Genomic DNA, 144,179 nt, shown 5'->3' with positions numbered 1-144,179 from the left:
CCAGTGTTAAACTATCAGGACCCTTCTGAGAATTTTCGCCAGGCAATTAGCTAATTGAAATAGATAGGCATTTGATTTAAATGACTTACTGTTCAACTGAGTTGGCTAACACAAGAATTGACATCAGTGTGGTGGGGTTAACCCCAAGCCCTGCAGAGACATGCGGCCTCTCCCTTCCTTAAGCCTCAGCATAATGAATTTTCATCTACATTTCCAATTTCTTCTGCAAATGTTTAGAAGAATGCATACTCCATTTTGTAATTATAAGTATGATATATTATTCCTCTACCAGGCACTATATTATGTGAGGGGCTGAGATGATTCAGTTGTTTCTGTATTTCTGTGTATTCAGGCCATGCATTCAGTGGAAGATCTCTATATTGGAATTACCTCAAAACTAGGTTCTTTGACGAGTGGCTGTTGTCTAAGCAATGTCACTGTTTCAAGGACTGACAGATGCGTGTCACCTAGATTCTGTCTAGGGTGCTGATGACTTGGCATCTGCAGACAATTTTCTCATCTCGGATATGAGGTGTCCCTTCTCAGCACTGTGGGGCCCACAGCTGGTACCAAGTGACACCATTGTTAGCAGACCGGGCAGGAGGCTGGGCACTGTGAGTCACAGGGAGTTACCACTGTGCTCCCTGCTCTGTGTCGGGACAAAGGAACACTGGCACACCATTGTGAGCAGGCTTGTTGTCCTGCATATGCAGCCTTCAAAGAGACAGTACCAGGGCACCTCAGTTCTGGCGCAAACTGCCGGTCCTGTTACAGACGCCAGCACACACGTTAAGAAATCTAATACATTTTGCATTATTTATGGGATGGATTTCATTTCAGAGAATATCTCATTTCCCCAAGTCCCATTGAAAAAAATGTCATGTGGACCATAATTCTGGCAGAGATTGTGGTTAATACTAGTTTGATATGATAGTCATGGTGTAGACAGCAATGAGCATGTTTGTCCCCGGAATCATGGACTCTGGTTTCTGTAACTCACGTGTTGTTTTTCCAGCATTCTTTTCTAAACAGTGGCTAGATGCCTCCTCACACCACAATGCCCCTTCCCACCCAGGCCTTTAGAAACCTTTCCTTTTAACCTTCATTTCCCTTTGGCTCTCTGTCTTCTCCACTTTAAAAAAAATTATATGTAGGAAAGCATTTGGTTAGATGTGTAAAACATTTCATAGGCGGACCCTGACAAGACAGTCTCAGTCTTTTTTGTTGCTACTCAGCAATACTATGAAGTGCAGACCTTATAAAGGAGTGTATTTTGGTTCCTGCTTCTGGCCCAGCCTCATTGCTGACAGGACCCTTCATCCAGAGTCTTACAAGGTGTGTTAGTCAGATGTTGTCATTGCTGTGACCCCCCCAAAATGAGAAAACACCTTAAAGGAAGAGGGATGTGTTTTGCCCTAGGCTCAGAGGTCTCACTCCATCACTATGGGGGTTGGGGGTCATGGGCTCAGAGGTCTCACTCCATCACTGTGGGGGTTGGGGGTCATGGGCTCAGAGGCTTCACTCCTTCACTCTGAGGGGTCATGCAGAGGTCTCCATCACTATGGGTTCGGGTCATGGGTTCAGAATTCTCACTGCCTCACTATGATGGAATGTGGTGCTCCTAGCCTCTCCTTAATCCAACTTTATTCCCCACCCCCACCCCCAGCCAATGGAGCAGTACAACCCACATTTAAGGAAGGTTTTTCCCCTTAAGTTCTCTCTGGAAAAGCTCCCCCTATACACCAGAGGTGAGCTTTTCTAATCTGTAGATACTTCTCAACCCAGCCAGAGTCAACTGTCAAGATTAACCATCTTGCTGGGCATGGTGGTACATACCCTTAATCTCAGCATTTGAGAGACAGAGGCAGGAGGATCTCTATTAATTCAAGGACAGTCTGGTCTACATAGCAAGTTCCAGGTCAGCCAATGCTATATAGTGAGATCCTGTCTCAAAACAAGCAAACAAGCCAAGCTGGCTTGTAGAGCAGTCACTCTCATGGAAGCTCATTAGCCCATCCTTCTGTTAGTCACATGAACGGACTACTACACTCATCAGGAAGACCCCAACACTCCTGAGTGTTCTACTTGGTCTCTGCTCTTGGTGTCTTGCAGTGGTGATAAAATTTCAGCATGAGTTTAGTTGTGGGCAAACCATATTCCAATCTGCCAAAGAGCCATGTTTTGAGGTTACACTTGTAGATCTAACTGATCATGTGGTCTTTATGTTCTCTGTGCTTACTAAATAAGATACACTAATGTTTTATGAAGAACGTCAATGTGTTGTTATTATTGAAAACAGACTCTTGGCAGTTTTCTAAATATTTGAGACTTCTTTATTTCATGGACTTGCAACATCATTTTGAATTCTCTTTTGTTATGTATCCAATAAATACTTTATGGATACCAACCATGTGCCTGGGACTATGCTGAATCTTGGGATTATAATATATCTCTTTACTGGTCACCAAGAAACTTGGCTTGGTTCATCCCTGAGAGTAATGTGGATACATGGATAAAGATTCACAGGACTGGGCTGGAGAGATGGCTCAGGGATAAAGAACACTGGCTGCTCTTCCAGAGGACCTGAGTTCAATTCCTAGCAACCACATGGTGGCTCACAACCATCTGTAATGAGATCTGGAGCCTTCTTCTGGTGTGCAGACATACGTGCAGATAAGAGTACTCATATACATACATAAATAAATCTTTAAAAAAAGATTCACAGGACTAGGCTTAATACAGATTAAATATAATTTATTTCAGCTGCGTGGTGCACACCTTTAATCCCAGCACCCGGGAGGCAGAAGCAGGCAGATCTCTGTGAGTTCAAGGCCAGCCTGGTCAACAGAGTGAGTTCCAGGACAGCCTCCAAAACAATACAGAGAAACCCTGTCTCGAAAAAGAAAAAGAAAAACAACAACAATAAATATTCATTTCAGGGAGAAGTCACTTACACATGAAGCAGATGGCCGCAGCAGGTTCCCGCTCTAAGGATCCACATAGCTGCCCCCTGTGACCCGACCAGACACAAGAGAGAGTCACCTGTCCTGATCCCAGACCTAAAACCCACTCTCTGTTATGTCCATATCTGTGACTATGCCCAAAAGGGTGTGGTCAGTGCTACAGGTGTGGGCAGGGTGGATGTCTCACGACAATTCCCCTTTTAGTCTAAAGAAAAAGATTTAGGCTTCATACAAAACTATATACAAAGATAGCAAATGTTAAGTATGCTCTAGGAGAAGGAAAAGTTGGAACAAGCACACTTAAGACCTATCGCCAGTGAACTAGAGCAAATGGTAAGGACTACATATCCAGTCCTAGGGCAAAGGTATACCAGGGATTACTATAGAGTTGTCTTAAGCTGGAAAGTTTAAGTCTTGTACTGTAGAGAGAAGCCTTTTCCTTGCTAGCTGCTTTAGTTTTTTTCCCCACCAGTCACCTGGGCTCTGCTGCATTGTAGTCCCCAAATAACATACAAGATGCTGTATTAATTATGAAGCTGTTGGCCTTGCTTGTTTCTTACTGGCTAGCTCTGACTTAAGTATTTATCCCATAATTGTTAATCTAAGTATTTCTCTTACTGGAGAAAAGTTCCAGACATCTTATTTCTCTGCCGGGCTACATCGTGACTCCCTGTGTTTCCCCTACCCAGAGTCCTCCTGGACTCCTAGTCCCACCTGCCTTGCTTCCCTACTGGCCAACAGTGCTTTATTGACATATACACAGGACTTCCCCATCATCTCCTCTTTTCTGTCTAAACAAAAGAAAGGTCTTAACTTTAACATAGTCAAATTATATATAACAGAACAGTTATCAAGTAAGAACACAGTTACAATATTTTGTCTATCAACATTTAGCAAGATTTAAAGAAAATATCATCCGTCCCATCCTTGTGAGTCCAAAGTTCTATGTAGCTTATCTTTTATCATAACTAAGGAAAACTATGATGATAACTATCTGTCTTCAACTCTTTCAAAGACCACAGAAGGATAATATATAAACACTAGGATTTACAGAGACATCTTACTGCCTGGACAGTCACCTGAAGTTTCTCTGTAACATTGGGGCATCCATCTTCAGCCCATAGGCCACAATGTGTCTGGAACACTTCTCAGAAAAGCAGGAAATTTCAAACTGTCCATCTGCACTGGCAGTCTGTCTGTGTCCTGTAGAAAGTCTCATAGACTCTTCCATGAATCAGGAACCCTGAAGGACTGTTTGAGTTCAGCAGTCACTTTCCTGTGGGTCCTGCATGTCCAGTTTATACAGCAACAGTCAAGGAGTCCAGACAAGAGCAGTTTCTTGCCTAAATGGCTAATCTTGCCATGTCGAAAGCAAACTCCATAACGAGTCTCTTCGATGCCCATCTTCCTCTCAGACATAATTGGTGATGCCAGGAGCAGACATTTCTCATTGTCAAGAAAAACCCTAAACCATTTTAAATGCCATTTTCTGAAGGTCTTTGAAAGGTTTGAAGACTATCTATCTCAAATATATTTCTGTATATCTAGAAAACCTAACTTACCTAACTATAAGTTCTGACTATTATAAGTAACTATCTATAATCTGTGTTTAGTTATGCATTATGTTTTAAAAGATCAGTATAAGCACAATACTTAATCAAGAGGAGAAATATACACATCACAAAATTGACCTTGAATTTGTATCAATAAATGAAAAACCATACCAATACAAAGTACTCATTTCCATACCATAATCCCCTTTTTCCTTTAAAAAGAGATTGGTTGTGATCATTAACCAATTATAAGCGACCACATTTAAATGAAAACAAAGGTTTATAAACAATATAGGGATTTGGACATCGCTCATTCCAAACTGCTTCTTGCTGGAAGGGGACGCTGTTCATATCATGGGGATCATGACAAAACTCAAAAACCTGTATAAGTCCTTATTTTCGGGCTCTGTAAGGGTGCATAATCTTAGTTGTCTCAATTGTTGGAACACCTGGCCCACTGCTTCCCGGGGGTCTTGGTTCATCAAACCACAGAAGCCTGGAAGGAATCCTCAGCTTTTCATTTTCTTTAGAAATATAAACAAAAACTCTTTTCCAAAGTAACATATCCTTATACTTAAATTTTGAAGACAAGGCATTTTCAAAAGATATAAGCTGAATTAATTTAGCAGCGTTTATAATCAAGTGTACTTTAGTAATTGTTCCTTCCTTAGCAATCAAAAAACTGAAAAACACAAGCCAGGCGTTGGTGGCTCACGCCTTTAATCCCAGCACTAGGGAGGCAGAGGCAGGCAGATCTCTGTGAGTTCGAGGCCAGTGTGGTCTACAAAGTGAGTTCCAGGACAGTCTCCAAAGCCACAGAGAAACCCTGTCTCGGAAAAAAAAAAACAACTGAAAAACACAATAGCATACAGTATCCAGACTCTCTGTGTATTTTCCATCTTTACGTGGCTTATTTATTTATCTATTATTACTTTATTTCTTTTACTTTTATTTATTTTTCTCTGAGACAGGGTTTCTCTTTGGAAATCTGCCTGCCTCTGCCTCTGGAGCAATCCTACCAGTGTGCGCCACCACAGCTGGATTCTCTACTTATTTACCACTATATAGTTTCTTTTTCTCTCTCAATTCTACATATATTTTTAAACATGCTGTAAACCTTTAGGGGTTTTTCTTCATCCAAGTCTGACTTTACTGTAAATCTTTATGTTTTTCTAGCCACGTGTCTTATCTGTTAAAACCGTGGTTGTTTAAACTGCAGTTTTTCCAAGATGGCAGGCGTAAACATGACTCTAGCTGCCAGCTTGGAGATGTGGTCACTGCCACTTCCAGCTGTGCTTACACACCTTTCAATTGTTAGCAGAGCCTCTTAAAAGAACCTTGCTGGTTTTTTGTTTTGTTTTTGTTTTTTTTTTTCTGCTTATGCTGAGTCAGGAAGACTCCCTTAAGCGAGCTGCGTGAGTCTCTGATTGTCGCTACCAAAACAGAGCCCACCTGAGAAAAATGCTGCTACCAAGAACCCATGCTTTTCTCCATTCTTTTGTTTCTAAAATTCCTTTAAAGCTTTTGTCGTTCTACGTGGAAATTCATGATGTCACTCCTGATCACCATTTGTAGAGAGAAGCCTTTTCCTTGCTAGCTGCTTTGGTTTTTTTCCCCACCAGTCGCCTGGGCTCTGCTGCATTGTAGTCCCCAAATAACATATAAGACACTGTATTAATTATGAAGCTGTTGGCCTTTCTTGTTTCTTACTGGCTAGCTCTGACTTAAGTATTTATCCCATAATTGTTAATCTAAGTATTTCTCTTACCGGAGAAAAGTTCCAGACATCTTATTTCTCTGCCGGGCTACATCGTGACTCCCTGTGTTTCTCCTACCCAGAGTCCTCCTGGACTCCTAGTCCCACCTATCTTGTTCCCTATTGGCCAACAGTGCTTTATTGACATATACACAGGGCTTCCCCATCATTGTACCTACTATTTCTCTCTAGGAAGAGATAACAATAACTGTTACGGTCTAATTTTCAACCTCATCAAAGACCTGAGGAGAAGGATAGCAATGCTAGGGTAGGCAGGAAGTGCAGGTGAGTAACTTCCAAAAGGTGCAGTACAGACAGAAACAGCAGGCTACCTGGACAATCACCCAGAGTCTGACAGCAACGTAGGGACAACCAGCTTTGGCTAAGACCTAGAGAACTGACTGACCAATACAGAAGCAGGGAAGTAGAAAGGCTGTCTTACCCTGACTTGGCAAGGTTCAGCAGTCTTCTTAGTTTATCTCCTGCAAGCAAAGTAGGACAGCATGTCCAAAGTCAGCGGTTGAGGTGGGAGCATTTCTTTGCCCAAGAGGCCATTAGCTGAGGAGAGAATGGACTCCAGAAGGAGTGACATCAGTGCCAAGCATATTCTCAGGAATAACTTGGTGTTGTCAGGAGCAATTGTGTCTCAAGTCAACAGAGTACTAGTATTAAAACATTTAAATGCCTTGTTCTGCAGGTCTGTGAAGTGTTTGAAGATCAAATATCTATGTGTGACTAATCTCACAGGTATAAGAAACATGGGTGAATAAGAATCTGTAATTCTCAGAAGCATAGTTGTACAATGGCTGAAGCTTCCCAAAATAATTTAGCAAGGACAATGACTTCAAAAAATGTAACTATATATATGTATATAATTCTCACTAACAGAGATAGAACTGAAATGTCTTGACTAGAGGTAGAATTGTAAAATGCAATATGATAAAATATCCTAAGTTGTATCAAAATGTTTATACATCAAGACAGTTTTATATTTGTGTGTAAAACATCGTAACAAAAAGAAAACTCTAAACAGTCAACATACAAGAATCTAACAATTTAAGTTATCTACAACTAACAGTTGCTAAAGTTAGTTCACTAGAAAATATGTTAATCTACTATATCCCATCCTAACCATACCTTTCCCATCCATACCCTTAAACTTATCTAAAAGTGATACCTGAGTCTGAGCATCACCTTCCGTAGCCTACCCTTTACAACTTAAAAGCAACCCTAAGCAGGTGAATTGCCCTTCTTTTTAGTGACGAGAGAAAAGAAAGAAAAAGCCCCAAAATACTCCTAATGCCAACAGTAGGGAAAGGGGGTGTTGTTTTCTTAGGATTACTTCCTGCTGAAATGAGATGATAACTCCATGGGATCCTGTAGGAAAAAAAAATTAGAGCAACACAAGTCTTGAGAGGACTAGCTGTAACATTTGTAGCTAGAGTAGCAAGAGATGCCTGACTGAAGTTCTTATCTGAAGCTCTAGCCAGGGTGTAGCAAGAACATACAGTTTCAGCTATAGCTAGTCTGGAGTTGTCTAGAGCAGTATAGTTCCAAATCGGTTCTAGGGTGGTGTTTTCTAGTTCAAAGACATCAGGTTGAAACAAGTGGAATTGATGGAGTAGGGCCCCATGTTCTTTCCGGAGAGTTCAAAGATTGTTGTTAGGAAACTTTTTGTTTGCCATGGAGGACTTAATATCAGCATAGAAAGTTTAACTTTAATAGGTAAGAATACAGGGAAGGGTAGCAATAAGGATGAAATTAAGTAAAAGGAAAATTAGGGTTTTAGAGAAGACAGAGTTAAGACAGTAGTCCTAGATTTTGTTTTCTTCTGTCTTACACCAATGGCCTTTTGATTTGAAACAGAAACTCTGAACTTTTGTTTAGTGTTAGCTGGGCTGTGGGGGCGCACGCCTTTAATCCCAGCACTCGGGAGGCAGAGGCAGGCGGATCTCTGTGAGTTTGAGACCAGCCTGGTCTATAAGAGCTAGTTCCAGGACAGCCTCCAAAGCCACAGAGAAACCCTGTCTCAAAAAACAAAACAGAAAACAAAAAAGAAAGTTTAGTGTTAGTAAAGCACTATGTGATTTGTGTTTGGTGTGTATGACTTCAGTTACTAGGAGTCAGCAAGCATACCTCCTCCTTCTTTTTTCTTACTTTCTTTTCTGAGACAACCTCCCTATTACCCCTGGCTGTCCTGGAGTTCTCCATGTAGACCCGGCTGGCCTCGAATTCACAGAGATCCACCTGCCTCTGCCTCTGCCTCCTGAGTACAGAGTTGAAGGTGTGGACCACCTAAGCACCTTCTTTATGGTATTTCTCCAGCCTTGAACGTTGTCTAGGATTCATTGAAAACACAGCCAAAAAAAAAAATAACTTTACAGAGACCAGTGGAAATAGTGGCTCACACTGATTCCAAAGATGGTGTAAAGAATGTACCTAGGAACTCTGACTTCACTTTTGGGTAGGTGGAATATTAGAATCAAACACTTGCAAATGCTAAAATCTTTGCTCTACCCATGAACTAGCTCCTGAGTTCCTTTTTAAGCTCACGAGGACACAAAATAGTTATGCTTTGATAAAACTGCTAAGGAAGGCAGCAGTTTCAGTCTAGAGAGAGTGCCTGGCCTGAGCCCAGTTCTCATTTTTGCAGTCTCTACTTCTCAGGTCTAGTCTAGATGTGAAGGCAAAGGTATATAAAATAAAAATGTTTGGTTACACTTATATGGGGTAGGTTATTGATACAAATTTAAGGTCAATTTTATGAGTCATCTCTAAAAACTTTTGGCAAAAGCCTGGCCTTTCCACTTTGCATCTACAGAATTACAAGGAGTGGGTATGGCTGTAGCCCCTGAGTGTAGCTCAAAACTTCTCTAATGAAGAAATGATGAGGGACATACAGAACTTTTTCAACCTTTTGTTTTAATTAAAAGATTGACTGGAGTTGTTCTGTTAAAGAAGTTTCAGTTCAACAAACTAATCATAACCTAGGCAAAAGGAGAGATATGTATGCATGGTCTGTGTGTATGGACGTGGCCACGTCAGTATGTATGAAGTGTGAAATGTAAATGCGTGAATGTTGACAAAATCAACTGTTCTAATTGCCTTGGATATGATTAAAGGGATACGTAAATCCCTTCAAACAGTTAAAAACTACCTAAATCGATTTAGATATAGCCAAAAGAAACATCCAGTCAGTCGGTTAATATTTTAACAAAAAATTCAAGTTAAGCCCTCAGAGCCAGTCAAAAAAAGGGACTATTCGGGACATAGTATAGTTTACAATCCTTAAATGATTCCCAAAGGTACTTAAGGGTTATATCCCTTTTAAAGGACATCTATTAATAATTTAAATAGTGATCCCAATTCACCTAGATAGTTGACTAAGGAGGGTAGACAAATCCTTCTACTGTTATGGTCCAACTTCAACAGTTCATACAAAATTTAAAAATAAAAAAGGGGGAATAATGTCCCCAGTCCCCACATGATTCATTGAATAATCCACTCCTCATTTAAAAAATTTTTAAATGTAAATGCCAGTGAGCAATCTGCTTCAGACAGATTCTGGCATAATAAAACTTGAACAACTATTGCTCAGGTCAAATGGAGACATCCATACACTAGACAGTGGAAAAGACCCTAATTTGGGGTTGAGGGTATGTTTGTGTTTTCTTACAGGAAAAGAATAAAGCTTCAGTAGCGGTCACAACAACTGGTGAGATGCATGGAGCAGAAAAAACTGGACCTGAGACCGTGGGAGCCTGCTCAAGCCAGTTCGAGATCTCCTAAATCAGTGTTCCTGACCCTTGATGTCATCAAATCTACAGCCTGAGAAAGAAATAAAACAGTCAGTTCGAGATTTCCAGTTTCTCATCAGGCCTGCTACATCAACCTCCTGGACCCGTGAGTTTTCATCCCAAAGCCAACAAAACTGAAAGATTAGCAGTTTGCCTTTGACATACCTTAAAACAACAGAATTCATTTTCCAGTTTTTTTTCCCTTTGGGGGAAAAAAGGACCCATTTAAAACATTTGGACATTGGTATGGACTGTGATGAGTGGCAAAAGCCTCTTTTCAGTATTTAAACAGGACATGGTCACTTAAAATATCAGACTTGGTGGTTCCTGTTTCTAGAATCACACCTATGCCAGTGTGTTTTTCTGGAGAAATGTGGTTTGTCCTGGTGCGACAAAAAGACTTTGACTCGGGTTACATGTTCGGCTGATACTACTGACATTAAATTGACAGACTACATCACCACAGGAACAAATTGGTACTCTGTAAATAGTACAACAAACCTCTTGTACATGTGTAACATCAATGATTGTACCTAATGTATCTGTGCAAGTGCACTCTCTAAATGCTTTCCTAAGTAGATCTTGAAATGATTGTAAACTTTATCACTGTTTTGACCGTCGAATTGTAACTATAAATCACCCTTGTAGCAAAGAAAGGCTGGTGGTAGAATGCTAAGGCCCAGATCGGGGGAAGGGCAGATGACAGAGAGGCGCTATGTCAGTGGGGGTCCTAGGAATGGTAACAGTGGCAGTAGGCATTCTGGCTTCATGCTGAGCTCAAAGTGCCTTAGCTCATGGCAATCCCAATAGCCATAAAGCCTTATTACAGATGATTCTAAGGTTGGGGCGCTCTGTTGACGGGCAACCTGTGGGGAAGACCCCTCCCACCTAAGACAGGGGTTTAAGGTCCCCCAAAGACGGGCCAGGGAGGGTGACCCTACTTGACCTAAGCCAGGAGTGCCTCATTTAAAAATAAAAAGGGGTGAATTGTGGGGACACCAGACCTTGAACAGAGACCCACTTCCCCTTCAGCCTGGGAGCAGGCAGCTGTGAGATAATGTTTACTGAAAACAATTCAGTGCTATAAAGCTCTTGATAGGGCTCAGATAAGGGCTCGCTCACTGAAACACCATGACTTTGACACCCCCTACGGCTAGATGCCTCTTCTTGCTCCCTGCTGTGTCTCCCCAATTCTGGGGCTGGAGATTAAACCACCAGCCAGGAGGGTGAGAAGTCTGGGAGAGTTGTTGGAGAATTGTATGTAGATGGATGGCAGAAGTTCTTAAAAAGGGAAGCGGTTTTTCTTGGGGAGTGCTCCTAAGCCAACTTGGGAAGCATAAAGTTTTCTTAAAGCAACCAACCAATCTCTGTGTCATCTATCCCGACCACCTCGCTACATTCTCGGATGCAGGCTGCACAGTAGGTGCGACAGTGTGTGGTGTCTGCACTAGTCACTCCTCGACGCTGTGACCAAATATCTGACAGAAACAACTCGAGGAGGGATTGCTTATTTGGACTCACCTGTTTAGTAGTTTTAATCCATAGCCTTTGGCTCCACTGACTCTGGTGAGATGAAATATCATATCAACAGAAGCACATAGCAGAGGCTACCCAACTCTGGTGGCCAGGGAGCAGGGAGGGCGTGCCTGCACAGAGTGTGTGTATGGAAAATTTCCATACACACACAGCCAATGGAATAGTGCCACCTCCATTCAGGTGGATATATATGCATGTATACGTGCACATGATGCTCTTAGCAAGTCAATCAAAGTTAACCGTTATACAGGATCCACTAGCTGCTCATGCTCCTCCTTCTCTGTCACACAAACCTGAGTGGGTTCTAAGTCAAGGATGCTTCATGCTGATATTCACTTATCATTGCCTGCAGAGAGCAATGGGGATAATAACAGTGATGTTTTCAAAGTGGCCATCCTTTGCATTGCCTCGATTGTGAGGGTAACATTCCTTTGGGTATATAAAATACGGCCCTTTCTCTTTATTGATTACTTACCTGTAATCAATGTTACAGGTACAACCTCTAACCATGTTAGAGAGCTTCAATCATAAAAGCATTCCTATTCCATGAAGAGTGCTTTGGGGTCTGCTCTAGTGGTGAATGTAAAAATTGCATCACTCTGACCCATGGGAGCAAAGCAAAGAGAGAAAAGGAAGCAGGATCCCAAGCTTAAAGCTTTTTTTCTCAGGGTGGAGAGATGGCTCAGTGGTTAAGAGCACTGACTGCTCTTCAGAGATTCTGAGTTCAATTCCCAGCAAGCACATGGTGGCTCACAACCATCTGTAATGAGATCTCATGTCCTCTTCTGGCCTGCAGGCTTACATGCAGACAGAACACTGTATGCATAATAGATAAATCTTTAAAAACAAATAAATAAATAAAACTTTTCTTCACAATGTTTTCTATGTATCTTCATTTTCTGGATAATACAGGGATACCAAAGGCAAAGAAAGTGTGCATATGTCAGCTTGAGAAATATTAATGGCTAAATAATAAGTCTGTCACATTGGTACCTTTTACTTTTTATTTGAAAGTCAGACAATATTGCTTTCTACAGGAGCACTTGAAAAAGTGTGCTGCCATACATTTCAATAGAGGTGCATTATTTAGAGAGAAAGGATCTAAAGACAAACGCCTTCTCCATTCACCAGCAACATCACATATAAGTAAACAGGGACTATGGGAGCTTTTCCTGCTTGGTGTTACTTCATCTCTTCCTGCAATCTAGCACAGATGAGTCAGCCCTTACCCTTTCGTGTGTGTGTCTCTCTTATTTAATGGGTTCCACCCCTTTGGCAGTCTTAACCTTAGAATCATCTTCTAGTAAGGAGGCATCTGCATTCTCCTGGCTTGGGGGAGAGCTATGATGTCCTAGAGGAGGTACACAGTGCAGTGTGGCTTCTGGGACAGCATCCTTGTCTCTTGGAGGGTTGAGCAGTCATATAAGAAATCTACGATCCTGTGACCACCGTGTTGGAGAATCAACATGTATGTGTCTTCTTTAGTGGATAGTCCCAGCTTCTAGACTTCCCTGCTAAGTCACCAGACACAAGAATGAGCCATCTTGGATTCTTCTTCCCTCCCCACTGAGGGACCCTCATCAACACTATGAGGAATAGATGACCCCAAAGCCCACAAAAACATTGTTCCTCATTCCATCTCAATCACCATCTGCACCTGGAGTGGGCACAGTATAGACAGGATAGCAAATAGAGCCCCAAGTCCTTTTCCTGTGGGTGCTGGTGTGGGAGGCTTACTCTACAGGCTTCCGATGCTCAGTGACATTTCGTTGTGGTGTCCACAGTGCCTGCCACACTCTGCCTTGGGTTTTAGTACGTAGGCTCATTTGGTTCCCCATCTCCTACTAACTGTATGGTCCTTGAAAGCAGAGGCTGTGTTTCAACAGTTTCCCATTGCCAGACACACTGCCTTTCTAGTACGTGTTGACTAGCCTGTCTGCTGGGACTGGTGAGTGACAGCCAAGCCTGAGTTGTAAACAGTGAACTGACTTTCCGTTTTCCTCGCAGAAGATGGGAGCTGTCTAGGAACTCAGTAGTATGAGGAAGGGGAAGACGGAAGAGCGAGCACAGGCATCCAGGCCTCCTGCCTCCCCCAGGCTCAGCAGCCGCCTCCTGTCATCCATGTTCCTGTCTCCTGCAGGCTTGCAGTGCCAGCAATAGGGCATCAACATGTCTGTCTGGCCAGATTTGTATCCTCGGCTGTGTCTACAGTCCCTCAGTTTTGGTTTTCTGGCTAATCTGCCCATGTTTTTATGCATTTGTTGACTTAGCCGGCACCCATGTGTTTATCGATAGATCCTACCTCAGGAGACTGCTTCACAATGCTTTCTCATTAGCTGGGCTACCATTGGTTCATTTATAACTCATCACTGCTGTTGCACCCTTCCCCCATGGGAGTCTGTTGACTGCTTGATACTAGGGGCTTTTAACAAAACATTTCTCATCCCCTCCTCCCAGTAAGGCCTGCATGCAAGTTCCTGTTTATTGTCTAAAAGCTAATTCCTGTTTTGGGCCCACCCTTTGCTGGAGGGCCCTGGGAAGGTAGGCTTCTGACCTTGGTGTTTTTCCACCATACCTGCCTTTGGTATATAAGGCTCCATTCTTGTAATAATAAATGCCATTCTCCTTGGAAGAATGAGCCACTGTCTTTGTCTTTATTTTCATCCTTAGCCCTTAGCCTCGGATCGTTGTGAAGTATGGTAGCACTGTAGCTGCGAACACACTGGCAGCTTGCTACAACTGCTATACTCAATTTCATTTCTTAGTCAAAACAGTTCCTTTCTGGATGTGCTTTTCAATCACTCATTCAGCAAACGCTGTGGCACGTGGGTTTGAACAGGATGCTGAATGGAACCAGCATAGTCCTTGTCTTTGGAGATTACAATTGAGCCTAGCTTTGACAACCTTTGGTTCTGACTTTTCCCAACCTGAGAGCCCCTGGGTGATGTGGAATGAGCCTACTTCCCATTCCATTGTGATTCGTCAGCTGTCCCAAGACTGTAGAGTTTCTTTTAGGGTCACCAACTCTCCCTTTTACCTCCATCTCCAGCACCTAGGATTCTGCCACTCACAAGTGATTTCTAGGTGCATCTCCAATGGCCTCAGGGTAGACCCATTCCTAACTCTGAACTCTCCTACCCTCCTCTTGGGTCAAAAACCATCCATTTATCCTTTGAGGTCTAAATAAGAAGTTTCTTGCTTGTGAAGCTTCCTGTACCTCAGTCACACTAGCTACCTTTCCAGAGTGCCTGAGGGCAGTCTAGAAGACAGCAGGAACACCCAGGAAAACAAGCCAAATCAAGATACTGACTTTTTTTTTTGTTTGTGACAGAGTTTTACAACATAGTCCTTTCTGTCCTTGGATCCTCCTGCCTCTGCCTCCCAAGTGCTGAGATTAAAGTAATGCACTCCTATGCCCTGCTAAAATACAGAAGGTTATTATTATTATTTGGTTTTTAGAGACAGAGGTTTCTCTGTGTAACAGCTCTGACTATCCTGGAACTTGCCCTGTAGACCAAGCTGGCCTCAAACTCAGCTTTCGTCTGCCTACCATGTACTGGGATTAAAGGCGTGCGCCACGACCGCACAGCTAAAGATTAAATAAATCTTTTAATGTACACTTTAGAAAATTTAGTTCTATGAAATTGTAACCCAGTCTCCTCCCCAAAGGACATGCTCATTGCCACCCATGTTCTTCTAGACATACCTGTGCATACATGAATAGGAAGCCCAAGGATCAGTACTGAAAAAAAAAAAATAACGAAGAAAACCAAACCAAACCCCCAGTACATAAGGACAGCAAAGTCAGTTCTAAAAACTGCAGCTACCTCAGCCATTCACTTTGAACACTGCTATACATGCTCTGCAAGAACAAGGCGTTATGCCCTCCGACCACCCTGTGGCTTGTTAACCTGTGCGCTTCCAAGTAACTTGGCCGAGACCAGGAAGTTGGAGACTTGGCATCTAAAACCCTGATCTTCAGTTTTAAAAGCTCCTGTACCTAAACCCCTTGCATCTGGATTTAGATTTTTTGTTGTTGTTGTTGTTTTTGTTTTTCGAGACAGGGTTTCTCTGTGGCTTTGGAGCCTGTCCTGGAACTAACTCTTGTAGATCAAGCTGACCTCAAATTCACAGAGATCCTCCTGCCTTTGCCACCCGAGTGCCCAGCTTGGGTTTAGTTTCTTAAGACTCATAAAGGGTTCAGCTTCAGGGAGGACGGAAGTGAACCTGCAGAGAGCAGACGCATAGTAAAGATGACACAACTAGGTGGGAAAGGACTTCAGAACTTGTCAAGTTTAGATTCTTTTCTGAGATTAGACATAAATATTTTATGAAAGGCCACAATCTAAAAACATTTTGTTTTAATTCAAGGGGAGCTCAAATGTCATAAAGACAAAGGCAGGCATGGGTAACAACCTGAAAATAAATTTAAAAATATTAAATTAGGAGCTGGAGAGATGGCTCAGAGGTTAAGAGCACTGGCTGCTCTTCCAGAGGTCATGAGTTCAATTCCCAGCAACCACATGGTGGCTCACAACCATCTACAATTCAATCTGGTGTCCTCTTCTGGTATGTAGGCAGAACACTGTATATGTAATAAATAAATAAATCTTTTAAAAAAATTAAATTAGACTGAAAAAATATTTGTATTGTAAATAGGCGAAGGGGGAATTCTATGAAGAGGCAAGACAAATTAAAAAAAATCTTAATGGGGACATGAGCCAAGTTTATGAAGAGAAAATTCTGATAAGATTCCTAAATGTCCATAAACAAAATAAGTCATCTGATTTTCCAAGTAACTCGGGGAAACTAAATTGTACAAATTTTCAGCCACAAAGTGAGCAAACTATTTAAATGGTGACATTTAGCACCAGAGGAGTCCCAGGGTTTAACTGATTAGAGAAGCAGACCATTTAGCAGATGGGTCCTCAGGCGTGGCTGGCATGGGAGTCACTAGGAGCCTTTTCAAGGGCAGCTGATGTTGTTTACAGAGGTATGTGTGCCCTGCTATGATGCCCAGATCCAAGACAGGAGGCCTGCCACGATGCCAATGACCGGCCCTCCACTTCCTGGTACGATGCCTGTGGTTCTTGCTTCTGAAATGAAGCCACTCATTGGAGGCTACAAGAGCTGTGATATTGGGCCTCCAGTGATGAGATCTCCCACTGGTTCCATGCTGGTGCCCACTCTACTTGGCATGACTTGGCCAGACAGATAAAAGGGGCAGGGCTTGCTTTTTAACAAGTTTTGTTGTTGTTGTTTGTTTGTTTTTGGGGACAGAGTTCTCTATGTAATAGTCTTGGCTGTTTGTAGACCAGGCTGGCCTTGAACTCACAGAGATCCACCTGTCTCTGCTGGGATTAAAGGCATGCAGTACCACAGCCTGGCTTGTATTATTTTTTTCTATTTCACTGACGAGCACAGTACAGTGCCTGGGTGGTTTTAGCAGCATGGCAAGGGCTGCTTCTCCCCGTTCCTAAAAAGAATAGTTTGGAGGGAGAAGTGGAACTTTTTCTTCATATTGTGAAATACAAAATTACAACTTTCAGCTGTTTTAGTTTAAAAATAAAATGATTCTTTGAGAGCTACGGTCAATGTGTGTTTGTCGTCTGGCCTTTCGTTACACCTTGCAGCCTAATACATTTTGCCCTTTCTCTCCTCTCCCCCATTGAGCCCCAATGTTTCCGTCTCTCTAAGCCCGGTTCAGAAGCCACCCCGCTGCCAGAGCCTCAGAGGCTTGTTCCGGGCCGCACGGACAGCTTTCTCCGTACCCGTGGTTCACACCCGTTACTTTGGCACCCTGGCGTTAACTGAGCGAAGCGTTTACTTGTCCACCCGCCCTTCACAAGAAAGTAAACCTTTTAAGGGTAGAGACCGTGTTTCAGGCGTTTAGCCATCTCTCTGCCTGGCACAGAGTAGGTGCGTAAAAAATGACTGCTAAGTAGAAGAACTATGCCTGTGAAGAAGAGAGCCTTACCGCGTATGGTGTAGGTCATGTACCTATTTATGGAACGTTCAAGAACATCATTGTCCCAGTCAGCAACCTTAAAAAAAACTTGATGATTAAGGAAATTTTAAACAATTTTCTGCCATATCTCAGCAGAAAAGAAAAATCGCCAGGACAGTTATATTTAAATTAGCCTTGAGAGGTTAAACACGTAGTATCAAGTGTTTACATTTGTAATAAAAATAGCCTTTCTCCACTATTCTGCACTCTCTCTCCTATCCACCAAACATGTTCAAGGAGCCAATAGATCTAAATGTTGTCGGAGATGAGGACACACCACACTGGTCTCCCCAGGTCTTCATTACCTCAGTGGAAACCTCTTAAAGCTATGAGAGGATTACACAACCATTGTAAAATATGGGATATGTGGAAATTCATTAAAAACAAAGTGAAAATCGCTGGGAAACTGTGGTGATGTTTTGTTTATGCTATAACAAATAAAGCTTGCTGAAACCTGACCACACTAGTTATGCATAGAGGCCAGGCAGTGGTGGCATACACCTTTAATCCCAGCAGCCACACAAGTTAGCCATAGATGCCAGGCAGTCACCTTTAATCCCAGCACTTGGGAGACAGAAGCAGAGGATCTCTTGGCCATTCAATCTTTCAGACTGAATCTGTCTAAAAGACAAACATAGCGCACAAAAAGGTGATCCCAGCACTTGGGATCCTAGGCCTTTAATTCCAGCACTAGGGAGGTGGAGACAGGAGTTATATTGCTGGCCAGAGAGAGAGGAATATAAGGTGGGAGGAGACAGGAGCTCAGTCTGAGGAGACAGGATGGCCCATATGGTCTGAGGATTCAGTAGAGGTAAGAGGTCTCTCTGGTGGCTGGCTTCTTTACTTCTCTGGCCTTTGGCATTTACCCCATTATCTGATTCCGGGGTTTTATTATGAAGACCTACTTAGAACTCTTGCTATAGGAAACTGTTAAAGAAAGCATTTACTAATCATTAGGTCTCAAACCCAGGACAATGGCTAAGGTGCATATTTAACATGTCATATAGGACCTGACCTCCAGGTTCTCCCAGCATCCCTCAGTCCCTACCTGTTACAGGGTATGACTGGCATACCCAACTTCTACCCTGAACTCTCCAGTCCAGGGGCTGGGCTGTCCTATAAAATCCAGGTGTTTTGGCTATGCAGGTCCTTTTTACCTGGCCTTTTGGCCTCTTGGTCTCCTGGCTCTCCCCTCTTGCCTCTCCCTTCTTCTCACATGGCCCGGCTCAGTCTGCTGGCCATGTTCACTGGGGACTCTCCTAGATGTCTCTGCCTCTGGCTATGCTCTCCCTCATGTCTACAATAAGCCTTCCTCTCTACCATACATACCTAAGAGCAGTCATGTTTCCCTTTTGAGTTTCTTTTTTTCCCCACTCACTGTGTATTCTTTTAGTCCTTTTTCTGTGCCCACACTCACCAAATATTTTAATAGCACAAAGTCATATTAATCACAGTATTTTGCCAGCTGATTTTTCCCATTTGAAATAAACCTTGTCACTTTCTATATGATGAAACAGAGCTGCACCAGGACTTTTAATGGCAGGTCTTCCCTGAATGTCTCAAATATTGTTCAACTCCCCACTCGTGTTTAATTTACTTCCACGTCCTCTTGCATGAAGACACCCCTGGGGATTGCTTTCTTGGATTCTGTACTTAACAGGTGTTTGCTGTCTTGGGGGAATTGCTAGGCCAAGAGGCACGTATATTTTTGTAAAGGTTTGAAAACACACTGCCAAGTCCTCCAGGAAATACTCCCCAGTTGCAATGCCCCTTAGCACTAGAGAGCAATGCCAATGCCCTCAGGCTGTGGAGCTGTCCCTGCGCTCCACACTCGCCTGAGGACTGTGTGCTACAGTTCATGGCCATTTGCATTTCTTTCATTAGACGTGTGATCAATTCTTCGTTAATTGTTTTGAGTTTTGGTGGTGGGAGAAGGGTGTGAGCTAAGAGGTACTTAATGTAGCCGGGCGTTGGTGCCTCTGCCTCCCTGAGTGCTGAGATTAAAGGCATGTGCCACCTTTAAGGGTTATCATTCTTTTGTAAAATAAATTACCTTTTCCCGTGTTCAATTGAAGCATACCAGCAAATAGTAGGTAGGGGCTCATATGCTGGACAGATGTGAATTCATTTAGATCTTACCATTCACTACTCTGGGAAACAGTTATTATCCCCAGCCTGTCCAGAATGTGACAGATAGCTGGGCTCACATGGCAAGTCTGCTGGCCAGACAGGAATGCAGGAGTTCAGGCTGAGAATCCAGTTCCCTAACTGCTGTATCCTGCCTCCAGGCTGACACCTCACTGCCCAATGCTAAACTTGCACCTTCTGGCCAACCCTGCAGAGACATGTTTTCCTCCTTTTACTTGAAATCATCCTGCTCACAGCTTTTAAATCCTGGCCTGGCAGGAAGCTGGCACGGCTACCTAGCTCACCTGCTACACCAAAAGACAGTTTCCTCAAGGACAGTTAAAGGAAAACTAACCTATGTGTATTTGTTTAAGGCCAACGCTTAGCTTGTAGAAGGATATAGTCTTCCTTCCTCTATCATTGGGCTCCATTTCACTTGACAAATAAGACAACAAGGCTATAAACAATTGCGCAGCCCAAGAGTAAACACAGAATTTGGTCTGTGCCCCTCTGTCTTCCTGAGATGCTGTCTCACAAGGTTGGATTACGTGCAGCTGCTCATGTATACTTTAGGGTTCACATAAATGGAAACAATTTTAGTATCTCTCAAGCATCTTTTTATTTCATAATGAGCTTAGATAGTATGAATGCATATAGGCCCAACTTGCTCTTTTTAATAACAGTATAGCAGTTCATCCTCTTGTAAGCTGTAATTTCTTATAGGTGTCCCCTATGACCATTAATATTTTTTTTTGACATTTTGCTTTTGCAAACAGTGGTGAACAGCTTCTGGCCCACCAGGTTAAGCACCATTAGAGTGACAATGATAAGGGAGAAAAGATTACCAAAAAATGATGAGTGGAGTTGCTACTTCAAAACATGTACATGGCATACATTTTGATAATGGTGAAACTGGACCATAGAGTTTAAAAATTAGGTAATAGTTCATAAATTGCATAGTTGATTATCAATTTAATAAGTAGTTTTAAGAAACTGGGTGGCTTTTGAAGGAGGAGCAATTTAAACATGAGCATGCAAAACCAAAACTAGTAGGTAGGGTGGGGAGAGGCTTACACAATTGATTTCATCATTATTTAGAAGATGCTTGCATTTAAGCAATAATAAGATGCAAAGTGGTACCCAACATCAAAGGCCACAGTGACCTGTGGTTCACATCAGAGGAAAAGTACCACAGCATTAAATTAATAACTCTGTGGTTCAGAGGAAATCTATTTAGTCTCTTAGTTCGTCAGTCTGTAAAATGGAAAAACAATTGTGCCTACTTCATTACGTTCTAATGAAATGGATGAATAGATAGGAACCATGTTGAGCAGGGAGCCTTGTTAAGTGCTTAGGGTTGACCAAGAGCTTTAGTTAGAATGATGGGGAGGGAGGATGTTACCGAGTGGATGGGGTAACATTCAGGATTGAAGATTGAAACAATGTAACAGGAGGACTAGCTAGGGAAGGGGGCTGTCTGCCAGGTTCCTTTGACACAGTAGAGATGTTTGCCCCGTTGTTTTCTAGGAAACAGTTGTTCTTGGTTCAGTGTAGATGATACTGATCTTGGCAACTGAATAGAACACTGGAGTGTTCACAGTGATTATGAAAAGCAACGGCAAGAAGGCCATTGATTAAAACATGCTAATACAATATAAGAAAAGCAATTGTTCAGTGTTGAATGACATTTTTTTTTATTTGGGGATAAGTTGTTTTGTTCATTCATGGGACTAACAAGGATTTTGGCAAATATTATATAATGCTTTTGGTTTCAGAAGGACAGAATTTGTATAATTTTGCATACTGATGGGCAATTTTACTCTTGTATGGAGCCATATTAGGTCCACATATATGCATTTATATGTGCCATATTATGTATAGTAATGATAGTAATAATTTTATGTGCTTAAATTTTTGTAGTGCTTAAAATTATTTTTTGGCAAAATTTTCAGTTTCAAGGGACTGATTTTATTTTTTTCCATTGTGTGCCTTGCTTAATCACTATACTAGAAAAAAATCAAAACTTCAAATTTAATACACATCCAGTTAAAAGTCAAGTATTTTTACAGAAAGCACAGTCAAGAAATAAATACACAATTATTCCCTACTAAAATATTAATTTTATAATATTTTATAATAATATGAGCTTTAAAAGAAATCTTGTGAGTATTTGGAACCATTACAGTTGATTTCTAAAAGATTCAAAGTTAACAGATCTATTGTCGGGAAAGGGCAATTGTTATTTTTAGCCTGACCCCCCCAAAGAAAAAATTCAAAAACTTCTCAGGATGAAAGAAAATTTTAGAATAGTAAAAAGCGCATTCTCCAAAACTTTAAATAAATAAATAAATGCTAATTAAAACAAAAACAAAACCCCGGGTTTTCTACCTTCCAAGCCATACAAACCTCCTAAATTTGTTCACTGAGCAAACCCTAGGATTCCAGATGGTGGCGCTGTTCTCTCGGAGGAGCACAGTCTACAACTGCCATTACTCTTTTATCTGTAAATTAAACAGCTAAACAACAAAACAATACAAATTTCTATTTGTTGTCCTCTTCTCAAGTTCTGCTCTTTAAACGTGCAGTTATTTTAATCTCCAGTGACTGGTCGGCAATGTATGCAGCATAAAGACAGTGTGGTGTGGTTATGATGGTGGGTAGTGATAAGAAAATACGGGCGCTGTTCTTTGTATCTGAACAAAGAGCCAGAGATGCCTCCTAAGACTTATAAATCTGCAGAAAAATAACAAGACTCTGGACAATTACTAAGGTGTTTAAAGTGGAAACACTTTTCATTCCATGAGGAAACAGAGTGTTAAGCCGCAGGATAAGCGCCTACCAGTTACCTGGTTATCTTAAACAGCATCGCTGCTGCAGCTGGTCTCCGCTTAGTCTCTAGGGTGTGAAAGTCGTAAGCAGAAAAAGTAAATGCTTACGAAGTTTATTTTCAGAAGCCACTCCTTAAAAGACAGAAATGTCTTTCTATAGAATTTCTTTTTTTGTGTGGAATGGTGTGGCGCATGCCAGCAATCCCAGCGCTCAGGAGACTGAAGAAAGTCAATTGTCCAAAGTTTGAGGCAAGCCTGGGGTACTATAGGGTGAAACTGTCTCAAAATTAAGACAACGAATAAATAAACATAAGAAGTTATTTTAAAAATAGTCTTCGCCAGGCAGTGGTGGCACATGCTTTTAAATCTCGACCCTCAGGAACCAGAGTCAGGCAGGTCTCTGTGAGTCGGAACCAGCCTGCTCTATCCAGTGAGTTCCAGGACAGCCAGGGCTACACAGAGAAACCCTTTCTTGAAAAACCAAAATAATAATAAATATTAGTGTTAATAATAATAATCTTTAACAAAATGAACTCAATGGATTTTTGTACAATTTGTTTCATGTGGTTTTGTTTTTTTTTCTGTCTTAACGGTCTTTGCCTATATATTATGGTTTCCAATTTTGTGTTTTTATAAGTTTTGTATATGTGTGTATTTCTTGTGCTTTTTTTCTTTTTAAAATTTTTCATTCTGAACAGGACATTGGTGGCGCATGCCTTTAATCCCAGTACTCGGGAGGCAGAGGCAGGTGGATCTCTGTGAGTTCCAGACCAGCCTGGTCTAGAGAGCGAGTTCCAAGACAGCTTCCAACACAATACAGAGAAACCCCGTCTGGGGGGGGGGATTCATTCTGGTTCCCTCCTCCCTTTTTTTTCCTGTTTGTTTCCTAAGGGAAAAGAGAGAGAAAGAAGGACTGAGAAGTTGTGTGAGTGGGAAGAGGATCTGGGAGGAGTTGGGGGAGGGAAAACAAAGTCGGAATATATTACCCAAAAAGAATTGCTTTTGATATATGTATCTCCTACATATACAAAAAAACACAAACAAAACACCAATTACCACCAAAAAAAAAAAACCGCCAAAAATTAGTAATATTCAAATACCACTATTGACTCTCCCGATACCTGTGGATACTTAAGGGGAAGGTTTTCTTGTTTATTTTGTTTTGGTTTTGGTTTTTCGAGACAGGGTTTCTCTGTGTAGCTTTGGAGCCTGTCCTGGAACTAGCTCTTGTACAACAGGCTGGTCTCAGACTCACAGAGATCTGTCTGCCCCTGCCTCCCAAGTGCTGGGATTAAAGGCATGCGCCACCACCGCCTGGCTCTTAAGGGGAAGGTTTTAATAGGTACTGTTTATTCTACCAGATCTAAAGAGGTTTCTATGAATAGAAGGAGCTGTCTCTAACATGAGTGCTTTTCCCTGGTATTTTCTTATATGGTAAAAATATTGAGTGGATTGCTCACTCCTTACCAAAAGATCAGACTCATGACACTCACCCTCCATCAAAATGTCCAGATCATTGTCTGAACTATTTTTGTTTCTTAGTAGAGTAGACAGTATCGTGAACTCAGAGAGGTATCCAAAGACAGGGGCTCCAGAACCAAGTCACTCACTTTGATCTTCAGCAAGACGTTTTGCTTGCTTCAGATCTGCTTCATAAGGAAAAAAAAAATGGAAGAGTTATATGGGAATGTAGATAACCTCTAACACATATCCAAATACAGAACTATACTTTTAAATAAAAGGAATTAATAAGGCTGTATATGTATTTATATATACATAGTAATACATTAGTGTTTTGAGCCATCAAGTCCCATGTACTATCTTTAATAACTGACAGAGCAGTGTGGCTGCAGGGTTCATTATCTTAGCAGCCCAATGATATTATCAGAGATGCCATGTTTATCTTTCTGCTCTGTCATCTTTACTATTTGCCTTAGTTATTTTTTTTTTATTGCTGTGACAAAACACTGTGGCCAAGGCAACTTATGAAAGAAAGTATCTAATTTGGGGCTCACAGTTTCAGAGGGTTAGAGTTCATGATCGCCATGGCAGGGAGCATGGCAGCAGGAACAGCTGAGAATTCACATCTTGATTTACAAGTAGGAGGCAAAGAGCACACAGGGATTGGTGCAAATCTTTTGAAACCTCATAGCTCACGTCCAATGATACAGCTCCTCCAAGGAGGCCACAAACTCTTTTTTTTTTTTGGTTTTATGAGACAGGGTTTCTCTGTTTTGGAGGCTGTCAGTCCAGCCTGGCCTCGAACTCACAGAGATCCGCCTGCCTCTGCCTCCCAAGTGCTGGGATTAAAGGCGTGCGCCACCACTGCCGGGCTCCACAAACTCTTAACCCTTCCCAGACAGTTCCACCAACAGGAGACCAAGGATCAAACGTCAGAGTCTACGGGGCCATTCTCATCCAAACCACCCACCACACTATCTGGATTTTGTCCTTAGTCTGCATGACAACTAGTCTTGTGGTTTATGACAACTGCTGCCATTCTAGATGTCACATGTAGACGTGACCACGTCATGTATAACAAAAGGAGCCCTTCTATTCTGTGTGTTCATTTAATAGCAAGTAAAGTCTTTGTCTGCAGAGCTTATGCTCCAACCCAACTGACACAAAGCACATCCCTGTTAGGCCATCAAAATTCCCCCTCTGCTGCAGAACTCAGGCACTTCATATATAGGTCCCGGGTAGTCCATATGTCTAGAAATGGGCTCATGCTGGATTATAGGGGGATTTTTTTTTTTATCGTGGTTAGATAAAACCAGTGTTCTTCAGGAACTTGTGATTTCTTTTTTCTCCCCATGGAAAGGAGTCATTTCTCTTGTCTTTGACAGAAGGACTTAGGGTTCTCCAATAGATACACAGCTGTGGCAGCTATCAGCATATCAAAGTCCATGCTAGCCTCCAGGCTTCTGAATCCCTATTGACAAGTGTCATTCCGCATTTCAAAGTGACCACACTAGCACCCTGGGCCTTTTCACCTCCTCCCCTCCCGCTCACAGGATCCCCTCCTTCTCAGATACCACGCCCCAGCTCTCTCCCCCACTCGTTTTCTCTGGTTTCCCCAAGAGACAGCCTTGGGAAGTTTGGAATCTTACCCATGGAGCATTTCTTTCTTTCTTTCTTTCTTTCTTTCTTTCTTTCTTTCTTTCTTTCTTTCTTTCTTAAGATTTACTTATTTATTATATATATAGTGTTCTGCCTGCATGTGTTCCTGTAAGCCAGAAGAGGGCACTAGATCTCATTACAGATGGTTGGCAATCACCATGTGGGTGCTGGGAATTGAACTCAGAACCTTTGGAAGACCAGCCCGTGCTCTTAACTGCTGAGCCATCTCTACAGTACCATTTTAGTTTCTTTATTGCACCCCTTGCATACACTCTAGAGATACCTCAGCTCATTACATTTGGAGTTGTGAGTGACTGTGGACCGGGCAACACACAGGGTCTACAGTGTTAGCATTCAGCCTTTATGATGACCTGCCCCTTGGGGACCTGGCAGGATGCACTCAGGCAGTACTCTGACCTGTTCAGAGTCCTGAAAATGTCATCAACTACATCATTACAGCACACACGCTATATACCCATAAAAGGTGAACCTCATTTGCCTCCTCTCTGTCTTTCTCTTTCTCTCCTCCAGTGCTCCTGTCTCCACAGCCCAGTTTCCCCCTTTCCCATAACCCTCTCCACTTCCTATATCCACTCCTCCCATAAAATCCTCCACAGGCTCTCTCTCTCTCTCTCTCTCTCTCTCTCTCTCTCTCTCTCTCTCTCTCTCTCTCTCTCTCTCTGTCTCTTTCTCTTTCTCTCTCTCTCCCTCCCGCCCTCCCTCCCTCCCATTTTTAATTTACAACATGCAGTACTTGCTAAAGATTGCTTATTTTATTTCAGCATTCCCACTAGCTAGGGTCAGAAGCATGCTGCATGGTTTCTAACACCCTGTGCTCAGAAAAGAGGTCAATAATCAGTAATTATCTGACACGTTCATGGGTTAGCTATTCATTCCCACAGGAGAGGAGGAGAGAAGAAGGTGGTAAACAGCAGAAAGGTTGCTGGGGGAGGGGGTAAGTGTTTGCATGTAGACTAGCAGGGGTGCTTTCCAAAACAGCTTTGCGTGCAGGAGACTTTCAGTAAACACGTGTTGACTAACATTAAACTTAAACACTAAAGGCTACAGAATGACGGAAAACGTTTAGCAAGCCTTAAAGAAAAACAAACGAGGAAAATTGTTGTAGCAAAAGGTCAACCATGAAATAGTTTGGTTTTTTTTCCCCTTCTGACGCAGTTACAAAAACTAAAATGAAGGCTGATTTTACAGAAATGATGAGACCAGAATCCTTTTACTCCAACTGCTAACTGGTTGTATCTCTTGGGAGGATATGAAGGTCATTCCGAACCACGGTCTGCCAAAACCAACGAAAAGAAAAAACACCTGCTTGTCAGGGTGCTGCAGGAACCCTGGGAGAGAGATGTTGCGTCATCTCGGAGTCTCACCATCCAGTGAGGATCTGCTGAGGGCGCACAGCATAGGAGGCTCAAAGAAAACAGATTTTCAAGGTTCGGAGAAGGAAATTCATCATCTAAAACATGCCAAAAGTGTTTAATAGTGCTGTGTTCTCCAGGAGTATCCAAGCTTGAGTTTTGCAGAAAGTGTCAAGCCGCTCCTCTATGGAGCTCTCAAGACCACGAGATTGGAGGGCAATACCAGAGAAGACATCTAGAATTACTGTGTGTGGTGGAAGAGCATGAATTTTCCTGGGGAGATGGGGTTGTTGCACCCTTCCCCCAGGGAGGTTCTGCTGACCGCTTGTTACTAGGGGCTTTTAGCTAAATACTTCTCATCCCCTCCTCCCAGGAATGCCTGCTTGAGAGTTCCTGTTTTCTATCTTTTGTCTAAATGCTAATTCCTGTTTTGGGCCCATCTTTTACTGGAGGACCCTGAGAACGTAGGTTTCTGACCTTGGGGATTTCCCACCATTCCTGCCTTTGGTATTTAAGGCTCTACCCTTGAAATAATAAACACCATTCTCCTTGTAAGAATGAGCCGCTGTCTTTGTCTTCATTTTACATCCTTAGCCCTGAGCCCCAGATCGTTGTGAAGTATGGTAGCGCCATAGCCTCGAACACACTAGTGGCTCGCTACGTGGCATCAAATGTCTACTCACCCCAGATAGGGCACCAACCTCAGACCAAAGTAACAAATCCCTCCAAATTCAGCTTGGTGTGCCAATGACTTTATTTGGCTTACTTGCAGGAGAACAGATTTGGGAGAGAAGGGGGTTCCTCACAGGAAATGTGAGAGGTTTCAATATAGCTACATCATCATAAAATCCCACCCCAGCATGGATGACTATTTCCTCACAGCTGTACAGACAGAATTCCCCTCCACTTAACCTTCCACACTGTATATATTCTAGTATATCTGTATAAACCTACTCCTTGTCCATGGTTATTTCTGTATGTATCATACCCAGTATGTTTCTGGAGGGTTGGGAGAAGGGTGGCTCTAACCTCATATAAGAGTGTCAAGACCCTCTCCCACTCATGAAGGAATGTCACAAGGTCCTATCTTATGAGGTCTTCTGGTGGGTGTTCTCAGTTGTTCTGATTCCAAGAGGAGAACAGCCATCTCATGCCCAGAGGGCAGTGTCAGCAGCAGTATACAGGGGCCTGAAACAGAGCGCCACAGAGAAAGAAGACGCTAAACATCACTTAAGTCCTAGAGTCTCTGGAAGGCAGAGTATCACCTGCATTGCATGAGACGCATACAAAGTGGGGAAATCCACTTGCTTTGAAGAGAAATGCATCTCAGAAGGAATTTTGATCAGTTAGGAGACCCACTGATGTCCAACAAAGAATCCATAAAATGTTCACTTTGGTAGTATATTTGAACTTCTCCCCATAAATGCTAAAATAGTCTAATTTCCATGGTGAGGTACTATTTTAAAGAACTTCAATGGAAAGGAATATTCCACGGCAACTACATCAGTATCCTTCATAATTTCCAAATTGAGTTACAGCTAGATGAAGGCAAACAGACTGTAACTGAACAGCACCCCTCCAAAACCCAACTGACCTCGCTCTAATCCTGAAGCTGTCTGGGAATTCAAGTCTAATCTCTCGTAGATCTGGGGACTAGATATAAGAGCATGAGCTCCAGAATTCTCACAAGGAAGCTGCAGTAAATCCTCATGACCTCGGGTCAGTCGTGGCATGAAGAAGAGGCTGATGAAGGAAGATTAAAAGTGTTTGTGCTTTGAGGACATCATCAGAATAGCAGTGAGTGGGAGAAGTACTTGCAAATTACATATCTCCTAAGATGATTGTATAATATCATAAAGATATAACATAATAAAAAATAAAATGGGCAAAGGACTTTAATTAGTATTTCTCCAAAGAAGATAAAAGAATTAGTAATGGGGATCATGATTAGTCACTGGGGAAAATGAATCAAAAACTGCATTAAGCCAGGAGTGATGGCTCATGCCTGTAATCACAAAACTTGAAAGACTAGGGCACGAAGAGGATTGCTATGAGATTGAGGCCAGCCTGACCTACATAGTGAGCTTTAGGCCAACCCAGCCTAGGCAACAGGCTGAGACTCTGTCTTAAAAACAAAACCAGAGAGTTGGGCGTTGGTGGCACAAGCCTTTAATCCCAGTGCTCAGGAGGCAGAAGCAGGTGGATCTCTGAGTTTGAGGTCAGCCTGGTCTACAGATCGAGTTTTAGGCCAGTTATGGTGAGACCCTGTCTAGATAACAAAACAAACTCTAGGGGACTGAAAGGTGACTGAACAGTTCAGGACCAATGGCTGCTCTTCTAGAGGACCCAGGTGCAGTTCTCAGGACACACATGGTGGCTCACAACCATCCGTAACTCTGGTTCCAGGTGTTCTTACACCCTCTTCTGGCCTCTGTGGGTACCAGGCACACACACACACACACATACATTCACAGACATACACGCAGGCAAAATACTCATATACGGGCTGGAGAGATGGCTCAGAGGTTAAGAGCACTGGCCGCTCTTCCAGAGGTCCTGAGTTCAATTCCCAGAAACCACATGGTGGCTCACAACCATCTGTAATGAGATCTGGTGCCCTCTTCTGGCCTGCAGGCATGTAGGCAAACACTGTATATATAATACACAAATAAATCTTAAAACAAAAAACAAAACTCATATACATTAAAAAATCCCCCATCAAAAAAGCTCCTCTCAAACCTAATAGAAATGTCATTTCAAGTCTATTAGTACGTTAAAACAACCATGAAAAAAGTAACAGGAGCTGGCAAGGGGAGATTGGATCTCTCTGACATTGCTGATAGGAGTACAGCAACTCTAGATCCCTTGCAGGTGACTGAGCATGAAATCCCTCTGTGACTCGGCAGTGTCATATCTCTGTAAGAGAAACAAAAGCACAGGCCCTCACAAAAATGTGTGCATGAGTGTCTACAGCAGCACTATTCACAACACCCAAGCAGGAACACACTAAATGTCTGTCCAATGGGATGTTATTTGTCCACAAAAGGAAGGAAATATTGACTCTATACTGTGGAGAAGCCTTGAAACCATCGTAGACTTCACTCACGCTAAGTTGAAGAAGACAGTCAAAAGCCCACAGACTATATGGTACCATTTATACATGTCCAGAATAGGTCAGCTCGGAGAGACAGAAAGCTAGGTGGTGGTGACTGCTAAAGTCTGAACGAGAAGAAGGTGGGTGGACATTGACTGTTCTCTGGGTCAACGTATCCTTCTGGGGAGGCGAAAGGGTTTAAGTTGGGCTATAGAGACGATCACACAGAATCTCAGTTGAGACTGTAATAGGCACTACCTACCTCTGTCCTGCTCCAAGCTTTCAAAGCTAGAGATTTACTTCTAGGACAAGGCAGTGCTCAGGACAAAGACTTACAGCCTTCGGTTGGGACTTGGCAATCTCCATGCTGTCTTCAGCTCCTGCCTCCCACCGTCTCAGATTCTCTGTTGTGTCTAGCCTCCTGCTGCCTCATATGGACCTTTAGGTGTTGGGGCCCTTAGCTCTCGGTGGCTCTTTAGAACTCAGCTCACTTCTGAGATTTGGGCATCAGAGTCCATTGTCAAGTGAGCAGGGTCATCTGGGGCCCACTTAGGAGTGTGTGCCCACAGTGGGGCTTGCTAAAGCTGCTAGCAATAGTTTGGAGCAGCTGTCTTGGCTGGAGCAGGCTCCTGATGCTGAAGTTGTGGCTTCATCAGGGGTGTGATTCCCCGACCTTTGAAGCTGGAAGGAGTTACCTAATAGGAATGTTACCACAAGAGTCTAGTGCGGTGGTCCTCAACCTTTGTGATGCCATGATCCTTTAATACAGCTCCTCATTTTGTGATGACCCCCTCAACCATAAAATTATTTTGTTGCTATTTCAGAGCTGTAATTTTGCTACTGTTACAAATCGTAAATATCTGATGTGTGGGCTGAGATCCACTGGTATGGTGGATTTCCAAAGAGGGCTTCCAGCAGACATCTTGCTTACAGCAGCCAGGAACAAGGCAAGATACGAGAGCTGTCAGCTTAAGGTTCCAATCAACCTGCCTCCATCAGTTTAGCGTTCGTGAGAGACATTTTCCCTGAAGTGCACTTGCACTAAAGGCCCGTTGTGAATCTTCTGAACAGAATTTAACATGCTTAACCTCGAACGGCCCTCCTCAGAGGATTCTCAAATCCTCCCAGCTGCATCAAACTGAAGTGATCATTTTAGGACACTAAGTTAAGATATCCAGTGATAATCCATAAGGGAAGAGTCAACAAGGAGCCCACCAAGGGCTCACAGCAAGTGAGATCGGAATTCTGTGTTTTCCTGCCTGGTTACAACAATTCTCCATCAACAGCTTTTCCTCACGTGAGTATGACGCCATCTGGCTTAACCCAAACACCACACCTGACTTTCTTATGTTGGGTGTGTGGCGTTTGCCAGATGGGTGAGAATATTTGCTTCTCTCCACTTCCATGGTTCAGGGATGATTCTATGACACAGAATTCAGCATGGTTTACCCAGTAACTACCCACACTAGGGTTCAAAGAAAGGGGTTTGTTTGGGCCTTTCCTGTAATTTAAGCAGAAAGTAGAATGTGGTGGTTAGGATTTGGGAAAGAGTGGACTTAATTGGCTGAAGGTAAGGGAGATGCTGCACACCCTGCACCAAGATGAGCCAGATTGCTGTCGTCTGAAAGTCACCAGCTTGCCTGTGGCCTACGCAGTGTGACCACAGTGAGCTCAGCAAATGTCAGATGACAAGCCTCACACTTCAGTCACCCCAGCAGTGGTTCCTGAAATTTAGATTTCATGGAGAATTGCAATTAAAAAATAAAAGAAGGGCCAAGGGTGGAGCTCAATGGAAGAGGGCCTGCCCAGGCTGCGGGTTAGCCCTCAGCACCACAAATAAATAAATGACTGAAATAAAAGGAGAAAATAGAAGGCTGAAAACTCTTAGAACAAACAGGTCTTTGAATGGAATAAATTCAAATATATATATTTTAAAAAGCCCATTCCATGACTTTACAGTTCTCATTTTTCCTTGGTCAATGTGATGAAAATTAGATCCCTGATCTGCACCAGACACACACAGATATTTGTGAACCATGGCTCCAGTTGAGTATGATAGCTTATGCCCATAACCAAAACACATAGGAGGGGCAGAGGCAGAGTACAAACAAACCAGCAAGCAACCATACAAACCAAAACAAATTATAGAGAAAGAAAGACAAAATCAGTTTCTAGTTTATAGTCTAGCTATTTGATCTGTAAATCCACTTTGGATGTTTATAGGGTACCTGCCATGTTGATTAGGTGCTTCCATAAAACACCGTGCCTTAGTTAGGGTTTCTATTGCTATGAAAAGAAACAGTGACCACAGCAACTCTATAAAGGAAAATATTTAATTGGGTGGCTTATGGTTTTAGAGGGTTAGTCCCTTATCATCGTAGTGGGACATGGTGGTGTGCAGGAGGCCATGGTGCTGGAGAGGAGCTGAGAGTGGAGAAGGAGATACATTTGATCCTGCAGGCAACAGGAAGTGAACTGAGACACTGGGCAGGACTTGAGCATATGAGACCTCAAAGTCCTCCAGTAAGACCATACTTACTCCAACAAAGTCACACCTCCTAGGAATGCCACTCCCTATGATCCTACGGGGGCCACTTACATTTGAACTATCATACCATGATCAAGGTAACTTACAGAAGACAGCATTTATCTGGGGCTTATGGTTCCAGAAGGATAAGAGTCCATGATAGTTGCAAGTGGCAGGCATAGTGACAGCAATCTCCCACCTCAGATTCTTTTCCAGAGTTCTTATGTCTGCCTGGAAGTCTCACATATCCTCTCCTGTCTGTCTATTGGCCAATTAGCTCTTTAATAAACCAATCAGAAGGTGCCATAGGTGGTGAGGTTGAACAGAGACACACCTTTGAAGTGTACAAAAAGGTTGTCCCAAAACTTCATCAGAAATGTGTTAAGTGGGTTCACTGTTCTTTCAAATAAAGATTATGGGCTGGAGAGATGGGTCAGCAGAGCTCATGCTGCTTTTTCTGAGTGCCTGAATTCAGTCTCTAGCACCCGTGTGGGGACCTCACGGCTGCCTGTAACTATAGCCCCAAGTGTGTTTGACTGATGCCTCTGGCCTCTGTGAGTACCTTCACTCAAACACAAATACTCCCCAATATACACAAAATTTAAAATAAAAAAATATTTTAAATAAAAAAGTCTTTTGAAAAAGACTTTTGCAACTGTAAGATGCATGGAAAGGTGTGTGTGTGTGTGTATGTGTGTGTGTGTGTACATATTAATACTTATTTTTTTAATTTGAGCTGATGGTTTTATACCTTTACTTGCTGAAGAATCAAGAAAGGCAAGGGATGAGGAAGAGTGTGGCAGTCTCTTTGGTGTTAGAGTTATGTGACAAAAGCTGGAACTCAGGTAAATGAACTTCCATCTTTGTCCCAAGCTCCTGGAAAGCCAAGACCAGGCACCTCTCTTATCAGGACGGGAAGTACACAAATTGATTGCCCAATTAGGGGAAGGTTGCAGGAAGGTGAGTAAGATTTCCATGTTCCTGGCCTAATTGCTCAACAAGCTTGTTTAACAGGCTAAATGGGTGCAGAGTTGGGGATCTGGGGACAGGAGACTGCTTCTCGATAAGTATGACCAGATAGATGCCAAAAACAATAAAAAATAAATAAAATAGGGAAGTAAAATAAAACTGTTCAAGCATCCAACGCTGGCCAGAACAAGGCTGACGTTCTGGAGCCTGGAGTTTATGTCATAGCGGACGAATTACAATATATATAATTTCTCATTATGGATAAGGGGCATTCATGAGACACCTAATGACTCTCCTATTACCTCCCCACCCCAAATCTGCAAATTCATGCAGAAAATGAATATATTCATATGCACAGAAGATTAGATCTGGCCCCAGTGTCCAGCTGTGCCCTCACACGAGACTTTTTTTCCCCCACACTTCTTCAGGCCTAGCAAACTTCAAGCAGCACCCATATTCACTGGTGGGATTTTGCCCCTGGCAGCACTCACTAAACAGCTGATGTCATGGTGTAACGCTGCCTGTCCTCTGCCAAGAGTCTTTGCTGTGGGCACGCTTCGCCCATGAGAACCTAGCTTTGACTCTTGCTGGCGTCAGTCTCCAGCAGTTGCCTGTGTGAAAGTAGCTCTTCTTGAAAACACGTAGGGTGCTGCTTGCCTTTCATCCAATGGTTTAGTCACAGATTCTCTGTGGCAGCTCTGCTTTGGCCTCCTGGACAGGAGCGCACAAGAGCTTGGGTTCCCTTTGAACTCTAAGGACAATGGGATCTGGGCTTTTACCCCAGCCTTCTGTCCTAAACAGTGGTTCAGTATTTGCTGTGCAGCAAATTCTTTCAGTGCTCTCTTTCAAGCTGATGGGCAAAGTATCAGCTTGAAGGAAACAAGGATGGGCTCTGCCCCCCCCCACCTGAGGTCATTGTGATGGTAATAGGGTGACCTTCTCTGTGGACTTACTGTGTGAAAGGGACACTATGCTAAGCAACTTACAAAGGACAGTCTGGTCCAATTTATTCCTTTCAATTGCCCTGGGGGGAGGCTGCTGCTCTTATTCCTTATTTGATGTTGAGACAGAAAACGGAGGAAATCTGCCCAAGCTTATGTTGCTTTTAAAGCAATAAAGGCTTTCTAGTCAGAATGAGTCAAGTCTGAACAACATTCCCCACTCCTACACTGGCTCCTAGACACAGTCTAGTGGAAATTTTCACACATGTATGTCCTACACTGCCTCCTAGACACAGTCTTGTGGAGAATTTCACACACACATGCATCTCCAGCGCCCAGGAGACTGGAGCACAGATTGCTGTCTGGGGAGGTCTCCACTGAGTCTCCCTGAAAGAAAAGATTCTGAAGATCGACTCCTGAACCTCACCAGATGCTGGTGGTCCAGATCCACACTGTAGTCTGTCTGGCTGTTCCATTAACCTAAGAACCAAGCTCTGCCTCCAACCCTATCACCTAGGGACCTCCCTCCAAAAGGGAGGCCCAGGTCAAGTCATTGTCAGGTACAGAACACTCAGTTTCTCTTTAGTGGGGAAAAAGAGCTGCATCCTGCCTTATTCTCATTTTCTGTGATGGTTCGGTGAAAGGCTTTGTTTGGAGACAACTGCAGCCCAGGGCTTGTGGGAAAAGCACCTTCAGCAGTCAGTTCCCTGGCCATCTTTTCATTCGCCACGCCTTCCTTCCTGAAACTCTCTAGTAAATAGATAAGAGAACTAGCTTAGATTTAGTGTGAGAACTGTTCCCCCAGTCCCAATGTAGGAAAAGGAGTTCCACAGAATATTTTGAGAACATACCCTAAGTATTAATAAAGATGAGCAGTCATTCTCAAGTGACAGCATACCACGACGCCTATCTCGGATGACAGCAAGTCCTGCTTCTTTTCTCAGCTGAATTTCAGGTTTAAAGTTTTCTGCTCTCCTAAGTGACCTTGGAATTCCATCTGATGACCAGGGTGTCATTTGGCATTTGGAAAGCAAGGTAACCTAACACTAAATAAATAAACAAATAAATAAATAAATAAAATAAAGGACTTCTGTAATGACGCCAGTGTTTTCTTGACTCTTTTTAGAGGAGTGTTGCAAAGCTTGTTCCCAGACCCCTGACAGGGGCAGGAAGAGACTGGAGAAAGAACACTACAGAAGTGGCAGTCACACATGTAGAGAAGCTGGGATGGAGTGTTCTGGAGTCTCAGATGGAGAAGCCAGAACACTCTGGAAGCTCAGCATGTTTACTATATACAGAGTTGATCAGGGAGATGGAGTTATGGTGCCACAGCTGAATAAGGAGACTGGCTTCATCCGTGTCCATAGGAGCAGTCTCCATAAGGAGAACCGTCTCTAGCCTGTAAGCATCCAGGGAGGGAACGCTGCGTGGACATTTTTTGCACACAATGTCAGCATCTGCACTCAGACCAGAGGAGGGAGTGCCATCCCCTGAATCTCACACAAGGAAGGCTTTGCCACTCCCATGGGTCCAAAGCATTGGAATCCTTGATATGGCTGTGCTCATGTTAAACAGCACAGGTTCAGTCAGGACTTCATTTGCTCCCTGTAACCCTTCACCTTAATAATGCTAGACTGTACAACATAAATTTAAAAGGTCCTTTTCATGAAAGTAGATTCTTATTTTATATTTTATTATTTTGCTGTTTTGAGACAGGGTCTCATGGAACCCTGTAGGAGGAAGTCTGATGCCGCCATTAAACATGTGACTTACTAAGTCTATGCCGCCATTAAACATGTGACTTACTAGAGGCGCATTCAGATGAGGTAATAAAAGGGCGGTTTACCACACCGCTAACCACACCCACTTTAGGCAGGACTAAAGACGTATACGGCTGGACGTGAAGACGTATACATACGTAGGCGGAACTACGTCACTAGCCAAGCCCACTTTTGGGCATGGCTAGGGGCGTTATGGGGGAAGGCATAAAAGACAGCGCACAGGAAGTCTCGCTCTCTTTTCCTGGAGTTCGGCTTCCGGTCCAGTCGCTAGCTGAGATCTGCTGGGCTTCTCGGGGTTTGGTATCTTGTGAGTAATTTTCTAAATTAAATACTTAGCTTCACTTTCCTTAATTGTGTGTCGCGTATCGTTACAGCGTCCGTAAAGCCAACAGTTTGGTGTCGGAGCGGGATTGGAATCGGGACCCAGGCGCTTCTCTCGGCCTGACCAGGCACACGTGGACTCTCCTTTCGCTAAGTTCCTCACCACTTCGCTCGGCTAGGCACGATTCCTGCAGCCAGGAACCAGCACCTTCTACCTGCCGGTAAGGTTAGGCGGAATTCCAAGGTTTCTCTCGCGGCCACGTGCTGTTTTACTGGCGGCCAGCTGACTCCGGCCACGTGCTCTTTCGCTGGCAGCCTGTTGATTTCGGCCTGAATTACTCCATTGGTAACAAACGTAACTGCTTTATACAATGTCAACAGCTAACACTATGATGCAGGATGTTAAGAATTTTCTTGTTTTTTGTATGGATGGGATTTTAGAAAGGGTTGAGGACCTACCTGAAAGGTGCTTCCTACCCATGATGGTGATTATTAGCTTCATAATCAATATAATTTTGTTAATGAAATGGCTCAAAAATAGGAATAAACTTATACAGGTCATACAGTCATCGCAGGATAGTTTTGAAATCTTAATACAAAGGATTCAGGAAATGCAAAATTCATTGCAGGAGAGTAAGAAAGGGTTGGTAGAAAATATTCAGGATATTAAAAATGATAATGTAGGTCTGACGAACAGGTTTAAAGAGACGGAACACAAAATTGAATTATTTTCAGGAAAAATGTGTTCCATAGATAAAATTGAAAAATTGGAACATAATGTGGAAACATTTAACGACAAACACGGTTCCATGTTTGATGATTTCGCTAGCAAATTACAAAGACTGGAACATAAAATTGAAATGCTAGCAGAAAAGAATTGTTCCATGTCTGAGAGCAATGGTAAACTAACTGATAGAATATCATTTGTAGAAGGCAGTTTACATGCTATTGAGGTACTTGCTAAGGATGAGAATATTAGAAATTTGGAATCACATGTAAATGATGAATGTAAAAAAATGAAAGATTCCATGACATCCTTAGAAAATCATTTGTCCCAAGAACTTCAAGAGCTCAGAGAAACAATGATGAATAGACTGCAGGATTTAGAAGACGCTCAATCTGATACTTCAGAATCAGAAATAAAGGCAACAGGTCAGGACAGGAGTTTCCCAAAGCTTCTCAAATGCCGGAATGATTTCCCTAAGGTTGCTATGCGTTCTCCTATGGTTTTTCCGGTATCTGTAACAGAAAAACCAGCAACGAAAAAACAATCAAATGGTCCCATTGCTTATCACTGGGAGCCTATACAGATGAAGGATCTAAAAAATATTAAGGAGGCCATTGTCATGTATGGTCTTCATTCTCCCTTTGTCAGAGAGCTCCTAACCTCATGGGCTACTGTAAATAAAGTAACCCCAAAAGACTGGGCCCAATTAGCCTCTGCAGTACTCGAAAATTCTTGCCAAATTCAATGGAGAGCTTTATGGAGGCAAGAAGCAAAAGCAATAGAAATTCAGGAATTACAGAACGGTCAGGAAGTACCCCAAGACAAGATTCTTGGGGAGGGTCCTTACGCTGACACGCAGGTTCAATCTGCATATGATGAGCACATGTTGTCTTTGTGCCGTACAGCTGCTTTAAATGCCTTGGATAAGGTTTGTGAAACAGGAGAGATAATGCAACCCTACACCAAGGTATTACAGGGCCCAAGGGAAAGGTTCACTGAATTTTTAGAGAGATTATCCAGAGCAGTAGAGGTACAGGTAGCGAACCCAGAATCCAGGCGTCTTCTTATAGAATCTTTGGCGTATGAGAACGCGAATCCTCAATGCAGGCAGGTAATTTGGCCATTAAAAATAAGATCAGCGCCATTGGAGGAATGGGTTCTGCATACAGCGAACCTGGAATGTAAAAGTCAGGATACAGGAGCTTGGGTAGGTGAAGCTATTTCTACAGGTTTGAGGAGGCACCAGGATGCCAAATACCCTACCTGTGATGATATAGAGGCATGGGTAGGGAAGGCAATCTCAAAGAATTTAAATAGGCGTAAAGATGCAAAATGCTTTAACTGTGGTAGAATAGGACATCTTAGTAGGAACTGTAGACAACGCATTCCTAGAAATAATGCTTTTACCAGGAATGTATCAAACAGAAGGCCTAAGCCTCCTGGTCAATGCAGGAGGTGTGGGAAGGGGCGCCATTGGACTGATGAATGCTTTTCCACAATAGACAGACAAGGTAGATCTTTACAGCAGGGAAACGGGCTTCCGGGCTCCATGGAGCCCCGAAGAGAAAGATTATCCGGTCATTCCCAGTGACAGTGGAGGACAGCCTCTCCCAGGACAATTAGAAGATCCACTGCCCATTGTAAATAATACGGCACTGGATAATACATTAGCTCCAGAGGATGAATCAATTACATCAGGAGGAGATACAAAACATATATTTTGGCAAACTTCTATACAATATCATAGACCCAAACTTCCGGTTAAGGTAAATAATAGGGTGATTTACGGATTACTGGACACCGGAAGTGACGTCACTATCCTTAATCAGCAGTCCTGGCCACAAAACTGGGCTTTAAAAGAGGTTAATGTTCAATTCTTAGGGATCGGAACCCTATCTGAAGTTAAACAGAGCGTTAGATGGATTGACTTTATTGGGCCAGAAGGACAGAGAGGAAGGTTAAAGCCATACGTTGCAGATATTGCTATAAACCTCTGGGGTCGTGATCTACTCCAGCAATGGAATACGCAGATTAAAATTCCTCCTGTATCAGCTAGGAATTATAGACAAGCTCTTAGTGGTAGTAAGAATATAGTAAGACAGTACAGAAAACAGATGCCAAACGTACAGGCTGTGCAGAAGCAAGATGCTAGTGCCAAACCTACAGAGCAACCAAAAGCTCTACCATTAAAATGGCTGACAGATGAACCCGTCTGGGTGGGTCAATGGCCTATGACATCTGAGAAGTTAGAGGCTTTGGAGAAGTTAGTTCAGGAACAGCTAGATGCTGGACACATTGAGGAATCAACTAGTGCGTGGAATTCGCCTGTTTTTGTTGTCAAGAAGAAGTCTGGTAAGTGGAGAATGGTTACTGATCTTAGAGCCATCAACAAGGTAATTCAGCCTATGGGGTCTCTACAACCTGGGATGCCATTACCTTCTCTAATTCCTAAGGATTGGCCAATTATAGTTATAGACTTAAAAGATTGTTTCTTCACCATACCGTTACAAGAAAACGACAGAGAAAAGTTTGCCTTCACAGTACCTACCTATAATAATTCCCGTCCGGTACAGAGATTCCAGTGGAAGGTACTACCTCAAGGTATGTTAAACAGTCCAACTTTGTGTCAATATTTTGTGAATAAACCTCTAGAAATAATTCGTAAAAAATTTCCACATTCGTTAATATATCATTATATGGATGACATATTATTGTCTGATTCGAATAAGGATACTTTGGAAAAGATGTTTGAGGCAGTAAAGGAAATTTTGCCTCGCTGGGGATTACAAATTGCCCCAGAAAAAATACAAAGAGGAGATTCTATTAACTATTTAGGTTATAAAATAGATGCTCAGAAAATTAGACCACAGAAAGTACAGATCAGAAGAGATCGTTACCGGACTCTTAATGATCTTCAAAAACTATTAGGAGAAATCTCTCAATTACAGACGATTATTGGTGTAGAAGGGCATGATTTAAAACACCTGAAAATGGCTTTAAAAGGAGATAAAGACCTAAACAGCCCATGAGTACTATCAGCTGAGGCTGAAAAAGAATTAGAATGGGTAGAAAAGAGAATATTAGAAGCACATGTGGACCGTGTGGATCCAAATCTGGACTGTATTCTGGTTATTTTACCATCTAGAGAATACCCCTCAGGAATATTAATGCAGAGGGACGACATCATTCTAGAATGGGTATTTCTGCCACATAAACAAAATAAAAAATTGAAAACATATATAGAAAAGATATCTGATTTGATATTAAAAGGTAAATTAAGGCTTCGTCAACTGACTGGGAAAGACCCAGCTGAAATTATTGTACCGTTAACGAATGAGGAAATTTCCTCCTTATGGAAGGATAATGAGTATTGGCAAATAGCTTGCAGTGACTTTTTGGGAAGTATTAGTAATAACTATCCCAAAACAGAGAGAATCAAATTCATAAAGAAAACAATTTGGATTCTTCCACGTATCGTGAGGCAAACACCTATTTCTGGAGTTCTTACCTTCTACACGGATGCAAACAAATCAGGTAAGGCAGGGTATAAATCAGGAAATATAAGTAAAGTAGTTCAAAGCCCTTACAACTCTGTACAAAAGGCAGAGTTATATGCCATTCTCATGGTACTTAAAGACTTTACAGAGCCTCTCAATATAGTCACGGATTCTCAGTATGCAGAAAGAGTTGTCCTGCACATTGAGACTGCAGAATTTGTTCCTGATAATACAGAATTAACCTCATTGTTTTTACAATTGCAGGAAATCATCAGAAACAGGACTCATCCTATATATATAACACACATCAGATCCCATACAGGTCTGCCAGGTCCTCTGGCACAAGGCAATGATGAAATTGATCGTTTATTAGTAGGTAATGTGTTGGAAGCTTCAGAATTTCATAAGAAACACCATGTTAACAGCAAAGGTTTAAAGAAGGATTTTTCTATCACCTGGCAACAAGCCAAAGAAATAGTAAGAAATTGTCCCAGTTGCTCATTGTACAATCAAACTCCATTACCAGCAGGTTGTAATCCTAAAGGTGTTCACAGAAATGAACTTTTGCAAATGGATGTATTTCACTTCCCAGAATTTGGCAGTTTGAAATATGTACACCATACTATAGACACGTTCTCAGGCTTCCAATGGGCTACTGCCCTCAGCTCTGAAAAAGCTGACTCTGTTATTACACACCTCTTAGAGGTAATGGCTGTTATGGGTATACCTAAAACAATAAAAACTGACAATGGTCCAGCATATGTCTCCAGTAAATTGGAACAATTCTTCAAATATTATAATATAAAACATGTAACTGGTATACCTTACAATCCCACAGGACAAGCAATAATTGAAAGGTCTAACCGAACCTTAAAAGAGATGCTTCATAAACAGCCAGGGAAAACAAAGACACCTAGACACAGGTTACACAATGCTTTACTAACGTTGAATTTTCTTAATGCTGATGAAAAAGGACAAACTGCAGCAGAAAGACACTGGACTACAGAGAAGACTTCTGAACTGAACCAACCGGTGTATTTTAAGGATGTTATGACCTCAGTCTGGAAACCAGGATATGTGTTACGTTGGGGAAGGGGTTATGCTTTTGTTTCCACAGGAGAAGAAAAGGTTTGGGTTCCATCAAAATTAATTAAAATTCGATCAGAACAGAAAACATCTCAGGAGGAGGAAGATAACAGCCCATCTACAAATTCATAGTCCACAATGGGTAAAGTGACCTCCTAAAAGGAAAGAGAAGTGCTTTGTTTTTGTCCTCACAGGTAAACTCAGCAAAGAATACTGGACACATGGATTCCTGTAGAAGAATGAATAGCTACCCTGAGGACCATCAAACACACACTGTGTGGTATCAAAGTCTAAATCTCTCTATATTGCTTTTTCATAGTATCCTTTTATCTTTATTTCTTCACATACCTCAGTTCCCATTCATTTAACTGAAGCTGGCTTTGGAGTTGGATTGGCTCTCCTACTCTAAACCCAAGCATATTATTTAAATACAATTCAGAATTTCTGTATTATATCAAAGAGCCATTGATATAAGACAGAAGAAATAAAATGAGGGACTGTTATCTATGGATTTCTTTTTCTGAACAGTCTAATTTCCTCCAGGTTTTCCATCTTCCCTATTGTCACCTCTTCTGTATGCTTACATATGAAAGTTAAAATATTTCTTTGTTAACAGTAATGTTCGAGTTTTCCAGAGAACAAGGGATTTCCTGACAGCAATCTTCAACTGCTTCTGAAAGAGAATGAGGATCCACTTCCTTGACTTCACCTGATTCGACTGGAGGCATCTGAATTGCCCCACATCATTGACTCCACCTGACAAGCACTATCCTGAAACTGGCTTGAAACTACATCACTCGACACAACTCCAGACCAAGGAACAGAAATAGCACATCTTCTACAATCTGACCAGAGCTTCAAGATAAGAGCTTCAATCAACACTAGAACCTCAGTCAGGAACTTCAATCAAGCAGCTCCTGCCATACTGAGACTGTCTGATCTACTCAGATTTTGTTATACTAACATTTTCTTTTCACAGGTCCCCATGAGATTATCATCGTCCCATCTCAGCAGGAAGTAGTTTTGAGAATTCCACGCCCCTCTCCCTACTATTGATATTATAAGATTACACCTGTTAGTGTTAGTTTTCAATTATTTTAGAGTTGGGATTGGAAGGAGGTGTTCATATTTGGGTGTTTCTTTAAGATAAGTTTAGGTTTAGATAGAATAGATGTTTGATACATTTTGTTCATGGACACAAGTTAGTTGTCCTTTTTTAGACTAAAAGGGGAATTGTAGGAGGAAGTCTGATGCCGCCATTAAACATGTGACTTACTAAGTCTATGCCGCCATTAAACATGTGACTTACTAGAGGCGCATTCAGATGAGGTAATAAAAAGGGCGGTTTACCACACCGCTAACCACACCCACTTTAGGCAGGACTAAAGACGTATACGGCTGGACGTGAAGACGTATACATACGTAGGCGGAACTACGTCACTAGCCAAGCCCACTTTTGGGCATGGCTAGGGGCGTTATGGGGGGAAGGCATAAAAGACAGCGCACAGGAAGTCTCACTCTCTTTTCCTGGAGTTCGGCTTCCGGTCCAGTCGCTAGCTGAGATCTGCTGGGCTTCTCGGGGTTTGGTATCTTGTGAGTAATTTTCTAAATTAAATACTTAGCTTCACTTTCCTTAATTGTGTGTCGCGTATCGTTACAGCGTCCGTAAAGCCAACAGAACCCAGATTGGCTTTGAACTCCTGTCAGATAATTGAGATTGACTGATTTTAATTGTCTTCTCTTTCTGCCTCCACCTCCCCAGGGCCAGGGTTGTCAAGGCATTGTCAAGGCTATTGTTCAGGCCTGCCTTGTTTAAATAATGGCTAATTCAACAATAATGCCTTGTTTAAATAATGGTTGATGTTACTGAGGGTGATCTTCATGGTGCAATCTGGTGTTGACTTAGTCACTATTTGGAAGAGATATTTTACCCTGAAATTCTGAGTTCCTAAATTTGTGCAACGATCTAAGGATGAGAACGAGCGGGCAGAGGACATTTGTGGGAAGACATTCTGACCCAAGGGACACACTGGAGCAAAGATGCCATGGTGGAGTTGTGCCTCCATTTTTCAAGAACACCTGGGAAGGCAGGGCAGCTAGAAACAAGTAAGAAAGACCCTAAAAGGAGATAAACAAAAAGTAATGACAAGAGAGGCAAGGATAACTCCGACTTTTGTTTGTCTGAGTTATCACTGAGTGAGCGGTGGTGAGGATGAAGCAAGTTTAGGGAATGAGGACAGTTGTTTTGGAAGTGTCAGCTAAGAGAAGTTGTAGAACAGGCAGGCACCCAGGGGCTTCGAGTTTAAGAGAGATATAAATCTGGGTGCCGTCAGTGCATATGTCTTACCCAAAGACAATTTGAGATCACCAGAATGTTGATAAAGAAGAGGGTCTAGCTTAGTGTGGTGGCACATCCCTGTAATTCCAGCACCCAGGAGATGGGGACAGGAGGATCAGAAGTTCAAAGCCATCATCAGTTGTCAGACCATTTAGTGAGATGCATGGAGCAGAGAAAAACTGGACCTGAGACCATGGGAGCCTACCTAAGCCAGTTTGAGTGAGATCTCCTAAATCAGTGTTTCTGACCCTTGTCATCGAATCTAGAGCCCAAGAAAGAAAGAAAACAGTCGGTTCGAGATTTCCAGTTTCTCAACAGACCTGCTGCATCAACCTTCCGGACCCATGAGTTTTCATCGTGAAGCCAACAGAGAAAAAAGGACCCATTTAAAATATTTGGACATTGGTATGGACTATGATGAGTGACAAAAGCCTCTTTTCAGTAATTGAACAGGACATGGTCACTTGAAATATCAGACTTGATGGTTCCTGTTTCTGGAATCACGACTAGGCCAGTGTATTTTTCTGGAGAAATGCAACTTGTCCTAATGCGACAACTATTGTTCATATTTTTCATAATGCTACATGTGTAACATCAATGATTGTACCTAATGTATCTGTGCAAGTGCACTTTCTAAATGCTTTTCTGAGCAGATCTTGGAACGATTGTAAACTTTATCAAAATGTAAATGTAAATCACATGCATGTTACCCTTGTAACAGATGAAGGCTGGTAGAATGTTATGGCCCAGATCTGGTGATGGGTACAGTGATGGAGAGGTGCTATGTCAATGGGGGTCCTGGAAATGGTGGCAGTGGCGGTAGGCATTCTGGCTTTATGCCTAGCTCAAACGTGCTTTGTTCCAGAGGCAAGAGATCCGTAACCAAGTATTGCTTAGCTTAGCCCATGGCAATCCCGATAGCCATGAAGGTTGGTTACAGATGATTTAAGGTTGGGGTGACTCCGTTGACAGCCAACCTGTGGGGAAGACCCCTCCCGCCTAAGACAGGGGTTCAAGGTCCCCCAAAGACGGGAAAGGGAGGGTGACCCTACTTGACCTAAGCCAGGAGTGCCTCATTTGAAAATAAAAAGGGGTGAATTGTGGGAACACCAGACCTTGAGCAGAGACCCACTTCCCCTTCTGCCTGGGAGTAGGCAGCTGTAAGACAATGTTTACTAAAAACATGTTTACTAAGAACAATACAATGCCAGGGGCAATAAGGTCCTGGAAAAGGCCTGCCCATGGAAACCGCCCTGACCTCGACTTTGTCCAAAGACTAATCGCCTCTTCTGACACGCCCAGATCAGTTTCTGGTGTCAGGGCAGAACCAGCCAGGGGAGAGGAGAGAGCAGAAGCTTCTCTGGTGGGAGCCTTTCTTAGGAAGTTTACTTGAACCTTTTTGGGGCCTGCTTAAAGTTTTCTTTACATCGTTGAACGAGTCTCTGTGTTGTCAATCCCCGACACCCTCCCTCCGCACGTTCTCAGACACAGACCGCGCAGCAGACGCGACAATCAGTGGCATAGTGAGTTTGAGGCCAGCCTGGCTAGGCTACATGAGATCCTGTCTTAAATCAAACAAACAACCAAAATAAAAACAAATAAACAAGCAAGGCGGGCAGGAGGAAGTTCTCACTGAGCCTTCACCATCCAACTAAGGGGATGAGTTAAACAAAAAAGAAAGTGAGGAGTGCTGGGGAGGTGGGGTGAAAGCTGAGAGCATGTGGGATGCTGGGAAAGCATCATGGAAGAGGGGAGCACCACAGGTCAGGTTAGGGTCGAAGACTTGACTGTAAGAGTTACCACTGGTGACCTTGACAAAAGCAATTTCAGCAGAGTGATTGGAGTGAAACCTGACTCAAATGGGCTGTGTGGCGTAAGCATTTCGATGGGTCAGATGTGATGGACAGGGATGGATTATGTCACTCAGGAGCCAAAGAATACTGGGTGTTACAGCTTGGATGGAAAGATATTCGGGCACTCGGAAGTCACAGAACACTGGGTGTTACTGCTTGTTCAGAAAGGTATTCTGGCACTTGGGAGCCAAGGAACACCACAGGTCACAGTAAGCATAGCAGCTTACAGCCTTGCTTCAGGGAAAGGCTTCCCGAAGTGTAGTAACAGCTTTGCTCCCGTAGGAGAGGACTTCCTGGCAAAGTTGTTATAGTTCAGCTCCACTCCCCTGGAGACTGTTAACAACTTCAGTTCGCCAGGGGAAGGTTTACCCCAGTGAAGTGTTACAGTCCTGCTCTGCTCTGCTCTACCCAGGCTCGTCTCTGCTCCAGGGAAAGGTCTTCACCCAAACCTCATTCAAGAGATTTATTGGGAGGGAAGAACCCAGGAGAGTGGTTGCCCTCTGCTAGGGTGGCAGAGGACAGACAGTTGGGTAGCAAGGACAGCCACAAGCTAAACAGGCGGCACATGGCTTATATAAGGCTTCTTGGGGATGGAGTTTTTCAGGGTGGGGATTGGTTAGATTTCAATCCCAGAGTTTAGGATGGCTAGATCTCCCGCTCAGGGATTGGTTAGTTTTCTGCACAAAGTTAGGGTCAGATTTGGCTCTGGTTTCAGGACCGAAGTGCCGGGCGTTGGTGGCGCACACCTTTAATCCCAGCACTCGGGAGGCAGAGGCAGGCGGATCTCTGTGAGTTCGAGGCCATCCTGGTCTACAAAGCGAGTTTCAGGAAAGCCTCCAAAACAATACAGAGAAACCCTGCTTCGAAAAACCAAATAAATAAATAAATAAATAAAAAATAAAGGACCAAAGTGTGTTACTTTCTCTGGTACTTTTTAGCCTTTTGGCTCTAGTTTTAGAGCCAGGGTGTATTTCTTTCACTGGCTCTGATTCCAGGGACAAAGTGTGTTTCTTTGGCACTGGTTGCAGGGTCAGGGTGCATTTCTTTGGTTCTGGTTGCAGGGCCAAAGTGTGTTTCTTTGGCTCTGTTCAAGGTGTGTTTCTTTGGCTGGACCCTCTTCCCTACATGTGGAAGAGAAGGAGAGCAGCCAAAGAAATTAAGGATGGACAGTTCTTTCTAGGAATATTGCTGCAAATGGACAGGAAAGGAAACAATATGGCAGCCAATAAAGGTTTAAGAGAGGCCACTAACTGCTGCTTGTGAAATGGCATGGAGTGTCCTTTCCCTGCGTTGACCTCAGTCTTGAATAAGGAGGGAGGGGAAAAAAGAATCACAAACATATTTATATGACAGATGACGCAGCACTGCAAGGACAAGCTGAGCCTGCGTGGAGACAATGGGAAATCTACTTTTTGACCGCTTGTGCTTACTGTTTGCTCTTCCTTTGCTAGAATCCGTGTAAGTTCTATGTGGGGTGAGGTCTTTCTGTTGTTCTGTTCATTGTGCATCCCTAGTAACCAGAGAGAAGTGACTCACAGGCAGAGGGCACTCAAATGCCGAGCAGTCACTCATTTGGATGTCGGATGTCGTTGGAATGGCCTCAAGTACTGAGGCTCTGCGGCTTTCCATAGGGAACAGGAAGTTCATCTATGGAAACAGGAGAGTAACTATGGATGCTGGTGAGCTGGTGGGTTCGTGGGGTTCTCTTCTGGTTGCTTCAACTGTCTCAGTGACATAGGAAAATAAAGTCATGTATGTGAGAGTTAAAATGGGTGAGAAGCTTTGGGGCTCAAGAAGAGAGAAGAGGTTCAATAGCAGTTTAAGAGGCTAGGAGAAGGCATGAACTTGAAGTCTGTGGAGTCATGTCTGTGGGTGATGGGTACAGCTGGGGTCAGGAAGTTGAAGTTTCCCCAAGATGTGTGGAGATCCGGTGCGGAAGGCATAGCGTTGCTAAGGAGTGGATTTGATCCGGGGAAGACACTCTAAAGAGGAATTGATGAACAGTTGCCCAAGGGGTTTGCAGTGTTAAAGGAAGCAGTGGAGATGCTGAATCTATCAGGGTTAGGAAGAGAACTCCGGGCTGAGAGGGCAAGAGGCAAGAGTGGCCATGAGGACCCTGAGACGGTAGAGCTGTCGGACGTGGGATGTCCATTCGCACCTGCAACTTTAAAGGCAGCCACTGCCTAACTGCAGCCTGACTAGGAGGGAGACGAGGACCCCACCCACCTCCTCCTCCCACGCTCTGCTGCACCCACCAATGGCTGAACACAGCTGGCAGCTAGCTAGCCTCCCAGTGCCCAGAGCAGAGCAGAGAAGATACTAGAAGGGCAAGACTGGAAAGGATACCTAAGTTGGCTGGGGTGCTTGTGGCAAATCAGCCAGTGAAATGAAAGGGAGCGGGGGACCCAAACGAGAATGTACAGGAGAGCTGTGAGTGGTCCTCAGATTTAAGCTGGGCATTTGGGGAACAGAGGGAGCAAACTGCCCAGGTCGAGAGTGGGCATCAGGAATGAAATGCATGACCTGAGCCCGGGTTGCAGGCTTGTAATCCCAGCTACTCAGAAGGTTGAGGCAGGAGGATCACAACTTCAGAGCCAAACTGGGCTCCAGAATGAGTTCAATTGCATCTTGAGCAACTTAGCAAGACCTTGTCTCAAAATTTAAAAAAGTCAAAGGAAGGTTGGGGATATAGCTCATGATGAAGTGTTTGCTAGCGCGTGCAAGACTCAAGTTTATCCAATACCATGAAGGGTTAAAAGAAAAGGCAACAGAATAGAAAGGGGGGGGCAGGGTGAAGGAGGAGGGGATGGGATCCAGGAAAGAATGCATGCTCGGGAGTGGTGAAGCATGGCTGCAATCCCAGCATTCAGGAGGCTGAGGCAGAATAATTACCTTACCAGTTTGAGTCCTGTCTAGGCTACATAATGAGACCATCAACAAGCAAGCGAGCAAATAAACAAACAGAACACCCCCTACCCCACCCCCTCACACCACCCCCACCAAACAAACAAAGGAATGAGATGCATGGAGTTGAGATTAAGGAGTTGTTGCTGCTGGTGATGACAAGTCTAGATATTGCCGTGTGGGTGAGTGACTGGGGTACAGGGGACAGTCGTGAAAGAAAGAAAGGTCCAGGACTAACTTAGGAGCCAGACTGTCACTTACTGCCACCTGACCCTGGTGTCTGCTAGCCACTTAAACTGTCCTGGCTTCTGCCTCAGCCTAGCTGTGGGAGCTCAGAGCTCTGGTGCTGTGGAAGGGCCACTGTGGCCTCTGAAGTTTCCCAGCTGGTGGTCACAGCCATCGAGATCTAGGAATCACCCTGACAGTCTACGTTAGAATGTCACCACGAGGAGCCTGGCTTCTTCTCATTGGCATCTATAGCTGTGACAGAGTGGATAGGCATAGATGTCCTGGTATGATATTCCCTGGTCTCCATCTCCCCAAAGCCTCAGAGTCAGCCTGGGCATCTATTTTGCTTTGAACCTAAAATGAACTATGACAATACCACTGGAGAGAGAATGAGGAGGCTGACGCAGTAAACAGCAGTGTGTGCCACACCAGCCTTCCAGCTGTGTTGTATGAATGTAGAGGAGCCCTTGTCCAGTGGGAAGCCCCTCATAACCAAGGCTGCACCTTAAAACCTGCAAACACCTTTTGGTTCTGAGGTGGACCTCTGACACTCTGTTATACTTTCTGGAGAGGGAAAAAGCCATGAGTTTTATAGAAAACATTGGATATGAAGCAAACGTACCTTTCCAGACTTACTGTAGCCTTTCAGAGCTAAACTAATGGTAATTTTTAAAACCCACTCATTGTGTGTGTGTGTGTGTGTGTGTGTGTGTGTGTTTTCAAGAGCACAGATGCATAAGTCAAAGGACAACGTGACAAAGTTGGTTCTTTTCTTCCTCCACGTGGGTTCTTGGGATTGATGGCAGGCTGTTGATCAGAGGCAGGTGTCCCTTCTCACTAAACTACCTTAGTGGCCCTACTGGTACACTTTAAATGAAATAAGAGTGTCACGATCTTGGGAATGAAGGGAATACCTGGAACAGGCTTCTTCTACCTGGTGTAATAAAATGATCTGAAGCCTATTGGTCATCAGAAGTAGGGATGGAGAAAATGCTCAGTTTGTAATTATGACTAAACTATATAATTTCTAGAAATATACTGTAAAATGAAGAGCCCATATAGTGAATCTTTATGAAAGATATAAAATAAAAGCTATATAAGTTAGGAAGATAATAATCAATGATACAAGTATCTGTTACTTGTAAATAATTAAGGCTAATGTACTTCTAGTCACACCTATGATGCATCAATTTACAAAGGCCCATGGTCAGGGATATTTCTTGTAATGGTATGTATACTCATAAAATCTATACAAATACCTTTAGCTAAAGGGAAATTGAAAATTTATAACCTTGGCTTATTCATGCTAGATTCATAGGATTGCTAGAGTTGAATCTGAAGGACTGTTTCAGAAGGATTTCCAAATGGGGAAGAGCAGATTCAGTCTTGCACGCTGGTGTGAATTAGTGAAAGTCACTACTGTCTGGATTACGTCATTCAATCCTCATAGCAATTCCATGGAAAGTAGCTAACATTATTCACGCTTTACAAAGGCAAACCTTACAAAGGCATCATGATACTAAGGGACAGACCTGAGGTTCCCAGGCCAAAAGGATCTGAGTCCAAATGGGACTTCAGAGTCCATGTGTGACTACAAATTCACAGCTCTGACATTTCAGCTCAGCATTCAAAGACGAAGTCTGCGCTGTGTGTAGCTCTACAGAAGCACTGGCAAATGTTGCTAATTTTGGGAAATGGCATTATAAAATGAAAGAATATTAACCATTTCTTTTTTAAATTACATTTTAGATGTGGTTGTGTGTGTGTGTGTGTGTGTGTGTGTATACGCCCACACTTGTGAGGATGTCAGGGGACAGACAACTTGCAAGGGTCAATTCTCTCTGCTACCATGTGGGTCCAGGGGATCTATACGATTCAGGTCTTCAGGCTTGTTGCAAGTGCCTTTACCCTCTAAGTCATCTTGCTAGCCCCACTAGCCATTTGTTAACACACCTCGGTAATGTTCAACTTGTTGCAAGGAGAAACCTATAATTTTTTTAAATGCATGTAAGAAAAAAATTGAGTTAGCATGTTGTCAAGGTGAAAGAAAATCAGTGTTAGATCACAGTGTTGAATGCCTGTGGTAGCTTTTTTCACCTTGGGGAGGAACAAGGGCTTACCATGACTTACCTGTTCATTCAACAAAGATTCGTCAGCTGCTTTTCTGGTACTGAAATACAGCAGGGGTCCAAGTAGATGCAAACCCAGGCCTTCCAGGAAGCTATATTCCAAATAGAGACAGAAAGATCACACACAAGTAATACACAGATGAAAGTGCTTCCAGGGGAGGCAGTGGCTGGTGGTAAGGGACGTAGGGAGTGTGATTTGCCTGGAATAGAGGGGTTGCTGTCTACAGGATGGGCTTCATGACAAGGTGACATTTGAGAAGATGCTTGAGGGCAGTCAGGACACCTGCCATGGATAAGCTGTGTTAGTGACTATAGGAAGGCTGGCCTCAGAGGCAAGAGCAAGCCAAAGTCCTGCTAAAGACCTTGGCACAGCTAAGGAACCAGAAAGGCAGTTTTGGGTAAGAGAGTTCATGGAAAACTCTCTTGGTATCTGCGTGGGATCGGAAGTTACGGCAGGGCACTGTTGGTGGTGCCGTATGACTTACTAACTCACTGCTTGGAGTCATCTCCTGGCCTGGCAATACCAGACTCAGGTAGATAGTGCGTGTTCACATACGTCATGGGCTAAGTAGCCAGGGATATGCTAACCATCAGGCTGGCATGCACTCCATTAAAAAAAGAAAACCTAAGGGAAAGATCCATGCATAAGGACACTATTTGATTACCAAAGGCATCTTTGAAAGCTTTGAATGGAGAACAGATCTTTCCCTCATGTCTTTCTAACCTATCAGAATTTCCCAGGAAAGGAAGTCAGGGTGCGAACTCAAGGAAGGGACCTGGACAGGAACTGAAGCAGAAGCCATAGAGGGGAGCTGCTCATTGGCTTTCTGCCCATGGCTTGCTCAGTCTGCTTTCTTACACATCATAGGACCACCTGCTTAGGGGATGGCAACACCCACAGTGGGCAGGGACTTGTCGCATCAATCATTAACCAAGAAAATGCCCTATGGACTCTCCTACAGACAATCCAGTGAAGGTTTTCTCAGCCAAGGTTCCTCTTCCCACATAACTATAGCTAGGCTCAAGTTGACGAAAACAAACTAACTAGGACACCTAACAATATCTCCTGGAAAGAAGTCATCGTTTTAGGGAACTCTCTCTTTCTCTCTCTCTCTCTCTCTCTCTCTCTCTCTCTCTCTCTCTCTCTCTCTCTCTCTCTCTCTCTCTGTGTGTGATCTCTGTCTCTATCTCTCTCTGTCCCTCTGCCTCTGTCTCACTTTCTCTTTCTACCTATACTTAAACTTCCCTCCTGTCATACATCACAGAGAGCAATATCAGCTCCTATTGGAGATGGGGCAACGAGCTCTCTAACTTCTCTGAGATGAGAGGTGCTGGTGTTCAGGAGGTGTTGATCCAGGATAGAGGACTTCTATGGGGCAGGTTCTTAGGGCTGGTTTTGGGGACTATGGAAAAACTCAAGCCAGCATCGCACCTGAGGCTCCATCTGTAAGACTATCTGTAGTCGTTGGGATGCACTGATCTTATCTGCCATCTGCTTATAGCCTGAATACTGTTGTTGGAGCGGTTTCCTAGTGAACAGAAAGTGTCCTTAGCCCAGGGGTTGGGATCATTAATTTTTCTCCCCAGGCTTCAATATAGTTTTTCATTTTGAGTTTAGTAGCAGAGAGACTACCTCTAGGGAAAAGAAAAGTCCCAAAGAGTCACAGTTGAACCAAGCCCTGCCTAGGGGTGGTATGGAGGCCAAAGGATGTTGCTCGTTTAGGGCTTAGATGGCTATTTCCTGGAGAGCAGTCTGGAGTCTTCCGTTGTCTCACGGGAGCACGTTCTGGAGACACGCTTGCTGGATTCTCCTCCGGTGGGGGCTGTGTGGGGTACCACTTCTTGATCCTGGCGGGATGGACCCAGGAGTCCACACTAGCCACCTTAACGACTAGACGAGTAGATAAAATGACAAGATGGGGTCTTCCTTATTGGCACTTAGAGAAGGTATCTCCTTGATTGTCTTGACAAGAACTACATTCCCAGGACAGACTGGGGGAGACTCTTGGGCCCTCATTTAAATAGACCTCTTTGTTTAAGCTCTGAAAGGACTGTATGGAGCTTGTCTAGATGGGTGACGTACGTTACCAGTTGGTTTCCAGATCATGTGACAGGTCCCTTGGAAGAAAAGGTCTGCCATGCATTACTTCAAAGGGGGACAATCCCAATTTCCCTGGGTACTCATTCAACATGTCAGGGCTGAGTGTGGTAACTTTGTCAAAGGGGTCTGCTGTTAGTCTCATTGGGTCTCTGGAGAAAGACGCTATAAGGGTCCCTTTCTCCCTGGCAAATGGCCATCAGTGAGAGACATTGAGAAGTTTGAACTTTGCTTAGATAAAGTGCTTTCTCTCCCAACAACATTCCAGGGTGGATCACTCAAAGGGACTGCCTGGGCTCCCGTGGAGACTTAGCCCTGTGAGTCTCAGCTCTAGGCTGTGTAGTAGTCACTAGCCACAATTCTCACCCCTCCCATTACCCTCTGTTTTCACTGAAGTCAAGGTCTGATCTCAGATGACATCCCTCCAGGCCATGTCATAGAGACTGATAGGATGTTGGGAGGCCTGTACATATTGGTCAGGATTCCCAGTGAATCTACTTAACTCATTTTTGATAACTTTAATCTCTACTAATAAGAGGCAGGTCTGGCAAGAGAGACTACATCCATCAACTGATGGGAGCAGATGCACAGTCCCATCGCCAGTCATTAGGCAGAGCTCGGGAAGTCCTGTGGAGGAGAGGGAGGGAGGACCAAAGGGGTCAGGACACCACGAGAACACAGCTCATGAAATCAACTGACCAGGACTCACAGTGATCGGGGGCCTGTAGGGTTCTGGGCTAGGTCCCTATATGTGTTTTGGCTGAGTAGCTTTGTGTTCTTGTGGGACTCAAAACAGTGGGGGCCAGGCAGTCACTGACTCTTTTGCCTACTTGTGGGACCCTTTCCCCCCTACTAGGTTGCCTCATTCAGCCTAGATGTGATGGTATGTGTCTGGTTTTGTAGTAGCATGTTATGCCGTGTTTGGCTGATGTGCCTGAGAGGCCTGTTCTTTTCTGGGGCGAGACGGAGGGAGGGTGGATCTGGATGAGAGGAGAAGTGGGAGGGAGAGACTGGGAGAGGAGGGGAAGGGGAAACTGTGGTGAGGATGTAATATGTGACAGAAGAATTTTAAAAAATGAGATGAGGTCTGACTGTTTTACCATGAAGAAATAATGAAGGGTAGAAAAAAAGAGAGGAGCGTCTGTAATCTCCTGCAAGGGAAACATCTCAGTGGCCTCTGGAGGTGGTTGAGAAGCCTCATAACTATCTGAGGTCCTTCTATTAGGGTAGGCATGGTCCTGGGGAGTAAGGGAACCAGGTTAGGATATATGGGTTTTGGAGAAGCTAGGATTGGGGAAGTAGATTCAGGCAATGTGATTATAGAGTTAGATAGGGAACCCCCTGATTGCTGAGGCAGGGGAGCCAAACCACAGACAACCAACCTTCAAAGTAGCAGGATCTGGCTAACAGTTGTGGACCAATTCTGGGTGATCTTGATGATAAAGAGAAGTCAGACCCAGGGAACCTCATACCATTGTCTCTGTTTTGTAGAATTGGCCCAGTTGAAGGGAAGTATTACAATTGGGGCTTTCCTAGAGCCAGCATTTTTTTCCATCACCCAAGAGATATTGGGATCATGCCTCCTGATGAAAGCAAGTCAGGTTTTGTTTGTTTGTTTGAGTGCCTGAAGGTCTAAGTCTTCCCAGTGTTTGAGAAGGCAGGTGAGTGACAATTTCAGCAACAAGATGGAAGAGGGGAGCCTGGGGAACTGCTACCCCATTCTCTAGTCCACACCGACCCATGGCTCAGGCTCTACTCTCCCTCTGTTTCCTCCCATAGTCTTCCTTAGGGCCATGTCACTCTTTTGTCCACTATAGCTCCGTTTGTGTCAAGATATTTTTGATGGAGTCGTTCCTCCACACACTTGCTTTGCCATGTGACTTCTTGCAAGAAGAGGTTTACAAAAGTCTATCAGTCACAGAGTGAATCCTCAATGAGGAAAGCCCAAAGCCTTCATGGGTAGGGCAGGGATTTGTAATTGGGAAGGGGAAAAGTAGCCATAGTCCCAAGGACCATTAGAAGAAGAGTCCACGGCACAAGTAGTGGGGGTCTGCAAGGACACTATTGGGCACTAGCATGGCAGTGTCCACTGACTTCCAGAGATCCCTGTCCATAGGACCATGCCAGGGGCAGCTAAAGGGGTAAGGTCTGAGGTGGAAAAGAAGCATCAGAAAATGATTGGCAAATAGTTCCACCTACCCCCTTCCTTTCTGTACAGCTTCTAAACAACAGGCAGTGGAGAAACACTGAACTCGATTCTGCCAAATGTACTGTCTGCTAAATGGGTTAGCTAACTGTAAAAAGACTGAAGTTTGCTTCTTTCTGCTCAGAGAGTCCCTTTTCTCCTGACCTTCACATAGGTGCAGACACAGGCCAGCCAAGAGGGTGGCTAGAGAAGTGTGCTTCAGGACCATGAAGAACTTACTATCCAACTTTAAAAGCTGCCGTTAGGGCTGGAGAGATGGCTCAGAGGTTAAGAGCACTGGCTCCCCTTCCAGAGGTCCTGAGTTCACCTCCCAGCACCCACATGATGGCTCACAACCATCCGTAATGAGATCTGGTGCCCTCTTCTGACCTGCAGAGACATATGCAGACAGAACACCATATACTAAATAAATAAATCTTTTAAATAAATAAATAAATAAATAAATAAATAAATAAATGAAAGCTGCTGTGCCTAGAAACACGGCACAGTTGACGGGCCAACCCCGTGGAAGTATAGGAGTCCAGGCATGGCCAGAGGAGAGACCTTCCCCTTGGACCTTTCCCAGGTATGTAGCCCAGCAAGTACAGGAAAAAAGAACAGCCAAGAATGGCAAGTGGAGAATCTGCCCCCTTCCAACCTTCAAGAAGATGATGGTTCCTTGGGGTTTAGTCTTGGTTAGAATGACAATACAATTGCCCCAGAGCTGCACTGAACACCTCAAGGAAGATGTTCCTGTTTGGTCATATGAGATCAAGTGCAGCGTTCTATCAGAATCCAATAGCTTACTCTCCCTACTCCCAGTGGAGGTGGGGCTGACTGGGGGTTCCCGAAGTGCTAGTTGTGGATGGAGAGGGGCTCACTTGAAAGACACCCTCAGAAAACCGCATAGGCGTTTCACGTTCTCTTCTGAGTCCTTTGAGATCTTTCAGTCAGGCATCCCAGCCTGAGTAGGGTTCTTCTCAAGTCCAGAAGAAAGCCCCTAAGAAGTGTAATGGGGTGCTGTTGGTCCTCTGGAGACTGTGGACAGACAAAGAATCCAACATCAGGTAAAGACAGAAGATGGAGCCAAATGTGGAGAAATTAAGAGAAATTGCCTCATTGATTTTTGGACCCTTCCCCCATAGGAATTGCTGACCAGCTTGTGACTAGGATCAAGCATATCCTGTTCCCTTCCTTCCAATTAGGCCTGTATGCAAGTTCCTGTTATATGCCCATCCTTATTGCCTGAATGCAAGTTCCTGTTTTCTGCCCATCCTTATTGCCCAAGGGCCCTGGGAATGTGAGCTTCTGACCTTGCTACTTTTCCAAGGTGCCTGCTGACTGGTATATAATGCTCCCTCTTGTTACAATAAAGGCATTCTCCTTGCAAGAATGACCCTCTGTCTTTTGTCTTCATTTCAATCCTCAGGCCCTCTCCTGAATCCTTGAGAAGTGTTGTAGCCCGAGATCGTTACAATTGACACAGCAAACCGTTCTATTTGGCATGGGAGTCCCCAGAGCTGTGAGTCTGGGTTGGGTGTTTTATGGGGCCCTTGGATCCTCTCCCTTTCCCTTTTTGGTCCTGTTTAGATACCAGCTGCTAAGCCTTCCCACTGTCTCTCCTGGAATTGTCTTCTGGGAACAAAAGCCATTACTTAGGAGGTTGCTCTTGTTTTGCCAGCCTACCTATGATGCTCTAACTGAGAAGCCTGCTTCTAAGCCTATATACATATATAATTTATTTATCTAAGCATATATATATATCTATATACATATATAATTTATTTATTGTGTATACAGTCTTCTGTCTGCAGGCCAGCGGAGGGCACCAGATCTCATTCAAGGTGGTTGTGAGCCACCATGTGGTTGCCGGGAATTGAACTCAGGACCTCTGGAAGAACAATCAGTGCTCTTAACCTCTGAGCCATCTCTCTAGCCTGCTTCTAAGCCTCTTGAAAGAGCCATCCTTCCAACCATGAGACAGCTGCTCTCGTGCCCACTGGCAAGGACTGCGCTTTCCTGCAGGTCAAGTTTAAGTCCAGCCTGCACTCAGGAGCCTGGCCTATTCACAGGCATGTCCACCTACACTTCGCATGGTTTTAACATGTTTATTTTCGGTTTTTGGAGGCAGGGTCTTTTGCTCTGGTTGGCATACATGCTCACTGCAGTGGAGGATGACCTTGAACTTCTGATCTTCTGGCTTCTACTTCTCAAGTGCTAGGATCACAGGTGTGCACCACACCTGGCTTTCCCCTCCTCTCCTTTCATTTTCACCATTTCTCCTTTTTCTTCCCGAATATACTTCTTGTACGTTTGTGTTTTGTCTCTAATTTGTGTATTTTTAAAGGAATGATAAACTAAGATGGCTACTTGCATACATAAGTTTGAGGGTTTTTTTTTTGTTTTCTCTACTGAGTAGAAGATCCTTTTATTTCTACCAAGGAAAGAGTGTTTATGTTAAAAAATGACACGCTATTCCATAGCACATCCTGGCCTAATCCTATGTCTTCTCTTTATTTTGAGTTTTGGGTATTTTTTCTTCTTTGGTTTTCTGAAAGAGTCTATATCAGGTTGTGTGTGTGTGTGTGTGTGTGTGTTCGTGTTCTGTATTTTGAACCAAGAGAACCTTCCTTACTATAGGACATGAGATGGAGATATACACTTGGTAGAAAAAGCCTTGAAGAAGGCTGGGCATGGTGGCACACGCCTTTAGCTCCAGCACTCGGGTGACGGAAGCAGGATCCATGATCTCTGTGATTTCAAGGCAAACCTGGTCTGCAGAACAAATTCCAGGACAGCCAGGTATACACGGAGAAAAATCTGTCTTGGGAAGAAGGAGAAAGAGGAGGAAGAAGGAAAGAAAAGTCTAGAAGACAGAAGTGAAAGATACTGGCAGCTCCTGGGTGACCTTTCAGTGGAACACTACACAGCCCTCAGAGTTTATTTTAAGAAATCCTATGGTGGATGAATAAAATGACAGCTATGAGCTGTAGCCATTCAGGTCTCTTCTCTTCATCAAACAGACTTCTGTCTCTCAAGCTTGCCTAAGGCTGTCACAAACTACAGGCTGACATCGGGATCTCCAGCAAGGCCTTCCTTCCCTAGAGTCTCATAGAGAGAGATTGTGCCAAGGACCTTAAACACAGACTTTTGAGTTGACATCCCCTAGACACATTTCAGGCTGCACCAGCAGACTGAGGGTGAGCATTCAGGACTGTTTTCAATCCAGAAGCAACAACTTTATGTACTCCAAGTGCCAACCCAAGGTTGAGTAAAAAAAAAAAATCCCAAAGGGCAGGATGACCCAAGGAGAAAAGCTTCAAGCTGATGGGGTTTTAAGGCTCCATTTCATGTCTATATAAGGAAGCCATAGCTCTTCCTTCTCAAGCTGTCTTTAGTCTGTAACAGTGCAGTATAATCTGCTCAACAAAACCGAGTTAAAATTCCCTGCACCTACTGACCTCTGTGACCAAGCCCCTCTATTTTGTCAAGCAATGTAATCATGTGTATCGGTTCATGAGGAAACTCTTCTTTTCTGCATAAGCTGAAAAATTGATGGTGTAACCCTGGCCTGCCTTGGAATTCTGACCACGCTGGAGAACGCTGGTCATTAGATAGATATGTCAAGGAGTGAATGTCTGCCAAGCCCTCCCCCATAAAACACTGGCCTAGAACCAATCTTCTAGGCCTGTAACCTGCACCCTACTTCCAAAGGTAGGGTACTAATCTTGTATAGGCTAACACAGGGCACTCCCTCACAGACCAGGAACCTCTTCCAGAGGCAAATTCAAGTAGAAAGGAATTCTCTCAGGTATATAGACACTGCAGGTGAATGACCTCAGTTCCTTGGGAAACAATAAACAATAAACCTTTAAAGGTGTGTTCTACCAGACAGTACTGCAGGTCTAGATTGCAAAGGAAGCCTTTATGGTCACTTAACACCTAGCCACACCTACACAGATAAACAGGCCAGCCCTACTGAGAACAGCTGTTTTATTACCAAGAATAATCTGTGGGACTTTTAGTGTTACAAAAGCGAAGTCAGAAAGGTAAAAAAAAAAAGATGACAAGTATGTGTTCCTTCTGGGTTGTGGAATTCCACATATCCTACAGGCTGTTTTTGTGCCTCACTTTTAACTTTTTCCCCCTGTCTTTGCGCAGACATGTCTGAGGACATACAACAAACAGGATGCCGTTGACTGCGCCACACAGGCCATGGAGAAATACAACATAGAGAAGGACATTGCTGCCTGTATCAAGAAGGAATTTGACAAGAAATATAACCCTACCTGGCATTGTATCGTGGGCCGAAATTTTGGCAGCTATGTCACACACGAGACAAAGCACTTCATCTATTTTTACTTGGGTCAAGTTGCAATCCTTCTCTTCAAGTCAGGCTAGGTGGCCAAGATGAAGGTGTCAGTGGCGGCAGCAGCGATGGCAAGCAGGCGGCGTTGCTGGAACTGTTTTGCACTGGGGCCAGCATCAGGAAGTCCTCTCCAATGGCTGTGCTACTGCATGGACTGTATACTCGATTTCATGTGTGTGTCGCAGTAAACAAAAACCAAACTTTCTTTCTGTTTAGTTGCCTGGGGAAGAAGGCTGCTTTATGTTTATTTTTTTTTAAGACTTTAAAAAATATTTTTTGGTTGTACTGCACTAGGGACTCTCTCCCGCCCCTCCTTTCTCTTCCTCTCCCTGTGTAAAATAAAAGGCCCTCAGCAAAGCCCAGGAGACTAGGAAGCTGAGGAGCAGAAAATAGGGGTCTGGAGGTGGAGGTAGAACAGCGGCTGCCTCCTGTGGTAGATGCCGCTTTAGGAAGGCCAGGAGGCTGTGAGGACAGCCTTAGGATTGGCAAGGAAGGAGAGGGATAGGAAGTTGGGTGCAGGGACTGCTTTAGTACCAGGGAGAATATTCCACTGAACTGTGACTTTATGGCTTGGGGTAGGGGTGGGTGGGTGGGTACAGTCTTTAAGAGGCCCTGAGATGTGTTTGTGGTGTGGGAGTGGGGAGCAGACTTGTCTTATGTCCTTGTCAGGGTCTCTAAGTAAGGGCTGTGTCTTTGTGGATTAGCCTCCTTTATTCTTCCAGCCAGACATCATGTTGGGAGGATGCTGGGAGTAGGATTAGCTGACATTTTCCCTTTACATTCTTCTGTCTGCTCCCTGCTTAGCCCTCATTCCTCAGTTCTCTTAGAGCAGCCCTGTTGTTGGCTGGCAAGGGAATTTCTGGTGACTGTAGTTCCTTAGTTAGGTCTTAGTGATCAAACCAAATCAGTGTCCCCTTGATTCTTCCTTGTGTGTGTTTGTGTTCATCTGTGTGTGTGTGGGGGGGTGGGTCTGGGGTAGAAGGGAGGGAAGGGGCAGGATAAGTGGAATCTAGGGTGTATGGGGAGGCACAGTTAGTTCTAAGTGGGCTTTCATGTTACCTGTTGGGGGGTGAGGATAGGTTGGTGTCACACCATCCCCTCCCTCAGCTTTCTAGCTTGGACACCCTGATTTGCCCTATGGCTGTCTGTTTCTGGGAAGGTTTTTGGAAGGTCACCCAGGACAAGATGGCCATGCTGCCATTTGCCCTGGAGTTGGATCTGTGGGCAGGGAGCAACTTGTGGCTGGTCCCAGCCTCTAGTGGGACATAGGAATGTAAGAAATGAGGGCAGAGAGGGGCTCCTTGGAACAGGTCTGAAGTACAGTAATGAAGCTCTGGGAGTCAGGTGGAGGATTGTGAGTGGGAGGATCTTCCAGAGACGGTGCGAGGGAAAACTCGGCCATTGTGGACATGGTTGGGGTGGGTGGGGGTTGCCATTGCCAATTGAGCTGCTGGTTCGAATGAATCACATTCAGAACATTCAGTAGGGTTGACACTGTAAGGGGAAATTTAACTTTTTTTCCCCCAACCCATTTTTGGGGGTGGGGGAAAGCAGGAGAATGCCCCTTCCTCCCAAGCCCTTTGTGTGTATTGAGCTTTTTTATTTCTTAAGTGCTGGCAGGGGAGGGTGAGAACTGGTGGTGACTGAGTTCCCTGTTCAAACCTTTCATTGGGTAAAGACTGAATGACTTTAGGTTTTATTTTTCTTACGAATGTCCAGATCTGTGTTTCTCCTTGCCCTCCAAGACTGGCCAGTTGGAAGTGTCTCATTTTTTGTTCATCTCTCATTTCTGGTGCAGGGACTGAGACCCTGCCACATCTATGCTCTGCATCCACGCCTCTTTTGGACATTAAAGGTCAATTGATGCAAAAAAAAAAAAAAAAGAGCTAGTTTACAATCCTGTAAATTGTAGTAAACTGATAAGAGACAGAAACTTTTATTGTCCAGAGACAAAACTGAATTCTTGTTGAGATAGTGATGGGCTTGTCCTTCTTGAGAAGGACAGTCTTATATCAATTACTTCCACATCTGGTCTTAAATTCTTTGAACCTCCCAAGTAGGCTTCCTGCTAAAATATTAAACCCAGAGCCTTGCAAACATTTCTTTTAATGCATCAAGTTCTTACTACACAGTCCCAGGCCAGGCTCAAATGCTCCATGTAGTCTAGACTGCCCTCCTCCTCCAACCTCCTTCTCTTGAATGTACAACCATGCCTGACACTGTAAATCACTTCTGAACATCTTGTTCCCTAGTTTTAAATGAACTAAAGTTGGGTATGGTGGCTCATGGCCCTAATCCCAGTACTCAGGAAGCTGACGTAAAAGGATTGCTGTTAGTCTGAGGTCAGCCTTGTCTACACAGTGAATTATAGGCCAGCTTGGGCTACGCAGATCCTGTGTTAAATGAGTGAGTGCAAGCTAGCTAAATAAGACATGATTTTTAAGTCATGTCTCAAGTATACAGGACGTTCACTTGTGTGTGTTTGTTAAGGTCTTTACTTTGAGTTCTCTTTAGACATGGGGTAATAGTGATCTGGGTTTATGTTCCTCAGCCTCCCCATCCCCCCCATATTTATTGAGTAGCCTTAATCCTCTCCATAGACTCTAAAGACCACCTCTCTGGTACTATTTGTGCTGTGGTAATTATTTTTATGCTGATACCAATTTGATTTTACTGCTGTAAATTTGGTCATTTTGATATTGTATTAAATCCAGCAAAGCAGATCATAATTTGACTTGAATTAGTCTAAAAGGTCCGGTTATTAGGGCCTCATCTATCTCTCCAGGCTAAGTAGAACATACTCATGTCTCTAGTACACAAGCAAATAGAACCTGAGGTTCAGTTTCCACAAAGCCCAGTTTATTCTCCAGGGGTGGGGCAGACCAACCCTAGCCCAACGAACATATATTAAAGGACAGAATGTGACAGAACAGTATGCATGCACGTGTGCACACACACACACACCAGATACAAAAGCCATGTAAATTTAATGGGATCAGCTTTATTCCTAATGAAGTTAGGTTGGGGTACCTAGCTTGGACACCCATGTTCCTACTTCTACCTAGAGATCTGGATGTGCTATTGAGCTCTGTAGGATGGGCTGTTATCATCAACAGATTAGCCAGCCTCATATACAGTCACAGGAAAAACAAAACAAACAAACAAACAAAAAAGCCCAGGCTGTCTTTGTGGTTACTATTCACAGGAAGAATTTGTGTATCTGATCCTGGCCTTCCTTGCTTGTCCGTCAAAACCATCTTAAGGTCTCAGTTTCTCCCCAGAGGTAAAATGTATGTGTTGACAAGATTCTGGACCTCTTGGTGGCTACAATGTGACCAGAGTCCTTACTGCAACATGACGGAAGTTAGAAATTCTGTTCAACCCACTCTGATTCCGAAAAACAGAGACATATGCATATGCCAGACCAGATGACACCATCCAAAACAAAACAAAAGACAGGACCTTGCTGTGTAGCCCAGGCTGGCCCACTCTCCATCCTCCTGTCTCAGCCTCTCAAGTTGTAAGGGTCCAGGGCTGTACCATCAGGCCCAGCTACAGTCTGGGTTCTTGAAGAGGAATTTCTATGGTCTAGAACCACGTGAACAAGCCCTCCTCCAGTAACTTGCCAGCATACACACTGTGATCTTTCATAACTGCTTCCTGGAGAACCACACAAGACTCACAAGCACTTTTAATTTACATTTTTAATGTTTTAAAACTATGTTAACACTGCCTTTATAGAACATAATTTCTTACACTTTCTTATTTATACCACACCCAAAGAAGAAGAAAAAAAACAACAAAACAAAACCGAAACAACAACCCAACTTTATGTGATGGACAGTGAACAGCAAAGTTTTGTGACTTGTGACTCACTTTGGATGCCCACCAGAAACCATTTACAAGGTTTTTACATTAATAAAAACAGTGGTGCGCTACATGTCAGAGGGAGTCTAAGACACACTGGACTCTAGAGACAGCATTATGTACCAATGGTTAAGTTTCAAGTGTTGGGTGGTGGTGGTAGGGGTCAGACAAGACAGTCTATGTTGGCATCAACACTAAGAGGCAAACATGCAAGACCTTCCAAAGCTTAAATAACAAGATGTTTTCCTTCAAACCTGTGCTCATAAAATTCAGCCCTCCCCTGAAGGATCCCAAAGTCTGGGAAAAGATAGTTCCATTTTGGAAAAAAAAAAATCAAAAAACCCTCCCTAACTTCTGATTTCTTAACTTCTATGTGGTAGCATCAATATGAACTGTGAAGGAACAACTTCTCGTTTGGGGCATGTCTGTTTCTATGACAATGATTTTCTTCTAAACCGTCCTTATAACAGACCATAATAAGAAATCAAAGCAGTTATTTCTCAGCATTTCCTTTTTCCAATCAATTAAGATTTTAGGCTCCAGGTTTATATTGACAGAACTATGGGAGAGAAGGTTAAAATCCTTCTAAAATTCCCAAACAAAACCACTAACACCTATGAGAATGTATGTCTTATACGCAGATACTAGTGGCCTCTATTTCTGTGTGGATCAACAACTGCAAAAATATACAGCCTCCTATGTATTTACAACATATTTACATACAAATGAAGATTCCTAAAGGGAGTCTCATATGCATAGATTCTTCAAGCCTGTGTACAGATAGGCCCAGTGCTTTTTGGCTCTTCCTCAGGGAAACCCTAAGAAAGACATCTGCATCCATGCGGATTTTGCCTTATCCAAGAACCCACATCCTTCAGATTCAGCATCATCTTCAGTTATCACCCACAACCCCCAAGTCTTTTATTACTACAACAACTCACTGTATTTTAGGAGTATGCTCCACTGCAGAAGGAGTCTCAGCTCTGCCATCCTGAGAGGAAACCGCTGGTTTAATACCACTAGGTGACAGCGTGACTTCTTTTCCCCAGTGCCCAGAGGTTCCCCTGAATAGGCAATGCAGTTCCTAAAGCCTACCTCCTTTCTAAAGGGATGAATGGGGGCTGCTCTAAGGCATACACCACCCTCCCTGGCCTCACACTGTGCCTCACTGAGACAGGCTGGGCTCTGCTCTCCCTTCACGGCCCCTTGCAGCTCCCCTCAGCAGTGCGGACTTTCTCATTACAAATGGTTGTGAGCCCCCATGTGGTTGCTGGGAATTGAACTCAGGACCTCTGGAAGAGCAGCCAGTCGGTGCTCTTAACTGTTGAGCCACCTCTCCAGTCTGCGGACTTTCTCTAGAACACTCTCTGCGTTGGTGTTTTACATTTTACAATGCCAAGACTGAACTTCACCAGGGCCCTCCCACCTAGCTCTGCCTAACCATAAACACAGTCCTCTTGGAGAACTGAGCCCTGAAAACTCAACAGTGCTCTTAGAGTTGCATTTACAAAGACATTTTAATTTACCTACATTTTTGTAAAGCCTCAACTTGATGTCTCCACAGCTGTAAGGAAATATGTTAGTGCCCTAGGCCATTTTCCATAAAGCGCAGGCACCCCCGAGTTTCACTCATGCCCATGCATTGCGTTTCCAGCAGGTGGGAACACAGGTAGGAGCCCAGCACTAGATGTCTCCTGCATCTGCACAGACGCTGGCTGGGGTCCTTTTCTACCCTTTGAGTCCTGGCTCCAATCCCTCACCCCAGGAACTTCCTTCTGAGGTCTACCTGACTGGTTCCCAAGCTCGACGCCTCTGAATCACTAGAAGTCTAGACCTGAGATTTGCAGAGAACAGTTTGCTTTGTCCACAGTCTGGCGGCGATGAGGATTTGTATTCTGAGTTTGCAAATGAGGTCCATGCTGCTGGCCTGGGGGCCACAATTTGAGAGACACCAGCTTGGGGGCCTAAGTTCAACTGCAGAATTCTTGGCATAACCGTTGGACGCATCCTCTGAAACACTGAGGCATCTTACCGCAGACCTTGGTCCTCTGCAACCCAACCCAATGGCGCTCTTAGGCTTCTCAATATGGTCCATAAACATACAAGATGGAGACCTCTTTTGTACTTTTCATCTGATGACGGAGCAGTTAAACCATGGTTGAAACAGAAGACATTAAAAGTGCTGTGTGCCGGTCTCCAAGCTGGCACCTGGGAGGAGTTATGACATCAGTGGCGAGGAGGTGAACACTAGCAGGGAAGGGCCACAGAACAGGAAGTGCCAGGTCAAACTTGACAGATTTAAGAGAAAACAAGAGGTGGTAGCTAAGGGATTCCTCTTCCGTCTCCATCACCTACCAGCAGGTTTCTGAACTTAGTTCCTCTGAAGCGGCAGGAGCCCAGGTGATGATGAACAGACTGGATTCCACAACAACAGGCAGTAGCTTACTCTTAGTGACTCTGATCTGACACCCGCCACCCCACCACCATGCTTCCATTCTATCTGGGGACTTGGTTCTTCTGCAGTCCTGGTACACTATTCTGTTTCAGAGCAACTGTGGGGTTGGCAGTCTGCTTTGGGGGCCCAATCTTCACATATTACATAAAATTCATCCCAGGTTACAAAGCTTTGGAGCAGGTTCTCCCTGTGACTCGGGGACTGCCTGGCCATGCCTAAAAGATGGGTTTTCTTCCTGCACACACTTGGTTAACCCTACTTCTAACCAGCAACACTAAGCTAGGAATCTACACTATTCTGTGTTCTAGTAGCCAGAGAACAGGTCTAAACCCCAAGTATGAAACTGGCCCTGGCCAACAGTGTGGAGATCCTATGTGCCACAGGAAAACACTGCTTCCCATGACTAAGGCCTACTACTACCCAGTCTACTAATTTAGCAGGAAAATGTCTATTGCATTTGACTGTGCTGTTGAATTCTACTGAACATCTGTGATACAGGTAAGTTTTGGCTACCAGTTCATTATTCTGAACAAGAGTAGGAGCAGTATACAGGAACACCACAGAAACCAGGGAATTAATCTGAGGTACCTGACACATGACACTAAGGTCTTACATTCAAACAAACTCAGGTACATATATAAAAGAGCTTTAAAAATAAACTCTTATCACAGACATCAACAACAATGTGCTTCCTGCAGATAAATATACTGTAAATAATACATTAGTTTTACTAATACATAAAATCCAGAGATCCAAAATCACAACACATCCCAGAGTTAGTGATAGTTTTTGAATTCACTTCGTGAATGTAAAAATTAATGAATGGTTACAGGATAATGAGGGAAAACAGAGAGTAGTATAGCTTGCAAACTGAATCAACGTATTCTTTAAACAGTGCCGAACAAGCTACAAAGCTTGACAAGTTTTCTGCTGTTCTCTGTGACATGGAAAGAATTTCTGAAAAGGACAGAGGCAGCTGTGGGTTTTCCCCTTTCCCTGCCTAGGCCCTGGTGTTCATTTGCCCGAACTCAGGGTGGACAGAACCCTGAAGCACTGTACCAAGGTGATAATGTAATACAGGAAGTAGCTTTACCTTCTTCCCCAAGAGGATGGTGGCAGGCACTTTGATGCCTACCTTATCTGTGTGACTCTCATGAGATTCCTGAAGAGCTCTGGGGACTTCAGTCAGTGGGAACAGTGTCTACAGCTGAGTGTCTGGGCCTTCTGCCAACTCTCTCTGCTAGATCCTACCTGTCTCCAGGTAGGAAATCTGCACTCAGTGAGCTTTTTGTATCTGAGAATTCAACCAGAGTGCATCTGGCTGCAATACAAGCCCTGTTTGCAGAGAGTGGTCACACAGCATGTGCGCTTCCTGTAGCCAAGCTATGGGCAGCCACAGTACCCCACCAGCAGGACATGCTGCTCTGGGTTTCCTAGCTGCCGTGTCCAGAGCTATTGTGGTTTTCAGTCACCCCGTCATTTTTCTCTGCTCTCTTTGGGAGGGGCTAGGGAGAGAGTATAGGTGGCTCTCCCCCTGTGTGGGTCACATGGCACAGGCAGTAAAGGGATAAAAGCAAGAAACACAGACAGGGAAGGGCCTCTTGTCGTGCCCAGCTGGGGCAAGAGGGGACACAGTGACTTGAGAAGTTCTCCACAAAGACTATCTCAGAAGGTTTTCTTTCAAGATTGGATGGAGTGTTAATGGAGAATAGAAATGAGGCTTATTTAAGATACAAAAATCTTATATCTGTAACAACCTAGATTTATAGATATAAAACAAGTCTTTTAAAGACTCCCCTAAAGTAAAGTACCTGATATAAAAGAGGATGACCTATCGCAGGTCATCCTTAGGTACATATTATTCTCTGTTGCAAAAAGCTGGTGGACAAGACTAAATGCTGCCAGGCTTACAGACAAACAAACCGTCTCCCCCGTCAACAATAAGGATGTAGACTGAAGGCTGTCTGCATCAGGAGTATTTTCTTAGGCATCTTGGACAGTCTCATTCATCACTGTGGGAGCCACGGGACCCCAAGCAGGTGACTCAGTCTAGAGTAACTGTGACACCAGATGCCAAGAGGGGAAACAAAGCTGAATTTGTGAGCTCTCCCAAATGTGCATTCGAATATATTTCCACAAGTGCCATGTCCATCCCTTCCCAGCCAAAGACACTCCCAGGGAATAGCTCCATGTGGGAGCAGGATGGAGTACCAGCAGGTCTAGGACAGCCCACACTGGGAGATCAGAGCTGCCTCAAATACTGGGCATGCTCAGAAGCAGCAGTGGTACCAACCTGTCTCTCAAAGGAATACCCCTGTGTGCTGTGTTAACCAAAATAGGCAAAGTATTTATGAAACCTTTTTTTTTCCTGAAACCTTTTTTTTTCTGTAAAGCAAAATAAATATATACAATTCAAGATTATTTTCTCTTCTAAAAAGATACAGATAGCATAAGCGGGGATGCCAGTAGGAAAATGACTTTAGAACCTGGGTATCTAACAAATGAATACACCTGATGATTGTGTTTTCACAGTTCTAAGAGACAGACAAGAAGCAACAGAACATAATGGCGGAGAGGGAAGATGACTGCGTGAAATCTGGATAAAACCCACAATTCCTAAGTGGAGATCCCGGGAGGACACGAGCCATTCTAGAAGCAGGTCTCTGTGTCGCAACCCGAGTGTTGTCGTGTGCATCTCTGTCTGTCTGTCTGTAAACTTGCAAAAGAAGTGAAGAAGGACCGCTGAAGAGGGGTGACCGGATGGGCAGGAGCAGGTGCTGGCTTTCCTTGCTGGTCTCAGTGGCCTTCATCGTTGCTGGATGAGCAAGCCCAGTCGTAGATGACCAGCGGGATGCTGATCAAGGAGAAGAGCACCCCCAGCGCCAAGAAGAGGGCCGCCTGCAGCAACAAAACAGGGGTTATCTCCAAGAAATCAGCATGTCCGCCCCACATGCACAAGCAGGAAGAGTGGAACTCTTGGCCCTCTTCCTTTGTGTCCCGGGGTGTTTGGAGTTCATCCCAACCGTGGCTAAACCTTGAAGGCTCTCCTAAACGTGGGGCCATGTGGTCCTGCAAGGATGGACAAACAGCAAGCAGCCCTGGTCCCTCTCCATTTTACACTCTGGCTTCTGGGTCACCTCGGGTGGGCCCGTGCTACAAATGACTGAGTTTCCTCATGACTTCCTCTGTCAAAAGATTACAACCTAACAAATAAGGCATGGTGTCACACGCCTTTAGTCTCAGCACTTGTGAGGCAGAGGCAGGCAGATCCCTGCGGGTTCCAGGCTAGCCCAGTCTATACAGGAGGTTCAAGCCAGCCATGCATGGTTACACAGTGAGACCGTATCTTTAAAAAAACAAAACAAAACAAAACAAAACCTAGAACTAAAAAAAAAAAAGCTTTCGGAACTATACCCAGGCCACCTTATCAACCCGCAATGCTACTGAGAACTAACGTTTCTGTTTGCAAGAGTGTACGCAGCACATGAGTGTATGTTGGCTCAGTCTCAGCGTGTTGGCAGCAGGGCAAAACTAAGTCACACAACTGAAAGTAACGTCAGGAGACTGCAAGCTTAGCTGGTCTTTCTAGTCAGAAAAATTAGAGTGACAGGCAACAGACATACCCAAATTCTTTGAGTGCCTTTGTCTCCATCCTGGTTTGTGATTTTTAAATACAGAGACGAAGGAAGAATGAAAATGAGCATGTTAGCAGACGTCACTCCTGCAAATGAAGGAAGCAACTGTTTAGAGCCATCATTTGGATGTTTTAACCAGAAACAGCTTCTGAATACTGTAAAACGCCCATAAAACCATACCTGCGACTCCAAAAATGTCCTTCATGGAGGGAATAAAGATCACCAACAAGTTGATAATCACCAAGAGTATGACGGTCACCACGACGTGGCGGCACAAGTGGAACTTGGTCTTCTTGGCCAGCTCAAATAGCGACGAGCGCACCTGCGGGAAAAGCAGAGATCCCCGAGGGCTCCAGATGTCCGCTGCCCTCCACGCTCACCAGAACAGCTGAATTAGCTACTGATGCTCGGCAAACTTAGAGCCGGCATAACAGTTTGAAGATATGGGGCCTGACTGCAACTGTTAGGAGGCTCATGGATAGCATAGTAAGTTTTCCTTTGGGTGGGGCGATTTCCTCTTGAATGGCCTCTGTAGTAAGGTAAGGCAGAGATGCAACCACTCTTCATTTTTGTGAAAAGAGGAAGCTGGAAGGCCAGAGTGCAGACCCAGCCCCTACAAGCTGCACTAACACGTGGATTGCACTCGTTGCCTAGGAGGTGAAGGTTTGGGCTGAGCCAAGTGAAGCCTCTCTTGTGCAGGCCTTCTCTGGGAATAGGATCCTGTAGTCAGGAGGAAAGTCCAAAGCCAGGGTTCTCCTCTTACCCCAAGGCCCTTTACTCACCGTGAAGAATAACACCGGCACGGTGAGGATGACAGCCATGATGACAGCCAGCTGCACAGTCAGGATGAGGATGTCATTCTGGCTCTGGTACTTGTGAAGGAGGTCTGACTGCACCTTTTCTGAAATGACGGGGAGTCAGAGCGTTTTAATGAAATGACGGGGAGTCAGAGCGTTTTTAATGAAATGACGGGGAGTCAGAGCGTTTTAAAAGGCGGCCAGGGCACTGCTTAGTGACATTTCACCTAAGCCACCAAGAGTCTGTAAAGAGAAATGGAGGCAAGGGTTTGAAATGTCAAATTCAAAGAAATGCCCAAGCGGGACAACGTCACTGCACATGCGCTGTTAGCTAAATTGTTCTGAAGTCACCACTAGAAAAAGCTGGTCAGTGTGGAAGGCTTCATTTGTACTAAACACACACACGCACACACACACACACACACACACACACACACACACACACACACACACACACACAGGAAGCCTAAAGCCCTTTGTATCTGACTTTCCTTCCACACCAGGAGCTGCAGGAACCATGGGCCTCACAAACATCTGTCCTTCCAACTGGCACCCCGTAGCTCAACTTCCAGTGGCCAAGCAGCAGAGGGCAAGCAGCTCAACCACCCTCGGGAGAGAATCCTTCCCGTCTAAGTTTATCACTCTCACAACACAGTCTTTATTGTATGGGTTCCTCTGATTTCCCTCAACTCGCAACTGTAAAAAGCGTCATGGCAAAGGCTGCTGATACTGGAACAGAAGCCTTGGAGGAGCGTGCCAACACTCACTCTCTTGACAAGCACCTACCCCTCACGCCCCTTTTCCAGAGCTTCTCACTGCACCTGTCTCAAGGTTGTGGGCAAGGAATTTAGACTATAACCAGGCTCACAGATCATGGCGTCTGTCAGCTTCTGAAATGGGACTGGAAGTCATGATAAAAATCTCATTAGATCTCATTTTCTTTACTCAAAATGCATAACCATCTATAAATAGCTGGGATACTACCCCCTAATCATGTGAAAGGACCCTGTGTTCTATTACAGGTGTCAAAATGAACTTGCAAAGACTCATAATGAGCAAGGTAACTCAGGCTTTGGGTGTTAGCTTTCTTCTCTCTCCCCTCATCCACCAGCCCTGTGATGCATGGAATCTCATGACACTATTTCTATAAAAAACGAAAAGCAGCGGATATGTCCTCATTTGGCAATGCCTTCCTCTATTGCTTATGAAATCAATACCCTTTCCCCAAGCCAAATTCATCTGCAAAGGTGTTTAAACTTTATTTATTTTTATGGTGAGGAGGGAGTCCTGAAGAAGCATATAAGAGAAAAGATGGTAATATCTACTTAAATAGTTCTCCAACTCCGACACTCAAGAACACTCACAGCTGCAGGATTGTCGGATGAGAAGCTGAGGCAGAAGCCACACCCTATGCCGACATTCAGCAGCACGAGTGGACACTCTTTCTCAACTCTCACTTCTTTTCTGTGGCACTGCTTCCCTTCCCCGCGGAGCACCAAGTTCCGGCGAACAATTAGCTGCTTTATTTTTAATTAACGCCGAGTGTCATGAGTGTGGGCTCGCTCTCTCACTTTCAGCGTCTCTCGCTTTCTCTCTCTCTCTCTCCTATTAGTGGAATCTGACCCAATTTTCAGTGTCAAGTAGGAAAGTCTTCTCTGATGTCGTTTTAAATTTTCCTAAGATGGCATGCTTCTAAAATGCAATTTCTCTAAAGAAGAGAATAATTTCTATTATTTTTCAGTGATTATTCTATTATGCAGACTGAATGGGTATGGAAGGAACTCGCCATTTGCTATAAGGAAAAAAACAAAACAGAAAACATGGACCCTTCTGTTGCGCTCTTTGGCATCAATGTGAAGTTACTTCAGTATTGTTTTTTCCTGTTATTTTTAAATACAGATATGTACACACCTGTGGATGTGACTTACCATAAAATGTCAAGTACCCAAAGATGGCAGTCAGGAAGTACATGACAAACATGGCGAAGAAGGAAATATTGGAAACCATCTGCATTTTTTTCTGTGATCGGCTAAAAACAAAGACCAAGGAATTAAGAAATATATATATATATATATATATACACACACACACACACACACACACACATACACACACTTGAAGTCACAAACTAAATACTGACAACCCAACTAATATATAGATATAGATACAGATATAGATAAACTTACATCCTCTAAGTTTAGGACCATCAGGTAAGAACAATGTATGTGTACACAGATGCAGGCACTTCAAAATTCAGCCATGTGTCAGTTAAACAGGAAAAGACTGAACAGGAAACTCAGTGCCATGTGCCAAGGGGCATCCCACAATGGGAAAGGACAGCATATTGTGTCTTGCTCCTGAACTTAAGAGTACGTGGGCGACGATCTTTGTATAAAGTGACACTGACGGCAGTGTGCTAAAGAGAGAATACACAGGAGGCCTTTAGCTCTGCCTGTGAGGCCACAGAGAGTGGCGGTATCCTGCTGGGATAGCTGAGACGGGGATGGTGAGCTTCAGGGCATCCTGGGCTTCCTAATAAGTAAGATCCTGACTTCAAAATAACAAATTCACCTACAAAACAACCCCAGTAACAAAATTCAGTACAGATACTCGAACTCCTAAGTACACAGTATTTACAGAAAAAAACTACAATGCGAGCGCGCACGTGTGTGTGTGTGTGTGTGTGTGTGTGTGTGTGTGTGTGTGTCTGTGTGTGTTGGGGGGATGTTGGGACGATGGCTCAGTGGCTAAGAGCACTTGCTATGCAAGCAGGAGAAATTAAATTCTAATTCTCAGAAACCAAGTAAAAAGCTGGCCTAAGAGTGTGCCTGTAACCCCAGTGTTTGGGGGCAGGGGATGAAGGGGGTATGGAAGGTGGTCACTGGGGGTACTGGATGCCAGCTTACTTAGAAATTCTGTCTCAAGGGAGCAAGGTGGGGACAGTGACAGAACTAATTGATTAAGGCTTGTCACTTTCTTATTTACAGCCAAAAAGACTGCAGATTTGAGAGCTTCCTTAACACAGAGCTTGCTCAAGAGTGGCGGTGGACACTGAGGGCGGATGATGGATCTGCGTTTATTCTCACACAAAACCTGCCCATTCGTAGGAGGTGGGTAACAAGGAAGGAGGCGTAAAAACGAAACGAATCTTACTCTTTGAGCTCGCTGTAGATTGGCAGGACAGATGGGTGGCAGACAAACGCAAATGCAATGGTTGGTAAAGCATACACCGTCTGTTTGAAAGAAAAACAACAACAACATACTGTCATATTTCTGAGCCGTCATCAGGAGCCTGCTGGCCAGGATCCTGGGATTATGAGGTTATTAGGAGGGTTTTGGCCTCCAGATAGAAGCAGCTTTTCCAAGAAGGCTCATCTAGCAGAGCCACAGGGCACTGCTGACAGAGAGGCTTTACAGCCGGTTCCCATGGTGAGCATCCAATACCCAGCACACTTTGCTGTGTTTATGCTGCACGAGCCAGGTACATGGAACCCTATCGCAAATGACAGTAGAGGGCAGGACACTGCTAGTCTCTGATATCCACCAATAACTGCCCATTGCACACTTAGAAAGATGGTATGTATCTAAGTCCAGCATGGTGATGTACACCTTTAATCCCGATACTTCAGAACCAGAGGGTACTGAGTTCAAGGCCAGCTCAGTCTGCAAGGCAAGTTCCAGGACAGCCAGGGTTGCATAGTGAGACACTGTCTCAAAAAACAAAACAAAAAAAAAAAGATGGTATTTAGAAAAAAATTAGCTTCACAGCTTACTACTTTGGCTATATTTTTGGAATCAGTAAAGAAAGACATCCGTTAATTTTCTTGGAGAAGGTGTTTTTTTTTTTTTTTTCCAAGACAGGGTTTCTCTGTATTGTTATGGAGCCTGTCCTGGAGCTTGCTCTGTAGACCAGGCTGGCCTTGAACTCACAAAGATCAGCCTACCTCTGTCTCCTGAGTGCTCAAATCCACCTTTTTATACCAAAAAACAACCAACCTTCGTGACTGCAGAGGCTACTACTGTCTTCCAAGAAGCCAACCACACCCCAACAGCACGAAGATCTTTAAAGTGCCACTTTGAGGGTTTCCTCTGCCACCTCCACACGGCAGCAGTGGACTGAAGACATGATCAGTCAAAGTGCCAAGCAGCATACCACATGGGAAGGGAGACGTGGAGACAAGGATCTGGAGAGACTGTCACAAGAATGTGAAAGCTGACCTAAGCCAGATAAAGGGTGTGACTGTGTGAGCGTGAGTGTATGCACAACAGCATTGTGTGTTTCCAAAGAGGTATGGATGGATTGTAAATTACAGAGGAACAATGCTGAGCCACCTTTTAGAGATGAATACCTCCAGACGGGTGATTACAACTCAGCACAAGAAATACTGCCGGTAAATAAGCAAACTCACCTTTGAGTTGAAGGTAATGTATTTTGGCGTACACATGTCAGTGACATTGGCACTTATTGTTGAGTTTTGTTCTATACTCATGCATGAGATTTGAAATTTCTTGTAGATAACCTGGTATTGAGAAACACAGGAGAACCAACAGAGATTGTATTAAAGCCAAACCATGAACAACTATTACAGAGCTTTGAACATAAAAAAACACAGCAATCGCTTCAATCAGAACTTACCACTATTAGGAAAAAAACCATGCAGCTCAAGGAAAATCCACTAGTGTAGCCAAGGTACCCTTTTAAAAAAGAAAACAATCAATGAGTATTTTATTAATATAATTATTTGGTTTTTGTTTTTTGGTTTTTTGTGTTTTCGAGACAGGGTTTCTCTGTGGCTTTGGAGGCTGTCCTGAACTAGCTCTTGTAGACCAGGCTGGCCTCGAACTCACAGAGATCCGCCTGCCTCTGCCTCCCAAGTGCTGGGATTAAAGGCGTGCGCCACCAACGCCCAGCCGATAATTATTAATACTTATTATTATTAAAAATATCAATTGCTTGTACATATTACTTCAAGCATGTTTGGGACTTCATGAAATGCCTGTGTCCATATGAAAAGAAAATAATAATAGTGATAGGAGGGCTTTTAGTAAAAACATATTTGGTATTTTGATTCCAGGCATCCCTGGCACGTTCCAGGACACAGATCTCAGACTCTGGGAAGACAGAGCCTCCTGGCTTTGGCCGTGTCTCTGTGTTGGTGCACCCTAGTGTTAAACTGAGGCTCTTTTTTCCACATCTACTGTGGAAATCCTGAACGTTACTGATAAACTTCTCTCTCAATGAGAGGTCAACTGAGCTTCAAGGGACAAACAGCACAGTGGTTCTCAACCTTCTTATACGCTGCAACCCTTCATCATAGTTCCTCATGCTGTGGGGACCCTCCCCCAGAATGAAATTACTTGCATTGGTACTTCGTAATTGTCATTTTGCTACTATTATGAATCATAATGTAAGTATCAGTGCTTTCCAATGATCTTAGGTGACTCCAGTGAAAGTATTCTTTGGGATTGTCCCCCAAAGGGATTGTGACCCACAGGTTGAGAACCACTGAAATAGAGTGGTTTTTGTAGGCCTTACTCCTCTTGAAATACCAGAGAAAGATGGTCACCACAACCTCCATAAAGGCAGATGCCCTCCCTCCCAGGAACTACATTATTCTTACACCCCAGGGAAGGACCATTCTCTATACTAACTGGAGGGTCGGAAAAGCCCACAGAAATGCAGAGAGCACAAAAATAAGTAGTTAAGAAAAATCTACTTGTAAACTTCATAGACGCCGTGAAGCTCTGACTTATCTTAGCTAAACTAAGACAAAAAAATACCAAAACCTCCTACGATTCGTAATTATTTTTGAGAGAACTTCAATCCAAACATTTGCCTTGAATTAGTCCAGACTGCATGCCTGTCTCCAAATATAAGCATGAAAACAAATGTCAAGACCAAAAGGCTGACTTGAAGATCATCAACCTTTTTTTTTTTCCACTTTAAATTCCTCTTTTTTCCTCTGATGGGCAAAGTCACGGAGACTGGCTACACTCTAAACTGAAGTGTGATTTGTAACACTTCTGCACTGTCTTGCTATCAGATTTGAAATCCTGAGTCTGAATGATCAGAATTTTAGACACTACAAAGCAACCATTGAGGGAGATGGTGAGTTTAAGAGTTAGGGAGACCCTGTGTCTGAATTCACAGGCTGTAGGGGCAGGGGTGTCACTCAGCAGCAGAGGGCTTGGATAGCCTGCACAAAGCCCTGGGTTTGATTCCCCAACATCAGAAACAAAAAAGAACAGAATTTTACAGGAGAATTCTATTTTCTGGACTTTTCTTACAGCAGCCTGTAAGCTGTGCTACTGAAAGCAGTTAAGAGTCTATCCTAGTCCCAGAACTGCTGCTGTCCTTCCTGTTCTGGCTCCCTGGAGGGATTTCACAGAAAGTCACATCATGTCTTAAATCTCACATTAAGCTCAGGTCTCATTAATAGTTGCAATTTATGATTTATCTTGTCATTAGTCTAACGAAGGCAGGCAAAGGTGATCGTTTCTGTAGTGTTCCTGATTCATCTGGAACCAGAGAGCCTGAGATAAGGGCCAGGTCTTTGCTCACCCAGGTTCTTCAAGAGACACAGCGGGAGAATTATGCCGAAGGTAACCAACACGACCAGGACGCGGCCATCGACGTACCAGGCACTGAAAGGCATGGAAGTGGCAGTGTTACAGTCTCCAACCAAGATCCTCAAATTTCCCAATGCATTACAATGGCTTTTTATTATTGCCTTTCACTACCTCCCTTCTGAGGAGTATTTCTCAAACACGTTAACCCCACCACTACTTTACTCCTGCCTCATTCCCATGTGAAAAGTGAAAGCGGCACTCCCCCCCCCCCCCCGCCCCGTTGGCTAAATGTGGCATTCCTATGAATTATTTACGTGGTTTCAAAGCCAACTGCGTATGCGACATTCTGTCAGATTACAACTTGTCCTATCAATTATTTAAAGAGAAAGTCCCTTTTTGTTTTGTTTGGATGCTACCAGCAAGAACGGAGTCCCCACCAGCAGGCATCCAGCCCTGGCTGATCCTTTAGATTTGACCTTGAACAGACAGGGAACTACAGCTTCTTCTTGAAGGAAAATGGAGATGGCTGACAAGGACTCTTAGATGAGAGGTCAAATATTGTGCCAAGTGGTGCTGGCAGCACTCCCTAGGGCGAGCTACATTTTTAATGATGTCAGTCCATGGAAATTTTGCCCCCAAAATGCCATGAACTTTCTTTAAGAAGGGAGGGTTTTTTTCTTTTTCCTTCTCTGTATGTCCTACTTCTGTGTTTAAAATATCCCATATGTACTCTCTGTCACAGCACACAGACACACAGTCCAGGCTTGCTACTATGTTCAGGGTGACAGACGGAGCCACAGTTAAGTGGCTCTCTGCTTCTTCCATTTATATTGCCTTGCTACTCCACCCAACCCCGCCAAAAAGAAAAAGAAAAACAGGCTTAGGAGCATCTTATTTATAAAACTTTCATAAAACAAAACTTGGTCATCTTTCATTTAAGCCAGTGGTTCTCAACCTTCCTAATGCTTCAACCCTTAAATACAGTTTCTCGTGTTGTGGTGACCCCAACCATACAATTATTTATCATCATCATCATCATCATTACTTCTTTGTTTTATTTATTTATTTTTTTTGAGACAAGGTTTTTCTCTGTAGCCCTGGCTGTCCTGGAACTCACTCTGTACACCAGGCTGGCCTTGAACACAGAGATCCACCTGCTTCTGCCTCCTGAGTGCTGGGATTAAAGATGTGCGCCACCACTATCCAGTGTATTATTTATGTATGTGAGTATTTTTTTAATATTAGATATTTGATATGCGACCCCTGTGAAAGGGTCATTTGACCCCCCAAAGGGGTCACGATCCAAAGGTTGAGAAACACTGAAGCAATCTGTTTAGATACATCACACACCAGAAGCAAGAAAAGGTCGAAAGCTTACGAAAATGCCTCCTCCTTTCCCATGAGGAATTTTATGGCAGAAGGAAGTTCGTTTTTTACTATGAAGAGGTAGCTCAGCATCGCTGTGGAAGGAGAACAAATTTAGAAAGGCAACACCACAGCTCTTATTACAAGACACAGGAACAGTTGGCAGCTGTGCCCAGGCTCCCCGTTGTTGGTGAGCGCAGGTAACCTTAGCTCCCGCGGCAGTGACCAACGCATGCCTCTGCTTCACTATCCACATGCCACGTGGGCAACACGGACTCTGTTTGGATTATGTTAAGTTGCATGTGGACACCCAACCACCAGCATTAGAAAAGCCAATAATAGAATAATTAGAAAAGCCGGGTCTTGTAAGAGAAAAAGCTCTTACCGCCAGTGTTCTGTAGAGAGGTGGCTCCAAAAATCAACAGCTTCCCCGTGGTGCCAAAGACTTGTTCTCCCAGCTTTTCATAAACCATGCATCCTATTTACAAGTTGAATTTGGGAGTATAAGAAAGGACAAGGCTCTGAGAGCCAAGTGAACATCTTATGCAGCACACTACTCTTTAAGCTACTCTGAGCCTTTCTCAAACCCATACCTTGGCACTAGAAAGGTTAAGGCACTATCAGCTGAACCACTTTGACATGTCTAAATGTCAGGCACCCAGCACTGTTTCTCCTTTGTCACATTGGCTTCCGGAATATTACAAGGAAAGATTAGGTCATGGGGTGGGGGGAAGTCCCACTCTGACCTTTCTCGTGGATATGATATGTAATATCAAAATCAAGATTTGATTTTTTTAAATACCCTCATGTTTGAGACAAAAAAAAGTTATCTTCTGAATTAATGTGCTGAACTGATTAGACTGACAGAACTGTCTTCTACTTGAAGTAGGAAACCCACCCATATTTTGACCCCCAGCCCTGCTTCGCCATTTGAGGATAATGCCTTCTTGCTGTAGGGGCCAGTAGTTAATGCAGAAGTCTGTAACAGGCCACAGTGCTAAGAACAAGCAATGGTGGAGTGCTTGGCCTCAAATGCCAAAACACTATCACCTCTGAGGGTCAGGGGACATCACGGAAGAGGGCTTGGAAAGAGCCAGAGGATGAGGAGGGGTGCAGCAAGGCTTTGTCTACTGGACAGGGCACAACCGTTGCATTTATGAGCTCACTACATTTGTGGCTGTCTGCACAGAACCTGTACAACATTAGCCCCATGACATCTCAGTGCAGACCAGAGTGCCCAAGAGGCTCCATCCTTCCCTGAGGGACTACTGGCGATTAATGGTTGTAGGAGGGGTCATTTTCTTGAGTGGTGTAGCCAAGATAGTTGCCCTTGTCCCAGTAAACAATCTCCCACCCATGCATGAAGCTATTAAATTCAGCGGGCCACCTACAAGAGTAAGGAGGGGAGAACTTGTTGAGAAGGGTTCCAGTGGGAAGGAGTAGGGAAGAGAGGAAAAAAATGGGTGTAAAACTACTAAAATTCACTCTATAAATGAATATAAAAGTTTTTTTCAAAACTTAAGAGAAGTGTCTTCACAATATCCCATCAATTCCTCCTGTTCTAAATATAACTGTGAACTGAGTTTTCATCATGTGCAAATACAATTCAAAGACATGCAACTGCCCAAAGAAAGAGGCAGACAAGTTGGCCTGGAGAGAATTGTGACTGTAGCAAAATTCTCAAGTGGCCAACCAGCTCATTTCAATAAACAGTAAATTTCTAAACCAATTCACGAAAAGAAAAAAAAAGTTTGTCTTTCTTGATGGCAGTTCATAATTTCAAAACATTCACAAGAAGCAATTTGGGTCAGGCTATAATTAAACCTTTGCTCGACCTCATGGAAGACTGGTGTATAAACCGGAATTTATTACAAAACATTCCAGTCATCTGTATACAATAGCTGGCCAAGGTGGCTTGAGCTAATGTAAAAGTCAGAGTATTACAAACATGATCCAGTGTCCCAGCAATAGAAAATAAACACTTCAGGTGTTACACTGCCCAGAGAACTTGAAGTTCCCAGTAGCACGCTCACTCCCACAATGCCTTTGGAGTAACATTTTCTCTCTGGAACATGCACAAAAGAGCATGAAAGACCTGTTTGCTTAAGACGTTGGAAGCTATGATAGGAAAGCATAGGATCTTTGTTCCAGGGTTACAACAACCCAAGGAAGCAGTGAAGCCTTTAAAAGAAGTGATCCTAAACTAGACAAACAGGTATGACCGAGAGTTCACTGTAAATTACGAGACACACATTGTCCGTGAGCATCCTGCCTTCAACAAAATTGTACATCTCAGCTTACCTGTTTCCTTGGAACAGATCAATAGTAGGTTTATTGAGTATATAGACAGCAATGTCACCGATGTCAGAAGTACCCTGTAGCAAAGAAAATAATCCAATTGTAGTATCTAGAAAACACATTTTGGAAGGGCAAAGGTGTGTGGTGTTGTCCTGTCCCTGTCCTGTGGTTCCCCCACCTAACATGACTGGCTAGCATCAAGTTAGCTGCCCATTTAAAATCCCCATGAAAATTCTTCTATCAGATGTACCTGGCCCTCTCTGTGATGTAATTCAAAGCCTGAGCTTTGCAGATAGGGTGCAGGGAAAGATGTCAGTGACCTTCCTTAAGAGAGTGACCATGTGATTTTAGCAGACCTGCTTGGCTTCCTCTACCTCTAGTTTACCAAGTATGACCCACGTCAGACGAAGCAACCTATCACTCAGAAGCTGTTCCTCAATCTTGGCATTATGCTGTTAATCTAGATTTTTTTTCTTTGTATCTGGCTCCTCTTAGCTAAATGCCAACCTCTCTAAAATGTGGGGCATCTTCACAATCAAGCAGAACACAACAAATTCCTGTTTTTGTTTTAGCACACCTGGCTCATTAACAAACCTTTCTCAAGAAAAAGGGATATTTAGAGTGATGTGGGAGGTGACACGGATAATATCTAAAGCACTTGGATAAAACAGACATGATAACTGATAATAAAGCTTGTTTATTAAAAAACAAGAAGAAAATACAATTCCAGTCCTCAAACAAAACCACTTACTTCCTCATACAAGGAAAACAATGCCTTGCATATATTGGCCCCACATTCGCCTCAGCATAATTAAAAGCAGTTATTTTCCTAATAAGTGCTGTTTGAAAGGCACTTGGCACCTCAGTGAGCTCAGGCTCCCAAACCTCCCCCACTGCACACCTGGGGGCCTGCAGCTCTGGGGCCAGAGGCCTCTCTCCCCTCCCCCTGGGCAGAAGGGCTGCTCTCTCTGATTCCATAGCATTGTTTCCCCTGCTCACTGCGCTGCCTTGGAGAGATGAATAGGGAGTTCATGGTCCCTAAAACTGACGGACTCCAGAAGCAGATCCGGAAACAAGAAGACCAAGTTCCACAGAGGCAAAACAAACCCCAGGAGAAAGGACAGAAAAACTGAACACTAGGAAAAGTTACAGCACCCTGCTGTAGAGGGCAACTGAGATTATTTATGATTATTAAGAAAGTGCATTCAGTGGCCAGAGAGATGGCTCAGCGGTTAAGAACACTGGCTGCTCTTCCAGAGGACCTGGGTTCAAGTCCCAACACCTACATGGCAACTCTCAACTGTGTGTACCTCCAAGGTCTCACATCCCCACACAGACATACATGCAGGCAAAACACCAACGTAAAGAAAAGATAAATTATATATATACATCCAGATTTATACTTATTTGGCAAAGATCCTTGAGTGAAGAGGGTGATGAAGACAGTAAACCCCTTATGGTCTATTCTGACTGAGGGGCAGGAAGAGACTAAGAGCATTTATTAACCAACCCAGGAGTTTGTAATGGGACAGGATTTGACTGGTGTTAGGAAAGGGAGAACCAGACAGTCTTCCAAACAAAATGCACATTGAAGAAGCAAGCATTGGGTTTTATTGAACATCAAGGGACAACATCTACAAGCATACTGTGCTGGGCCCCAAGGCACAGTGTAAGGTGAACTTCCTCATATGGACAGGAAGAGAACGGACTCAGGATCTGTCATGTGCTACTCTTGAATGATCATGGACCATGTTGGGATTCTGCAGGGACCAACCAGGAATGTAGAGGAGGCATTATTGCCCACAGACCCAAGAATGATGGATGAAAAGTGTAACCTTGTAGAAGTGGCTGGTTATTAACATCTACAGGATGACTCGATGCATTTGACATCCGCTAGGAGTACATCCGTGTACTCTCCCATCCAATAAAGAGTGCCTGGGACCACAGTTCTTGCACATGGATTCTGTAAGCACGATCTCCCTGTAGATGACACTCAGTGGCCTCTAGTCAAGGGCAGAGGTGAAGAACCTCTTCAAAAGCTCTTGTCATTCCTCTTCCTTGTTCAAGGAGAAACACTGATGAAGGAGGATTTTTTTTCCTTTCATTTTGTTTTTGATTTTTTTTGAGACAGGGTTTCTCTGTGTCGTCTTGGCTGTCCTGGAACTCACAGAGATCTCTACCTGCCTCCGCCTCCACCACCCCCAGCAGATCAGGGAAGATCTTAATAAAGTGTGCCCCCATCTTTTCCACACCTGAACACAGAAGGATGAGGTATTCCCACGATGATGGCAATGATTTACTTTCTTCTATGTTTGGTGACATAACATGGTACCCTTCAGTCAACAACATGGAATGTCACATAGCCTTTGCCTCAAACCATCCAATCTCTGGAGAGTCTCTTCTTCATCCTTCCTAAAACACATCTCTTCTTCTTCTTCCTCCTCCTCCTCCTCCTTCTTTCTCCACCCTCCTCCCCTAGGACAGTCTTACCACATAGTCCAACCTACTGAAACTCATGAGTCTCCTGCCTCAGCATCCTGAGTGCTGAGATTCCAGCTGTAAGTCACCACATCCAGCCAGATCTTGCCTACAACTGAAAACTGACATAAAACAAAACCTGGGGATGCAGAGGCAGCTCAGATATTAATAGTACTTGTGGCTCTCCCAGGAGGCCCAGGATTCAATTCCCAGTGGCAACATGGCAGCTCATAACCATTTGTAGCTCCAGTCCCAGGGGATTTGAGGCCTCCACAAGGCATCGTACACATGTGGTACACCGACATTCAGGTGGGCAAAACACCCACACACAAAATATTTTTTTAAATATCTTTTTCTATCAGACCACTAAAAAACAAACTGTGCATGTAAAAATCCATGACTGTAGGCTACACCAAAGTCTAGCAGCTAATTTAGTAGGGTGCACCTTTTGGTTTAGATTTTAGAAAGAAGCAATTGTTGTCTAACATAACCTAGAAGAGTTTAAGAAACTCAAGTTACAGATGCTTTAAAACCCAAACACCGTGACACCTGAAAGAGTGAGCCAAGAGGAATTAAGTAGATAAGTGTGTGTGTGTATGTGTGTGTGTACGCACATGGGTGTGTGATCACTAATCTGAACACTTGGGTTTCCAGCATAACAATGACCCGATTTGTCCAAATAGTCTAACACATAATTATGGCTTCCTCTAGGTGACTTGTGTCACCTAGAGGTCACCCCAGCACCCACACCGCTGGGGAAAAGCTGGCTGTGTTGTAGAGACTCTGTTCTTCCAGTCTTGTGTCATCTTTGCCAAGAAGGGGCCTACAGTGAGCAACTGTCTACGGACAGGTGTGAGAGGCAGTGAGAGAGCGGCCACTGTGAAGGGTGCAATTACTTCTACACTCAGGCCTTCACTTTAACTCTTGGCCTCTCTCAATGTACCTGGTCTCTAATGGCGGCTCTCCAGAACAAGGCTTCACACTGCAGTGCCCTTTGACCTAATCGACTCCAACCCTGTCATGTGTTCATCTTGTAGGTATCTGGGCTATCTGCACCTCAGTCAACCTCAAGGGCTGTGTGCTGGCACAAACATAAATCACAACATCACTTTTTGTCTAAATGGTGCAAAGCATGATGGGATTTTTCAATTCTCTGAGTTGAACTTCACACATTTGGAAAAAGTTTGTTTTGGATTCACTTTTCTGGCAGCCGTACCACCTTCTTCGTTTTTGTTTTGCTTTTTTTGGGGGGGGTCCTGTTTGTTTTGGTTTTTTTGAGATTAGGCTAAGTTTACCTGGCTCTATCTTGTCTATCAAAGAGCAAAACCCCCGCCTGTACATATGCTACATTCGAGAGTCAAGTCTCGTGACATCTTTTTGAATTGTTAATCCTCCTTACCCTGTTCATTTCATCAGCTTCCTGTCTTCTGTGCCTTCCCCCAAACCATTGGTAGGGACTGTGTAGAGTCCCCTGGACTACGCCTGCATGAGATGGTCTGAAATAGCCCAAACCTGCGAGTTAGACAGACCTGCCACCTATTGTCTCATGCCTCATGCCTACCCAGCAGTAAGGAAGGACTATTTCTATTGCAAGCATGTCCAAAGGCAACTGGTTGTCTGTGGCTGTCTCCCTTTTCTTGCTGAAACCCCCTTTCCACCAAGCATCCAGAATCCTCTCTGACTGTTTTACTATGTGTCTTCATCCCTAATTACAGGTCAGGCAATGATGCTTTAATTCACTTATTCATATTCAACACCAACACAGAAATGGGCTAAGAATCAATGAATTCACAATTAGGATATTGCCTGAAAGTTATTGAGACTACACTGACACCACAGCAAAATCAAGACACACCTATCTACCTAAGGCAGTCGTGTGACCTGGCCATTCACATTTATCTCAACGGTTGACATCATACATAGTCTGGCGACTCTAAAGGACAATGCTGGAGCTTTCTCCTGCCACCACTGTATGTAAATGAGCTGTTTAATCATTTACTCCAGGATATGGCTCGAGCCCTCCAAAAGCACAAAAGGATACACCTGCCCTCCGAAATCTTCTGAATTACTGTGAGTATTCAAAGATACATTTATTCTACTTTCGGCTAGAAATTTCAACTCATCTCAATGAGCTTCTAAGGACCTGTGGGTGTGTGTGTGGTGTGTGCCCGTATGTGTGTTCCTGCTTGTGTAGGTGCACGTGCAAGTGTGTACATGTGAGTCTAGGGGCCAGAGGACAACATAGGTGTCATTCCTCAGAAGCTCTTCACCTTGTTTTTTGAGATACTTTTCAATGATGCAGAGCTTGCCAAGTAGGCGAGGCTGGATGGTCTGCAAGTCCCAGGATCTACCTTTTTTCCCACCAGAGCTGGAATTACAAGCCTGAACCACCACAATACTTTTTTAAAACACAAAACAAAACCCAGGTTCTGGGGATTGAACTCAGGTCTTCACACTACATACTTTACCAATGAAGCCATCTCCCTAGACAACTTTGTTTTTTAAGATTTATTGCTGAATTATGAATATCTGTATGTGAGTTCCTGTACACAGATACCAGTGCCTTGGAGACCAGGTGTCAGATTTCCTGGAGCTGGAGTTACAGACAATTGTGATCTGCCTGAGAGGGGTGATGGGAGCCGAACCCAGGTCCTCTAAAAGAGCAGAATGTGCTCTTAACCCCTAAACCATCTCCCCAGTCCCACCTATCTTTCAAAAATGTGCATGTCATTGTTTTGAATTTTACAGGACAATAATTCCTTAGACTTCTATAACATGTAAAGACAGTACAGATAGGAGACAGGGAGATGGTTCAGCGGGCAAAGTTCTTATGTAAGGATGAGAGTTCAGAACTCCAGCACCCACCCACAGAACAGTAGGTGGGAGTGACAGTCCAGCTATACCCTAGTGCTCCAGGGGCAGAGACGAGATTGGGAAAGCAACCTGACTCGCCAGACTGGCTGACTGGTGAGCGCCAAGTCCAAGCGAGAGACCCTGCCTTAATATATAACATGGAGGCACCCAGTGTCCACACCTCCGGCATTTACATACATGCATACACGTGCATGTGCAGCCCTGACATACATGCAAACGAACACACACATTTGAAAAAGACTACACAGGTAAGACAATATTAACACGACTTTTAAATTAGGAGAGCTGATTGAAAAGCACCCTTGAGCCACCATCACAGACAAGTATGTCATGATACCTTAAGGAGAGCTGACACCGGACTGGAAAGGTGTAATTATACAGCAAAGTGCTTCCAACACTCCCACCTCAGCAGCTGAGCCCTCGGAAGAGGGAGATGAAACAGCAGCCACTGCTGTGAAACCAAAAGTAGCTCAGGTGGCGGGTATCCAGGGCTGTTGCACAGACAAGAGCTTGCTCCTCCTCCAGGACCAGGACCCAAGCCTCCCTGAAGCGCTGCTGCTGGTGATCTATAGACCACGCCTGCAACATGAGACATCAGCCCAGCTCTGGCCCTGTGGCATACACATCTCAGTTGTTCCTGCCATGGTGTCCGTAGAGAGATGCCCTACAGCCACGTGACATGGAACGGCTCTGCGTCTACGTTTTTGGTCAACGCCTTTAAGCTTCCTTCGAGAAGGTATGTATTTAAACATTGTTTACACCCCTCCCCAATGCCTTCGCTAGGCTTTGAGCATCACCATACTATGTAACTTTCTCTCTCTCTTTTTTCTTTGTCAGATATTTTATATTGAACTATTGTCTGTTAACTAGCCAGGCAACCCCACGATGTCATGATGATTTCATCCATGCTCTCATGAACGTGGCAGCCACCAACCTTGTAGCCCACAGACTGAACCCGGGACTGAACCCAGAGAGTTCTCTCCCTAAAGATTCAGGTTGTATTTATCAGGCGAAGTTTGGCCATCTCATTAAAGGTGTTGTTTCCAGGGCATCAGGGGTTTCTCTGTTGCTGACTGTCTTCTGGGGGTTTCCTGAGGGTTCTGAGGATCACCAGGACAGGGTGGACTTGGTGCCCACCTCCCATGAATGCACATCCTATGCACAGTCTGCAACTCATCAGGGCTGAACCCCAGTGGGAACAGCTGACAGTGTATCCATTTGGATTTAGAACCACCAAGAAAAGTGGCATGTTGGCCTCTCCTGTGCTGACAACCAAGCAGCTAATTCATTCCCCAATCCAGGTGGCAGTATAAAACAACTTCATCAGCTTCGATGAGATGGGAAGACCAGCTCACACAAAAACCAAACAGAAGCAAAGGCAGTCAGTGTAACAAGTTTTGTAGACATCTAATGTCATGGGATTCCCAACACAATAGTGTTCATCCTAAGCACTGTCTGTATCTCACTTCTCAGTGTTCCCATCCCTGGTCCCATTTACAGGTCACTGAGGCACAGAGAGGTTAAGTACTCTGCCCAAAGTAGCAGAGCTAAAGGATCAGTAGTACCCTGGGATCCGGCGGTGTGCGATTACTTGTACTACTTACACAATGGCCCACGAAAAGCCATGGTTTAATAGACTGGCTCGGGAGCAAGTGAGAGTCAATCAGCCATCCAACACCTTTTATGTCTCCTTGTCAAGAAGTCTAAATTCTAACATGCAAAATTTACCTTGAACGAGCCCCATGGACGGTTAGCTATTTTTGTCCAGAAGGCAAAACCATCTCACTGATGTCTGAATCTAATATTACCCTACAGAGAAAGGGATGTTTAAAAAAGACATGAAGATAAAAATAGAAAGCAGGAGGCCTGATCTTGGAGGAGGAAGTTGTGCTGGTTAGAAAGCAAGTGGTTTTTTTGCAATCACTTCCTGTTTTCTCAGTAGTGGGCAGAGGACTGTGTATTTGTCAGGGACTTGTGTAATTGGTGACATTGTCCTCACTCCTCCTGCTGAATCCTACAAGGACAATTGGCCTCTCTTCAAACCTACATGTTTACCCTTTAAAATAATGCCCTGCCCACTTTCAGCTTCTGAAAACTTTTTGTGAAAGGTAAATTCTTTATAACAAGTGGAAAATGATTTAGACTGGGTTTGGATTCCAGTTCCAGAAGCCTATGGGATGTGGGGGGCTCCATCCACGTGTCCTCTCTCACTCCATTTCCATGGGAACTTGTGCATATATATCCCCATGGATACAAAGTTGACCAGGAGTGCACTAACAGATATGGCCCCTGTCCCCCAGGAATTATTGTCACTCTAGAAAAGCTATTTAACCTCTGTGAATTTCAATTTCTTCATCTACATAAAATGGGGGGGGTGACAAATAAGGTTATTAGAATTCCATAAAACTGTAGTCTATGGCTGTCTTCTTTATATTCTTTCCAAAAATTAAAGGCCACTCTCAGGTAGACACTGTGATGCTGTTCTGTCAGTCACTGTGCACCAACCCTTGACACGGATGTTGACCTTTGACACCATGTGTCTAACATAGAGCAAAGCAAAACCAACTGGATCACACAGGAGCAGTTCTCCTTTTTACTAAGTTATTGCTCTGGGAGATGAAATTTAAGTTAGCTTTGCAAACTCCTATCTTCAGACTATATTTAACCTGCCCTGCTGTGCCGATGTGAGCCAGAGTGAACAGAAAAACATTCTATGCATCATGGAGCTGAACTATGGGGAGAAGACTAAAGACCACACAGTTCTCTTGCAAGCTAAAAAATACAGTAGGACAAAACAGAGGCCACGGCGCTATCCTCTTGATACGACTGAAGCATCAGAAGCAATGGCGTATAAACAAGGTGAAACCTTGCACACGTGTACGGTGCATATAAGCATACCCAAATACAGAGGCTCCAATCTGAGAAGTGAACTCTTGGAACCAGTTTATCAAAGGCATCTCAGATGACCCAAGCTAAGCAGTAAGAGTCCAACTTTTGAAAACAATGCACTGGGACCCATCTCCTACAGCCAGTTCTCTCTGTTTACAAAACAGGCATTCATTGTGAGTATTTCTCTATTTTTGGAAAGCTTCTGAATCCAATGAATTTCAATAGAGTTCAATGGCTCTAGCCCCGCTCTTTCTACATGGATTCCAAATGTTGGCAAGCTGACCGTGCCCCTTCTCCCCCTCGTGTTATATTCCCAAACAAGGGCTGCTGATGCCAGTGGGTTTTGCTGCCAGCACGAGAACATTTTTTCTCTTCAGATCATTTCTAAGGAACCGTGACTATAACTCAAAGAATTTTAAAAACAAGTAGCTGATTGACAAGGGAGACAAATCTGACCATACCCATGGACCTCCTAGGATCATCCGGATGAATGAGGTCTCCTTGTTGACTTCCATTTAACCACTCCCCGTTTTTTATATTACATATTTGTCTTTCCTTGGGAGTGCCCAGAGAGGATGACTTAGCATTAACAAAAGTAATTTGATATGAGGCACATAAAGCAGCTTTGCTTGGAGCAAAACTATCATCTTAGAGGATGTCCTTTTGGGAATATATACATGAAGTAGTAATGACAGTTTTAACAACAAATGGATCTTTGGAAAGATGCATCACAAACTTCAACTCTGGAATTTGTGATGTCTAGATTAATAATAACTGGGGTTTAGCTTAATAATGAATGATTAAAAGTTCAGCTACTTCTCCGAACCGGTTCTTTAGTAGATCTTAAATTGAACTGCGAGGGAGGGCAGGGAAACTGTGACAGCCACATTGGGTGAGAAATGTCTCTCACAGGCTTGGGCATTTCAATACTCTGTCCTGAGCTGGTGGTGCCGTTTGAGGAGGGTTAGGTGGCACAGGCTTGCTTGAGGACTATGTCACTGAGGGTAGGCTTTAAGGGTAGAATCTCTTCAATTTCTACTTCCCACTTTCTACTTCCTACTTGTGGTAGCAGATGTGAGCTCTCCTCCACTCTGCAGCTTGTGGCTGTGCTTCCCCGACCCAATGGACTCTTAACCACTCGAGAACCTTAAGCCCAGATAAACCCTTTCTAGCCTTGGTCGTGATATTTTCATCACAGAAGCAGAAAAGTAACTCATATAGCCATATGCAGTTTAGAAGGCTTATTGTTTTGCAGGGGACTTTAGGAATAGAGTGTATCTGCCGCTGCTCGAAACTCAACTGTCTCAGATCCACAACATGCACCATCTAACTCTGCAAAGCTGGTTCCCTTCCTGTGGAGGATCCTAATCTTAAAGAAACATTAGCGAGATCATTCTGGGATGCTGATGATTTCATCATCCTAAAGCTACATGGCATTAGGTGGTAAAGAGTAGCTGACCAACATCCACTGGTAAGGCTGCATTTCCTCCAATACATTAATAACATGTCTGGTTCCCAAGGATGGCAACAAGTGAGGGGCTGTCCCCTGTTTCAGACCACACAAGCCTAGATGGAATCCTGGCTCCCCATAGTCTAACTCACAGTAGTGGATAATTACTTAGTCTCAGTTAAAGCTTGTGGGGATAGTTCAAGGGGCTAGTTAAATGGAACCAATACTTCACCGTTGGTGGTGGGGATTAAACAGGATAATGTGATCTGTATATTTATCTATAGTTACTATGCAATAAACGGTCATAAGTACTTAGTGACCATTAACCTAGTACTCTAGCAAATACTGACTACGAAGTGCTTACTCTGCCAGGCACAACCGGCACTGTCTGCACTCTTTCTCAACCGCATGCATAGGTGATACACATATGCACACAAATCACACACTCACTCGCTCTGCATAGCAGCCCTGGAGTCCTCGGGTCTGATACCATTTACCATAGCTCCTCTTCAATGCCAGCCTGAAGAACGTGTTTTTAGACGCCTTACCCTTCTTCTTTCTACAACTTTTCTACCCAAAGGTGACCCATAAGCGCCTGACATTGTAACCAACCAAGTTAAAATTTGAACTATAACGTTTGCACAGACAGTATCATGTGCAAAGGGTTGCTTACAAACTCACTGTCTAGAGTGAACTGGTATTTTGGAAGTTGTCTCAGATTGTACGTTCTTCTTCATGGTTTTCAGTTTAAGTGCCGGGCTAGGGAGATGAAGCAGAAGATAAAAATGCTTGCTGTGCAAAGCTGACAGCCTAAATTCAGTCCCTGGAGCCTGAGTAAAAAGCCAGAGGAAAGGCATACGTCTGAGAGGCCTACAGTGAGAGACAGGGTTTCTCCTTTATGTAGCCCTGGCTGTCCTGAACACCCTATGAGGACCAGGCTGGTTTCAAACTCAGAGATCCAGCTGCCTCTGCCTCTTGAGTGTTGGGACTAAAGACATGTACCACTCCACCCATCTCGGTAAAATTTTGTAATTAAAAGTGATTATAAATTCAAAGGTAATATTGTTAAAATAAGAAATAGTTTTTAAGAAGTGGTAAGGCATTATGGAAAAGAATAAAGTTTATTGTTTCACCAGATTCTGTCATTTAACAGAATATTTCATTTATTTAGTGCTAAGGAAAATAATATATTCCAAAGAGATTCAATCCCTATAAAATGTATATCTTTCACAAAAATATTTAGAAAATGTAAAAATATAAACACTGTTCTTCCATATCAGTACTGATTGAAATTGTAATTTTGGTTTTTAGGGGCTATTTGTTGAGACACCTTGCTGTGTAACCCATCCAGGCTGGCCTCCTGCCTCAGAGCCTCCAAGAACTGGGTTACGTACAAGCAGGTGCCACCAGGATAATAATAATTATTATTATTATTATTGCATTTATCAACTTAGTTTATTTCAGGGGAGCACATGTGGAGGTCACAGGACAACTTGCAGAAGTTGGTTTTCTCCTTACACCACATGGGTCCTGGGGGACCAAGCTTAGCCCATCAGGCTTGGCAGCAAGTGCCTTTACCTGCAGTGTTGCTTCGCCTGCCCTAAAAACTGATTTCTCACCCTTAGTTTTGCTAAGATGGAGATGCTTATAAAAAGACTGGAGAGGAAGGAAACGTAACAGTGTCTCTTCTGCCAGCATCCCTCCATCGGATCCCTACTCCTGTGCACCCCGCTTTCTACGGTCGCTTTACCCCATTTTGTTTCCCACAGAAAATAAATCCTTTCTTTGAGCTGTACTTTGAGACTCCTCACCATTGCACTTCCTGTTCCCTGAATGTAATGTTAAGGGCAAAATCCCAAACTTAACTGTGTTCTTCTAACAGGCCGGAACCCGTCGATTTAGTTGAATCAGATGTGGCGCATGGCAAAGGCAGCCGTTACGCCAGGCCAGAAACTGAGCCTGAAACTCACCCAAGAAAAAGGAGACACACCAAGAAGTCTCCAGGGAATCCACTGAAGAGTTCCACACCCAGCCACCAGGCGACAGGGAGGAGCCTTCCCAGCTGAGGCTCTGAAGCCTGGGCAGCCTCGGACCCCCCTTCCCTGCTGGCCAGAGCGGCAGGAGCAGCTGGTTTTAAAACAAGGGGTGTGCTTCCTTGTTCTGAAGCTCCGAAGAAACTTCTGAGTCTTCTACAACTGCCTTCGAGAGATTTCCACCCCGAGGTTTGACAGGCTGTGCAAGCTCTTCACGTGTATCAAGTAAAATGACTCCTAACAGCTTCATCTAGGGGTATGCTCCCCCTTGGCACTAAGCACTGATTACCCAGTCCTTAGCTTCTTCCAGAGATTAAAAGCAACACACGAGATCAATTATCCCTAAACCAGTATAATTAAAAGTCATTGATTTTTCCAAGGAATAGTAGATTGGATTCAAGGATTTACTCCAGCTCCCTCATGAAAGGCCACGGAGGATATTTTGTTTTGCTTTATTTGTGCATTTTCTATTAAATTGCTAAGTCAGTAACACACAAGAAAACATCATTTTTGGGGAAGATTAGACAGAGCTGGAAACTGAACTGATAGAGAAGGGCCAAGACCAATCTAGATCATTCCAGAATCCCCCAAAGGTACTGGCAGCTTTCCTAGAAGCCATCGGCAATGGGAGGGTGGGCTAAAAACATGCCGAGTACGTTTAATTTCCTTGAAGAAGCTGTTAGATGCCCCCAGGCCACAATTATAAGCCATAAAGACTGTTTCGGCAAAAATCTGAAGATGTTGGTCAACACATAGTATAGGTCTAGCCAGGCACAGTGGCACACATCTATAATCTTAGCATTTAAGCGGCTAGAGGCAGGAGGACAGCAAGTTGGAGGCCGGCCTGGGCTATACGGTGAGACCCTTTCTTTAAAACAGACAAACACAGTCTCAAGGTATGGAATGGGCATGGGTTGTACTCAACTGGGCATTCAGGAACACATGCATGCTGGGACATTCTCTCTATCCCTTTGGTCTCCACAAAGATGGCAGCCATGGCCATGCTGTACAGGTAGGATAATCTGAACAGCCAAAGAGGAGCTTCTGACAGAACCTACACAGGTGGTGCCTGGAGTGAAGGACTTCTGTAAGTAGCTCAAGGGAAGCTACTACCTACAAGCCTGTGCATCTATCTGCGCCGGGCTCAACTTAGCCTTGTTTTCCCAATCTAGACCAGAGACATAACGGAAGCACCACCTCACACTAAGGGAAACGCAATACAGAAGGCTGCATCCAAGAAACAAAAGTGAACTGGGAGTGTGGGGCTCCATCAGCAGATACAGATGGCCTGGAAATCAGCACACAAAATGCCCAGTTTATCCAATAAAGGAGAGAAGTGGGAACCTTCATAGATTCAAGAGACTTAAGGCATATCAGCCAACTGCAGTCTACAGACCTTACTTGAATTAACCCAATGGATTGTTTGTTTGTGGCGGTGTGCACCTGTAATCCCAGCACCGGAGAGGAAGAAGCAGGCAGATCTCTGTGAGTTCTATGAGTAGCCAGGTGTCTACATAGTAAGACACCATCGCAATAAAATAAAAAACTACAAGTCAGAGCAGTTTTAATATCAGCTGGGTATTGGCTATACCCGTAGGCTTTAGCTATGACACTGGAGCGCTTACATTTTAGAGCTATACATAGACATGTCTGTAAATGAAGTGGGGTGATGTGGCTTGGTTTTCAAGGAAAACCAAGTGTAGCTGTGGAAGGAAGGGGCTATGAAAATCTTTTTGTTCCACTCCGTGTTTGAAATTTTCCATACTGGAGAAGAGTCACTGTTGGAGCCTTCAGAGAACATGCTGAAGCCAAGTGATACTGGAAGGGAACAGTTTAGAGAAGCTTCTCCAAAAGAAAGACTAGCAGATGTTAAACAACCTATGAAGAGTTGGAGGAAAAATGGCAGCCTAGAAAATACAGTGAAATATCATTAAAGGTGGGGAGGGGGGAAAAAGTTTCAAAAGCTGGACCAAAAAAAAAAAAAAAAAAGATACATCAATACACAATGATGGAAGGAAATGTTCCCAAATAGAGGGCTATGCATTGAATTTCTAAATGAAGATGACCAGGGGTGGTGGTGAACACCTTTAAGACCAGCACTAGGGAGGCAGAAACAAGCGGACCTCTGTGAGTTTGAGGCCAGCTTGGTCTCCATAATGAGTTCCAGGATAGCTGGGGCTATGGAGAGAGACCCTGCCCCAAAAATAAAACCAAGAAAACAAAACAAAATAAAATGAAAAAGATGCCCCAAGGGCCTGATGCCACTGAAGAAATCAAGGCACTACTGTGGACCTGCAGGACAGTGAGGGCAAAGACATGTAGTACGTGCAGAATGTGCAGAAAAGATCTCAGGTGAGAGGCACATGGCATCTTGCCACAGGAAGGCCAGACAGCAACTCCTTCAAATCCTGAAGGCAAACTGTCACTAATACAGAGGGCTATCTATGGCTACCCAAACTGTTAATCAAAGACACAGGTACAGCAGAAGAAGTGTTTACGCAGGTGTGTATCTCAGTACCAAGGGTGAGAACACAAATCCAGGAAGAGCAGGTAATGGATCCAGGACTCTGTGAAGATTTGGCAGGGAAGAGAATTCCCAGAACACAGACAGACAGACAGACAGACAGAGAGAGAGAGAGAGCCTGAGCCCCTAAGCCCATCATCTGTGAAACAGGGAACTGGCAACAGTACCTTCCCCTGTGGTTGACACACAGATTCTATTAAGACCCGATGCAAAGTCAGAGCTACAGGTGCGGTTGTGTCGGCAGGGAGGCGATGCTTAACACCAAGTACACCCATAACTTGATGTTACAGTAGATTTTTCAAAACAAAACATAGGCATAAAATGGCTCGTTGAGTACAGGCATTTGCTTCACAAAGGCCTGATGACTTGTATCAGACCACCAGACCCCGTAAAGGTGGAGAACCAACTCAGACTTGTCCTCTGATGGCCACACTCATGCACAAGCCCCCACACAATAATGACAATAATTTTGAAAGAGAAAAAGCAAAGGAAATTGATGAAAATACACATTTCTGAATAAATAGATGGCTAGCACTGGGATGACTGAAAAGTCACAGAGCCATGGGGATTTAGAGATTGGCAGCCTTCCAAGACACTCCTAACAAAATTTCCTTGTCCTGAAAAGGGAGCTAAATCTCAGAGGGGCCCAGTTAGCTGCTTACGACAGCACTAGTGTAGAGAAGAGGGGACAGGTGGGGGTGGGGGAGCACGACAAACAGATGCTTCATTTGATGTACAACAAAAACCAATTGCAACTACCTAAGTGTGTCTGTGACATCTGCAGAGGTTCAAGAAGGCAAAAAAAAGAAATCAAGTATATTGTCCAATATCAACATTTTACTCTTAAACTTGGCACCTGGCTTGTGATATATATATATATATATATATATATATATATATATATATATATATATATCACATACACACATGAATTGTGTGTCTGTCTGTCTGTCTGTCTGAACATTATTTGGCCGGTTTGGTCACTGCTTCCAATAAAACAAAGGTCCCATTGAAAGGACCAGGAGAGCATGGAGCTGGCCAATGTGGTGACAGGAGGGTGTACCCTCTCAGACACCTGAGCATGAGTGTCAAGAGTCAGGACATGTGACGATTTTCCATGCAGTCCATTTCAATCAAGTTCCAACTGAAAATATTTGCCAAGCTCCACCTAACAGTCTGAGACAAACTTATGCAAACAGAAAATTGCTGGTTGTCACTGACTCTGAGGCAAGGTACACACCAACTGCTCGTCTCCAAAACAAACAAATCCTTGGTACTTGTGGGACAGTTACCACAACACAAATGCAATTACCTTCGAGCCCAGTCCATGCTCCAAAGAGCCCAAATACCAGAGTGATGAGAGGCTGGGTTAAACACGTTTTAATAGTGTGGCCATGAGGCTGAGATTTACAGTGACAAATAGAGTCCAGAAATAAACATGAAAAAAGCTAAAGCTAATCCTGAATGTTTCAGTCCTTACACATTTCTTCTTTCTTGGAGGCACTAAGTGTATTCCTGAAAGTATGCACTGGCTCCTTAGCCAAATTAATAAAGAAGCAAAAGCTGTTTAGGAACATTTCCATTTCATTTTTTCTGTGTGATAAAGGGAGTAAAATGACCACTCCTAGGTATGGTTGAGGAGGTTTTTATTATACATACGGGGGACAGTAGAGCCAGAGGCACGTGAAAAGAGTCCAGACTGAACCCGGCCATGAGGCGTGTGGGAGGGAACAAGAGAAAAGGGAAGAGAAAGATAGAAGACCACGAGAGACCAAGAGTGGCGCCTAGACAGAGAGACCCAAGAGAGTGGCGGAAAGAACTCACGGCTGAAGTGACAGGTGTACATGGCAATGAGAAGCTGGGGGAGGGGAAGGGAAGCCCCCTGGGCTGGGGAGGTTTGGGGTAGGGAGTGGCGTGAGAAGTGCTAGGTTGAGGTACTGTGGGAGCCCAGAGGCCAAGCATGATCTTTGGCGAGCTAACAGATGTCACGGTTTGCCACCCCTGGGTTTCTCTGGGACCTGACAGGAAGCATGCATAAAACATGTAAAACAGAATACACAGTCATGTCAATACTCACAGGAAAAGGAGGATTCCAGTGTTGGCCAGGGCAAAGGCGAGTCCCAAAATCCCACTGCCCATAATGGCGTTGCTCAGGTTAAAGACGGACATGCTCAGGGAGGTCGTTCCTGGAATCTGAACGGTAGAAACAGACAAGCTCACTAAGCACATGGTCGCAAGGCAGTCAGTTCTTCAAGCCAAAGCCTTCCCATGCTACCGAGAACCCAGACAGAAATGGAACTGGAGAACCTTCTTTGCAGTCTAATTGTTTTAATGGGTTGCATGAGAAAACACAGTAACATTTTCAGCACTGAGCTATGTGAAGTGCTGTCCCCATGCATCTGACTTTTATCCTGCGCTACACACAGAACCGCTGTCCCCCGTCACATGGCTAGAGCTGGTGCATACACCGGTGACACTTACATATTCATCACATTTCCTTTTCTCCAAATGACTGTTGGTGAGACTTCTTCTGCTTTCACGGTCAGAGATGAACTTGCTGAAAGACACACAACACACCTTTACCTTTACGCTAATGACTAAGGCTTTAGCAGCAATGCTACATGATTTCTTTCCTGAAAGACCCTGCACACACCAAACTGTCAGTTAGATGCCTACAACTGTCTTATTCAACACCTCCCCACTGTGTGTGTGTGTGTGTGCACGCATGCGTGCGCACGCATGAGCAAGTGGGTGCGCGCACGTGCTATGCACACGTTATCTACATTCTTGTTTTATCAAGTAAACTCTAAGCATCCCCAGGGCAGGTCCTTCGCCTAATCATTTCTGCATCTCTCACTCTACTATCTACAAAGGCAATAGTTGCTTAACTTGAACGAGATAAGACTGATGTAGGCTCTAAAAGAGCTGTTGTACATTTTGAATCATTTTCAAAGTAAACTAAAACACCACACACAATACATATTTACTTTTCATATAGATTTTTCACTAAGTAGAAAATTAGATAAAGCCGAGACCACTACGCACCTGGTATTAGAAAGAATACTGGAGGCAAGGTTCCTCCTGGTAGTCTCTCTACACACCAATCTCCCTCTCCCTTGCAAAAAAAGACAGCAGCTGTTTCACCATCAAACGCTGAGTCAGAAACAGCTCTGTATACGACACGAGGGGGGGGGCCGGCGGGGGGGGGGGGGAGGGGGCTGGGAAAGACCTCTAGGCTACCAGGGTCGAGACCAGGAGCAAGTGGACCATAGTGAAAATTCAGAGTTGGGATTTAAGGAAGTGTGAGGGACTCAGAATTTGAATGCAGACTCTGACTAGGTCCAAGGGCCTGGGCCTGTCGCCTTAGGATTGTCACCTGTAAAATGGGAGTAATGCTATCACAGTGGCCGTGGGAGGAAGGAAGGGAAGTAGATCCAGTAGCCAGCTCAGGGCAGGAGCAACAAAGGTCAGTGATCCTCTCCAAGGGGAGGGGCTTGCCCTGGAGTGGGTGAGATCCAGACAGGAGAAGAAACTCCCACCAGGTGAGCCCACACAGCTACCCAGAAGACTAACATAATGCATTCATGGTCACTATCAGAACCTTAAACTTGTCATCTGTAAAAGGTCAACATTAATCGAGAACTTCTGTCAAAGAAAAATCCACACAGACAGACCGATGCTTTTCTTGTCTGTGGTGCAGACATGCGTGGGTGCATCCCGTGTGCCTCGGCACATGTGTCACGGTGTGGATGCGGAGGTCAGAGGACGACATTGGGGAGTCAGTTCCTTCCATCTTTACATGGGCTCCAGGGATTAAATTGAGGTCGCCATGCTTGCACAAAAAATGCCTTCATCTGCCCCTCTTGTGTACAGTCTTAAAACATTTTAAGGATGGTTTTTGGCCCTTGACATAAGCTAAAGTCATCTCAATTAAGAAAATGCCTCCATAATAGCTGTGCTGTAGGCAAGCCTGTAGGGCATCTTCTTATTTGGTGACAGATGGGGGAAGGCCCAGCCCATTGTGGGTGGTGCTACCCCTGGGCTGGTGGCCCTGGATTCTATAAGAAAGCAGGCTGAGCAAGTCATGAGGAGCAAGCCAGTAAGCAGCTCTCCTCTGCATCAGCTTCTGTCTCCAGGTTCCTGCTCTTTGAGTTCCTGTCCTGACTTCCGTTGATGAACAGTGATGAGGAAGTGTAAGCCAAATCAACCCTTTCCTTCCCAACTTGCTTTTCCGTCATGTTGTTTCATCTCAGTAATAACAACCCTATCTACGACAAGCCTTCCAGAGAATTTCAACCATCTAGTCATCGTCAGAATGAATCACAGTAAATTTTAGTAAATCTAAAGCCACCTGAATCTAATCCAAAGAAACATCTTTAAATGGTGCTTAGAACTTTATACATTTTTTTGAATAATGCTACATTTCACAATAAAGTTTCTTTTCCATCTTTAATTCAAGGGACTTGGTTCTGCCTGCTGTCACCTCTTGAAGTTTATATTGTTGTGTTAGAATAAGCCAAAGGCTGTGGATGCACATATCACAAATTTACTCTTGGACCTTTGCTTGGTGGGAGCTGCAGTCCACAGACCCTGTTTTGCTCAAGGAAGAAAGAAAACGCTGGTCTCCCAAAACATGAGTGATCATGTTCCAACTGAGAAAAGACCACACCTGCTAACATAGGAGTGTGGGAATCACCAGAATGAAGATAAGGAGTCCCGAGAAGTCAAAAGCAGTATCCGGCAGAGTTAGGCAGAATAAACTCAGAAGCAGAAGTCAGAATTGCTTATTCTCAGCAGGGAGAACAATGGGACTTTGAGATAACTGACATAGCATCGCCCCTAATGCTTCACGTGGCCCTGTTTTTGTCCCCAGCATTTCAAATCTTTCTACAGAGGGAAGGCTTGCAGATCTGGCTGCAGAGAGGCAGGGAAAGCCAGCCTGATGGCACATGGGTGCTGGGCTTGTCCAAATAAAGACCCCTGCTTAAGCTACTCAATAGACTCAACCAGGCTAAATTTAATAACAAACATGGATCTGTGGTATCCTGGTCTAGCAAGTCTCCCATTTGCCTTTCTTATGAAGGATGCTTGTTTCCCAAAGAGAATTTGTTTTTGTTTTTTAAGAAACAGAGGGAAAGTCCAAGCACTTTTACCCCCCAAATAAAATCAAAGCACCAATAAGTTTGACGTTCGAGCAGACCTCAATTCCAGGCCTACGGCTGGACAAAGAAGAGAGGGGTGTGGGAGGGGCCTGACAGTAGGCACGGGTGGGTGCATGAGGGATTCAACAGGCTCACACACTTGTGCAAGTGGAGAGGATGACTACTGAGGCCTTATGCAGAACAAGGAGAATGATACTAACTTACAAATCATGGCCACTAAAATACATTAAAACAATTTTGGCCAGGCGGTGGTGGCACAAGCCTTTAATCCCTGCACTCAGGAGGCAGAGGCAGGCAGATCTCTGTGAGTTCGAGACCAGCCTGGTCTACAGAGAGAGTTCCAAAACAGCCTCCAAAACAAACCCTGTCTCTAAAAAACAAAAACAAACAAACAAAAAAACCAATCCTGTCTCTCCCGCCTCCTTGAGGCATGACAGTAGATTGCTCAAATAACTCTGCTGGTGTCATAGTCCTTTTCTATTGCTGTGATAAACACCATGACTAAAGAAACTTATAAAAGAAAGCAATGGGGGTCAAGGCTCCAAAGCGTTAGCGTCCATGACATCGTGGTGGGTATTGCAGCAGCAGGCAGGCAGACAGGCAGGGCACTGGAACAGTAGCTGAGTGCTCACATCCCAACCCACAGACATGAGTTGGGCTTTTGAAACCTCAAAGCCCGCCCCCAGTGACACACCTCCTCCAGCAAGGCCACGCCTCCTAATCCTTCCCAAACAGTCCCACAACTGAGGACCAAGCATTCAAACAGATGAGCCTATGGGGCCATCCTCATCCAAGCCACCAGAGTTGGCTTCTCCACTGGGCATCTTGAATGTTGAATTTGGTTTTGCTTCAGTGTTCCAATCACAGCTTTCCCCTATGGCTCTAGGGGATCCTTCCAAGTGCAGCTATGATTATGATCAAGACAAGAAAAAGCCAAATACAAGGTGACCGCAGGAATCTGCTCTGCTGACCCTGAGTGTCCCCTCCCCAAAGTTCCCTCCAGCCAATTCAAACCCCCAAGCGATCACGAGTTTTCTGACATTCTGACCTATTTACTACACTACCTGTAATGTACATGATGCCCTGAACTCATCTACAGCACCAGGAGATGCCCAATGTCACTTAGCTCCCAAAGTATGTACCTTCCCACACAGGAACTCGGAAGAACTTTCTACTAACTAAGCAAGCATCTTCTATTAGTAATTAGTAATTAGGAACTACCTTAGGCTGCAGGGAAATTTAGCTATGTAAGATGGAAGTATCTAATTATATGTATGTATTTGTTTATTGTGTGTGTGTGTGTGTGTGTGTGTCCATACACACGTGCATGCATCTATGTGCGAACACATGTGCACCTACATGTGAAGATCAGAGGACAACTTTTGGGAGTTGGTTCTCTCTTTCCACCAGAATTAGGACTCGGGTTGCTAGGCTTGGCCCTGCAGACTCTATTTACGATTCATAACAGGTGCAAAATTAGTTATGAAGATAATTTTATGGTTGGGGGAGGGTTGCAGCGCTAGGAAGGTTGAGGACCACTACTTTAGAATGAATTATTTAAAGAAAGTCTCTTTATTCTCTTTCTTGCTTTTTCTTCTCTTCAGTTTTTTTTTGTTTGTTTGTTTTGTTTTTGTTTTTCAAGACAGGGTATTGTTTTGGAGCCTGCCCTGGAACTTGCTCGGTAGACCAGATCACAGAGATCCACCTGCCTCTGCCTCCCAAGTGCTGGGATTAAAGGCATGCGCCACCAATGCCCGGCTCACTTCAGTTCTTAAATCTTTACTTTGTATTCCTGTAAACTTGAAGAGAGAAAAACCAATCTCTCTCTCTCTCTCTCTTTTTGTAATGGAAAATTCCATTCAAGCAACTAGGTCAGGCAGCTTTCAACACAAGTTTCATGTCACCCTTTTTAAAAGGCAACTGGCTGTTTAAAATCACTGGCCTCTGGCACTGAAATTGACATAAAACTTCATTTTATCAATTTAAAAAGTACTGTGGGAGAAGGTACCTGTAACAAGTGATTTTAAGATGCAAACTTATTATTAAAGAGTTTATGCTGGCTCAGTCTGTACCCATAAAGCAGAATTTGACAGACCATCAAGCATTCAACTGCTCTGAGAACGAAACAAAATGAAACAAAGCCTTACAGCAGATGATTTAGTGATAAAACCTTTAAAAAAAGGACTTGGGTGTCTCATATTCAGATACAATGTGACAAGAAACAATATAAAGCTATTATTTGACATTAAGAGTAAATGAAGAGACTAGCTAAGGAAGTGTTGTGCAACAGAAAGATAATCCTTGGACCAGAATCTCAACCAGCTGGGTCCCCACTAGATTATGGTCCTGGGTTTGGACTTACAACAGAAGAGATGAAAAAGAGAAGAGTGGTTGAACTTCAGAGCTGGTTCCCAGTCCTTTCCCTGATGTGCAGATATGACACAGAGAAAGAAAAGGCAAGAAGAGACAGAGAAAAATGAATTGGGGTCAGTGTAGTGGCATGTGCTTATAACACTAGCTATCAGATAGATAGAAAGATAGATAGATAGACAGACAGACAGACACAGACAGACAAACAGACAGACACTGTTTGGCCAATAGCCAGTAGAGGCAGGAAGTAGAGGCAGGGCTAGACCACAAAAGAGTTACAGATTCAGGCATTCTCCGGTAAGCCAAGACCACGTGGAAACACATAGATTAATAGAGATGGAGATGAATAATAATTAAGACAGAACTAGCCAATAAGAAGCCCAAGTTTTTATAATTAATATTGCTTCTCTGTGTTTTCATTTGGGGCTGAAATGGCAGAACATGGCGGGACAGAAACCTGTGCAACACACATATATATACATGTACGTATCAAGATGAAAGTATTGGGGGATATCAACAGCATATAAAAACAGGAGGCTCTGAAGGGGGAGACAAAACTGTAATCTGGCTACAAACTCTACTGACCACAGGAAAAGAAAACCTGAACTGTTAACGGACTAGCATAAGAAGCAAAGGAAAAGTTTTCTGACATGTTCACCCTCCGGGTATAGAAAATAATAGAAAGAAAAAAAAGGCAAGGATAACTTTTCAAAGGTTCTCTCAAGTTGATTCTGGGTATGATAACAATTATCCCAAGATTCTTAAAAATAAATTTTAATCAAACCGTGTTCCTGATTCATAATAAATTACTACACATAGGAATAAAGAAAATAGCACGTTAATAGGGAAGATATGCTTTGACTTTTCTGGATACAGTTAAGACAGTGGTTCTCAACCCGTGGGTCGTGACTGTTATGATAAAGCGTGAGGGGGACCTTGGTGGATTCTATGGCAGGCAAGGGTGACTGAGGTGGAGGGACAAACATGGCAGGCAGACAGAGCTTAAGTGAGAAGTTTTATTAGAAAGGGAAGGGAGGGGAGAAGAAAGACAGAAGAGATAAAGAGACACAGAGACAGAGAGAAGACAGATAAGAAGAGGAAAAGTCCTGTCTGCCCCAGGAAAGAGAGGAGGAGGAAAGAGAGCTGGAAAAAAGTGTAAGTGGGCAGAGGACTGTCTTTTAAAGGGGTCCTTTGCACCTGCGTGCAGACTACACAATCATGGAACCTGGGCTGACCAGGGAAGTGCCTGAGTGATTTCTACCAGGTGACAAGGGCAGGCCAGCATAATGCCTGATTCCTTACATTCTCACCAGTATTTATTATTAAAAAGGTGATGAGTTAGGCATGGCAGGTTAGGGAATACGGGCGTCGAGTTCTCAAGACTCCTGCTGACCTGGGGGGGGGTGTCAACCATCTTTGGGAGGCCTGAGAAAGCTGGGGTGCTGCCATGTCCTGGGATAGCTGCTTGTTTTGTCATAGTCCAGCCTGTATGGAACTCTCTGGCACCTCTTAGACCTGGCAAGATGTTTGCAGAGCAGGGGGCAAGGTTAAGTTTAGGGGGAAAAAAACTCTTAAGTCCTGGTACTTGAGGGGAGGAGGATCGTAAGATGAGGGAGGGATTCCCAAAGGGGTCCCAAGATGAGGGAACGGAGTCCCAGGACTAGGGAACGATTGAATGATATTTATCTGAAGTGAATCTGACTTGTTTGGGTGAGTCCTATTCGGCTCCCTGGAACTTATAAGAATCCTTTGAGTTTGGGAAACATAAGTTTTAGACACATTAGTATTTCCATTGTTTATTTATAATATGTACTAAGATTTGCATTGTAGAAATGGTCATTTACTCATGTCAGAAATGATTTGGTTGAAAGCATTAACACTCTTAAAACTGATAGGTATCTTTAGCACAATGAAAATCACCTTAATTTTGAGCTTGTAGTTATTATTATAGAGGTATAGTTTGGTGTTTAATACTCTGTCATAGTTGGATTAGTAGTAGCTTATTAAAACGTATTGACTAATATTAAGACATCATGAGAGGGAAAAATCTGATAACTTACATTTGTATACCTTAAGTTAGTTTGTTATACCTTAAAACAGTTTCAGATCCTTACATCTTAGCTCTTATGTTCTTACATAAACCTGATACTTTAAAACATCTTTTTAAACAAAGGAATGGTAAGAAGTTATACTGAAACCTACTAGCCATCAAACTGCATCAGAGTTCTTGAGAAGGATAAAATTTTAGCTGAATTAAGTATTAGAGAATAGCAGAGACTTACTAGCTGGCCGCATGGACAGCCACTCCCCGAGTCCTCCACAGTTCTTGAAGCAGAGGCTTTCAGGACACCTGCCTTCTGCTGTTAGCATGGGGCATGCGAGGAGGCCCCACAGGGCCTGCAGATTAGGAGCTTTAGGAAGACTTGCCTACCGTTGGCCTTAGCAACATGGAGAAAGTTATTTCACTGTCCTCTTGCCCACAGTCCGAAGAGTCCTTTGCAGCAGTTGAGGTGAAAGGCAGGTTTGCTCAGTGGCTGACGTTACCACTTTTGTGGGTGGAGTTTCTTCAGTGTCCACCAGTCTTCTTGGAGGAAATACGTGGTGCCAGCAGTTGGCTTGTCTCTGGCTTATGAAAAGCTTTTCAATAAAACATTTTAAATGCCATTTTTCTCTAGATCTCTGAGCAGTTGAGGGCTGTCCTTAGTGTATCTCAGCAGACAAAATTTGTCTTTAGTTACTTGCCGTTAAGCACATACATGGCTAGGTAAGGTTTTATCCCTGTAATTAATTAATGTGTACTTACTACAGCTAACACGACATTAGTGCAGGACCTGTCTGGAGAGCTGGATTCAAGCTGAGAGGCTGTGGAGGGATGTTTTACTCATCCCTCCAGCCTGACTGTAACTGGTTTTAACTTGGTAGGTTAGATTTATGCCTGCAAGGACAAAGAAGTAGAGAAAAATTCCTCTCTTTGTAATATTTACAGCTTAACCTTTGAAAACAGCTTACAGGAAGGACTGGGTAGTATAAATATCTTGTTAATTTGAAATCAATCTTTATAACCTCAAATTTTCATCATTTAAAGATACATAACAATTTAGAAATATTTGAGACTTAGCACAGTTGAATTTAAGTTGCATATAGTTAGTTTACATTCACATATAGGTTAAATTTAAATCATGTACAGAGATGCGCAGACAAAGATACACAGATATATCAAACAGAACGGGGGTGGGGGTGGGGGGAGTAAGAAGAATGGGAGAACCAGGGTGTAATCTCTGATTTGCACATTGTAGCAAACAGACAGGACATTTAAAGAGACAGGAGACTTAAAATTACCAGTGACAAGAAAGCAGATCGCTGCAGATGGAACAGGTAGGGTTTTTGCATGAAATATGTGCCCTACCAGGGGCTGGAAAGGCACGCCATTATGCAAACAAGCCATGCGCAACAGAGCCAGTAAAAGAAGAAATTAGAGACAAATAAAAGGCAAAAAGTAAACGATTATGTCTGGCAGCGGAGTTTGTTGGCAGAAACTGGCCAGACTGTCTCTCTGCCTAGGCTGAAGGGAGTAAACCCATGGGGTGGGTGGACCTATAGCTAAGTCACACGGTCATTTTCAGTCCAGATGGCGGCTGCCGTAAACAGGTTCCTGTCTGCTGGCAGAAGTTAGAAAAGTCCCATAAAGTTTTGAGATATCATTTTGTTGGGTTGTTTTGAGAGAGTGAGGCAAAAAGATATGTGAAACCCATGGGTCCAAGGGGCACAACATCCAAAAAGACGACCACAGGTCTGAGAATCGAGTGCACCAGTCATTATGGACGGTGCTAGTGTGCAAAACCTGAAAACCTCATTTGTGGGGGAAAAATAAAAATTAAGAACAACTCTCAGAGTGTCCTGAGCAGACGCTGCCTCAGGTCAGCCCACTGTGAGCCACTGGCATCTGCAGAGAAGAAATGCCTTAGAAGGACAGTTGGGAGGAAAAGAGGAACCCGCCATCCCAGGCTGCATGGCTCGGCAGAGATCGCACAAACAGGAGAAAGAGATACTTTGAACAGGAGCATAAGACGCCTAGCAAAACTGAGTGTTCCCAGGCGGAGGGAGGATCCCGCCCTGAGAAAGGCTTGGCCATGGTGGGAGGCAGCAGAGAGTGTTAGCATGCCAGGAACAGGAGGGAAACAGACAGGTGGAAAAGAGCACTTCCAACTATGGATCACAGGTAGAATGTAGGGGAGCACTTCCAACTATGGATCACTGGTAGAATGTAGGGGAGCACTCCCAACTATGGATCACTGGTAGAATGTAGGGGAGCACTTCCAACTATGGATCACTGGTAGAATGTAGGGGAGCACTCCCAACTATGGATCACTGGTAGAATGTAGGGTACCAATAAGCAGGCACATGGTATGATATAGGGGGCGCGCCCAGCTTCCATGAGATAGGTAGAAAATCCAAAGCCTATAATCTCCAGTGTCCCAGAGACTAAGGGAGGATTGGATAGGAGAGGCACAGGTTGATTTTGTGGTCCGTAGAGCACAAATCAGGGCCATGGCTCCGGGAGCCCAAGAGAAGCATGGTCAGTCAGTACTAGGTTTTTTTTTTTTTTTTTAACTGAGTCAAAAAGGTGAGAGACCATAGTCTGGATACAAGTCCTAACTCATGGAAGCATGGGCAGAGGTAGAGAGGAAGGGGCTGGCTTACCAGACATGGCGGTGGTGGATGGAAGATTCCAGAGATCCTTAGTTGGAAAAGTGACCGAGTTGAAGGCTACAGGGTCCTGGAATATCTCAGACTACCACGGGCAGGAGAAAATGCAGGAAAACCTGCCGAGTCACATACACCAATGTTATGACAAAGCATGAGGGGGAATTGGCGGAATCCATGGCAGGCGAGGGTGACCGAGGTGGAGGGACAAACACGCCAGGCAGACAGAGCTTAAGTGAGAAGTTTTATTAAAAAGGAAGGGGGAAGGAAAGAGAAAAGAGGTGAAGAGACAAAGACAGAGGGAGGACAGAAGAGAAGAGGGAGACAGGAAAAGCCCTGTCTGCCCCAGGGGAACATCGGGAAAGAGAGCTGGAAAGGAGAGTGTAAGTGGGAGGGGTCTGTCTTTTAAAGGGGTCCTTTGTACCTGTGTGCAGACTGTGAGCATGGAACCCTGGGCTGACCAGGGAACTATCTGAGTTCATTCTGCCAGGTGACAGGGGCAGGCCAGCATAATGCCTGAATCCTTACAGTGACCCCTTTGGAGGTCAAACAAACGACCTTTTCACAGAGGTCGAATACTAGATATCATGCATGACTCATAACTAGCAAAATTACAGTTATGAAGTAGCAAACAAAATAGTTTTATGGTCGGGGGTCACCACTACAGGAGTAACTGTATTAAAGGGTCACAGAGTTTGGAAGGTCATGAACCACTGATTTAGAGTAACCTACCAAACTGAGAACAGTCATAACAGCAATCATTAAAACCAAAGAAATCATTGTTCTGTGGGGCGGAGAAGCACGAAGTGCTTGCCAGGAAGACAGGGTTACAGTTTTATGGATGCAGACACTTCTCATACTAAGAGGCTCAGAACTGCCAGGCCAGACACCGGGCCAAGGACTTTACGTGGATCTATTTTCATAACCACTAACTGGGCTCCGTACTATTCTAGAGACATTAAATAACCTTATTGAAGTTAAACTGCTAATTCCTGAGCTACTAAACTAGAATCTGAACCTAAGTCTACCAAATGTGCAGCTATGATGACTCCTCACAGCCCTGTAGCCCGCCTCGGGGCGATAGGTAAGGCTCCCAGAGAAAAATCACAAAATACAGATCTAAACCCAAAGCTCTGCTGTCTCTCCCCATCCCTCCTTCATCCTCCTCTCTGTCTTTTCATCACTGATTTGCTATGTCCACGCTGTCTCAGGCAGGCCTGCAAGGACGGTGGTTAAGAGAAGGCCCCTTCCCAGGGAGCTCATATAAAGGATGCATTAAGAGATGACCACTCAGTTTGGCTCCCAGAGAGCAGTAGGAGGGAGCATCACTCATCCATCTTGCTATAAATCTAATCTCAGGACCCATTCCAGACTTCCTGAGGTGGAACCCCCACTTTAACCAGCTCCTCAGTGAAAGGTTCTGTACTCCAATATTAAGTGTCTAAGCTGATGCAATAAATCAGATCAGACTGAACTAATAAGACCTGGTTTAATCTGAACAAAACAACTCATGGGTGATAGGAGGGAGGGGAGAAACCACGTGGCAGGTCTATGGGCCGGGTCTTAAAATACCCTGTAGGCATGGTCTTGAGCAACTGGAGGAAGAGCGGAAGGGGTGTCAGGGTTTGGAGAGAGAGGAGGGGGTGAGGTGGAGTTTCCAACCATCAATATATATGAAAATGTCTCTGATGAAGGTCTAATTGGCTATTTAGAAGGGAGGGTCATCCTAAGCTTAAGCTTTTCACTATCAGACAAAACTTAGAGCATAAAAGAAACAACTGGCCTGGAATAATAGCCAGCATTTATTTGAATGCCTAGGTGGCTCTACTCCATGATTAATTAAACCTCAGAAATGATTCTTATTGTATCGGGGGAAGTTTCCAGACAAAGGTATGAACTAGGTGACATTGTCAGCCAAGATCAATATCATCTTTAGTGTTTTCTTTAGTTCCCTACAAAGAGGCACTAACAGGGAGAAGGCCAGTGCTTGGGGGACTTTGTTCTCTCTTAGATTGATATAAGTGGCCCCACCTTCCCACAAATGCGAACTAGCTACAGGAAGCTCAAAGGGCAGGCAGAGCTGGAACCAAGGAGAGACTGGAATACACCGAAGGAAGAAATGCAGGTCACTCAATAGGGCCTTCAATAAAATTGGCTGGTTTTTTTTTAATGTTTGTTTACTTTTATTTGCTCCATGCTGCCATATGTTGAATTGTCAGAGCCAGAAAGGAAGTAAGGGCTGAGGCTCTATCTCAGTAGTCAGGCTCTTGCCTGACAGACACAAAGTTCTGAGTTCAATTCTTAGTACCGCCAAAACAAACAAACAACCAAACAAGCAAACAACAACAAAAGAGCCAGAAATGAAGTGAGACTTCTGAATTATGTCAGTAAAGGAGAAGAAATAAAATGAGGTTTAGAAACAAAAACAAATGCAAGGCACTGAGTTTGAGAGTGTGGGACAAAAATTCCATGAAACATCAGCCACAGCTCTCCTGCACCAGATGTGGGCTAGTCACCGTCTGTGGGGGAAGTGAGCTCACCCTGCAGGAGGCCAGAGTCTGGGCGAGCATGGGTGTTCCTTCCACCTACCGCAAGTGACAATCACCTAAAAACCCAACACTTTGTAAGCAGACCTTATGAAATTCCAGGGTAGACTCTAGGCTGAGGGCTATCAATGACTCACGTTAAGGTCCTCAAGGTCCCATCGCTGTGAAAATAAGGCTGTGGTTACTCAAGAACACAGTGCACAGGCATGTCACTATCAAAGCCCAGCATCGTATCAGACGCAGAGGGACAGAGAAGAGAGACAGTCAGACCAGTCAAGATGGTCCCTTGATTTGCACATTTTCTCTCACTTTAGGATGTTTGCTTTGAGCCATAGTCTAAAGATCCATGCAAGATAAGCAAAACACTTAGACTCGAGAAATGGATGCAAGCTCTGTGAGTTCAAGGCCAGCCTGGTTTACACAGAGAGTTCCAGGTCTACACAGACAGACCCTGTCTCAAAACAAACAAACAAACAAAAAATCAAAATAATAGCAATAACAATAACAGTAATAGCAGTAGTAATAATAGTAGTAATAGTAATAATAATAAGGCAGTTATGAGGCCAGAGAGATGCTCTGTGGCTAAGAATACTTGCTGCCCTTCTGGAGTACCCAAGTTCAGTTCCCAGCTCCCATGTTAGGAGGCTCACAACTGCAGGTAACTCCAGCTCCAGGAAACCTGACACCTTCTTCTGGTCTCCACAGGCAATCACATTCACACGCACACACTCCTACATACACATTCTCATATACATAACTGAAAAGAAAAAAAAAACGGAAGTCACTACTAACGACCACTCAAAAAGGCGGAAGAAGTAAAAATTTGATCCCAATATGAAGAGACGTCACTTAACACTGTAAACAGACTTGAACAGCAATGAGGAAGTGTCTGTGTGGGAGGCTTAACTATCACTACAGGAAGGAAAGGGAACTATGTAAAAGATGGCAGTCCTGGGTTGGGCTTCCCCTGGCACGCTACATCAGAATGTAAGGCCGACCGTCAGAAACGACTTCTACAAAGATGTCTGCTTGTGTCTATGCGCTGTCCCTCTCGTCCCCGTGCCCTGTGGCCTTAACAAAGTGTGCCACTAATGGCATTCCAATAAACAGTTCTGTAGGACTGGTGAGATGGCTCATGGGAAAAAGGCACATGCCACCAGACCTGACCACCTGAATTTGATCCCTAGAATCCACACGCCGGAAAGAAGGGACCAACTCCTGCAGGTCATCATTCTCACCATGACATAACACAAACCCGATTAAAACCTTTTCAAAGGAGTCCTGCAGGCACCACTCTCTCTCAGCGTCTTAGGAGATTGTGCCACTAACTACTGCACAAGGGAGGCTTCCTGCTAAGGATCCATAAAAAACCAGGTAAAAAGGTCACTATGTCCCAAGATGATCTCAAGCCATTTCAAGTAAAAAAAAAAAAAAAAATGGTTCTACCCTGGTAATTTGACAGTCTCAGACTCAGGGATGGGAAGGACCTGTACCAGGCCAACCCTCTCCCCTCCCTGTCCTCTTTTCCCTCCTCCCATCCTTTTTCTTCCTCTTTCATGGACTGTTTCTCTCCCACAGTCTTTCACAGAGCCATTTGGGCCTACCGATGACTATTATTACTTAAAGTTCATACTTCAACGGCTGTTCATAATGATGACGATCCCCTTGTAGTTTTTACTCATTTGTAGAAAGACCACGCAAACACAACTTGGACAGGTTCTTGATTAAAATGTGTAGCAATGGTTACGGCACATTTGGATGAGATGTGATGAAATTCTATAGCCTGTCTAATTCACAGGCCTAGAGTTTTGAGAAGTTTAGGCTGGTTGGGGTCCAGTGTATTTATTCATTTTTATTAGACTCAACTGAAAGATTTGAAAAGACAAATAATTACTTTCCTATTCCCTTCATCTGCTATTCCAGACTATGTCCAACAGATGTCACTTAAGAAGTTCAAATTGCATCTTCAAATGAAGCATAACTTCAGTAAATAAATGATTCATGAGACTAACTGAAAACCAGAACAATTTTCTAAAGCCATTGCTTCACGGGTGACACTTGTGGAAAAATACTCACCTATTTATCTGGCCATTCTCTACTTCAGTGAAGTCATTAGACTCGTTGCTGATGTTGTCGTCTTCGGGCACCGTCATGTTCTGCAACTCCGTTAACTCAAGGCCACTTTTGAAATGCATCATATTCAGGTGTCTGCAGTCAAAAAATCAGTCCGAACCTTTTCCACTCTTAGTGTCTTTAAAAGCAGAGAGCAGCAAGTATAGATTCTTGAGACCCCTAAAACAAAGCAAAATAAAGGATCATTAAATTGATGAAAGACAGCACTGATGATACACAAACCATCGCTGAAAGCAAACAAACAATAAAGTTAGCAAAAATGCCACTTTAAGATAAACAGGTTTATCTCCAAATCTCCCATCTTTTACACATCTCCCTCCATTTTCAACTATAAAGCAAGTCATGCCCCATGATCTTGAGGTCTCCTTTAAAGAAACCACGTTAGTGACAGGCAACACACACACCTTTATGAACCTAAACTTAAAAATGAAAGCCAAAGGTCAGCAAGATGGCTCAGCAATTGAGGCGCTTGCCACTTCCAAGCCTAAGGATCAGAGTTCAATTCCCATGACCCCACAAGGTGAAACGAAAGAGCCACCCCCTCAACAGCCTCTGACTTCCAAGTGTGTGCTGTGGCATACATACACTTCCCCCAACCATAAACAAATGACTTAAAGTGTGACAAGTCACTGAGGGAAAGTGATCTCCGTGATCCTAATGTGCTCGCTCGCAGGGCACAGAGGTCTGGACCACAGGCGCAAGCACCTTCATCCCGTGAAGCAATCCCAGTTGAATGTGAATGCAAATCAATAAGTGGCATCCCCCGGGGATCGATCTACAACCTGGACGAATTTTATTTTGGAATTTAGCAAATAGTTTATACATCAACAGCAAGAGATTAAATCAATCTCTTCAATGAGATCACTCCATGTCGGGGAATTAGGGAATTAAAAACTGAGTCAGAGGATTTTGGTTAATCCACCTGCTGCACTATTTCCTCATCAGACATGAAAGACAATCGGAGATGGGCGGCTGTGGCACCAATTTCTAAGGCACCACCGACAGAACGAATGGGAGAGAGGTTGGGGACACCTCATCGGAAGTCAAAAGGGTGGCCACAAAGGCAAATGAGACTTCAAAGGCCAAACGAGGGGTGACTGGAGTGACAGTCCACACTTATACCGCAGGACTCTGGGCTATTCAAGTGCCACTTCAAGGACGTCCTGGAATGTGGTAGAATGTCAAAGGGACACACCCCTAGAACGTAGTGCTAGAGCAGGTTCTCGACCTTCTTAACACTCGGACCCTTTAACATAGTTCCTCATGTAATGGGGACCCCCAAGCATAAAATTAGTTTCTCGATACTTTATAACTGGAATTTTGCTACTGTTATGAATCATAATGTAACTATCTGATAGGTAGGACATCCCATACCGACCCCTGTGGAAGGGTCATTCAACAACCCCCCCACCCCCAAAAGGTTGAGAACCACTGGCTTATGTAAGTGTTACAGGCAACTAATAACTGCTAAGTGAGGGATGATCAGTGTCCCCCAGGGACCAGCGTCCCTCTCCCAAACTCCAGTGCTCAGCCAGGAACACATATATATGAGCAGCACTAAATGGACACAGCAGATTGTATTTATAGTTGCATATATGTGTATAACGGTAATAATTAAGGGGTCATAAATTTGAAGAGTAAGGGACATGGGAAGAGTTGCTGGAGGGGAACAGGGTGGGGGGATTATGTAAATAACAATTATTCACTATGAAACTCAAAAAAATAGATGAATGTTAAAAAAAAATTAAACTGAAGCTTAAAGAAGTTACTACAAATAAATTTTCTACAGAGTACTTCCTTGAGAACATCTGATGTGTTGTCTGATCCCGAATACCAAGATGTCTGTGGCCTAGTTAAGTGAGATCTGATACGCCTATGCAGGCATCCCAGCGGGGACACACACCAAGAAGCATTTTACCAACTGATCTCTAATGGACCCGTCAAAGTACCAAGAATTTGAGGTAAAATCTCTTGGCACATGGAAACCACACGGTAGTCCTTTCCCTTCCAGGTCTCCCATCAGAAGGAAATTCCTCTGGTGTTAGGTGTTGAAACTTCCACAGCATAAGCACACTGTAATATGGCAGGCTCCAGGAGCCGCTCTCCCTTCTGCTGCACGGGGTATCTAGAGTCCAGCTCTGACTGCTTTGGGATCTTCAGGTAGTGGCAATGGCCGCCCCTGTCTTCTCTAGGAAAAGCTGGGTGCATTCAAGAAGCTGAATCCACTCTCACCCCTGGGCCTCCTTTAATGAAAACTGGCTACAAAGCAGTCTGGGTAATTTCTAAACTTATGGAGTTTTTCTCTCTCCAAACTAGAAGGTAATGAAGTACCCGGTAAGGATTTTCTAAGAGCAGATTTTTTTTTTAAGGAAGAGATTTGGAGTTTATTGTTTGACATTAATCTTTTATCTGTGTGTGTGTGTGTGTGTGTGTGTGTGTGTGTGTGTGTGTGTGTGTGTGACACGCACATGCTGTTTTAGGGTTTCTACTGCTAGGACAAAACACTGTGATCATAAAGCAAGTAGGGGAGGAAAGAGGTTTATTCAGCTTATACTTCCAAGTTGCTGTTCATCACTGAAGGAAGTCAGGACACGAACCTGGAGGCAGGAGCTGCTGCAGAGGCCATGGAGGAATACTGCTTACTGGCTTGTTCTCCATGGCTTGCTCAACCTGCTTTCTTATAGAACCCAGGACCACCAGCCTAGGAATAGCATCACCAACCATGGGCTGGGTCCTCCCTCACTGATTATCACTAATGGAGAAAATGCCTTACAGCTGAATCTCATGGAGGCATTATTTCCTCAACTGAGGCTCTTTCCTCTATGATGACTCTATGATGTCAAGAGGACACCCAAAACCAACGAGTACAGTGCTCTCACACGACTCGTGCGTGCGTGCGTGCATGTGTGTGTGTGTGTGTGTGTGTGTGTGTAGTACAGAAATAGCATGAACTTGTCGAGTAGGGAATTGAACATGACAATGGTTACCAAAACCCCACCCACTTCACTTATGCAAACACCAGTTAGTACCAGTACATCAAATAGGAAGCTGTTGAGGACATAAAATAAGTCTCCTCGAAGCCTAGCAGATTCTTGAAGATGAAAACTGGAGACGGAACGGAAACACACAAAGCCCATCATGCCTCTCATCTCACCTGGGCTTTACTTGGGAAATACTTGGTGCTCAAATTATCTGTGAGAACTAAGTGATGACGAGGTTTTTAAAACGGGACCTGGGACGGGCAGTGTGATAGAAAAGTTAGTTGGACTGGACCATGAGTCTTCTTTTTCCCAGAGAGTAATACACACTTGATGGAGAGCCTCTAGAACACGCATAAAAGAAATTCCGCCACCTAAAAATAGGCCGCCAAGACTCACTCATGTCCTCCTCCTCATTTCCATTCCTCTTTCTTTCCTGTCTCTTTTTCTATCTCTACCCCCGCAACTTCCCCTCAATTTAACACTGAAGATTTTAGATTGTTTTTAACCTACTTTTTTCACGGAACACTAGACTGCAAGAGTTCTGAAGGGCAGAAGTGGTTTTGCTAAGCCATTCACTCCAGGGAAATGGCTCAGGAGTAAATCATGAGAACCTAAATTCGAACCCCTCAGTCCTCATGGGAAAGCTGTGCACACTCGGTGTGTCTGGAATCCCAGAGCTGGATCCCTGGAACTCAAACTGGTGAGCTCCAAGTTCAGTGAGATAATCTGCCTCAATAAGTAAAGTAGAAATGAGATTTCGGAAGACACGTGAGGCTGACCTTTAACCTCCACATGTATGTAAGGAAGCATGAGCATACGTGCATCCACACTCATGCACACACATGAACACGGATACACATACACACAGACCACATGCATACATGCACATGTAAAAACAAAAGTCAGTCCCTCACTGATAGATAATACATGCTTTGTAAGAAAGACATCGCTACAAAGGGAGGAAAACACGTCTAAGGGTGATCTGCTGTCTCAGCAAGCAGTGACATCGCTGTCAGTGAGTCACTGCAGGCTATCCAGTCTTCTGTGGAGATGCTGCCTCTCACAAAGACAACCCCAGTAAACCTGCCAAATAAAGGATGACTACAAATGAAAATGTATACATTCAAGAAAATGAGGCTCAGGCAGCCCATTGACAGATTTTCTTTTCTTCCTATCTTTTTGTTTTGTCTTGCTTTTGGAGGCAGGGTTTTTCTGTTTAACAGTCCTGGCTGTCCTAGAACTAGTTTTGTAGGCCAGGCTGGCCTGGGACTCAGATATCTGCCCGTGTCTGTCTCCCAAGTGCTGGAATTAAAGGCGTGCGCCACCATTGCCAAGGAGAGATTTTCTTCATGTGTTTTTATTTTTTTATGTTTTTAGTTTGCTTTGCTTTGAGACACAGTCTCATAGTCTAGGCTGTCTGAGGATGCCTTGAATTTCAAAATCCTTCTCCCTCTACCTTCCAAGTACAGACATTACACTTGGGCATCATCATGCCTGGCTTTGAAATGTTTAAAGACATTAATTTTCACTTAAGGTATAATTTTCTACACTGAATTCTATCAACAAACACAAAGCAACATGATTATTGCTCACGCCTGGTAAATGGTTTGATGTCCAATGATACCCAACGGTACGCAATGGTGCCCAGCGGTGCCTAATGGTATGCAATAGCGCTCAATGATACCCAACGGTATAAACGGCACCCAATCTCTCACTAATGATGCTCAGATGCTTGATGGAGAGATTGACAGGTAGAGATGGGGCCTGAGCTGAGACTGAAGTGACACACTCGGCAGAAGTGACACGCACGCAGTCCATAGAGGTAGAAAGTACAGGTCAGATTTAAGAAACAAGAAACAATTGTAGTTTCCCTGGATGATAAGAACTACCAGCATTAAGGTAGTAGCACACTCGTGTGATTTGAACTTGGGGTACTAAGACAGAAGGATAGTGAATGTGAGACCAGTCTGGGCTACCAGAGCCTTTGATTCAAAAGAAAGGGGAAAAACAAAACAAAAAACATCAGGGTCTGGGAGAGATGGCTCAGTCAATAAAGAACTTGCTGCGTGAGCATGAGGACCCGAGTTCAGGTCCCCATTGTCCAAGTGGAAGTCTGGCAGACTGCCTGTTACCCCAATATTGGGTTCAGGAGTTAAGGGAGAGGGAGGAAATGAGTGTATCATCGGGGCTCACTGGCCAGCCAGTCTAATGGAAATAGTAAATTCAAGGTCCAATGAGAGACCCTGTCTCAGACTATAAGACGGCCCAAAGAGGGTAAGTGGGTCAAGGGTAAAGCACTCACCACCAAAGCCTAAAGACCTGAGTTCAATGCCTGGGACCCTCGTGGTGGAAGGAGACAGTCAACTCCCACAGTGTCTCTGACATCCACATGCTTGTTGTGGCATGTATGTATACACACACACACACACACACACACACACACACACACACACACACGGATGATTTAAGTATAAAATGGGAAATGACTGAGGATGACACTTGAGAGAGACAGACAGAGAACACACACACAAAAGAAAACAGACTATACAATTAATTAAATAAAAAACACATGAGGATCTTAATGTTGACATATGATTACTACAGCTCCACATTTAAAATAATTACAAATCACAGCTTATTCAATACAGAGCACTTCTTATCCTTACCACAAGAATCCTTGTTCTTGAGGCAAGGACTATCATCTTGGTACATTTTAGCACAGCACTGAAGTAAAATACACAAGACTGTACTGTGTTTATGTATCAGGGGAGAGAGTACACAAATAAATCCATCAGGCTTTAAGACACCCAGAACCTGTTTAAGCACACAAGGCCATCCCACATAAGATGTTAGCACACCGTAAGACACTTTGTGTGACAGAGATCAAAGTAACAGAACAAAGACAAAATCCAGGAAATTTTCAGAAATATTGTATTGTATGCATGAGGAAGAAATAAAGTAAAGAAAAAAGAAGGATAAGTAGGAGTTGGGGAAATCAGGACTTAAACTGTGTTTCTTAGACCAAGGGGTGATGATGAGGCGCACGCTACTTACACTGGGGACAGTACGAGGTGATGTGTTGGCTAGCTCAGTACTACAGGTGGTTGTCAGCTGCCTTGTGGGTGCTGGTACTGGAACTCGGGTCCTCTGGAAGAACAGATGGTGTTCTTAATTGCTGAGCCATCTCTCCAGCCCCTGATGTTTTGTTTTTATTATGAAGAACTAACATGATCATAGGTATCCTAACTTGAAAGCTGGTAGGTATCCTAGCTCAACAGCTGGCAGGTATCCTAGCTCAACAGCTGGTAGGCATCCTAGCTCAGCACCTGGAATCAACCATAACAGCTGACTAGGTCAGCACTTTAAGGAGGTGTTAACAAAGAGGACATGCCAATAGCGACCGGAGACATGAAAAGTACTCAGCACCACTAATAACTGGGGGTGCAAATCAAAACCACATCGGAACTACAACTTCACACTAATTAGCATGGTGCTCATCATAAACTCAGGAGATAACAAGTGTGGCTGAGGGTGTGGAGACAGAGAGGCCTTGTACACTGAAGGTGGGAACTTACATCGCAATTCCAAAGAAATTAAAAATAGAACCACCTTATGACCCAGCAATCCCTCTTCTGGGCAAGCACCCAAAGGAAATGAAATCACCACTTCTTGAGGGTATCTGCACGCACATGTTCATTGCCGCATTATTCTAATAGGCAAGATATCAAAACTAGGGATGTTTCGATTGGAGGGTGCAGAAACAGTCACACTCACACACACACACACACAGACCAACAGACAGGCAGGCAAGCAGACAGGAAGACAGACAATGGTCTTCTTATTCTTCCTGGCAGTCTCTTCTTGACACTAGTTGAGCGTGTTTACACACTTGAGAGTCCCGGATCTCTGCACTTCTAATATAGTGAAGTATCCATATGCTAACTTGAGTCCATTTCATAAGGCCTCAGTTAAGCTAAACAAGTTTAACTATAGTGTCATCTTATATGACATTATAACATACATATAACCCATCTTTTAGTTATCTTAACTAAATGTAATAAGCCAAGGTTGTAGTTAACAATGTCACATATCATTGGGTAAATAAAACAAGAAAAAAAAAAAAACACAGTAGACAGCCATTGTCAGTAACCACTACACACAGAATCTGATCATTATGAATACAGAATAGGGCACACTTTGTAATCTCAGCACAGGGAGGCCAAGGCAGAGAATTGATGCAAGTTCAGCTTGGCTACACAGTGAGATTCTTTTTTGTTTTTGGGTTTTTTTTTTTTGGTTTTTCAAGACAGGGTTTCTCTGTGACTTTGGAGGCTGTCCTGGAACTAGCTCTTGTAGACAAGGCTGGTCTCAAACTCACAGAGATCTGCCTGCCTCTGCCTCCCGAGTGCTGTTTTTAAAGGCGCTCCCCACCAAAGCCCGGGCGCACAGTGAGATTCTATCTCATGCAAAACAACAGTAAACAAATCAACAAGCAAGCAAAAGCAAAGATCTTGGGCTGAAGAGATGACCCAGCAGTTGAGAGCGTTTTCCACTTTAGCAGAGGCTAAGTTCAGTTCCAAGAGCCTACATCAGGACACAGCTCCAAGGGATGCCACACTCTCTCCCGGATTCCCAGGGCACTGCACCCATACATGTTGATACCTACACGCAGACACACAACACACACAGTTAAACAATAAAAACAAATCTTTAAAAAAAAAAACCCTCATCTGGGCGTGGGGGGCACACCTTTAATCCCAGCGCTCGGGGAAGCAGAGGCAGGCGGACCTCTGTGAGTTCGAGGCCAGCCTGGTCTACAGAGCGAGTTCCAGGACAGCCTCCATAACAATACAAAGAAACCCTGTCTTTGAAAAACCAAAAAACAAGCCGGGCGGTGGTGATACATGCCTTTAATCCCAGCACTCGGGAGGCAGAGGCTGGTGGATGGCCATGAAAAACCAAAACCAAACTAACAAAAAACCTCAAAGACTGAAGCTGGAGAGATGGCTTGGAGCACAGACTACTTACTCTTCCAGAGGTTCAATTCCCAGCAACCACATGGTGGCTCACAACCATCTGGAATGAGACTTGGTGCCCTCTTCTGTTGTGCAGGCATAAGACTGTATGTATAACAAAATAAGTAAACCTTAAAAAAAAAAAACCCTCAAAGATCTAGGGTCAGCAAGACGGCTAGGCTAAGATTAGTATGCTTGCCAAGCCTAATGACCTGAGTTTGATCCCAGGATCTGCGCAGTGCAAGGAGAGAACCTGCTCTTAAAAGCTGTCCTCTGACGCTCGAATGCATGCCACGGCACCACACCTTGCACTGCTCGAGCACACACATGCACACTCTAAACATAAACAAAACAAATATCTAAGTATTCGGGTGCATATGATACTTCCATTAAAAGTTTAATGTTGACACTCAAGATCTTTAAAACTTGAAATCCTTGGGAGACAGGCAACAATAGAAATGGTCTTTGAGACCAGAGTGAGAGCAAACGTATCTCAGAAGCGCTGTCTCCTCTTGTCTAAGGTCCCAGGTCAGCTAACACCGATGGTTGGAGCTTCACTAGAACCACATACCCTCCATCCTCTCTGGCCTCCTGGCTTCTGTCCTGCATTCCCAGGACGCTGGACCTGCCATGTGATCTGTCCAAAGCTGTTGTTCCTTCAGCTACCTCTGACACACTTGCCCTCGTCTTCCCTATTCTCCTAATGCCAGGTTTCACCAGCAAGTTCCTGCTCCACCTTCTTTTGCCTCAGCTTCCCCATCTGGAAATGAAGATACACTATTACCCTGCTCAGATAGCTATTGTCTTAGTTAGGGTCTCTGTCCGGTGCTGTGATAAACACCACGACCAAAAGCAACTCGGGGAGGGAAGGGTCTATTTCAGCATGCATATCCTGACAACAGTCCGTCATGAAGGAAAGTCAGGACAGGAACTCAAGACAAGAACCTGGAGGCAGGAACCGAGCAGAAGCCACTGAGGATGCTACTCCCATGTTATCCACTGCTTCCTGCTTTCTTCCATAACCCAGGACCACCTGTCCAGGGGTGGCTGAATCCTTCCCCATCAATCAGTCAAAAAAATGGTCAAGTGACTGCCTGTAGGCTACGCTTATGGAGGCCTTTTCTCGATTAATATTCCTCTTCCCAGGTGACCACAGCTGTGCAAGACGTCATGCACTGGTGAGTACAGTCATAAATGCCACGGTGTAGCCATGCAGTAGTTACTCCCAGTGCCTGCCTGCTTCTGGCGAGCTACGACGACTTTCCTCGTCAAGACAAATGGCTTTCTTCAGCCTTCTTTCTCTTGACTCGTGACCTCTCAACTTGGCTCCCACTGTTTCCCCTCTTTCCTGCTTTTTAGTTGCTCACCAGCTGCCGGCCTCTGCCTGCCCTAAGGGCAGGGTCAGTTCTCTGACTCCATCCCAGTGCAAGGTTTCGTCCACAAGCATCTTTCAGGTCTCTTCTCCCAGTCTAATTCCTTTGCTATACTGCAACTCGGGGTTTCCCTTCCAAACTCTACTCGATAATGACCATGACCCTCAACAGAAAATATGGTGTCTTTCTTTCTTTTTTTTTTTTCAGTCTGTAAAAAGAGGATGGGGGGAGGAGAGCAGATGTCAGTTTCTTTCTGCTCAGAAATTTCCATAAATTCTTTAAGCCGGCCAGGTGTTGGTGGCACACACCTTTAAAACCAGTACTCAGGAGGCAGAGGCAGGTGGATCTCTATGAGTTCGAGGCCAGCCTCCAAAACAATACAGAGAAACCCTGTCTCGGAAAAAAAAAATTTCTTTAAGTGTCTGACTGCCTGCTAGGCCTGCCCACACGGATGTTTTCGGTCACTACAGCCATCGCAGAATGGAAGCTGAACACATCACCCGTCCTCAGTCAAACCTCTACTCCTTAGTGTTGGACAATCCCAACTCCTCCCACCTTCCCCTCCATTCCACTTCTGGGACCCTCCACTCTCCTAACTGTAGAAAAAGATTCTTCTGGAGGACATCTGCCTTGCATCATTTTCGTCCCCACCGCCATCATGACTTCAGTTCCAAGTGTGTACATAGGCGATTTCTGGACCCCACTAGCTCCTAGCTCTCTCCTTGCTTTCCCTTCTGCTGTGCCCGGGCTTTGCATTCCTACAGTGGGTCTGCTCCCATGTGGGGTCCTGGCCACACCCTCCCCACTCTGCATCACACCTGTGCAAACTCAAGCAGGACCTTGTTTTCAAAGCCTGTATTGTTTGCTTTTACAAAGAATGCCAAGCCAACCTTTTCTGTAAGGCCTCTAGTGACCGTCGTGTGGTTATTTATTTGTGATGAATTCATACATACCTGTTACATGGATTATTCACTGGCTTAGACCAAGGACTCCGATATTTTAATAATGCCTTTTTGTTTTTCAATTTTAGTTTTATGGGGGAGAGGTATGAAGGTAACGCATATATGAAACTTCATATGTACATAGCATAGCAAACATTCACTAATACTCAAAATGATGCAAGTTTTTTTAAATCTATATCTGCAAACACCAGTGATCCTAACAAGCAATTTCTCCAGAAAAGAGAACAATAAAAGTGTGAAGCAGCACAAACAGCCCTTCTTCACCTCCATGAACTTGCGTGAAATTTCCTACATGATGAATTGGTACGGGACAGGTGTGAAAATACATTTAAAACCATGGAGAGCAACACAAAGGTATTTTCATCCTACCCTGCCACTGTGCTGGAATGTTTAAGATACTCTGTGTTGTTTCTAAAAGTCCAGGGACGAAAAGTGTATCAAAGCTGTCTGTCTCAACTGTGAGCAATTCTGCCCATCAGGAGATATTTGACAAAGTCTGGAGACATTTCTGGTTGCCACATGCAATGGGTCATCCATCGCAGGCTTCCAGTAGGCCATGCTGGAAATGGTACTAAACCTCCAAAGCAAAGGGAGCTGGTCCAAAATGGCAGCTCGCTAATGAAGTACCAACCCAATGCTAAGGAAGGTCAAGCCCCGCCAGTCACTGGGGACAGGGTGATAATCTAGAACAGACTGCCCACTGCACTCTATCCTATACACTGTGCCCCAGGGCCTGTTCCTACTTCTCCATTCTACAACAGGTTCCCACAGTATCAACTGAGTTCCTGCTTTCAATATGCCCAAACTAGGTTATCTGTGAATTAATATCCATATTTACATTTCAAAATGGCACTGATTTTCTTTGAGATACAAACTCTGGAAGTCAAGCCAACATATAACATTGGATATAGGAAAACAGATGCTATACTACTGTAAAATAATAATAAATGATATGTAGTTGAAGCTTAATTTAATGAGAACAGTGAGTACACTGGTTAGTTAGTAATACAACTAAAACTTCCATTAACTGGAAATGGATTTCTAGAATTACTACATGGATTTTTAGAATTATTACAAAATATAAGGACTCAAAAACAATTTGGAATACTCTAAACAAAAGAGTTACTTTCTACATGTGTTGTTGTTGTTGGTTCTCCGAGACAGGGTTTCTCTGTGCAGCTTTGGAGCCTATCCTGGCACTCACTCTGTAACCTAGGCTGGCCTTGAACTCAGAGATCCGCCTGCCTCTGCCTCCCGAGTGCTGGGATTAAAGGCGTGAGCCACCAACGCCCAGCGCTGCATGTGTTTTGCTGCACTGATATTTCAGATCACAGACCATCCTTGCACTAAAAGCAGTAATTGTGCTGTGTTTGACCCCTAGTGGAGTTCCTACATCAAGTCCTAACAAAATGCCCCAGGAAAAACAAACACAGACGGATGAAAAGCACCACAAAGCGGCACATGAAAAGCGGATCGTTTCGACAAGGATATCTTTAAATATACACCTCAGTCTGGAAAAGAAGAACAAGTCCCCAAGATACTTTGTCATCCAAACATCACACAATGGTGCAGAAAGTGGACAATTCCCTTTTTCTATCTGGTCTCTGGAGGATGAAGAACTGATGGTCTTTCAAGCTCTCTCCCAGATCAAGCCTCTGGCTGATCTGACTGTTTCCAGGCCAACGTTAACTGAGCAGATGAACCTACGGCTATTGGTTTTTTGTGTGTTTGTTTGTTTGGTTTTTCGAGACAGGGTTTCTCTGTGGCTTTGGGGGTCGTCCTGGAACTAGCTCTTGTAGACCAGGGCTACCGCTTCTTAACAGCTGACTCAAGACTGGTAGCTGTCATTCTAGCTGGACATGGGAACCAAGCAGGAAACATAAAGAAAGAAAATCAGAGATCAAGAGTGACCTCATACTCCATGGGTCTAGGATGGGATCCATGTGTATTTTAAGTGCTCTCTACAGAGTCCACTGGGAAGTCAGCCTTCAGGTCTACAGATTGAAATTAAAGGCTGAGGTCAAATGCAGCTAGTGTGTCCAGGCAGGCAAGGCAGATGAGCACCACGGCACAGGCTCACAGAACCGGAGAACGCTGACTTTTTTTTTAAAGGAATGATGGAAATTCGTGTGTGAAGTGACATCCTAATTTTTACCCAGCAATCAACTCCAAATAATTATAAAAGTGTAACTCACACAAGCCAGGCCCACAAGCACTCATCAGTTTACAATCACAACAAAAATGACTAAGACCAACTTTTCTCAGTTCTGCCCTCTCCCATCAGCCCCTGCCCTTCCACACCTCAGGCCGCCTATCCCTCTCCTTTTCCTTTCCAGTCACCTTCGTCACTGCAAGAGATGGAAACTGAGATCCTCACATTACATCTTCATGTGATCCTGGCTGTCTCAGCAGAGGGCCTCCAGGCCTGGGAATTATACAGGCCACGCATTGTAACCTGAGGCTATGGCCCCATGATGTCAGCAACTGGGTGGTTTGGTAAAATCTAGGTAAAAGCCAGTCAGGCTTATAGCTTCACATTGCTAAGATTTCACCAGGCGACACCCAGACATCCTCATGTAATCTCTGATGCCGGGTCTGTGTACTCTGCCTTAAATCTAAACCACTACAGAGTCGCCCCGCCCCTCCCGCTTTTGTTTTCTTGGGCTTTGCTTCCTTTTCTTTCTCCTGTCTGGTCTGTCTTTGGAAATGGAGTCCATGCCTTGGTAGACTTTAAAAGACACAGGCTGAGTCAACTGTGGAGCTGGGCTGAGAACCACGAAGACCTCCTCTGAGCCTTCAACTGGCAGTGAACTTAAGACTTAACTAGGCCTGACTTGTCCAAAGAATCCCCGGCTGGTTCTCATTGTATCTCCACAGCTCTGGATGGAGACAGTGACGCCTCAATCTGTTGACTGAGTTACCTGCCCAGTCACTGCAACCTCGCTGGCACTGAGTCTTTCTGTGCTACTACCCACCCCCATGCCGTGCAGGCCTCTCAGTAACTGAACTCCTCTACCATTAATGGCTGGCTTAAAACCCTTAATCACCAGAAAACCAGTGACCAAGCCATCAAATCGTACAAATAAGAATGTGTGAATAACTCATCTCCATCATCCTGATTAAGTCTCTAGGATAACACTGGTGTCATCCTCATTTAATAAATGAGGGGGGAAGTCCTAAAGCGCCCCAATCTGCCCCAAGTTCCCTAGGCCATTATGTTGCAAGCCCAGCAAGAAGACTGATCTAGTGGCTTACCATCTGTCTCCCACAGCCAGGAGTGAGGGTACACCAAAAGTGAAAGATCTTATGAGAATGTCACTGAAGGTGGTCACTAAGCACTTCTAAGGGGCAGAAAAATAGGACCCTGGCTAGGCTGTCACAGATATATAGGACTTCAGTAGGCATTCCAGTCTGGAAGCTACATAGACATTGTGGCAGTACCTGGGGGCAGGATGGATTTGCGTGTCATTTGGGAGAGTAGAGAGAGGTGACCGAGAGCCGGGTGTTGGTGGCGCACGCCTTTAATCCCAGCACTCGGGAGGCAGAGGCAGGGGGATCTCTGAGTTCGAGGCCAGCCTGGTCTACAGAGCAAGTTCCAGGACAGGCTCCAAAACAATACATAGAAATCCTGCCTCGAAAAACCAAAAAAAAAAAAAGAGGTGATCGGTCAGACTGTAACGGTCTGGGCACCTGGCAACTCACTGGAGAGTGAGGGCCTTACAAAATGTGAACAATTTAAGACTCTTGGAAGTGCCCAGATTGAGCTAGGGCATTTAGTATGGATGGGAACAACTGGGCAGCTGTTACATTGCCTTAGCTGACTGCTTCACTCCCGAACGCAGACACTTCAAGGTGCCTCCCATCTCACAACCTCTACATCCCAAAGATGTACTTGATGGGCTTCCAGACACAATGACGAGTGAGGGGCGCTTTCCACAGCTCTATTACTACTCAAAAGTGGGGGTTGTGTTAAGAGAAAGGAAAGCAGAACAGAAGGACTAAACTGTTTCAAACTTAAGGGAAGAGGAGCCGGTTATGGGGAAAGGAAAAGGAGAGATGATCTACGGCTAGGTGAGCTGCCTGGCCAAGGTCACAAGCCAGCAAGAATTTACAAAGCAACCCTCGTATCCCTGGCATTGGAGGTGGAGTGAGTGAGCACGGTAGTAGGCACCAGGCTTAAGTCCCATGCTCCCCTCATTATACCTCAGTTCACAAAGCAAGGCAAAAATGTACATCAAAAGTTGAAAGATTCACAAGTATCTTCACATCCACCTATCTGCTGAATTATAGTCACCCCGGGGTACAGGAAACACTGCTACTTCTGAAAGTCTTCCCCTAATTATTCAGACAGCGCATCCTTTCTCCTCATTAAGAGAGAAAGACACGTGTCACCTCTCACACAGTGTCGCCCTATCTCAAGCATCCTCGGGTCTCATGATCCTGTCTCATTTCTTCACGGCCTGAACACCTGGCATTTTCTGTATGCATTCATCCATAGCCTGTTTCCTGGTGAGACTGACTGGACACGGCAAAGGAGCCGGAACTTGATCTGATTAGTTGCTGCCTGCATCCACTAAAATCAGCACCTGGTTAAAAAAATTTTTTTAAAGCCCTGTTAGGATTAATACCTCAATTAAACCAGGCCGCTTTTCCATTGCTTTCAGCCACACGCTGAGAATTAAGTAACTGAACAGCAGAGTCATTTAAGTCATCTGAAGGCAGAGGTCGGGAGGCCATACCAGACGGGTGGCGGGACTTGCCAGTTTCCTATAGGGTGAGTTATTTGACAATGAGGCCAGCCCAGGTTTTATTTCCGTTGTCCTTCTGACGTCAGAAAAAGCACGAGTTGCAGCACCGTTTCTTCTACCAAGGTGACAAATTACAGCCTTGCTGGCCCTGCGTTCTGTAAACCATACATTTATTTCCCCCTCTATTATATTCTTTTTAATTTAAAAGGAAAAACCATGCAGAGTTGTCAAATCTTGCAAATGCATACCGTTTCCTAGCAGTGGATGGTTTCCTCTCTTCCACGCACAACACCGCCTATCCGTCTGAGAATAGTACTCGATCCCCAAAGCCAGTGTGTTTTCCACCGATGGAACAGGCTAGCAAAAGCCCGGGTCCACGCCGCAGAGCGAGACACAAAGGGCTGGAGTAAGCGCCACCTTCCTCGGCCCGAGGCAGCTTGTGGAAGGCAGTCCCCACGGCGTGACGCGCTTACCGCGAAATTCCTTTTGCAGCCATATGCACTCGTGTGGAGTGCGAGCACAGTTGGGCCGAAACCAGGCGGCGGGCGATGCGCCCGGGAGGACCGCGCGCGGTTCACAAGGGTGAGGAGGAACCCCGCGCCCGGAGCCGGGCTGTCTGGTGGGTGAGAGCGAGCCCCTCGAGATCTCGGGAGCGTTTTCCTCCCCGCTTGGGGCGGGCCAGTTTAAAAGCCTTTTTGCCGCAATGTTTGGGGCCAGGTGCGGGGGAGGGGAGACCAGGGCACCAGGCTCGGGTCCTGCGCAAGCAGTGGCCTTTTGTTCTCCCGCCCTGGTGGACCGGGTTCTCGCAAAGGAAGCAGCCTATCACCGGCTCTTCATTCTGGAAAGAACCTCCAGGGCGGGAGAGGAAAGTGAGTCACTGCCAGCATCCTTCCACTAATCCGAGCAGACCCAGGGGCCGAGCACCAGGAGGTGCAGACAACGTGCACCTGTTTACGGGGCTGGGCAGCGGGGGCTCCAGGACTCGGCTGCCCTGCGGGTCCCGAGATGTAGACTGACTCACTCCTCGGTGAACCTTTCCGTCCCTCACATGGCACGCTTGGTCCCTAAACCTCGAAAATGGAACCAGATCTGGCGCCACACTCCACTATCTCACACACACACACACACACACACACACACACACACACACACACACACACAAGTCCAAAAAGTAAGACACGGTACGCAAACGGTCGAATCTGGGGTCCCTGCGTTCGGGGAAGGGCACCGGACTCCGCCTTCTGGAAAGGCACCGCCGCGCTCTGCCCGGGTCCACGAGACATGGAGGATGTCCGCATTGTCGCCTCCCCTCCCCTCCACGTTGCCGCTCCCACTGCCCTCCGAACGCACCTTACCTCGAGAAATAAAGGGGAAGGCGCCGCCAAAGTGTCCGCTGTCCCCGGCAGTTAGATGTCCTTTGTGTCAAGGTCTGGCTAGGGAAAGGCGGCCCCTCGTCAGCAAGGCTGGGCGGGGAGGATCCGCGTGGCGGGCTTTCGGAGGAAAGTGAAGGAAGGGCCGGGCTGCCGGCGACCTTCAAGCAGAGTGGCGTGGCCGCGGCTCTCCCGGCTCTCCTCCTCCCGGGTCTGATTGCATCAGAGTTCCCCCCCACCCACACTCTGCCCGCCAGCCTCACACTTACATCCACACGCCCGGCGCGGAGGGGTTCCAGCCTGACTCATTGGCTACCGCAGGGCGCGACGCCCTTTTGCTTCTGCAGTTTGGGGACCGGAGCGCGGCCTTTCAGACCACCATCTCTCCCTGCCTGCGCGCCCTCCGAGCCGAGCTGCGTGCGGCGGAGCAGAGGTGTGGGTCACATGCCTCTCTGGTCGCCGCACCTTCGAGTCTCTCCCAGGCTGTAGGACAACGCGGCGACCCTGGTTGGCGGAAACCGAGCATCCGCGAAGTGTGCAGTGCCAGCGGATGCACGACCAGCGCGCAGATGCTGCCCGCCCGAGCAAGGAGGCTGCGCGCCGCCCAGCACCTGCCCGCGTCCTCCCGGGGGCTCAGCTGGGGCCACAGCTGCCGCACCCGCACCCTCGGGGCTGGAGGTGGAGCGGATCACTCGTCCGGGCGGTGGCAGGGGGCTGTCTCTTGGGGTTCGCCAGGGCCGCAGCGAGCGGAGTTGCATTGTGGGAAGGGCGCAGCGTGAGGGTAGCCCAGCGTCCCTGAGGCGGTGGCGGTCTATGGGACGCAGGGACACCTTTGGAAACCTGGTGTCGCGAGCCCAGCGGGTTAAACCGCTTCCCCTCTCCCACCTCGACAACTGCAGTCCTAGAGCAGCGCTGGGGACCCCCTTGGGGCTCTGGGTGTGACAATGACCCAAGGGGTCTACGCCAATGGCCCTGATGCCCCAGCCACGTGACTCTACCCTTGATGGGCCGGGGAACGGGGACAGGGTGCAGGCCGCATCAGTCTCGGGTTCCTCTTCCTGCCCCCTCTTTGTCTGAGGTGCAGCCCCTTAACTGAATAGGCTCTGGCTGGCACAGTCGCTTCTCCTTAAAATGGCGACAGGAAATCCCACCTGCGAGCCAGCCAATGAGCCCACCACCGCCACAGAGTCTGCAGGATGGAAGCCCGAGCCCCTCTCACGCAGATCCATCCTGTTACGGGTCTGGTCGGAGATTCCCCAGTTTGACCATTAATAAATTTTAGCAAATAAGAGGCTTTTATTCAGATACTGGCGCCGGGTGGGGATTCCGGAAAGCAGCACCCAGCCACCTCAGCCCCGGGTTTATAAAGGCAAAGAATACAAAGTTACAATTTGTTCTTCTGCAAGCTTGTTTACAGAAGCAGAGCCAGCTGTAAAAAATTAACCCTTAGCAGCCCTTAACATTTGGAGGTCTAATTTTGCTTCATACTTCTCTTAAGCACAGAGATTTTAAACTTTTAAACATAAAGTTAGCCATCAACAAAAACGTTAGCCATTACAGTTCCGTCTTTCTGTTCCATCAAAACAAGAAAACGGCGGTTGAGTCATAATTTAAAAATGAAGTCTACCTGGAGCCTGTCAAGCGGATGAGTAATGCTGTTTTGCAGTGGTTACAGATTTTTAGTTTCCACTGGAAAAATGAGAGAACCACCAAGATTTAAGCTCCTTAGTGACTAAAAGTCTTGCTCCTTTCCAAAGGCAGTCAATGGTCGCGGTTAGTTAAACCCTGTCTTCCAGAGAAGCAAGTAGGAGGCGTGGTCTTTAAATACGCCTGCAGACCGGAAGGTCATTGCAAACAGAAGGTCAGCCGAGCCCAGTACAGGGCAGTTTCTTCCTCAGACACAGTGTCTTTAACCTGTGGCACTTTGGTCCTTTTGCTGCTTCTTCATATGGAAAACTTACACGTCACAATAATAATCTGTAGGTTTATACAAAAATAGTCTCTTCTTTTTACCTTTCTTTCTAAAGGTTGAAAGTGATGATTTTAAGGTACGACTGTAACTTTGACTAAATTAGACTGAATAGGTAAACTGAGGCACAGCTCCATAAACCTGTTGAAAGGTGAGCATTGTTAAAGGAAGATGTACACTCATTTGTGTTTCTGAGAATCTGATCCCAAGACTTTTTGCTCAGATTTTAACTTAATTTGTCAGCTCCTGGACACAGTCTAGTTGCCCATCAAGCAGTTAGGAACCCAGGTCCTTGATACTCCAGTTTCTGTGCTTAGCACTTCATATTTAATTTACTACTCACATTTAAACCTTTATACACCTCAATGGGGCATTAACTGTCCTTTCGATAAATAAAGTAAATTCAAAGAGGTAAAACTGACCACATTGACAAAACACAGGAAGTAGAGGTGGGGAAGGGATTGCTACTCAGGTCAGATTCAGAGTCTGTTAGCAGTCCTTACAGGCACGGTGCAGTCAGTCTTCACCCCCTCCCTGGGATATTACTTGATACGGGCAACTCGGAGGAGAGAGTGTTCATCAGACTAGGACGTGCTGACCTAGTCCCTGATTGAAGGGTTAAAGAATTTACTCCAAGACCACACAGCTGTAATCGGCACATCTGAGTCTTAAACCCAGAAACAGTTACCTGAGAGGTTCCTGGATTCTGGAACAGCCTTGTTTACAAAACTAGGTGAGAAAAGCCGGGTGTTGGTGGCTGGTGGCGCACGCCTTTAATCCCAGCACGAGGGAGGCAGGCGGATCTCTGTGAGTTTGAGACCAGCCTGGTCTATAGAGCAAGTTCCAGGACAGGCTCCAAAGCAATACAGAGAAACCCTGTCTCGAAAAACCAAAAAAAACAAAAACAAAAACAAAAACCTAGGTGAAAAAGGTCCAGGCCACTGCATTTCAGATGGGAACCTCTGTTTCCAGTTTTTCTAGGCTTTAGGGGGTCAATTTCCCCTGTTTTAGATTTATGAGCACCACAGGCATTAATGTTAGGATCTGACTTATCTACCCACCATTCCCAATTGAGCATACTGTCCAAAATGGTATTAAAGTAGTTAGGACCCATCATCAGATTTTACTAAGCTGTCCTAAGGGACAGAAAATAGAATTTCTTTGAAAACACTAATTTTAGCTTCATAAGGAAACAACACAAAAGCATGATAACTAAAGCTGTCCTAAATAGTAAAAGAACTGCTGGAGGTAACACCGTCCCTGATTTTAGGTTGCATTATGGAACTATAGTAATAAAAACAGGATGGTATTGGCATAAAAACAGACCCATTGAAGACCCAGACATAAGTTCATATACCTATGGACTTCTGATTTTTGACACAGAAGTGAAAAATACACACTGGAAGAAAAGGCAGCATCCACAAAAATGGTCAAACTGGATGAATGCATATAGAAGAATGCAAATAAATCCATACTTTTCATCTTGCACAAAATGCAGCACCAAATAGATCAAGGACCTTCCTCTAAGGCCATTCACTAAATCTGATAGCAGAGAAAGGGGGGATAGTCTTCAACTCACTGGCCCAGGAAAGACTTTGTGGACAGAACACTGGTAACACAGGCTTAAGGACAACTTAGGAATACATAGGGCCTCATGAAACTGCAAAGCTCTCTAAGTAAACGGACTCCATCATTTGGACAAAGAGGTAGGCTACAGAGTGGGAAAAAATCATTATCAATTATACATTCAAGAGAGAGTTAATATCTAACATATATAAAGTCAAAACTGGTCATCAAGAAAACACATAACCCTAGTTCCAGGACAGTCTCCAAAGCCACAGAGAAACACCATCTCAAAAAACCAAAAAAAAAAAAAAAAAAGCAAGAAAGCACATAACCCAATTAAAAATGGAATATGGGGTGGGGAGATGGCACAGTGGTGTCTCAAACTCCAGTTCCAGGGGATCCAACACCCTTACATAGACATACACACAGGCAAAACAACAATGCCCATAAAGTAAATTATTTTTTTCAGTGGAGTACAAAACTAAACAGAGTTCTCAAAAGATGAAACACAGACAGCTAAGAAACACTTAAGGAAATGTTCAACATCCTGAGCCATCCGGAAATGCAAATGAAAACTACTCTGAGGCTTCATCTTACCCAATCAGAAAGACCAAGATCAACTACACAAATGACAGTTCATCTTGGCCAGGATGTGGAGGAGGAACACTTACAAATTACTGGTGAGGTACAAACTTGTACAGTCACTATGAAGATGAGTGTGGGAGTTTCTCAGGAATCGGAGACTAGAGCTACCTCGAGACCCCTCTATACCACTCTTAAGCATATACCCAAAGGACTCTTACATTTTACAATAGTGACACTTGCTCAAGCATGTGCATTGATTGCTCTATTTATAATAGCCTGGATGTTCGTCAGCAGATGAATGAATAATGAAACTGATACACTTACACAATGAAAAAAATTTTCAAAAGTCATGAATTCTCAGGTTAATGAATGGAGCTAGAAAAAAAAATCATGCTAAGTGAGATAATGCAGACCCCAAAAGACAAGTATTGTATGGATTCTCTTATATGTGTGTGTTAGCTTTGAAGCCTTTGATAGTCACGCTACCATCTGTATATCCACAGAGGTTAGATACTAAGGAAACAACTACAATAAAGGGAAGAATCTCCCAAGGAAGGGGAAACAGAATGTGTAGTCAGAGAGCGAATGGTACAAGAGGATTAAATGGGGAGGGGGAGAGAAAGAGGGTAAGGGAGAGATGACTAACACTAAGGGCCGTTTGAGGGATCATACGGGAACCTACTACTTTAGAAACGTCTTAAAATCTACATGTGATGGAGATTTTGACTACATCTGGAGTTAACCAAAACCCAAAAATGGCAGGGCACACCTGCTGTCAGGGAGTTTTGCTTAATAAAATCATTTGGAGTGGGAAGATCCACTTCTGATCCAGACCTTTGAGGCAAGAAGACACGCCTCTAATCTGGGCCACGCCCTCTGCTGGAAGCCTACATAAAGGACATGGGAGAAAGAAGGCCCACTCTGCCTCCCTGCTCTTGCCTTCACTAACAAGTCTATTTCTTTTATTGCATTTGAGCCTACTTCTTCAGGAATCCAGTGTATACTGAACACCAGCAGAGATATCCGACCTTGTATTGACTGAACAACTACTGGATTCTTGGACTTTCTGTTCATAGGCAACCATTGTTGGATTAGCTAGACCACAGTCTATAAGTCATTCTAATAAATTATATATATATATGTGCACATATATGTGTATATATATATGTGCACATATATATATATAGAGAGAGAGATTCTGTAAGTTCTGTCACTCTAGAGAACTTTGACTAACACATATATGTGAACAAATCTAAATGGAGTCACTAAATAGCAGGGGACACAAGGCCCCGACTAGCTATGTTTCACCACCAAGTGAAACTTCCAGCACCAAGAATTGGCTACATCAAGTTGAACTGTTGGCAAAAGAGGCCCCCTAGAAGTCCCCAAACATCTAGGCTATTGGTTGCTCTCACCATCTGATAGTAAGACTCTATTGCTAAAGACAACATTTACATATCTCACTGAACATGGAGAATTCAAGCTGATGACTAACTAGAGCCTTCACCCCTATAGACTGGAGATCCAACTGTAAGGCATTTTCTCAATTGGTGATCAATGGGAGAGGGCCCAGCTCATGGTGGGTGGGGCCATGCCTGGACTGGTGGTCCTGGGTCCTATAAGAAAGCGGGCTGAGCAAGCAATGTGAGACAAGCCAGTAAGCAGCTCCCTCCATGGCTTCAGTATCAGCTCCTGCCCTGTTTGAGTTCCTGTCCTGGCTTCCTTTAATGAGGAACAGCAATGTGGAAATGTAAACTGAATAAACTCTTTCCTCCCTAACCTGTTTTTTTGGTCATGGTGTCACAGCAGTAGAAACCTGAGCTAAGCCGGGGACCCGTCTAGAGATCACATGACTTTGACTACAAAGCACTTAAGTATACTAGTTGGTGTAATAAGTGATCAATAAATGGCATTTGCCATGATTTTGTACACTTTGCAAACATAAGCAGAGGCGATGGATTTTCAACACCCAAACTTATAAGCACAAAGCATTCTGTTGTGTTCACCCTATACCGAAAAGACTGCTGAATTCTCATTTTAATTCAAATTCTTCCCACTGTGCCAATGAGAGAGCAGGTATTAAAGAGTATCTAGGCCGGGCGTTGATAGCACAGGCTTTTAATCCCAGCACTTGGAAGGCAGAGGCAGGCGGATCTCTGTGAGTTTAAGACCAACCTGGTCTACAGAGAGAGTGCCAGGATAGGCGCCAAAGCTACACAGAGAAACCCTGTATCAAAAAACCGAAAATAAAATAAAATAAACAAAATTATAAAAAGAATATCTAAGTCTCCCTTTCAACATAAAAGCTTATATTTAAGGTGAGGAAGCAAGTTTGAGACATACATATGATATATGAATTGAATAGTAGAACATGCCATTTGCCCGTATAAATGTTGCTGTTGTGAGCCCATATTTCCCCAAAGGGTTGGGTTGTTTTGTTATTGTTTGTTTGGTGGTTTTCGGTTTTTGATTTTTGGTTTTGGTTTTGGTTTTTCGAGATAGGGGTTTCTTGTATTGTTTTGGAGGCTGTCCTGGGACTCAATCTGTAGACCAGGCTGGCCTCAAACTCACAGAGATCTACCTGCCTGTGCCTCCCGAGTGCTGATATTAAAGGCATGTGCCACCAATGCCTGGCTTGTTTGGTTTTTGTTTTGTTTTGTTTTTGGGTTTTGTTTTGGTTTGGTTTTGGTTTATTTGTTTGTTGTTGTTTTGAGACAGGGTTTCTCTGTGTAGCACTGGCTGTACTGGAACCTGCTCTGTAGACCAGGTTGGTCTTGAACTCAGGAATTCATCTGCCTCTGCCTCCTGGGTGCTGGGATTAAAAGCATGCACCTCCACCACCTGGTCCCCCAAATTGTTATCTTGGCTCCATAGCATACCTTCACTGTGAGCTTTTGAAAGTTACTTGATTTCTCTGCGTCTTGGTTTTCTCATATTTAAAAAGGAAATAATATTAGTTACTCTGTTGGTTAACTTCGTCACTGTGACCGAGTACTTGAGAAAAACACCTAAAGGAGGATTCTCTTTGGCTTATCGTTTCAGAGATTTTAGTCATAGAAATACATGGTAACATACATACACATGTCTCAGTAGCTCACAGAGCATGTTAAGTACTTAATAAGTGATAATTCTTTTTTATTTTTCAAAACAATCTTTTCTTACTTTACATACCAATCCCAGCTCCCCCATAATTCTTGTTGTAGAATAATTTGAACAAAAGTAGGAGACGCCTAGGCAGTGTATATGTGTGTGTGTCTTCTGAATGGCACAGATGTCAAGAAGATGACAGGCTTTGGAATGAACCAAATAAAAGTAAAATGCACGCCTTTAATCCCAGCACTCAGGAGGCAGAGACTGGCGGATCTCTGTGAGTTCAAGGCCATCCTATTCTGGAGAGCGAGTTCCAGCACAGCCAAGGCTACACTGAGAAACCCTGTCTTGAAAAAAACAACAACAATGCCAGAATGAGAAATTTATAAACGTCATTCAAGTGAGATAGTCAGGTGACTGGCCTTGCGGGAGCGCCACACCTTCCGGAAGTACTTGAGAGACAGGTGGCAGACAGCATGTTCTCAGTCCTAACCCCATGTGGCCACTCCTACTTCCCAGATTGAGATGCCAAGGGTAACGAGGTACAGAGAAAAGCATCTGCATCTAAGACGGGAGAAGTGAACGTGACCACCGGGAATCCATGAAAGACATCCAGAAAAGTCACGATGCAGTTAAGAAATCTTGAAATCAAACAAGATGAAAAGCCAGGAGTTTCTGGAACCAGACGCAAACACACAGCCTTGGTTTTTGAGAGCAGGGCGCTCTGGGATGTCTCAGAACGCTGTGGGTGGGCTGCCCTCCACCAGGCGCTGTGTATGGGGCTAAGGTTTTCCTGGGTAGAAATCGCATTTTGAATTTTCGGTTGGAAGGGCAGTTTTGGGAATGGCTGCTTTTTTCTTCTGTCTTTCCTGTTGTCTTTCTACTGCTGACTGAATTTAAGGGAAGGATCCTATTTATAACTTGCATAGAGTAACTGTATGAGCTTCCATTCTAAAATGATTGTTCGTTCCTAAAATAAGACACAAATTTTCAGTGTGCTTGATTTTTATAGTTGAGGCATAAAAGACTATTTCAAAACCACAAAGGAGGCAATTTTAATGAGACGGTCTTCCAGGCTTCTATACTGGCAGTTATTTATACGCACGCACTTCTAAAATAAAGCGTTCCAAGTTTTCATTCAAATATAACATGTTAAAATTGAAGGCATTGTTCCTTCCCTTCATCTAAACTCTCTCCTCTAGTAAACCTCATCTTGGGAAATGACACCATGTGGTCCCCAATACAGGGATCTTGGCTCATCGCCTTCACTCTTCACAGATAATTAATTCACCCTTTTAACTAACATTTACCGAATGCTGGGTATTCTGTGATTTTTCTGTGGAGCTTGGAGTTAAGCACAGAGATTGACGTTGCTCGGAAGATCCCACCCATGAATGCACCAAGGGCCGAAGGAGAGAAAAGCTCTGAGGAACAGAGAGACAAGCCCTGACCCTGGAGCCAGGGAAGGCTCCCCCTAGGGACATGACCCTTGTTTTGACTCACTGTTGCCTACACGGAGGACCAGCTGCCACATACAGTCAAGTGTGCATTTTTGAAGGAATGCTGCCAAAGCTGTCATTACACCTCCTAGATAGTCTTGCTTTGTAGTCCTCTGTGACAACCTTTAATGACATCTTGACATCCTCTTAGCAACTGTTACCATGCATCTCTATCAACTCAGTCTTGGGCAAATTCCCTCCAAATAGTCCACATAACACGAGTCACTTTTGGAAGTATCTTGATTACATCTACTCATCCTAATGTGTATATGTATGTATATTAGCAATAATGCATTTATATTTCTAGTTATCATGTACTGTGATGCTATGCCTTAGATTAACTTGTTAATGTTTTATTCTAATGCTATACTATATATATATATATATTGGTTTTTCGAGGCAGGGTTTCTCTGTATTGTTTTGAAGGCTGTTCTGGAACTCGATCTGTAGACCAGGCTGGCCTCAAACTCACAGAGATCCACCTGCCTCTGCCTCCCGAGTGCTGGGATTAAAGGCGTGCGCCACCAACACCTGGCTGAAGATATGTTTTTATTGTGAGTCTACAAATATACACTCAGATGAGAGGAATTTTAAGGGGAATCTGAATTTGTTCTAACAGATTTCTTGTCCCAAATGAGTGAATGGACATTGTCTTATCTCACATGACCCACACGGTGCCATCAAAGAGTTCCTGGAGGGAGTGCAAGCCAACTCTACTGTCCTTCGTTTCCTTAAGCTCATGCCATCTTTGAAAGTGGAATTTACTTAGAGCAATGTTAAAAATCTGGTTGTCCACCTTGGGAGGAGGTAAAAGTACACAAGTCGTATAATCTAAGGTATAAAACCACTCCCCTACATACCAAGACACCAAAGTACATCTAAGCATCATGAACAGGGTCAAACTGACACAATGACCTTGCATCCCTCGCTTCTTCCTCAAGATACCTTGAACGTTTTAAGAGCCATCTAATGTATGGGCCCAGGGGGGGGCACCATCAAGCTAGTAATGTAGGGTCCCAGTATATTTTCCTTGTTGCACATCTTTTAGCTCTCCCTTAGTATTCCATGAAGGTCTTTGAACTGGACTCTCTGCTCTCTTCTCAATCTCCAAGCACTGCAGCTTGGAGATTGAGAAGCCTCAACTAGGTTGTGTACTTTTGGAGAAGCTAGGTAAACAGTAGCTGAATGGGTGAGTAATCAAGTGTCTTTACAGTTACGTAGCTCTAATTATTTTTGTATTTCTTAATGTCTCAGATATTTCAAAAGAACAAGAATGTATAAAAACACACCAACTATCAAATTTACATTTATCTAAGTTCTCAAAGTTAAATATTCTATGTAGCAAGTCAAATAGTTATTTTGGGAATTGTTGTTGGTTTTTAATTATGTTTTTAACTCTTTGCTCTTTGGGAGCCTGTCACCTAGCTCCCAAAAAATACATGAAGACTTATTCTTACTTATGAATGCCTGACTTATTTCCAGCCAGCTTTCCTTAATTTTAATCATTCCACGTACTTTTTGCCTTTTGACCTTTACCTTTCTCTATTCTATATACTCTTCTTTTCTTCTAATTCAGTAGCTGGCTGTGTGTCTGGGTGGCTGGCTCCTGGTGTCCTCTTCTCCTCCTTTTCAAACTCCTTCTCACTTTTTCTCCTCCTGTTTATTCTGTCTGCCTGGCATTCCGCCTATCCCTCTCCTGCCTAGCTCTTTATTAAACCAATCAGGTGTTCTAGACAGGCAAAGCAACGCAGCTTCACAGAATTAAACAGATGCAACATAAAAGACTGTGACACATCTTTGTATCATTAAACATATATTCCAAAGAATAAAAGAATGTAACATATCTTTCATGTTCTACAATTGGGAACTGTAATTATTGTTTTTTGGAATCTTTTTTTTTTTTTTTTTTTTTTTTTTTGGTTTTTTGAGACAGGGTTTCTCTGTAGCTTTGGAGGCTGTTCTGGAACTAGCTCTTATAGACCAGGCTAGCCTCAAACTCACAGTGATCCGCCTGCGTCTGCCTCCTGAGTGCTAGGATTAAAGGTGTGCGCCACCACCACCCCGTTTTTTTTATCTTTTTTTTTTTTTTTTTTTTTTTAACGAGACAGGGTTTCTCTGTATTGTTTTGGAGACTGTCAGTCCAGCCTGGCCTCGAACTCACAGAGATCCGCCTGCCTCTGCCTCCCGAGTGCTGGGATTAAAGGCGTGCGCCACCACCGCCCGGCCCGTTTTTTTTTTTTTTATCTTAATGTAACTAAATTATAGCTTTTAAAAATCAAAAGTACCTGTTGCATGTTAGATTATTTTTAATAAGAAATCTCAACCTGTGTTTAAAAAGTAGTATATGTGGTACTATCTTATTTGCAATTTAACAGTAAAGCTTGCCTGGAGATCAGAGAGATAAAGATGCAAACCTCAGCCACACCTTACTTCCTCAACTTCCCAGTCAAAAAGAGACTGAGCTCCTGTCTCATTCTGCCTATATTTCTGTCTCTGCTCAGTCATCTCACTTCCTGTCTGTCTGTACAGGCTTCCAGACCTCTATGGTTAGCTAGTGGCAAGCTCCACCCTCTGATCTTCAGGCAAACTTTATTTGTTAGAGTATAAACAAGATAGGAGATGGGAGTTCAGTCTCTTTTTTGGAAGTTGAGGTGAGATGTGGCTGTGGTTGGCCCCCTTATCTCTGTGATCTTCAGGCAAGCTTTACTGTTAGAGTACAAGCAAGATATCACCACAAGTATGCCCTTTACCAGTTTATTAGCATATGAAATTTTCCTGTGAATTCAGGACTTCACCATCTAAGAGTCCCTTCTAATGGAAGTGTGGCTATTCTGCTTCCAGAATTATCTGGATTGATGCCAGCATTCTCCAGGCCACATTCTCAGTATGAAATGAGCATTTGTAATGAAGTCTAATTAAATGTTGTGCCTTAGAAGAGCAGCATGCTAATACTCTGCTGTTGCTGCTTGCCGTTACAAGTGCTCAGCATTTAGGCAAAATCCTGGGGTTCAGGTACGAACCACTTAGCAAAATCAATTTAATAATGAGCTCAACAACTTGTTCCTATATTCAGTGTTCTTATTTTAACAAACAAATGTATTGGGTTTCTTTTTTCTTCTGTGGTAAAAAGGGACAGAATGTCAGAAACCTGCCATCTGACCACTCCACATTTATTTCCTTCATTCTTGAATTTGTCCCAATGTCCTTCTTTTGCAGTGTTCTTCATTTGATCCTTATCTCTCCAGGACATTCCCCTTTGCATTTAATTTCTTTGTGTGTGTGTGTGTGTGTGTGTGTGTGTGTGTGTGTGTGTGTGTGTGCGCCCACCACATGTGTGTATACCAGAGAAGGCCAGAAGAGGGCACTGGATCCCTGGAGCTGGAGTTTAATGTGGTTTGAGCTGCTCAGTGTGGGTGCTGAGAATCAAACGCAGTCCCTCTGCAGAAGCATCGATCACTCTTCACCACTGAGCCGTCTCTCCAGCTCCTGCAGTTTTGTTTTTTTACTTCTATATTTTCTTCTCTGCTAGTTGTGAAGCAGTCAGATCTCTGATCATTAAAGAGAAGGAGGAAGGAGGGAGAAAAGAAAAAGGAGGAGGAAGAAGAGAGAGTTGCCTTGATTTTTGTGCTTCCCTCCGGCTCTCCTTTCTTCTGCTGAAGAACCAAGTCTCAGGGAATAGTTAGTGGTGCCTGCTTCTTGGCCTCCCATTCCATTATTTAAACATGCATACACAAACTGTGCTCATTGTAGAACACATGGAAATGCATTAAAATGCAGTGAAGAAAACCAAACTATCCAAACTTCATAGTGCACTCATAGCTACTGTTTGTATTTACTCATTTTGTATGGGCTCTTATTTTTTGACACTTAAGAATAGCATCTGGTTTTGTATTTGAATGTAGTATTAACTTATGATCAGTTCCCTAGATAATTGAAAATTCCTTTCCCAGTGATTGTGAAGTAGAGGCAGGAAATATATGAATTTGAGGCCATCCTGGACCACATACTCAGACTCCAACTAAAAATTCCTCAAAAATATAAATGTTGGATGTGACGGCACCTACCTGGAATCCCTGAACTTGAGAGTTCAAGACCTGCCCGGCTACATGGTGATCTCTAGGCCAGCCTGAGCTGTACAAAGAGATTCTGCCTCACAAAACTTAAAAATATAAATGTTGATAGGTACAAGGTGCTCACAATGTTTTATAGTAACTGTCACTGGCACCGGACTTCCACTATTTTGTGTATGTGTAAGACTCTGTCCTAATCTCTAGAAGTAAAACATAGGATCATTTAAAAATCTTTGATACATTTTCTCGGGAAGAGTCGTACTAAAACTCTCATTAGTAATGCAGGAAGGTGCTGTGACGGTACATTGCGAATATTCTAAATTTGCTCATTTTTATTAACTGAGTACTTGAAAAAATTTTGACATTTAATTTTCATGTTTTGTTGTTGGCTTTCTTGAACTTTAAAGTTTTGACCTTTTAGGTCTTATATTAATTATATCTTCAAGTGCTTTGCTCATTTTCCCTGCTGGAAGATCCATTTATGTGTATTTCTTTTTTTAAATTTATTTATTAGTTCTTTTTTACCTCACATGCATTGGTGTTCTACTTGTATGTATGTCTGTGTGAGGGTGTTGGATCTTCTGGAACTGGAGTTACAGGCAGTTGTGAGCTGCCATGTGGGTTCTGGGACTTGAACTTAGGGCCTCTGGAAGAGTAGTCAGTGCTCTGAGCTGCTGAGCCATCTCTCCAGCCCCATGTGTATTTCTTATGTATAACTGTTCCTACAATGATGTTTTATGTTTTATTTTCCTTTTTTTGTTGTTTGTTTTTTTTTTTTGTTTTTGTTTTTTTGGTTTTTCGAGATATGGTTTCTCTGTATTGTTTTGGAGGTTGTCCTGGAAGTCGCTCTGTAGACCAGGCTGGCCTCAAATTCACAGAGATCCGCCTGCCTCTGCCTCTTGAGTGTTGAGATTAAAGGTGTGAGCCACCACCACCACCACCACCATCACCAGGCCGCTGTTTTTTTTTTTGTTTGTTTGTTTAATTAATTTTTATTTCAATTAAAAACAATTGTATTTTACATACCAATCCCAGTTCCCTCTCTCTAACTTTCTCCCTTCCCTCAACCTTCTCCCCATCCCACCATCCATCTACTCCTCAGCAATGGTGAGGCCTCCCATGGGGGATCATCAAACTGTGCCATGTCATTTGGGGCAGGACTGAACCCCCCCCCCCCCGTATCTGGGCTGAGAGAGTATCCCTCCATAGGGAATGGGATCCCAAAGCTCATTTGTGCCCTAAGGATAAATACTGGTTCCATTGCCATCGGCCCCATAGACTTCCCAAGACCCCAACTGACACCCACATTCAGGGGGCCTGGCTCGGTCCTATGCAGGTTCCCCCAGCTGTCAGACTGGAGTTCCTGAGCTCCCACTTGCTCAGGTCAGCTGTTTCTGTAGGTTTCCATAGCATGGTCTTGATCCCTTTGCTCATCACTCCTCCCTCTCTACAACTGGATTCCAAGAGTTCAGCTCAGTGCTCAACTGTGAATCTCTGCTTCTGCTTCCATCAGCTACTGGATGGCATTTCAGGTAGTCATCAATCTCATTATAGGGGAAGGACTATAAGGTAGCCTCTCCATGATTGCTTAGATTCTTAGTTGGGGTCATCCTTGTGGATTCCTGGAGATTTCCCTAGTGCCAGGTTTCCTGTTAAGCCCATAATGGCTCCCTCTATTAAGGTAACTATTTCCTTGCTCTCTTTCTCTGTTCTTCCCCCAACTCGACCTTCCTGACCCCTCATGTTCTCTTCCCCCTCTCCTACCTTCCTCTTTCTCCTACCTCCCTCCTCATTTTTTTTTTTTTTTTTTTTGGTTTTTGTTTCTTAGCTTTGTTTTGGTTTGGTTTGGTTTTTTTGTGGTGAGGTCTTGCTGTATGGCCCAGCCTGGCTTTGAACTCACCATCCTCCTACCTTAGCCTTCTGCATATTGAAATGAAAAGTTTAAAGGTATCATGTGGTGTAGTTTGAATGTGAAATGACCTGTATTGGCTCACATGCTTGAACCCTTGGCCCACAGCTGGTATCTCTGTTTGGCAAGGTTGTGGGACCTTTAAGGGGTGGAACCTAGCTGGGGGAAGTGAATGTCTGGGGTCAGGTCTTGAGGCCACTTCCTGCTCATTGTTTTCTGCTTACAGATGCAATATGGCCACCAGCCTTCTGTTCCTGTCTCCATACCTTCACTGACTGCTGGCATGTCTTGTAATTCTGTAACTCTGAACCAAAATATACCTTTCCTCCCTTAGAAACAAGTTCTACATCTTTTATGCCAACAAACTGCTGACTCTTCCTTCAGATCTAGACCAGTATAGTATTCATCAGAAGTAGGTTTTAGATTTTTTTCTTTATGTTTTTGCTTTATTTTATGTTTATGAGTGTTTTGCCTGCATCTATATCTGTGCACAATGTACCTACCTGGTGCCCCCTGAAGGCCAGGAGAGGGTGTCAGACAGTCCCAGACAGTTGGGAGCTGCCATGTAGGTGCTGGGAATTGAACCCAGATCCTCTGTAAAAGCAGCCAGTGCTCTTAGCTGCTGAGTCGTCTCTCTAGGCCTGGCTTTTGTTCTTATGATTTAGGTTTTTTTTTTAATTTGGTATTTTAGCTTTTGAGACAGTACCCTTGCCTGTTTCAGGTGGCTTAAATAAGAATGTCCCCAAGAGGCTCGGGTATGTGAACATCTGGTCCCAAGTTGATGG

The 144,179-nt window shown here is 44.2% G+C and overlaps 2 protein-coding genes across 7 annotated transcripts; one reads left to right on the top strand and one right to left on the bottom strand.

Moving 5' to 3' along the window:
- Positions 1-63,793: 63,793 nt before the first annotated feature.
- On the bottom strand, positions 63,794-129,269 carry Slc38a1 (solute carrier family 38 member 1). 6 transcript variants are annotated; one of them, XM_040753910.1, is made up of 18 exons: positions 128,976-129,269; positions 128,692-128,765; positions 118,293-118,385; positions 112,201-112,416; positions 97,824-97,899; positions 97,420-97,535; positions 81,098-81,171; positions 79,182-79,274; positions 78,810-78,891; positions 77,424-77,506; positions 75,498-75,556; positions 75,271-75,381; positions 74,015-74,094; positions 72,790-72,890; positions 70,847-70,965; positions 70,245-70,386; positions 70,053-70,150; positions 63,794-69,327 (listed from the first exon to the last, which is right to left on the bottom strand). In XM_040753910.1, the coding sequence occupies exons 4-18, from the start codon at positions 112,320-112,322 to the stop codon at positions 69,226-69,228; spliced, it is 1,458 nt and encodes a 485-aa protein (XP_040609844.1). In that variant the 5' UTR covers positions 112,323-112,416; positions 118,293-118,385; positions 128,692-128,765; positions 128,976-129,269; the 3' UTR covers positions 63,794-69,225. The 6 variants fall into 6 exon arrangements, with proteins under 6 accessions (XP_040609844.1, XP_040609839.1, XP_040609840.1 ...); XM_040753905.1 differs by lacking the exon at positions 118,293-118,385 and having other exon boundaries at positions 128,692-128,769; positions 128,976-129,268; XM_040753906.1 differs by lacking the exon at positions 118,293-118,385 and having other exon boundaries at positions 128,976-129,268.
- On the top strand, positions 127,601-129,995 carry LOC121142972. Its single transcript, XM_040754237.1, has 2 exons — positions 127,601-127,918; positions 129,189-129,995. The coding sequence occupies exons 1-2, from the start codon at positions 127,601-127,603 to the stop codon at positions 129,483-129,485; spliced, it is 615 nt and encodes a 204-aa protein (XP_040610171.1). The 3' UTR covers positions 129,486-129,995.
- The last annotated feature ends 14,184 nt before the right edge of the window (positions 129,996-144,179 follow it).

This window comes from Mesocricetus auratus, unplaced genomic scaffold (assembly GCF_017639785.1).
Source record: "Mesocricetus auratus isolate SY011 unplaced genomic scaffold, BCM_Maur_2.0 Super-Scaffold_100010, whole genome shotgun sequence".
Taxonomy (NCBI): Eukaryota; Metazoa; Chordata; class Mammalia; order Rodentia; family Cricetidae; genus Mesocricetus; species Mesocricetus auratus.
The sequence above is the reverse complement of the archived record's forward strand: the minus strand, read 5'-3'. Positions and strand labels throughout refer to the sequence as shown.

What these genes read in the sequence shown, in the direction of transcription:
- Slc38a1 (XM_040753910.1), bottom strand. Translation starts at nt 112,322, where the DNA reads ATGATGCATTTCAAAAGTGGCCTTGAGTTAACGGAGTTGCAGAACATG. An exon ending in AAAGGAAATGTGATGAATAT is followed by an intron (nt 97,536 to 97,823) that starts GTAAGTGTCACC and finishes TCTACCGTTCAG; the next exon opens with ATTCCAGGAACGACCTCCCT. An exon ending in GGAAAGGAGGAGGCATTTTC is followed by an intron (nt 77,507 to 78,809) that starts GTAAGCTTTCGA and finishes CATGCCTTTCAG; the next exon opens with TGCCTGGTACGTCGATGGCC.
- LOC121142972 (XM_040754237.1), top strand. Translation starts at nt 127,601, where the DNA reads ATGGTTTCCTCTCTTCCACGCACAACACCGCCTATCCGTCTGAGAATA. An exon ending in ACCGCGCGCGGTTCACAAGG is followed by an intron (nt 127,919 to 129,188) that starts GTGAGGAGGAAC and finishes AGTCTCTCCCAG; the next exon opens with GCTGTAGGACAACGCGGCGA.